Here is a 144,179-nt window from a genome sequence, read left to right on the forward strand (position 1 = left end):
TTGAGCGTTGCGGTGACAGTGATATTAAAGAACCTCAAATGAGCTGCAAGATACATAAGTCTTCTGGTTAATGAACGATGGTGTTAACACCTGAGGGTGTAGAGGGAAGGAAGGGTCTTTGTGTCTTCCTTGAAGCTATTTTAGCTTGACCGGGTTGTTGTGGTGTTTGCTGTACCCCTGATGTGAGCAGAGCATCAAGAAATAAGCATTATCGACAGAGATATGGCAGCCCAGCAAATGCTCCACACTGAGTACCTTTGTGTCGTTTGCTGCTTCTGTCTCTGCACCCGCTTGGGACTCGAGGAGAAGTAAGCGTAGCTGTGGAGCTTGCAGAGGAAGATCCAATGAGCTGAAGAATAGGATCACATTTTCTCATCTGGATGTGTGGAAGAGGGAAAATGAGTTGTAACATTTCAGGATTTTAATCCTTTGCAGTAGTGATATAAACATTACCACTAGGTGCAAGGCTATGGTTTCGAGGTAACTGTGTAGAGACATGGCATATGCTCCATAACTTCGCTTTGGAAAATAAAGATTTAAGTTTAAGATTAGATCTGTTGTGAGGAAAAGTCAAAACGCAGTTACATATGAAGATACCATCTTAGAATTATTCCTGAAACTTTTTCCCTATGAACTCTTTTCCATGGTAATCTTTCATATTTTTCCTATGCTTTTGACATTTATTGTGAGAATACCATTAAATCTGTCCAATAAACATTAAAATTAACAACTTATCGTTCATTCCTTTGTCATAAATTTGATTATCTTCCAGCTATTTTAATAGGTATCTTGCTCATTTGGTAACGTTTAGTGATTCCAGGGAGGGTCAGGCATGGGAGAGGCTGAAACAGGAGCCAGTTTGTGTAACGGGGTCTCACCTGGATTTGTGCCACCATTAAATATCTTGGGTTTGGTGGTGACGTGACACAGAGCAGTTCTCCAAGAGGGTGGCTTTAAACTAAGAGTGACAGGGAGGGAGAGAGTGGGCAGGAACTCCATGAGGGAGGCCCAGAGAGGGGGTTCACCAAGCCAAGGCCTGGGGGAACATGGCAGGGAGGGATCCCAAAGTCAGCAAAATGGCGTCTTGCTATGGAGAAGTGCCCAAAGACTAGAGAAAGGAAATGTCACTCCTATCTTCAGAAAGGGCAAGAAGGAAGAAGCCGAGAACTACATGCCAGTCAGCCTCGCCTCCATCTCAGGAAAGGCAACGGGTCTGTAATCGAGTGTGGACCTGCCGTTGGTAGATGGGTCAGCAAAGAGTACAATGAACTGATAACAGCAAAGGATGAAGCATCGGTTTTGATGTTGAGCTTTACTTTCAAGAGCAGCAGATAAAGGGGATTTAAGGTATGTCGTTCCTTCTGTTGCATCCAAGTTACATTTTAAAGCTGGTCGACATGTATTCAGGCAATGTTAAAGGGAGTTCAGGACAGGAGCTGCTGGAGTATCCTTTCCTTATTGTAAAGAACAGGCCTTAAAATGTATGATTTTTGATATACAGTGGAGCTGCAGACTATAAATACAGTGTTCCCTGGGGGGAGTAACAATAAATAGAATATTAAAAATGGCTACAAATTTTGATATTAATGAAGAAAATATGAGTAGCACAATGTGATTTATAAAAGCTTCTTTATTAATCACCGTAATGAAAAGCACTTCTATCTGAGTGGCAGCTTTACTCTTCTGAGGACTCTTGCTGGACCAGTATTGCTTTTATTCTTTGTTCGTTCCGGTGGCTGTGGGATCTCCATGAGTAGGGGTGCAGGTGGGGTGACAGGATACACTTAGAATCACAGAACAGTTTGGGTTGGAAGGGACCTTCAAAGCTCATCCAGTGCCCCCCCTGCCATGAGCAGGGACATCTGCACCAGCTCAGGCTGCTCAGAGCCCCGTCCAGCCTGGCCTGGGATGTCTCCAGGGATGGGGCATCCACCACCTCTCTGAGCAACACTTCACCGACCCTGGTGTCTGCAGGGCTGTTTCTCTCACATCTTTCCCTCACAACTCTCTCTTGTGCAGCTGCTGTGAAGCTATTTTTGCCACTGGCATCACTTCTGGGCTCATCTTTGGCCAACAGTGGGTCCATTTTGGAGCTGGCTGGAACTGGCTCTGCTTGACATGTGGCAGCCCTTGGTCTCTTCTCAAAGAAGATACCCCTGCAGCCTCATGCTGCAAACACCTTGCTACATAAACCCAATACAAATACGTGAACATGTTTAGATAGACCAGTGCAATGCACATGTATTCCCCCAGTTTCTTGCCTTAGATAGAAAAAACTAATTTCTCAGCATTTAAGGCAGTTTAATAAGGTTAAATGTTCTTAACCAAATGTTAAATGCAGTAGCAGCTGCCAATGAGTATCGATCTGTGTGCTAGAGATTAGTTTTAATTAGTTTCATTGCTGGTGCATAGTGCAACGTTAATGGTACGGTGTTGTTCTTTGTCTCTGCGGCCAGCACGTCTTGCTCCTCTGTGCCTCACAAAAAGCAATAGTGGGAAAAAACACAGGTTTTACACAGCAGTTTAAGGCACTGACTTCACTTGCATACCCTCCCTCCTTTCAATTGTCTTTTCAGCAGCAACCAGTGTACTTCTTGTGCCTGTTTCTTCTGCTTTCACTGAACTGCAGTTTTCAGTCAGGCTTTGTTCACTTTCACCCAATGCTAGGGAAATCTCTACAGCTACTTTGTTCCATAAATTCAGGGAATTTTTATTGTCTGAAGGACTCCTTGCCAGTGCTTCAAATTGCATGGGAGCACTCTTCATTGCATCTTTTATCGTATTTGTTGCAATCATGCTGAAAACCTGAATCAACAAAACCAGGTTGCCCTTTATGCTTATGGTACCCAAGAACAGCTGGTGCAAGCCACTGATAAGCTGGTCATGTAACGCTGTAAGTACAATATTTGACGGACTTGTATATTGGATGCTTTCATCCCATTTAGATTCTAAAATAAGTAAATAAAACAAACCTACAAACCTGACGGCATGGCCTTGAGACCCCCTAGAAGGGGGAAGTGTCAGGATGAACATGCTTACTAGATCTGTCCAACAACAATTACCTGTCAGAGTGATAGGCCAGTTGGGTGATCAACGCTTCAAGTTTAATTAATTAGCAACTACTTCTGTGCTCTTATTGGTATTGTTTTCTGGCTTAGAATCCTGTATAATGATTGATTTGCAATTACAGAGAGCACAAATGTTGGACTTGGTATTCAGTAGTGCCTGACTGATTAATCTGGTATATGGAGGGAGAATAAGAAGCCTGGCCCAATAGAACCATGTTGACACAGTGCTCTGGAAGATTGTCTATATTTTCCAGAGGCTTTTGTTTAATTTGACAAAAGTGGTTGCATTTTCTGTCTCTAAGGAAAAAAAATACAGTGATGCTCGACTCTGAGTTTGAGTATCTCGAGGAGAGCTGTTGTTAGCATGGGATAAGAGCAGCCCCTCAAAGCTTAATCTTTAATAAATTTGTTTAGACAAGATGAGTGCTTTCTCCCAACTCTTAAACAACCAAATGAAAAGGAGGAAAGGGAAAGAAAAATTAGGAAAATTAAGTCCACATCCTGCAGATTGTTGTTTATGAAGGTATTTTGTCTTATCATACAGGTCCACATGTGGTAGCCAAATTGATGCATTCTTACCTCTGTCTCTGGATACGACTAACCATCTTCTAGATACTTCAGCGGTCCGGTTTCTCAGGCTTATCCTCCAGTTGCTAAAAGCTGTCTTTATCCTTAGTCACAATCTCTTTGATTCACTTGTGTAGGGCCCAGGGCTCCGCCCAGAAAAACTTTCAAGCCTCTACTTTTAAAAATTTTGTAGAAGTTTGGGATGCTTTTAAAAAATAGAGCTGTGATTTGGCTGATTATTGCTGCCATAAATACTGAAAGCCTTGGGTGGCTGCTATATGGATGTGTGACAGCTATATGTGCTCCTTTGTCAAGACCTAAAATAACGAAGCTATTATTCTACTCACTTCTGTTGAGAAACAAAACAGTAAAACATCTTATGATTTTATTTCCTGCCCCAAACTTAGAGGTTGCAGTCTTTTCAGGGAAACCATTTACAATTTGCTTCTGATGAAAGTGTTTTGCTTTCTGTATGTGGAAAAAAATGCCGAATTATTTGACTCAACTTTTGTATCTCTTTTTCACAGTGATGTGTTATTTCCTCTCTTATGGTTCCATGTCACAGATTATTAATATTATTGTCATTTTTGCATGAAAAGTCCTTATGCAGGGTATTTTAAAGGATTAACTTTGAGCCATTTAAGACTTAACTTTTTACATTCAAGACAAGAAGGAATAACAGTAAAATAAAAAATTAACATGTTTTAGAAAACCTTATATCAATAAATGTTTTGAAAACTTTGGAAAATTTGGAACTCCTGAGAGACTAGCCTAAGAAAAAAAGAAGTGTAAGAGAACTGTCAGTTCCTCATAGCAAAAATGGTAAGAGCAGAATTGAAGACTTTCAGATGGAAATTGTACTGAATGCTTAACATGGCACAATCATGAGCTTGTCTTTGGCCTGAAGAAGAAAACGTACAGAGAGAGCAAAACAAGTCAAGCTAATATGGCATACACTTAGCTTTAATATACAGCAATGTATATGTATTTTACATTCCTTGATTTCTGTGGAAAGTGGGTTTCTGGCCTGAAAATCTGTTCTTAGGTTTATAGTGGAAAAACAATGAGTAATTGTTCCTCTTAAATTTGGTGTACCTTAGCTAAAGGGACTAATCTGCTTACAAATTTCACTCCTCTGCACAGATTTAGATAAATAGGAGACCAGAAGAGAGCAGCAAGAACAGTTACAGGTCCAGCAAACGTGCCTGATGGGAAAAAGTTGTGTTATCTAAACTGCAAGAGACAAGAGGAAATACTAAAGAGATTTCCAAGATGTAAAAGATTGTTAAATGGCAAATGACCTCCCACATTCCCAATGAACAAGGAAAAAGAAAAGGCTTTAATTTCTTTCAGTAAGAAATAGAAAATCCTCTATCACAAAGGGTTAAGATAATGAATCTTAAATTCTGAGATTTAGAATAATATAAAATAAGAATTGAGGTTGAGAACAAAGTGAAACCACCAGTAAAACTGGATAAACTAAATATTTGAGTTGGCAGCATGTTAAATAAAAAAATTCTTTTTTTTTCCCTCCAATGAAAATGATAATTTTATATCATTTTGCAGTTAGTACAGAATCCACTCAGTGCAGCTTCTGAATGCAGTAGGGAATTTCAGAATTTATATTTCTGAAAATTAGGTAGAGATCCTTCAGACAGTGATTCATGGAGATATTTTATACACAAGGTGTCTAGCTATGCATGCATGTGTTCAGGAGAGATTGTTAGACCTTTGGGAGATGACAGAGCTGCTCTCGTGAATTAACCCCACCACTGTCCATCCACAGGCAGTATCTAAGTTGGTGTGTTCTCACCTCTGTCTTCTCGTACACCCAACCACCTTCTTCTAGGTACTTCAGCAGTCCCGTTTCTCTGGCTTATCCTCCAGTTGCCAAAAGCTTCTTTTATCCTTAGCCACAATCTGTTTGTTTCACTCGTGCAGGGCTCAGGGCTCTGCCTAAATTTCAATTAAAGCAGCTCGTGGGGTTCAAAATTGCATCTCCCCTTTCCTAATTGCAGAACTGCCTTGTCCTCCACGTTCTGCATTCGACCTGTATAACTCCCGTTTGTTATTTTAACCATAACAGTTATAACTCTCAGAAAAATACTCAAGCTTCTAGTTTCTTAACGTTTTGTGGAAGTTTGGGATGTGTTTAAGAAATAGAGCTGTGATTTGGCTGATTATTGCTGCCATAAATACTGAAGGCCTTGGGTGGTTGCTGATATGACAGCTCTATGTTCCCTTTGTCAAGGTCTAAAATAACGAAGCTATTATTGTACTCACTTCTGTTGAGAAACAAAACAATAAAACATCTCATGATGTTATTTCTTGCCCAAAACTTACAGGTTGCAGTCTTTTCAGGGAAACTGTTGACATTTTGATTGCAATGACCATATTTTTCTTTTTGTACGTGGGAAAAAAAAGTCAGATTGACTCAACTTTTGTATTTGTCTTTCCCAGTGGCCTGTTACTTCCTCTCTTATCATTCCATGGCACAGATTATTAATATTTTTGTCGTTTTAGCATGAAAAGTGCTCATGTAGGGTATTTTAAAGGATTAACTTTGAGCCAGTCATCTACACTTAAGGCAAGAAGGAATAACAGTAAAATTAAAAATTAGCACATTTTAGAAATAGTTGATTTTAATGATTTTTTTTTTTTTTTGGGGGGGGGGAGTGGGAAGTAGGTCTCCTGGGAGACTGGCCTAAGGAAAAAAAGAAAAAGGCAAATTTCCATTCCTCAAAGAAACATTAGTAAATATTTGAGTTGCTCCGTGCAGGCTCTGAAAGCAGTAATGTTAATAACTGGCAATTTCTGGGTCTCTCGCAGTGGCACAGTCCTGCCTTTAGTGCTGTTCCCTTCTGCACTGCAAGTGTAATTTCTTTCTTTACCTTTTAGACACTGTGGAGAGTAACAACTACATTTACTACGAGTTTACAGTTTCCAATGTAAGTATTTTAGTTGAAATGATCTTATTTTCATTTTTGACTTTTATCAATATTATCCTCAAAGGGCATTCTTTTCTCCCTCCTTATTCTCCTGTAGGATTTAGTGAGAAGCAAAATATTTGACAAAGTCAAAGCAGAGTCATGTTCAAATTACTGTAATTTAGCTGAGATGAAAGTCTGCTATTTGTCTTTTCTTCTCCCAGTTAACTTCAGTGTCTAAAGAACTCCTGTTTTCTTTCACATAGCAAACTCAGCAGCAATATCTGTTGAGCAAGAGAACTGTAAAGCATCAGTGGCAGCTAAAATAGAGCCGAAAAGGAGGTGAATGTAGTGTTTGGAATCTTCAAAATATTAGAATTAAAAAAACCCCCAAATCATGTTACACTGAAAAATATAGCTGAATGTCTCCAAAGAGTGAGAGGAAAACCTGTGCCTTGTCTGAACCCACAGTTTTAATTTTCTATTTTTTTAAAATTGAAGCTGCCTTGTCAGGGTTAATTTATGACACAGTGAAGTCCAGATAGTGTTTATGTCCAATATTGACCAGAGATACCATATGACAAGGATTCCCAGTAATATGAAAACATAATACTACTACTCTACTACTAATAATAAATATACTAAAGGTATTCTTTCCCTTGCCATGGTGAAACAGCAGAGTCAACAACTGAGAGAGAATGAATAACAGGGAAGTGGAAACAATTTTTTTAGATTCTTAATTTTTCACACTTTATCTGCAAGAATATCAGTTGTGTGTATTTGTAAAAGTGAGACTATACCAAATATTACAGGACTGGGTTTTTTATGAGTTGACACGTAGCAAAATTCATTGTTCCTGAGGACTGGCAACTCTGCTGACTGAAGGAAAGATGGATGTGATGTGGGCTTTAATAATTGTTTATTGCTTAATATTTGTAGGTTCCTTGTATAACAGGACAATGGAAGGTTTAATTGTTATCCCAGTCCCGATCCAACACAAGCGAAATGTGAACAACTTGGCTGTGTCTGGAAGGCAGACAAAAATTATTTCTCTAAACTAATGAGACACAAACATTTCCAGAATCATAACTTTCTCTGTATGGTTGTTCCAGTGGAAGAAGTAGTCTGGTGGATTTGTCAGATTTAAATACAATGGGGGCAAAGACATCAGCTGCCCTGCACTGGCAGATTTTACTCACCTCACTAAAATCAAGGTAGTTGGCAACCATGTAAGTTCTTCCAAAGTATGCCAGAAATTGAGGGGAAATATGTATATTTTTTTTAAAGATGGAAAGAAATAATATTAGACTTATGAAAACTGGAATAGTCTTGGCATCAACGTCTTCAGCTCCCTCCTCACTGGCCCCACAGCCTGCAAGGCTGATCCCCTTTGTCTCACCTTCATGGTCACTGAAGCACATTTTAGGTCAAAACTGATTCCTCTGGATCTCAGTTTAAGATGAAATCCTTGAATTCCCCTGAAATTTTGATTCTTATGTGGACTTCATTGGTTTTATCCATTTTGAGGAGGTATTTCCAAATCATAATCCCTGACACGCAGCTCTTTACCGCAGTTTCATTTCAGAATATCCCATGGCTATGAACATACGGGAGTAGTGTGTCTTGGAAGGGCTGAACCTTAGAGGGTCCCTCCAACTGAATTACGCCTCCATGCTCTTCTAAATCTGAATATTACCATTTCGTCATATATCCTGGGCATGAAGACCAAAATTCTCTGTTAGCTACTCTTGATCCAGCAACAGCTGAAGTGGTGGATGGACTGTCCTGATTTTGTTGTACCACCAGGAATATTTTTTTTAAATTTTGGACATTCAGAAACGGCTTTTCCTGTAACATTGAGCTCTTTATGGACTGGGTGTGTTTTGATCACTTGTTCAAGTTGAAAGGCGCTTTGAATTTGACGACCACAGATGAATAAATATTCATTAGCAATTAAGATGTGTGGAGCAGGCATAGCTTCATTTGAGCAACTAGGCAGGATTGATGGTGAGTATCCAGAGGTGGAAGGCTAATGCATTCACCCACATCGGCTCATCTAACCTCATAATATCTAGTTTGAGTGTTAATGTTCTAAAAGTAATTTTGATCTTGCTATCAGGAGATCTTAGATAAATAGGATGTAATGCTCAGTGGATATTTTAAGGATAATTCATGTGAATAAAGCAAATGGAACGGTCTCATCTGATGTTGCCTGAATATCTAATGAGTAATTTTGGGTACATCCCTTTATTGTCCTCTCATTAGCATTTATCTATACAGTAAAATACTTAAAACACTTATATTTCTTTGCTTGGCTTTATTTAATTACTGGTGTAAAGTAGTACTAATTAGTAATTATTTACTAATGGTTTATTAAAGTACCCTTGTTTCCTACTGTTGTATTCATTTGTAATTAATGGTTTCTCAAGAACTGTCAGAAGTTAATATTCAGTTAATACAAAGATTTTTCCCTTCCCCACTCATTTTTTTATTGATATTGATGATGTGGCAGCATTTACAAAGATTTGCATTATCTTCTGAATTAGTATATATTCCGTGTATATATTTTTGATATTTTCAAAATATGTAGCAAATGAATATTCTGTGTCTACGTGGTTATGGCCAAAACTTCAGTTTATTTAACATGCCTTTCTTTTCATTCTAAAATCTTCAAATCTATTTAACAGCTAGATGTGGAGTTTGATGTTGAGCAGCTTGAGCAGCGGAGCTGTAGCTCTGGCAGCGGGTGGATTTCAGTCCCCTTACTGCTCAGCGCAGGATCTGGCCCATGCGGCCAGCAGAATGGTACCAACCTGAGCTCCTGGATGTGCAGGAGAAGGTGAAGGGGTCTGTGTAGGGCTGAGCTGGAGCTCTGCTCCCATGGTTTCACTGGGGTAAATATCTTCTGCAACTGCGGTGAGATAAAAGGGAAAAAAACCAACCATCTACTTAAGCACGTGGACACCTGCAGCTGCATCACTGACTGTCTCAGGCCAAGCAGGCAAAGTCTTTATTTTGAGCTTAGCAGCTTTAAAATCACTGACCCCGAGCAGACACAATTTTCAAGGTACGTTTTAAAGACAGTTTACCCACGTCTAATACTAAAGAAATTTATTGCTCACCTCACTGGGGGGCAATTCTTTGTGTTCCAGTTCTGAGGGCTTCGTCCATATAGAAGTTGTGTTGTGCAAGCTGAATTGCTGACCTGTCTTATGGAATAAGATGGGCATGGCGCTGTTTCTCTTATCATTTAATTTGGATGTAATTACTCGCCGTTGCGCGTTTCTCTGTCCCAATGCATTCGAACGCAACAGCTGGCTGTCCAGCAGAGGTTTCTGTTACAAGGTGGCCACCGAGGCTGTCCCGGGTCGGTGCTCTGCTTTGTGAACGAGAGCAGTCGGTCAAACACACCGCTCAGGTGTTCATTCACAGGCAGAACAGGGAACAGGTCTGAACACTGCCAGCAGCTGTTGGAACAGTAATTACTCAGTGATAGTCTCACATAATTACTGTAATTAAAATAGAAAATACTTTTCCTTTCTAGGTTTTGCTAGGACAGCCTGGTTCACTCCTGGGGTTGATACTGTTTTATCCTTGTGCTGTATTTCTAGTGAGGGAAAACGAACACAGATTTTAACAATGCTACTTTAAGAAGGGCTCAATAACATCCTCTATTAAAAACAAATGGAGTAGTAATGAAAAGGGGAAAGAGTGACGTTTAAAATGCAAAGCGTGTGCATAAGGCTTTACTTTTAAGAATTTATTTTCTCACTTCGAGGCAGTCATTGTTATCAGTTCCTTTCTGAACAGCACCCCAACCTGCTTGAGATAACGTCTGATCTAATGATAATACAGCTGTGCTGTTTCATTTCCGATTCAAGGAGTAAGCCAGGAACAATGTCTCTTTATAGGTCTTAACGACCTTAAAGCCCTTGGTAACTTTGATATTACCATAAAGAAAGCCAAGGTAAAGGCTGCTGGAATTTTTGACTGTTGTCTCTGGCAGCCAGTGCAGCGCTGCCAGTCAAGGTAGGGGAGCAATTGCTGACGGGACAGAAAGGAACGTCTGATCCCTCTGCTGTCAGCCAAGCCACAGGTGATTTGGGCGTTGTAAGCAGACAATAACTGAACAGTAAGAGGAACTTTACAATCCTTCCTTTGTTTCAAGTATGAACTGCAATGTCGTGAAATATTTTCCTCTGTTTTGAGGGGTACCATAACAGAAGTGACTACAATAAATTACACAGCTTATACAGATACCTTCAAACTTGAAATTTATAGAATGTTATCAGTGTTATTTACAAAAATATATATCTCGCAGTTCCAAATTTATTCTTCGGTGTAACTGAGGACACATTTAATAGTGATCTTTTTCTAACACTAAACCATCCAAACAAGATCACTTGCATGCAAAACTCACAAAAGCCTATTAGTCAAAAGTGAACAGAAGTTTTTTTGTAATTTTGTGTAATTTTGGTTCTCCACCTGTTAGGCAGAGGGAGCTTCTGGATACTGGCTTAACGCTCTTCTTTCATGACAAGGTATTTGAGCTGACTTGAAAACCAGAACCCTCACTAGTCAATAGTTTGGAGATAAATCTGGGCTTTGTGACACGAGTAATTGGACACAGCTTTGGCTCGGCCCTGGAGCAGAGAGCTGGCACCTCGAGGCAGCAAAACACGGGGCCGTGCTCATCCTTGAGCAGTTCTGTGCACAACATACACTTGCTTTACATGTGCAATTCTAGCTACAGTTTCCAAAGCATTGTTTAAGTAGGATAAACCAAGCAGAGGCTGAAAATGTTTGTACATTACAAAGAAATAAAAGCTACTAGAAAACTTACTGTTTGTCTTAGAATAAATAATTACAGCACGTTCGTTTAGTTTAATTACTGCGGTAATTTAAGTGACTTGTGTATTTTTGCTGTAATTATAGTGTCACTGAAGCTGCAAATCCTGTAGAAAAATAGATAAATAGTGCCTTATTGAAGCAGCGGTTTGGGCAATTATTGTGGCGCTAGCGTTGGAGAGCAGCGCCATTTAATCAGGGCAGCTTTCTCACTAGTATTGCGGTTTAGTGTTTTGCTGTAACGATTCCCAGTACGTGTGCACAGCTACAGAGGAATCGTTCTGAGGAAGGGGAGCAGAGATGCATCTGTGCTGGTCACACAGCAAAGATCAACAGCTTGCGCTGCAGAGAAAGGTGCGCGGATCCTTGGCGGAACAGCTAGGAAGCCCTAGGAATTGCCCTGAACTCAGCTAAATTTTTTAATGTTTTTCCTAAATTTTACTTTGTTCCGTTTCAAGGCACTGTGTGGAAATGGCCAAGACTTTATTTAAGAAAATGATTTTTTTTTTCAAAGATTGTGCGGAATGGGGTTAATTCTTGAGCATGTGTTATCTATGTAACCTCTAGCATACCAAAGGAGTGAAACTGTAATGAATTATTTTTTTTTCTTTCGGGTATGATGGAGTTCAGTCTTTTTAGGATATCTTATGTAAACAAATGAGTTTTACCTTACATTTAATTATCTTGATGCTGTACATTAATTTATTGTATTCCAATAGGATTATTTTTAAACTTCCAGACAGGAGCCGATATCTGTGGCTTCTTCAAAGACTCAGAGTACGAGCTGTGTGTTTGCTGGATGCAGCTGGGCTTGTTATTACCTGTATTCAAGGAATCACAATCAGGAAAGAACAAGAGTGAGTTGCAAATTTTTAATGGTTGTTAAGGGCTGTTCCTTTGCAATGAACATGTAGAGACCAGCCAGGACATCATGCAAGCTGGCCTGCCAACAAAAAATACACATTCCAAGCAAAACGGACAAGGCAAGAACACATTTGGCTCTTTAGCAAATAAAAATTGTCTTTATTTATAAATACGCTCGATCTGCTGTAAGCCTCCCCCTCACCTGGCAGGTTTTATACCCACAGAGGGGCTGCGCTGGGATTTGGGCCGTTTGAAAGAAGAATATTCTAAGTTTGCCTTGACTGAATCAAACTCTGACTTATTTTTACCTGCATGCCATTTTTATTGAAACACATTTAGAATAGAGCACTTTCATGGCAAACACACTCAAAGGAGCCAAGCTGACCTTGGTGCTCTCAGCCCTAATTGTCCATACTTATGGAAGAAATGAGAAAATGGGACAGTATAAAAAGATTCTGGAGTCAGGCTCAGCAATTTCAGTGCTTTGCACATTTGCTACCATCAGAGATTGTATTTCTTTTAAGAGTAAAGGAAAATAATTGCCTAAATGTTGGTCTGTGCTGGCTAAGGACTATATTGTAGAGAGCTGTAAAACAAGATAGATGGAAAAATCAAGAAAAATGGAAACAGCACTTCTATTCCACTGAAAGCTTCATGTCTAGCAGAGTAGAGCTATTTATATGGCATATATCTAATGGATTAAGGTCTCCTTTTCAAAACCTGTGTGCTTTATCTTGCAGCGGCACACCTTCCGATAGGACTTTTAAAGCTTTTAAAAATGCAGATTCAGGGTTATCATGTTGCTTCCAGTCTTACCCAGTTTGCCAAGGTATTGTTCAGTCCATTTCATAAAGATGGGAAGTGCTCCCTGACGTCCGTCATTAGCGCTTGGGTCTCTTCTTGCAAGTCCTGAGTGGTGCCCTGCAGAAAAGAGGGATAATAAATTATACACACTGGGATGTGTCGCGCCTTTGGGACAATTTGCATTAAACATTTTTTACGGAACTCCCCCCATGTTTTTCTCATCTTCCTTCTCTCTAGTTCCCCTCTTAGTGCTGAAAGTGATACCTCCTGATTTTAGTGTCACTTACTCCTTAACTGAAGGATAAATAAATGAAGGTGCTCTAGTTGGGCAGAGAAATTTCCTCAGCTTTGTCTTGCTATGTTGATTTTAATGCCTGTTTGGTAATTACTAAGACAAAAACAAAGGAAGAGGAACAAATTCTTGTAACCTGAAATGATAAGGCACTCTATTCTCTTTTGAACACAGACAAAGCAGTGGATCTTCAGGGCAGAGTTATTAATTGTTCATTTTATCTGGTTTTTTTCACAGGTCCTGATAATCCCTAAGCTTCAAGTTGAATTAGGCAAAGACTACACCTTGCAATGGAGCTAAAATGCCTGCAAAGTAACATCAGGCACACGACTGAATTTTCTCATTGTTTTAAAACTCTCTCTCAATTTTTCAATTTTCAAATTCCTCATTATCATCTTAGAATACTTTTATTCTAAAATCACACGAGTACATTCAGTTCATATGAAGGTACTGTGTGTATAAAATACTCTCATTTCAGTATCGTTGAAGGTTACAAGTTCTCCATGTGGTGCAAAATGTGCATTTTAATGTGTGTTTAACAGAATGGCACCTCAGTGTAACTTCATCATTCAAAACTGGAAACTGAATGTAAAATGTTCAATATTAAGTGTAAGGATACCTATTTACCAAGGTCCTGCAGAGCTGCTGCTAATATCTTGGTAATTTAAGGGGCATTTCTTAGGGTGCCTCTTGTATGCTGGTCTCTATAAAGGTAGTTGCCAACTCATGTTGGCGCTGGCAGAACCCATGGCTTTCCTCTTCACCTGAGGATGTTGCAGACATTCCTGACAGTGTAGCAACCTTGGCTTCTTATGAGAGGCACATAAGCACCTATCATAAAAGTTATCCAGCTCTCAGGAAAAAAACATTACCAGAATGCTCCATGGCCACTTTTGCATCCTGTAGAGACACCAATTTTAGACTGCAAAAATGTTGGGATCGAGTTTTTTTCTTTGGTTTGGCTAGTTCCCTGCTCCTGTCTTTCCATTCTCCCTCTGTGCCTCCCCTGCTGTGCTTGAATCAAGGAATTCAGTGTTAAAGTGATTTGCTATGCAAGCAATGTAGTTTGTACTCATGGTTTTCTGGTGATGTTTGAAGGAGAGGAGGTTGCATGGGACCATTTCTTAGAATGGAAATAAAGTGGCCACAAGGTAATATACTTGTGCTGGGAGATTTGTCATGTGGGGAGTGTAAACAAATCTTAAGGACAAGGTAAAAAACAACCTATATTAATGGGACAGAGCAATGCAAAAATTTATGGTGTTGAGCGTTGCGGTGACAGTGATATTAAAGAACCTCAAATGAGCTGCAGGATACATAAGTCTTCCGGTTGATGAACGATGGTGTTAACACCTGAGGGTGTAGAGGGAAGAGTTTTTGTGTCTTCCTTGAATGTGTAAAAATGGTACCTGCTGATTTTGGAACCACTTATAATTTTGAGCTACCGTAGCTTGAGCGGGTTGTTGTGGTGTTTGCTGTACCTCTGATGTGACCAGAGTGTCAAGAAATAAGCATTATCGACAGAGATATGGCAGCCCAGCAAATCCTCCGTACCGAGTACCTTTGTGTCGTTTGCTGCTTCTGTCTCTGCACCCGCTTGGGACTCGAGGAGGGGTAAGCGTAGCTGTGGAGCTTGCAGAGGAAGATCCAATGGGCTGAAGAAAAGGATCAAGCTTTCTAATCCTGACATCTGTAGGACTGAAAACAAGTTGTAACCTTCAATATATATGGATTTGTACAAGAGGAAGGCTGAGGTTTCTCTGCACTGGGTGTGAGTACAACTCCCCCTGTATCATTGTTTGTGGAAGGTGTGAACTACACAAGAACACTTATAGAATCTTAGAATCATCAAATCATTTTGGTTGGAAGAGATTCCTAAGATCATAGAGTCCAAGCATAACCTAACACTGATACTAAACCGTGTCCCTGAGAACCTCATCTACGCATCTTTGCAACACCTCTGGGGATGGGGACTCCACCACTGCCCTGGGCAGCCCATTCCACTGCTTCACTTCCAGCATTTCTGGCCCCCAAATCTTTGTTCAAAGTCTGGCACTATTTGATCTTTTCATTCAGAGTCCCAGTCAAGTTTACAAGTGACTGTAATAATATCAAGTGGTAGGTTTTGCTGTTGTGTTTGGGTTTTGTTTGCTTGCTTGCTTGGTTGGTTTTTCATTTGTTTGTTTTTTGTTTTTTCTCTAAAAGCTTCCAGCTGTTGTATTTGGAGAAAAAAACCTTGAAACAAGTATGATCGGAACCTTTAAGGATTTTACAAATCCTTGTGCATGTGTAAAAACAGAAGCATCTAAGGGGATTATTTAACACTTGAGGGTTATAATCCTTCATCATAACGATGCAAATATTACCACTAGGTACAAAGCTACAGTTTAGTGGTCACTGTGCAGGTTAAATGACAGGGAGGGGACTGTGCAATGGAGAGCTTACATCTTGGAACTTTGAGGTTTCTCACATCTTGAGCGGTGTAAGTATGAGCTGATCCCTTTAATCCTTTTGTTTCCTCACAATGAGCATCTATTATTTTTATTGGGAAAAAATGCAAAGCTGAACATTGCATTGTAATAAAATGCTAAATAAGTAAAAAGCTGGTGAGGAATCAGGCTGTAATAATGGTGGCTTTGCTTCGTTTCCTGCTCGGCAGCAGCAAGAAGCGCGGGCGCTGGCTGGAGGACCATCTGCAGCAAGGACGAGGAAAGTCATAGAACCAGCCAGCAGTCGAGCTCTGACAAAAACATGCAAAGGGGCAAAACAGTGATTTCATTAAGCAGTTACTCGCAGAATTATCTTTTCCTCACTCCAAAAGCTGGGAGACAATCTGTCATTTCAGCTTTTGTCCAAAAGTGACCTGAAAAAAAACGTAGTAGGTTAGAAATTCTGGATAACGAAGTTAGGACTTAATAAGGTGTGTTTTGAGTGTTATTTACTAACTGGAATTTTTTATCGATTTTATGTTAATGTCAGTATTGCAGTTTCACGATTTCACCTTGAAATACTTGGTATCTTTTTTTTTAATTATTATTTTTCTAATGAAGTGAAGATATTGACCTTCGCTTAAAAAGAATAACTGACATTTCTGGCCTTCCTGGAGCAAAAAAAGAGTAAAAACCACGTGTGTGCAACTTCACAAGCCAAGGAAGTTAGAGAGAGTCCCCATTCATTCATTTATTTTTTTTTTAAATAGCGTTAAAACATATAGCAGTTGCTATTTTGGGTCTGCCTGACGTATGAATCAAGAATCCTTGGAGTGGGCAGACTCTTGGACTTCCTAGTGCTCCGTGCATATGTGTCTTCAAACCGCCACAAGTAGGCAGTTATATAAGTATTTATTTTATGTTAGTGTGCATTTTGACAGCCTAAATACAGACTGGGCAGATTCGGGCTCTTAAATCCCAGGCTCTGTTTTGCCCATGGTTGAATGATGAGACTGTATGTGCTTCAGTTAAGCGTAAATGTGAATTTATCCATTTCTAGAAGGCAAAATTCCTTGGGAGGTTTAAGAAACAGTTTTCCCTCTTTTGTAAGGACTCAAAAGAGGGAGAGGGAGGAGGAGGACTCTCTTTTTAAAGATATTAGATACCTGATACATGCCATTTCTATGTCCTGAAACCAATTCTTCAATTTTTCACCAATTAGGTTTCATACGGAATGACACACTTCTTTTAATTTAATTTTTTTTTTTTAATCAAAGCAATGAACTGTAACTTGAATGTTAACCTTGACATGCCTGTGTTCAGAAAATGACTCTGATGTCTCCGGATCTGCTCACAGAAATGAAGATTCTTTTCTGTTGGTACATTTCAGATAGAAAGGAACACCAAAAAAAGAAAAAATCACGTAAGGCTGAAGAACTTGAGAGAATGAAGACTTGAGACTAAAACCTAACAGCTGTTCCCAGTAATAAGACTCCAAAATGGGCTTGGACTGTGAGCTTATGACGTGCCTCATGAACAAAGAATTCAGATTTAACACACTGCCAAGTCCCACCCTTCAATAATGCCTTCATCTCCTGAAATGTCAACATTTCTTGAAAAAGCATCCGAGCTCCCTTAAAGTAATTTTGCTAGCTGATTCAAACTGTGCATTCAGGTATCTGAAGAGGAATAATTATTAATGAATTAAGCTTTTCACTCTTTGTTTGGGATTTTTCTTTTTTTAGCTTTGCTAGGGTGAGTGTTTTCATCAAACTACAAATCAAAAATGCCTTTCCATGCTCTGCGTGTTGCCTGAAGCAGACCCGGAAGATCAGGGTGACTGCTAATGAGACTAGAGAGGGGGATGTGAAGAAGTTTGAGGAGGGTGTCACAGAGGCAGCTGTTGCACCTTATGGACCTGCAGATGCCCTCAGTAGGCTTCAGTGTGAACAGGCTGCCGCAGCCCGAAGATTCCTTAAGGACATGGACAATGCGAACCGCTTTGGAGCATCCTTGAGATGGCAGAGCAGAGCTGTGAGGATGTAGCTGAGAGCTGGTGATATACTTTTGAATTGTATGTACTGTCAGGAGCCAGTAATTAGCTGGAAACAAATATTAATTCTCCTTTTCCCCCTTTGTTTAGAGGCAGTGAGGTCAATCCTAAAATTAACATTGTCGGCTACAAATGACAGGTTCAAATGACTTCTTTGTAGGACACTTTGAATCTTTGAATTTCCCTAGTGCTATCTCATTACAGCTTAAAAAATCAAGAAGCAAACAATAGACTTTGATGAAGTAACACTCTTAAACACTTATTGATACTTCAATATCCTGAAGCACGAACGGCCAAAGAGAAAATGTACTTTTTCCAAGCATTTCTCAACTGAAAGGATAGATAATAAATAGTGACAGTACATAAGCTTTAGCTCTATTAAGACCTACCATTTCCTATCTTGAAGAACACCAGTTATTAATTTCCAGACATAATCAAGTGATTTATATTCATGATTATCGTTCAAACTATCATGACACTTGTTCCTTCTACCTCAGACTCCTCCTCAGTTCCTGCTTTTTGTGCTCACTAGCTATAGAAATGAATAAGAGGTTTGGGGTTTTTTTTTAGAAGTCTCGTTATAGCATTTTTTTCTCAGATTTTCTCTCTTAAGAACTGAATCATCACAAGCTCCTGAGAAACAGGTACTGCAGTAAGTACAGTAAGACTTTCAGCACTTATTGCTGTATTTTAGAGATTCGCAACAAGTCATTTCCTCATTTGCACTAAGAGCTGCAAAATTTCTGCATGTTCAGTTGGAATTCTTATCTTTGCAATCACTGTCATGGCTTGTACTGATCTCTAACTTGACCTAATAAAAATTCATGTATCGCACTGGGATTCAATTTCAGACTATGTTCATTACTTCTGCCATATTTTGTTGGCTCAAAAGTGTTTTTTGAATTAGGATAAAGGCCCATGGTTTAGACACACAGAAACCTATTTATCTACAAACAATACATGTCTAATTGCATTTATTTTAGAAGAACAACACATACTTTGAAAATGAACTTCAAACATGTTCTGCTTTTCCATGACAAAGAAATTCTTCATTGACATTATTTCTGTATCTGGTGAGTAAAGAAAATCAAGATGTTTTGGCTGTTAGTTGCTATAAAATGAAAGCTGCTGTTGTCTGAGACAAAACTCGGGGTATCTGATGTTGAACTGTGAGGGTATTTGGGAAAACAAGACAACTTTGAATTAATTCATTCTCTCCAGAGTCTCTTTGGGGGAAAAGATGTTTCCAACGCATTTGTGAGGCTTTCCCAGTTCTTTGTCTTGCTTGGCCAGAATTGCTTTAACTTCAGTTTGATATCTGAAGGAAACTGCAGGACAGGTACTTTTTTAAAATTTATTTTTCGTGAGGAGTTTTCTTGCTCATTTTCTCCATACGACTGACCCACAGTTGTTTTTTTTCCTAAACAGAGGAATCTTCTGTGTCCTCTTCCGCAACATGTAACATGTTGCAAGGCTGAACAACAGTGTCCCTTACACACTCTGATTTGGAGCTGCGATGAAAATTTCCCAGGGAACTCTGGTAAAGCTTCTGTCTAGAAATTTCCATAAAAGAACTGCCTCACACTTTTTCAAAGCTCTCTTCTGAACACTGGTTATTGAAGCTTAAAAGAGGAAAAAGCTGCCTGTGGTGTGGAGGGCATTTACATTTTCACTGAAATCTTGGAAAAGTCCTGAAGAACTGGTTAAGGTGCGTGCTGAACCTTCTTCAGGTTGAATTTCACCTAACTCACTATAGCTTACATTGCTTGATGGTGTTCTGCAGAGGTCTGAGGACTTTTTTTCAGGTTTCCATTTACTCATGTGATAAAGAAAACAAGGTACAATCTATAAAAAAATGAGGTACAATCTATAAAAAATGAAGGGGAAGAGGTATCAACCTAAATTTTCCTTTGCTCCTGTTTAGCAGTGCCAGGGTAGTTTAATAATTCAATGCTGATCAAGCCAGAGAGAACATGCAATGACTTCAGCTGAAAGGCCAAGATACTCTTTTCAAATTAAGGAGTCCTAGTCTCCAACCTCGGCTTCAGCTCTGAGTATTTTATTCACTGTTTGTGTAAAAAGAGAAATAACTACCCAGTCTTCTCTCCAGATGAATATAAGTATGGGGAAAGTGTAGTTATAGTTCTGAGTTTCTAAAACCTGATCTTTTTCAGTGTGAAGAGAAGCTGTGCTCCTATTTTTCAAAGGTGTTTTGTTTTGTTTTTCAGTTGAGCACTGGAACAAGTCTTCTGTGATTTCAATGTCAAAGAGCAAGATTTTGGGGACAGGAGTAACATCCATGCAACCTGCTTGTTATTTGATAGTGGAATTTTATCGAGGGTTTCCCAGGAGCCCTCTAAGAGCCGTGCTGAATTTGGACTAGTTTTCTGCTTGTGTGCATCTGCCTCATTAGTTTGCCAACTTGTCCTGATATTCTTGGGAGCAAATTCATCACCAGAATAAACCGTCTTTCAGCAGCAGAGTTACAGCAGGAACAGACTGAGTCTCCTGCCAACAACCTGTTCAATTGTATCGCGTAGAATCTGACACTCTCACCAAAATGTTGATTTGACCCAATTATTTAACTTTTGTTGAACTACGATGCTTGTTTCATCTCAGTAAAAGTAAGTTATTACTCAACGCATACAGGTTCTGTAATGTTCAGATATATGCAGATATATTTAGATATAAACTGTAGTACAACTGTGACTGTATTGCCAGGGAGGGATTTGTGCATGGGCCCCTGTCCCTATACCTCTTCTGTTCTCCAAGTACAAAGCTCTATATGTCACTAATCAAACCATAATTCACTTAATATGACCTCAAGGTGACATATATGTTTTCTTGAGGCCCTGCAATATTCTGTTCACACCCGAGTAATGCAAATCTGTTCAAATCTGAACTATATAAGTCATTAGAGCAGAATCTTCTCACAGCTCTCATTGAAGCTCTCCCATCTTTCCTGGTTTTGTCTCAGGTTGTGTCTTGGTAAGACCATTATCCCACGTTCACACAGTGCCTTTCATCTAAAGACTTTGGAAACATTCACGGAACTAGTTTCATTACCATATGGAAAAGTCATGAAGCAAGGAGATAATGAGCCCGTGACGACTGGCAGCTGACCTGGGAGTGGAGCACAGACCTGTGGTTCTTTGCACCAGTTGGTCACTTGCAATTCAGTACACAAAAAGGTGATAAGGGCTGATATCTCCTTCTGAAGGAACAAGGGCTGTATCCAGTATTTAGAGAAGGTGGAGACCTCAGCTGGCAGCCGCCTTGTCATGAGCAGAAGGAAAATCAAAACAGTTTATTTTTCCCATTGAGGAATGAGTCTTTGAACATGTGGTTCCCCATTGCTGCCTCTAGAAACTGCTCAGCCTTCTTCCTTCCTTGAATACAACCATAGCTGCACTGAAGAGCTCCCAGTTTGCTGGACTGGGATTGCAGAGTGGTTTCAGCCATGTCAAAATCACACGTGGGGAGTACAGGAGTGTTCTCCTGTTGGATCTGTGGTAGGTGTCCTTCCATGGCAGTTAATGATTACGTTTCTGACTGAGCTGGTAATCTGCAAGCCACTTCTTGCACAAATTAAGAGCTCCAAACTGTAACTTAAAGTAAATGTTTGATACGGAAACAGTGAAAAAACCCAAATCTTGTGAAACCATAGAAATAGCATAAGGTATTTATTTTTCTTAACATGGTTGCTTAGCTGAAAACTCAATTATTAGCACAACTGTCTGAATGACTACAACCAGGGAGCTAACTATGACCAGCTAACAAGTTTTTCAAGTTGTATGTGATTTAATTAAGAAGGGATCTGTTAAAAAGTAAGAGATAAATGTCTCTTTTTAAATGACTACATTTTTAGCAGTACTTAATTTCCTAGTTTGTTTTCCTACATGATTCTCCACAGTCCAGACTATACTCCTGGGCTTCTAGTAATTCTGCTTACCAGCTGTCAGAAATGAATCAGCTCTTAATTCCTGGAAACCAAAGCAAGACACAGCAGAGACCACGCTGTTCCAGCTCTTGATTTAATAGAGGTCTTGGTTGTCTTTATGGTCTCCCAGTGTCCCCGACTGACAAACCTTTCCCACTCCTGCTTCTTGGAGTTCGATATCGCATCTTGACCTGAAAGCCCCATTGTTGATACCCTTTGTAGACTAATGAAAATATACACAGTGAGGAAACCTGCTGATTAACCCTCTTGTGAGACCTTTTTGTTCGGTGCTTTTACGGTCTCAAGTTGCATAGAAAATGTTCACCAGGTGATTGATAATATAAGTTTGTAGCATCGTGAATTCAGGAAAGCACTTAAGCAAATGGTTATATTAATGGCAGGGTGATTGCAGACAGGTTTAGCTGAAACACCATATGCTTTGCCAGACTGACTACTTCCCTGGAACAGTTAAATGAAGATATAAACCTTGGAAAACAGACATATATCAAACAAAATCCCCAGGCCTCCCAGACCATTGATAGCTTCATAATCCATGTGAAACCATTATTTCTCAACATGCCCTCATAAAGCAGTATATTAGCAATACTGAGAGGGATGCTAGAATTACATTTCCAGAGCTTACTTACACACATGCAGACATGCAATGGAGTGGACCGGGTGAGATAGCTAAATAACAGGCTGCATTTCAAAACCAGAGGCATTGAGAGCAGTGGCATTGATTTGTATAAAGATGGATGGTTGCAGGAGAGCCCCGGTGCTCTATATATATGATTGATTTTCTTTCTTTTAAGTGCTGACTAAGGAAGAGAGGACTATTCCCTTTGTGCTCCGAGAGGACACATCTCGTTCCTGCACTTCACAGTGGGAGGTGAGTTATTCAGAAAACTGAATAAGTTTGAGAACAGGTCAAAAATACAAGTGGCACTTCTGAGCCATTTCTACATTACTGAAAAATAACTTGTAAATACTTTGATAGTATGAATTGAAAGCTTTCCTTTGAAAAATAAAGGTTTAATGTTAAGATTCTACCTATCTGTCACGAGAAACAGACAAAACCCAGTTTTGTGTGAATGTTTCATATTAAGATTATGATTGAAGCTTCTTCCCTATAGTCTTTTCCATGTTAGTCTTTCATCTTTTTCTTCTGCTTTGATAGTTATTGTTAGCATCTCATGAAATCTGTTTGTATTCATGCTAAAGTTAATACTCTATAGCTCATTCCTAAGAAAGTTTTAGTGGTCATAAATGCAATTATCTCCTGAAACTATTTTAATAGCACATCTTCCTCATTCGAGAACAGTTAATGACTTCTTGTGAAGGTTCCCTGAAGGTTCTAGTAACAAAGATATGAAAAAAAAAAAAAAAAGAAAACTTTAGTCGTGCAGCTTGGATAAACTTACAGGAATTTTATTGCTGCTTTTCTCTCATTTGCAGAACCTGATGCGTCATATTGAACCAAAATATTATTAATTAACCAGCCATTCCTTGGCTGCAATAATCACAGTAACTATGTTTAGTCCAAAGAATTTCTGCAATCTGACTGTAATCATGTATGTACCTGCCCTTGGTAGATTGGTCAGCAAACAATGCAATGAACTGATAACAGCAAAGGATAAAGCATCGGTTTTGATGTTGAGCTTTGCAAGCAAGAGCAGCAGATGAAGGAGGCAGAGACACTCTAAGGTATGTTGTGTCTTCTATTGCATCCAGGTTTCTGGAGACCTTTACTGCTGAGTAGATATCACACAACAGAACTTACATTTATAAATTATAAAGCCTTATTTTCAAGGTCTCAGGTCTTGGAGGAGACCATAAGGAGGAAAGAACTGAAATGTAATGTTATAGCTGGAGGTGGAAGGGCTTGGTGACAAGAACTTAAGTAAAATTCTAGTTTTCAGAAAAATGAATATTACTTTTTAGGACTCCTAGTTGACACGTATTCAGGCAATGTTAAAGTAATTCAGGATAGGAACTGCTGGAATGTCATTTCTTCGTTGTAAAGAACAGGCCTTAAAGATATATTTTTTGATACGCAGTGGAGCTGCAGATTATAAATACAGTATTCCCTGGAGGACTAACGATAAATAGAATATTAAAAATGGCTACAAATTTTGGTATTAATGGAGAATATATGAATAGCACTATGCTATTTATAAATGTTTCTTTATTAATCACCGTAATGAAAAGCACTTAGTTATCTAAGCAGTAGCTTTACTCTGCTGAGGACTCTTGTTGGACCATTATTGCTTTAACTCTTCATTCATTCCCATGGCTGTGGGATCTCCATGAAAGGGGTGCAGGTGGGGTGATAGGATATACTATTAATAGAAAGAAATGGGAGGCAAGTATATACAATAGGCTTAAACCATTATTTCACAGAAATAAAAGCTTCCTCTAAGCTATTTTTCATTCCTTTGGATCATCACTAAAACATGTGAACATGTTTAGATATACCAGTGCAATGCACATGTATTCCTACAGTTTCTTGCCTTAATTAGAAAGAACGAATTTCTCTGTATTTAAGGCTGTTTCATAAGGTTAAATGTTCTTAACCAAATGTTAAATGCAGTAGCAGCTGCCAATGAGTATCGATCTGTGTGCTAGAGATTAGTTTTAATTAGTTTCGTTGCTGGTGTATAGTGCAACGTTAATGGTACGGTGGTGTTCTTTGCCTCTGCGGCCAGCACGTCTTGCTCCTCTGTGCCTCACAAAAAAGCAATACTGAGAAAAATACAAATTTTACACAGTAGTTTAAGGCACTGACTCCTCCTCCATACTCTCGCTCCTTTCGGTTGTGATTTCAGCAGCAACCAGTGTACCTCTTGTGGCTGTTTCTTCTGCTTTCACTGAACTGCAGCCCCAGTGAAATCCCATGCTGTGTTCTTCCACTTCACAAATAAGTAACTTACCCTGTAACCTATGTCTTGCCTTTCCCACGTGTCACGAGCATGCAATCACAGCACATTAGAGGTTTTTGCCAAGTATGTTTTTAACAAGTCATCATCCTCCTATATAAAACAGGATACAGCTTGTGTTTGTTCTGAAGAAGGAAGGAAAATTTGGAAAAAAAAAAAAAAAAAAGAGTTAAAAAAGAAAGTAATGGGATTTTATTTGTTTTCTGTTTCAGGAATTTCAGTAACATAAGAAACCCCATAGTTAATCTCAGGAGAAAATTGTGGGTTTTATGTAAAGTGGTTTGCAGGGAACAAAATACATTTCTCGGTGATTGCCCACTAGTGTAATAATGTAGTAATCTGCGCTGTGTGAATTACCCTGAATTGGAGATTTATTGCACATAGTCCTTTAAGAGTGTGTTATTCAAGCCCTGGGATTAAGGGACATGGTTTAAAACCTGAATGATTTATAAATTTTTCTAATTTATTAAATTAGTAATGTAATTTCTAGAGTTTTGAAAGCTGTTACTTCTGTTTTCCTTATACCAATGGGGTTTCTCTGGGTCTAGATGGGCAAGAGGAAGTTCAGTGGGCTGGAAGTCACCTTGATCGTCCTCTTCTGCCTGGTGGTCTGTGTAGCCTGTATCCTCATTGGGCTTTTGGCATCAGGACAATCCGGAGTCAAAACTACAGGTAAGTGCTTCCCATTGCTGCTGTAGGACCAGAGCAAAAACCCTCAGTGGGAGCTGCTCATCTCTGCTTGCTGAGACTGGGGTAGATGCCACCAAGCTTCAGGAACTAAGCATTGGCATAAATTCTGTCACTGTTTGATTCAGACTTTTCAAGAACATGGACATTCAACTGAAGGGAAAAAAAAAAAGAAAAAGCACTGTAAGCGTTGTTAAAGATTAAAAAAAGAAAACACAAAAAAAGCATTGTGAAGTACTGACTCTCAATGTTACAGTTATGTTCTTATCATTTCCTAAACGTGTATCATGTTCAGTTCTTCCTACAGATAACAGGAGTAAAGTCACCAGTCATGAACCTAATAAATAGAGTGACTCAGAATTTATTGTCATGGAAAAACTTTTATCCTTTCCTGCCAAGACTGGACTTGTTTTAAAAACACAGAACTGGGATGATTCCAAAAACTTTTAGTATAAAAAACACAGCACTGAAAAAAAGAAAAGGGATCAGGAAGACTATGTGGGAGCAGCCAAATTATGTGGAACATATATTAAAATAATAAAACCTTAGTATTGGTACATTAGAAACCACTTTTCTTATGGTGATGTGATACAGAACACTCTGCTTTACATACAGTTCCCTTTTGTGTGAGTAACCCCATTTACACATGGGGACTGAAGCAAAGATCTTGGAGGTGAATATGCCAGTAGAATAAAAATAGTTACTAATATACCACAAACACTTTGGTGTTTTAAGAAACTCCCCATAAAGGCTACTATCTGCATATTCTCTGCCTGTTTCCGTCACAAGGTGAGTACGAGTCTCCTTGGGCAGAAAGCACAAGCGCGTGTGCTGCAGATAATGCAAACAGACGAGTCTGTGCATTTGTGTGCATCTCAGCCTGAGACAAGATTTCTGCACTTCAGAGTTCTCATTCCAAACATAGACTGCTCCATCAGTGTTGAGAGAATCTGAAAACAACCGTTGGGTACCCTTTTGTCAGCTGAAGTTGCCAAGAAGTCACCTTAAATTCGGTCCGACAAACCTGAAATCTAGTGGAGCATCTTAATGGAGCTCTAAGGTGCTTTTACCAGATGCTGTAATTCAAGCTCCTATGGAGTAACAGTATTGCAGGGGATGGAGCACCTATGACAGCAGCATATGTACCATTTAAGACAAAGAAAAGTCCTTCCACTATTAATTTTGCATGTATTTTCATGAGAAGCAATGCATATCGAGCTACAGGACTTACTGAAAACTGGATTAACGTATACCTTAAGAAATTAAATTTTCAATGTCACCCATATTATCCTGCCTTTATCTGAAATAGTTGTGTACAATTTTTCAAAGGTAAAAATAAATCAAATTGGCAATAGTTTACACTCATTCGAATCTATAATTCTTAGAGTTTCAAGATGGTGAGAAATAGCCAGCAGAAGCAGTTACTGAGTTAAGAGGTAATCAAGTTCTTCCTGCATTTTTGAAATCCTGGTAATAATCCATTCCTTTTTGTCCCTAACAGAATTTTCGGCGAAATGTCCAAACATATTAATACAGGAGAGAATTGACTGCATCCCAGATCAAGTAGCAACAAAGGTCTGAAAACATTCTAGGAAAAATTACAGAACAGGCTTTATCCAATAAAGCCTCATGCTTGATTATAAATTGAATTTGTCTCTACTGTATAATTTGTTTTCTTAACTTTTTTTTAATCTATGGTTGCCTGAATGCTTTGCAGGGAAGTGTAGAACCCTTTCAGCCCATTGACAGAAGCTCTGGTTTTTGTAGCCACTGTAGCAATTTTCTGTCTAAGGTTGAAGATCACTGCCGAAGTTCTCCCCAGCAGTTTGGTTCGGAGATAGGCGGAAACAAAATTAGTCAGACATCAAGCAGTTAAAAACCAAACCAAAACAAAGCCACTCTTTAATTTTAACAGCTTTGCCTGAACAGTTTCTTTTTTGTCTGCTGGTCAAGTACTAGCATTTGTAATAGTTCAGAAAGAGCAGGTGAAGATGCACTTCACTCAGATGCACAAGACTTTTATAATACGAGACATATGGTCACAGTTTCCTTTCAGCACGAATTTGAATCTCAGTGTCTTTCTTTCTTGGTTGTGGTGTCTCTTATCTGGGAGAGCACAGAGTTTAGAAATTACCTTTTGGCTTAAGAATCTATGAGTTAAGACTCCCAATGAAAAGTATTACCTTAATTTTTCAGTTCTATCACATTCGGAACATTTTTGTAGATGTTGGTCTTGAAAGGCTGTTATTATTTTTTTTATTGTTAATATTTTTTATTTTCACTATGGATGTTCTCATTTTTTGAGGGAAGCTGGTGGATGCCTAGCATCTTTCTTTGGTTTGGGTGGGCAGCTTAGGAGGAAAAATAGTCAATATGTGTGATGTTTATGTCATTCACAGTGGTATAGAAATTTGTGCAGCAGCTGACTCAATCTCTGAGGAAATTCCCAGTCTAATTCCAGAAATGACAGTTGTTAAAGCCTCTGTCATGCCTTAGGGTTTTTTATCATATATATATTTCAATAAAGTCCTGTGGGTGAACAGGTTAGTAAAGACTCAAATCACAGCCTCTGCTCTTTTGCATCCCTCACCACCCCCAGGAGCAAGAACACCATGGTAGGAGCAGTCATACAGGTCACTTTAATCTTTAATTACTACCTCTGAATCAGTCACCCCAAATTAAGTGCTGCACTCATCATACAGTGAGGGAAATGGTTTTGCTCCGGTTGCAACTATAAGCCTCATTGTAAGTCTGCCCTTTCTTTTTACCATCACTGATTAGAAAGAATTAGAAATAATCAAGTTATAGACACTAGCAGAAAAGTAGATCCAGATGCAGATGTGAACACTGGGGTACCTGATGTGGAATTAGAGGTAAAAGAAATTATTCCTGAATCTGTTCTTTCCTTATTGAAGACCAGGCAGCAGATTTCACATGATTAGAGACAAATATCACCTTAAACCCATGCCCTGATAGAAGCTATTAGGTGCACGCCTGACACAAGCCAGAGTCCCACCCCAGTGTGTCCATTTGTTCCTGTATATATTTTCTCCTGGAAGCATTTTAGTTTTCCTTCTTCAGGTTATTCTAATACAGCAGCCAGCAGAGCTGTAAAACTACAGATACCTGCTTAGAATAACATGACTCTCCTGCAGTGGTTTTCAGAATAAACAGCAGCTGGGAAAATAATTATTTGCCTAAGCTCATATAGCAGGTTAGTTTCTGTCTTGACTCCTTTATTTACTGAAGTTGTCCTAGATGAAGCTAGAAAACGAGTGGGATTGCAGAAGATAGAAGTATTGAAAGCAATTAGATATTTATTACCCGATCACAAGATTGATGATGATGGACATGCTGAAAGAAAGTAGCTTATTTATTAGCTATTCACTGCTGTAAAAATGTGCCATGAAGCTTGATTAGATAAGAAGAATGCATCAGTCAAAAATGAACTATCACGAGCAGAGCTATTGCAGTCCATTATTGGACTGAAACCTCTGAAAACTTGAGGGGTGTATTGTTGGTTTGGGTTGGGTTTGTGTGGGTTTTTTTTTCTCAAAATATCCTGCTGGCAGAGGTTTGTTTGGGCGCACATAAGAGAAACATTGTAGTTCAGCACATAAACAAGTCTTTTAATCCTTGGTACTCAGTTCAGTGTCCAGAAGCCATCTCATATTGTACCCCAGCATAAACTGCTTCCTCATGTCCAGGATCATTTCTAATTAAGCTTTGACTTTCTCTTTGGTTTATTGGGTATTGGTATCTATTCTTTTGGGTTTAGAGTTCAGAGGCTCTGATCAGCTCACATTTTTATTTACACCAAAATATAGCTTTTATAAAAGTGTCTCCAATGTCTTTGGATGAACTCTGCTCCTTTCCCTGTGTTAAGTGTAACCGATCTTGTACTTCTGTATTTACCGCCTTATCCAGCGAGATCAATGTGCCCCAAAAAACACAGAGCTATAGCTTACAAATCCTCTAGAATAAGATCTAGCTAGAAGAGTATCACTGGACTGTAAAGTAACTGCTGAAAATAGTCAATAAGTATTCATGAGAAACGGCTGGGCAAAAATAAGAGCATGCTTATGAAGTTGGGAACGCAGATGCTTGAGCTACCAGGCTTTAGGAAAATGTGTTGTTTGAGCTATTCTGCATTTCATGGGATTCATGCATTTCGTGGGTCTAGGAAGGGATAAGAAGATGGAGGTAGCAGCTCTGTTCTTATGTATTTAGGATATTCCCCTATCTATGAAGGAAGTGAAGTAAGGGAACAAAGCTGGGATCTCTGCAGTCTTGGAGGGGATTGGTGCTTCTTCTCATTTACTCTGAAATAGTTTATAAAATGGGAAATAGGGAGTTTTCATGGTGGGAGCTGGGAAGGTGGAAAACGAGCGTGAGTTTTTGACAGCCTAAGAAAGTGCAGTGATTTGTGGATTGATGTGGGGGAAAAATAGTCACTGTATCTCTCCTGCAACCATGCTTTTTGCTTGGAAACTAATCAAAATGACAGCAGACATGTTTTCTGATGTGATGAGTCCATGACAGACAGACAAATATTTATTTATTTGATGAATCTGGGTTTTATCTTGGGTGGTTTTGCAGAGATTTCTGTGCTCTGTACAGCTGCTACTGAATAAATGTCCCAAGTCTTCCCATGCCACTGGGTCTGTGAGCTCCCTCTGTACCTTCCTCCAGCCCTTGCACGATTTCTGGGCTGGACTTGGTTTATCTTTGCTCTGTTCAGAGGCTGAGAAAAGCATTTGACCTGTACCGACCAGGTTGGGCTCTACAACCCTAAACCAAGTGCCACCCAGGACAGCAGCAATAGAGATTTTGGATCAACTCCACCTGTTCCAAGCTGCAGAATATTTTAAATAAGCATGGCATAAACACCAAAAACATTTGAGCACAGTCAGATGAAGGCAGAAACAGGTTCTCTTAGTGGGCAGGTGGAGGGAAAGGACTTAAGGATCTGCATGTTGGATTTGGATACCTGCGATCGCTTATGGATGCTGCTCTTTGCCCTCGGTGAAACTGCTTGTGTTACTGCTGCCCTTTGCCCTAAGTAACGAGTTGAGTTTTTAATGAGAGAAAAACGCGTGGAAACTAAGTGATGTATTACCCAAATCTTATCTTCAAACATTAAAACTCATGCAAACAGCACGTGGATAAGTTAATTCCTAACAGTAAAGCAAAGGTACTGTAGCTTATTGGACTACTGAAAGGTAGTGTAAAGGTTGGTGCCACTATGCTGAGATATATGCTTTAAATAATTTATTTGCTTGGGGTTTTTTTGGAAAAAAAAGTTGAGTTAATTTAAGGTTCTGCAGAAGTGATCTGAGCATTTCTGATACTGGAAAATGACATTAAAATGTAGATATTATACATGATGATCAATTGTGCATATGTAGAAGTTTAACACTCAGATGGTTACCAGATATTAAACCAATGGTAGCTTTTACCACCTCTCCAGTGTATGACTTTTGGTCAGACTATACTGCATCTGTTACAGCTTAAATCTTTCAATAATTCTTTTTAAATGTTAATTTTACCTGCACATCTTGCAGTTATAAGAAAGAATGATTGTCTAACATGCAGATTTCTACTCTGAATCCAGAAAAAAATCCTTTCTATTTAATATATTCTGGGCCATTGAATTCACCTGATAGATTTTCAGATCAGGAGTTCATCTAATCGCAGATATTATTAAGATTTCTGGTGTTTGGGGTAAAATCCACCCTACGTGCATTTTAATGGTTTTAGCATAGAGGATTTATTTGTGTAAAATCAGCTCATTTGTGCCCCTCATGTCCTTGAATCAGAGCACCTGCACCCTGCGCGGCTGCTGCTGGAGTCCCCAGAGTGACACCAGTGTGCCCTGGTGTTTTTTCCCTTCAAACTACGGCTACAAAGTGGATGGGTCGACACGATCAACTCAGGCAGGTGAGCTGTGGCCTGAGCTCCCCAATTCACGCACATGCCCATGGCCAATTAAACACCATAACATTATGACTTCTTTCTTTTCTTTTTTTTTTTTTTTTTTTTTTTTCCCCAAGGATTTGAGGCTACATTAAAAAGGCTGCCATCACCTTCTCTCTTTGGAAATGATATCGACACCGTTCTTCTCACAGGAGAGTATCAGACAGCGAATCGCTTCAGGTTCAAGGTTAATCTTTTCTCTATGCTGTTTTAAGGTTCACATTCTGTGCACAATTTTAGACTGGCTGTTACTGAGTGGTGAGGTTAGGAGGGCTGGATTAATCCCTCTAATGGACTTTCACGACTCCCACTGGAGTGCTCGGCTCCTCCTTTCTTTGTCCTCTCCACTGTTGCAATGCATGAAGGTTTAGCGCAGTGAGATTTCTGCATGAAAAACTACTGAGACCTTTGAAAACCTCAGTTTTTATGTTATCTATCTCTTCTCCTCATAACAGGAAAATTTTGGGGATAAATATGTTTACTTAATTTTTATTTACAGCCTGGCCACATCTCTCAGTCATTTTGACAGCCAACATTAGGTCTTTTAATGGTTTCTGTTTTCTATGGAAGACTCAACGGTCCATGCCATGAATGTGGGGTATTGGTGGGTTCTGGTATTGAGTGGGGTTTCTTCTGGGGGAGACCTTCCCCTCGTTGTGGGTTCCTGCTGAGACAAGGAAACACAGGCTCAAGTATGATGGGGGAAATAGCTGAAAATAAGTGATGAAAGTTGGAAGTGATTGACGATGAAGATAGAAGAGGAGACTGGGGTAGGGGTGGGAATATCCCAAGTCAGAACTCTATGTTAACACTGGAAAATGTTTGAATCAGGCATTAGTTTTTAAAGGCTCAACACTTCTGTTGTTTGAATATGTGCAGATCACTGATCCTAAAACGCAAAGATTTGAAGTCCCTCATGAGCATGTGCAACCTTTCACTGGATCCGCAGCCTCCAATTTAAACTACAAAGTGGAAGTGAAGCAGAACCCCTTTGGCATCGTGGTGACCAGAGTGAGCAATGGCAGGGTGCTGTAAGTAACGTCAGTGCTTTTCCTGAATAACACAGATGTCGTTGGTTTTCTCTGAGAGCCCATGTTGCCACACAAGCAATGTATGTCCAAGACGCCATGTGCGAGGTGCCTTCTTGGACAAGTAATCTACTTCTCTTCTTTTGACTGATGGATATTCTGCAAGGACACTTACGAGGCCTTTGGAAATAAATTCTGTGATATGGAGAGCTCTGTCGGAAAGGGTTTCCGTCTGGCTCTCTGTTCACTTTCACACAATACTAGGGAAATCTCTACATCTACTTTGTTCCATCATCTCAGGGAATTTTTATTATCTGAAAGACTCCTTGCCAGTGTTTGTTGCAATCATGCTGAAAACCTGAATCACCAAAACCAGCTTGTCCTTTAGACCTCTGATACCCAAGAACAGCTGGTGCAAGCCACTGATAAGCTGGCCATGTAATGCTGTAAGTATTACAAAATAGTTGATGGACTTGTATATTGGATGCTTTCATCCCACTTAGGTTCTAAAATAAGTAAGTAAAAGAAATCTGCAAACCTGACGGCATGGCCTTGAGACCCCCTAGAAGGGGGAAGTGTCAGGATGAACATGCTTACTAGATCTGTCCAACAACTATTACCTGTCAGAGTGATAGGCCAGTTGGGTGATCAACGCTTCAAGTTTAATTAATTAGCAACTACTTCTGTGCTCTTATTGGTATTGTTTTCTTGCTCAGAATCCTCTATAATGATTGATTTGCAATTACAGAGAGCACAAAAGGTGGACTTGGTATTCAGTAGTGCCTGACTGATTAATCTGGTATATGGAGGGAGAATAAGAAGCCTGGCCCAATAGAACCATGTTGACACAGTGCTCTGGAAGATTGTCTATATTTTCCAGAGGCTTTTGTTTAATTTGACAAAAGTGGTTGCATTTTCTGTCTCTAAGGAAAAAAAATACAGTGATGCTTGACTCTGAGTTTGAGTATCTCGAGGAAAGCTGTTGTTAGCATGGGATAAGAGAAGCCCCTCAAAGCTTAATCTTTAATAAATTTGTTTAGACAAGATGAGTGCTTTCTCCCAACTCTTAAACAACCAAATGAAAGGGAGGTCTCTCTGGAAAAAGGGGAGTGGGGACCAATGTGTTATTGCAGTTCATTACAAAAATCCTAATTATCCAGATAGTTCTGAAGCCTATGACCTTCCATCATCATTTGTTACATTTGAGCCCCCCAAAAGAGAGTTCTGATCAACATATTGCCATCTTCATTTGCAAGACAACCCGAAAGATTGTAGTAGTTTCATTGGAAATACAAAGTTTACCCTCCCAAAAAAGGTAGTTTCAGTACAGTTTGTGAGCAGATGGGCAAGATAGTCCTTGGAATCATTAAAACTGGACAGAAATACATCAGATGAGGACTTGACCTATGAAGTCTCTCTCAAGTGTTAGTAGTTTTATCTTAAAAAAAAAAAAAGGTAAAGGAGCAGATTAAAAGTATAGCAAGGTTTTTGTTGCTTGTTTGTGCAGTATTTGTGATGGCTAATGCACTGTGTATTTATTTAGTAGTTTAAGGACCTCTTTCCGTGTAAAAGAATTTACTGATGACAATATACTCAAAGTGATAAATATAGTTATAGTGTACTAATACATCTGAAGTGAGGAGAAAAAAGTGTATTATTTTGAAATTGTGTATGATGTTAATATACATTGAAGTAGTTTGCTGTCTCAAAGTACATAATTTTCTCTGCTTTCGGGGAAAGACCGTGTTTCTGCAGATCCCTGTAAGCTCTTGGTTTAATGAAGCCGAAGATAACCTTCAAATCTGAGGATCAGCTTCATTCCAATTGCTCTCTGCTTTAAATCTGGTTTAACTCACAATTACGTTCTATTTATGATTGTTGCCTTTGAAAAGTGATGCCTGATGGAAACTCAAACTACTTCTGGTTTGAGATCAATTTTGATATATTCACCAATTGGAAATATTCTAAGTCTTAGAGAAATTAAAGAGGAAAATGAACATGATGAAGTTCAAAAGGAATGAAATGAAATGTTTTGATGAATTGTGGGAGATCCTTACCCAGGATGGGATTTGGTGTTAGGGAAATGCAAAGTGGTTCAACCATTCTGGTGTACTTGGCTGCTTAGGGAGATATTTAATTATATCGTTAAGACAAATGTGACCAAAATACCAGCATTCTTTTCACATGATAGAACGTGACCACATTTTGGTGGTTCTCTCTGCTTCAGCACTGCTCAGATTTCCTCAAGTCCCTCTCATAGAAACAGGGAGTGAAATTAGGTTTTGCTTAAGTCTTCGAAGCTCTCATAATCCATGTTAAGAAGGTGAACTTTTTGTCTGTGACAAAAGGGAGTGATGAAAGATGCAAAGTTAAATTAACAGAAGAAACTTTATTAATGAAATTGACTTTTACTGTGTGTTTTGCTAATAGATGTAATGGAGAAATATTGATCTCCAGCTTGTTGTATTTATACAAATGTATATAGTAGTCTCTATTTTCAACGCCATCAACTTTACATTCCTTAAAAAGCTTAGCAGTTGCTTTATACAGAATTTGCCACAGGAGATCTGATAGCCATCAAATGGGATTTAAACCATGCAAAGTATCACGTTACCACTTTAATCTGTGCTCATCTATGCTCGGTTTGCTGGAGAGTTTGCACATAGCCATGGTCTGCCTTTCCCTGTAGTCCCTGGCCTTGCAGGACTCGAGAGCGGGTCTTGTTCATCTTCTCTGGCAAGAAAAAGCTGTGATTGATTTGCAAAATCTGATGGAGTGGATTATTTTTGTGCTTCTGTCCACCCACGGAACTTTTCCATCTGTCCCATTACCGTGAGTAGCCGCAGAGATTCAGTACAACAGATGCAGGGTGGGAAGCTTTGGTGGAAGAGAGGAACACAAATGGACCCCTGAAAATTGATGGGCCACTTGTGCGAGAGGTTCCTATAGGATCTATAGGCACTGGTCATCTTGTCACCTGTGCAAGGGTCGTTCTGCTCCAGCCCCACATGATCCCACCTCCCGCTCCTCCAGGTCTCTGGATGGAGACTTGGACCTGCTGCCCAGCTCTAACTAAAAGGAATAGAAACCATTACTGCAACAGTTCTTGATGAAATACATATATATATATATATATTTTTTAACTTGTTTCATCAGGTTTGATACCACCATAGGACCACTGCAGTATGCTGACCAGTTCTTACAGCTGTCAATCAAAGTACCCAGCATCAACATTTATGGTGTGGGAGAGCACATGCATAAGCAGTACCGGCACGACGTGAACTGGAAAACCTGGCCCATGTTCAGCAGGGATATTGGCCCCTCTGAAGTAAGGACTGGTTTTTATTATTTGCAGGTGATTTCTGGAATCCAAGCCTATTATGCAGTAGACACATTAATAATATTCACTGAGGTTTTTTCCCCAAAGACTTTTCAGGCACTGCATGTTATTACTAAAAGCTAGATGGTACTGATGAAAGTTCCCCGAGGAATAGCATTTTATAAATATTTTGATTTTTATGCTGACATGCAGTTGAAAACCAGTTGATAAACATTAATATATGAGAGTCTTCACTTTCTATGGATAAACAAAATAAATAACAATATGTCCTAATGCGTTGCTGTGTGCAGCATTCAGTACAGATGACACATGCTTGTTCAGTTAACATCCTTGTAGCTCAGCAAGTGATGACAAAGTTCTCTTTAACTGCTGTCTTTTTACAAGATAAAATATGTTTGTCAGCAGTTACTTGTTTCTATAGTCTGTATGGCTGCTTCTTTATGAAACGTTTCAGTTTCATGTAAAAAACAACCCATTTGCTTTACTTTAAGAGAGCACTTCAGTGTTGTGCTGAAATAGGAGACACACTAACAGAAAACAGAGAGTGAAACCACTATATCTAATTAATTAATAATTTGGAATTTGTACCCCTTGCCTTGAGACACCTTCTCACTATGTTCCCAGGTTTACCTGAATGGCTCTATTGAGTGTTGGCTCATTAAGTTAATCTAACAGTGAACAGAATCCAGTTAGTCTAATTTCAAACTCCTCCAGTTCTGTTTCTCGTTAATTTGTTCTGAGTTTTAATTTGCAGGGGAAGAAGCACAATGACAAAAACAACTGTTATAATTTCTAAGGATTTTGCCGCTAATAAAAACGGGGGAAAACAAAACAAACATTAGAAAGGAAATTAAAAACGAACAAGGCACTCTCTTATTTCCATAGATTAGAAGCAAAAATGATTGCCTCGCAGGATTAATAGTAATACAGATTGGATGTAAAATCTACTATACTTTGAAAGCTGATGAAAACACCTTTTAATTTCTGTTGTTTGCTCAATGTGCATATGTTACCCAGAAATAGTACTGCAATATATACAGACTTGCCTGAAGTTCCATCATATCTGCCTGCATATGTTATCTATATATCTGAGGAAACTTTTGTTTTAATGGAGAATGTTCTCATAAAGGAGAATTATGCCAGGAAAGAGAAAACAGAACGGCAGGAAAGTGTCAGGGTTTTTATTTTTGTTGCTTACTACATTTTGAGAAGTGTCAAGTTCTACCTGTGATATACTTTGAAATATCCCAGAACAGATACTGTTATTAGATTTTAATCAGCTTACTTTTCTGTTTTATCCTTAAAGGCAATGCATAACTTATATGGAGTTCAAACTTTCTTCCTGTGTTTGGAAGACAGCACTGGAGCCTCCTTTGGTGTTTTCCTAATGAACAGCAATGCCATGGGTAAGGAAACTTTCTCTGGAGCTCTGACTATTGCAGTTAAACATCTTTTTAAATGATCTGTGGGATTGGGATCAAAACTGTAGTGTTTAGCAGTAAGTAGTGCACAGTTAACATGAAGATCGAACTGAAAACCTGAGGGTCAGAAAATTCTCCGATGCCTGTGCAGATGTGCAGGACACTGGAATCGGAGCCTAAATTTGGAGTGACCTATACTTGAAAGGAAATGGTCCTTAGTCTCTTTAGATAAGCTTTAGATACATGTGTGCTTTTCAGAGCTCTTCACATCTCTTGAGGCTGGAAAGTTGTACTAAAAATTTCAAGACAAAGGTTGAGCCACTGGATTTCTTATGATTCTCTTCTCCGTAGGATGTAAAGGAATGGAAATATGGACATTTAAAAGAGCCTTCTGAATAAATTTCTCCTTCATTGCAGGTTCAATTAATGGTTTGGGGTTTCTTAAGTATTTTTGTTTTCTGTATTTTTTTCTTAGGTAAATTTTCTAATTACGAATTAGAAAATTACAAAGTTGTTCTAGAATTAGCTGGTATTCAGAATTGATTTTGTGTACTCTTATCTGGCAGAGTTCGTGGTGCAGCCTGCTCCAGCAGTGACCTACAGAACCATTGGTGGGATCCTTGATTTCTACATCTTCTTGGGGAACACTCCAGAGCAAGTAGTCCAGGAATACCTCAAGGTACCTTTACCTAAGGCTGTGCATTGAATAGATTTTTAAAAGTGCTTGGGATTTTTTCGGTGTGGGTTTTTTTGTTTGTGTTTACTACTTTATATGACAGTATGTCTTCACTATGTTATCTGTTAATGAAAATACATTTAGCTAAGCATAGTTGTTAGTATGTCCCTAATGTGACTGCTGCAGTTAGTAATATCTAGCTGGGATTAAGCTGGGATGCAGATGTTTTTTAGCTGGTCTCTGATGGGCAGCTGAAAATTAAGCACTACTTTTGCTGCATGTGCTGGAGCAAAGACCACGCAGCAGCTTGAGGCCCAAGAAGTTTGTAGCTGCTATTAATAAATTCATCGATCTGTGCGGCCTGATTGTTTTACACAGTGGACTTTGGAGCTAGCGATGGTCCACATGGAATAAGTTATGCTTCCTTGTTGGGGCTGGTTATAATTCCTGTGCATATGGCAATATCGTAGAGTAGATAATGTGCTTACAGGTAAATCATGATTTTATGGTCATATCACTGACATCTTTTGTACTTCTTGAGATTTGCTTGTGTTTCAGTGACACTTTAAAGAATGGGTTTTGTCCCAAAATATTTGTGTTTCTTAAAATAAATAATTTTTTTAAATGATTAAAAAAACCACAGAAAAATGCTGCATTTGGGAGCGGGCTGCTCATTTCACACACGCAAGCTTAACGTATATTATTCAAATAGATTTGGAGTGTGGACCTAGGGAAATGGGCACCAAGGGGACACACGCAGTGTCCCCTCACGGCACGTGGGATTTTTGCTCTTGACTTGCAGTTCGTGGGGTTGCCGGCATTGCCTTCCTACTGGAGCCTGGGCTTCCAGCTCAGCCGCTGGAATTACGGGTCTCTGGATGAGGTGAAGAGAGTCGTGGAGAGGAACAGGGCAATTGGGCTCCCGTATGTAAGTATGGGCTTGGAGGAGGGCAGAAATCCCACGAAGGCAGAGTTCTGCGGGAGCAATGACCCAGACGTCCTGACCAGACTGTTCCACAACTGGTTCATTTCACATCAGTTTAAATCAGTAAAGTTCTAATAGATAGGTTTCTGGTGGCAAAGGTTTTAATGCATTTTAATGGTAGACCTATTGTCAGAATGTGGGACATATTGGGGTTTAATTATAATAGTTATAATTGGGCACTTTATTGTGATATTTTTGAAGTTCTACTTTCCAACTATTTAGTTACCTTCTCATTTTACCTAATCCATGGATTTTTTTTTTAACTGTCTTGTGGACAATTACAGAACCATGTATTATTCTTAATTGACAGCCAAAGGTAAAGCACAATTAACTTTTAAAATTAGATTTCAGATTACATTAGCCCGATGGCTTACATAAAATAAAAATACCCTAATATTAAGCTAAGAGTTGAGGGAGAAATATTTGGATTTAAGGGGATATCTGTTGAAGCCAGGCAACTGCAATGAAATAGCAACACATCCAGGGGCTACTAGAAAGGATACCAATACACATATTCATTTGAATTCTGACAATGTTAAATGCTGGTCTTCTTAGGCACAAAAGATCTGTCAGTACCATTAACTAGGGCTGTAAGCATGAGATGCACATTGTTTGCAAATGGTCCTGACAGCAAACTTTCTGCCAGGCTGCAGTAAATTCACTATAGGACAAACAGGAATTGTCAGAAGAAATTGTGTTGGACTAATATACAAAATCTTTACATATCACTTCTTGTGTTAAATCTGCACTCCATTCACTTTCAGGATGTTCAGGTCACGGATATTGACTATATGGAGGAAAAGAAAGATTTTACTTATGACAAAGTGAAGTTTCAAGATCTCCCTCAATTTGCAGCTTATATGCATGAATATGGACAAAAATATATTATCATATTGGTAAGCATTTTGCTATTTATTTTTCCTTGTAAATACGACCATTTCAACTATTTATTATTATTCTTTGCTGATTCTATGTAATTATTGCATTTATTGCCTAACATTCTAGTAGTCTGTAATAATGGATATAGTGTATCCTGGTTTCTTCTTATTTTTTATTTTCAACTTTTTTTTAGGATCCTGCTATTAGCACACAAAATCTAGCTGATGGTAGTCCATATGGAAGCTACGTCAGGGGAGAGAGCAAAAAAGTCTGGGTTAATGAATCAGATGGAGTAACAGCATTAATTGGGGAGGTAATTTTTATTTTTTTTATGAATTTGAACTTGGTCTGTTGTCACTGCTATGGTTTAATTTAGGTCAGGGAGCTCCTTTTAAACTCTCGTTTTCTAAATTGCTTCTTTCAGTAAAATTACCTGCCAGTGAGAACTAAGTTTATAAGGTCTCACTTAGGATATGATACTTCTCAACATTTCTTGATTTTTTTTTTTTTTGGTAATTTTTTACACTGAACAAAAAGGAAAACTAGAGCAGTTTGAAGGGCCAAGGGACGTTTCAGTATTTGCAGTAGTAACTGAAGACCCAGCTCCCACATTATCCTTTTAATTTATAATTTTAACTTCTATTGATAAATGTTTCTTTTATGGATTTTTCCTGCTCTATTAGGACAGACCAAAGAAGTTCAGTCTTTGCTCCCTAGAGGAGGCTCAGGGGGGATTTCATCACGTTATTGCAGTACTTAAAGGGCAGCTACGAAGAGGACAGAGGCTTTATCTTCACAATGAGCCACATGGAGAATATGAGGGGCAAGGGGTACAAGTTATACTGGAAATTTTTTACAGTGAGAACAATCAGATCACTGGAACAACCTCTCCTAGGACATGGTAGAGTCCCCATCACTGGAGGTTTTCAAGATGTGATTGAACAGGGTGCTGGATGATCTTGTCCGGGTTATCTTTCCCGTGAAATGTGGGACCAGATGATTTTTCAAGGTCCCTTCCAATCTGGGCCGTTCTATGATTCTATGAACTCTTTTTAATGTTATTAAAAGTGTAATTAATTATTTCCCTTTTAATATTGCAGGTGTGGCCAGGGGAAACTGTGTTCCCAGACTTCACCAACCCAGACTGCACCAGCTGGTGGGTGGAAGAATGCAGACTGTTTTATAACCAAGTGCCATATGATGGCATCTGGATTGTAAGTAATTCAGAACTTCCATTTTCATTTTTATTTTTAAAAATAGGCAAGGATAGAAGTTTATCAAATTCAATTTGCATTGACTTTGAAAGAGATGTTTACTTGCAGGATCTGTATGTCTTCTGGTGTTGAATTTGCAATTCAAATTTGAATTTTAAATTTTAATTTCGATCATTAATCGTGGCATTTAAATGATCAGTGTGCTGGGGTTTAGATGTTTAGTGACATTTTAAAATTGCATCGTTGCTAAAGGCGAATGTTAGCACACTCCTGTACTCAGAATGGCGAATTTGGAGACCTACGTACCTGCTCAGTGATGTCCTAAAGAGGCCCTTAACACAGGGTATAATATTGTAATGTAATATAACATAACATAATATAATATAATTTATTATATATAATACATATGACCTATGTATCTATGCTCCAACTAACTCATGGAATTTCTGGTTAGTGAATCTGCATTTGCTATTTCAGACAAGGATTTGGAAAATCAGGCTCCCTAGACAGGTTCTCCCACAAAAGGACTAAAATAGAGTCTGACACAGTGGATTTTGGATACAGTTCATAGAAATCAGATGAGATTAAGAACCGTTTTGACTGACCAGATTAGTTTTTTTAAAGGAATATCCTATAATTAAGCTTCTCAAAGTGTGTGCCTGAAGGAAATCCATACTTAAACTTCTCAATCCCCGTCTCAGCACTTTCCTCCCTTTTTTCTTTTTGTGTTTTTCCTACTTTAAAATAAATATTTTGAAAGAAAACAAGAATCTACAGAATATTTTGCCATGCATTTTATAAAGCTGTAAAAATTTTAAAGTAATCTGTATAGCAAAATATGGCCCTTGAGCTGCTATGTGATGCAATGAGTTTCTCTCACTTATTTTTGCTGACTGTGGTTCCATCAAGTCAAGCTATGACATGTGAAACTGTACAGAGATCAAATAATTTGAGTGAAGCAAATTCGTCACTAGACTACAGAGTCTCCACAATGAATTTGGTCTCTTCTTCCATGAGTGCTTTTCCTGCAGAGGGACACACATAGAAATGCACTTACAGTACTGTCGAATAAAATATTAATGGAAGCAGACAGCAAAGTTTGAAAGTATACTCGCTTGGAAAGTATTATAAAGTAGATGTTTAAGAATATCTGGTCACTTTATGTGTTTAGACTAAATTGTATGGTATTAGTTCTAAGTCATTATTCCTTAAAGGATGAGAGAATAGAATGTAAGACTTTGTTAGGAAAGAAAATGTACTTGAGGAAACTTCGTTGCATTCTGCATCTTATCTTTTCAGGATATGAATGAAGTATCCAACTTTGTTCAAGGCGCAAAGGACGGTTGTGCACAGAATGATTTAAACTATCCTCCTTTCACTCCCAGTAAGTCCATCTACTTTAACCAGAAAACAAAATACCAAGAGGCTCATGAATGACTGTGCAATTTGCTACAAGGATGCAAAGTGATTTTAGTGTAGCTCTTATAGGTGGGGTTTGAACATTACTATTGACAGAAAATACCAGTATACTTTGACCCCCATCAAAAGCATACTTTATATAACTGACTTTTTTCCCTTTTCGAATTACTGGATATTGTTGTTGCCTTAATTATTTCTGGTAATAAAATTATCTTCCTTCACTATCAGTAGTTTTTGAGACGTATGCAGAAATTAAATGGGGTTCATAGTTTGTATTAAGTAATAGGTTGACAATGTGTTGTCGGATAATGATGCAGAATTTTAGAGCATAGTTCTCAGTTATTCCTTGCATGGGTGCAAAGCTCAAGAGTGGAAAGGGTCACAGCAAAGATGAATCAAACCAGCAGCCAAGAGTAGCATTTTGGTTTCGTAGTAGTAATACTGGCCTTAGTGCAAACATTAAAGAAGAAAAAAAAAGACCTGAATGTTGTAAATGTACATTAAAGATTGGAAATATTAACAATTAAAATGTACTATAAAAGTGATATTTGTATTCCTTTATTGTAGGTATTCTTGATAGGCTTATGTTTTCCAAGACGCTTTGCATGGATGCGGTGCAGAAGTGGGGGAAACAGTATGATGTCCACAGTCTTTATGGATATTCCATGGCCATATCAACAAAGAAGTACGAAATGCATCCTAAAATCTTTACAAAAAGGTTTCAGAACAGTACATGGTCCGCACTTTCAAAAACAGCAAGAGATTTCACTTCTAAAGGAATCCAATTCCTGGAAAATATTCCATCATATTTAAGCCAATACAGCTAAGGCAACATCTACCAACTGAAGTTGGTAGTAAAAGCCACACGTTGCTTGTCAAAGCTGTATAGAAAGATTATTCAAAATTAATGTTTTGAACTTTGCTGAAAGACACCTGGTTAACTGTAAAGGAGTCCACATCCCCAGGATGAATAATTATTATAAATCAGTCAGTGTAAATCTGCCTTATATAAAATTATTGATGTCCTAGTTGTCTTTTTTCCTTTGCCTAATCCCAGTCTCATTTGCTTTTAAGAGTCATCGAAGAAGTGTTTCCTGGAAAACGAAGCTACCTTATTTCGAGGTCTACTTTTGTTGGATCAGGAAAGCACACGGGACACTGGCTGGGAGATAACGCAGCAATATGGGACCACATAAAATGGGCAATACCTGGAATGCTGGACTTCAACCTCTTTGGAATTCCATATGTATGACATTAGTTTGTGACATTCTTTCAAAACACATGGATAAACACTAACTTTACCTCTGTGATAACAGATTATCTAATCAAATGCTATCTAGATAACCATTTTACATTTTCAGCTCCAAATTAATGCCCTTTAGGAATCCTGTTTAGACATTTTTTTTTTCCAGTTATTGATTTTTGGTTTAGGCCACATTTTGATTACTGCAGCTGTGTGTGTATGTTGAGATAATCGTGGGCAACAAACATATTATCTTATAAATCCCAAGATACCTGTTAATTCTAGTAATTTTTAAACACTAGTGATTGATGTGAAATGCTTTGCTGTTTTTCTTATTTCAAATGAAATAGAGACATCCATTTGTAAGGGAAAAAAACAAATTCCTTTCCATGATTTAAACCTGTGTGACTCGAGCTTTTTTCCTAATGCGTGCATATTAGCACCAAACGGGAAGGTAAAGATTTGGAAGAAATAGAACAATAAGCAGTGTTAGCTAGTAATCAGTTAATTTTTTTGTACAACATAGCTGAATTTGAAAGAAGAAAGGTACAGATTTGTTGAATAGCTTGGTCACTCTGGCTGGCAATTAAGGTTGAATTTATTCATCTCTGAAAACTAGAAACTTTATGTAGAGACTAGAGGTGCAACATACTGTACATCCAACACATTCTGGTTTTCTTTAAAGGTTGGAGCAGATATTTGTGGTTTCTTTGACAACACCACAGAAGAACTTTGCAGACGATGGATGCAAGTAGGAGCATTTTACCCATTTTCCAGGAATCACAACGCTGAAGGATACATAGTAAGTTGTGCTTTCTCTTACTAGATTCTTCGTGTTGCACTACCACCTCCCCTTTAAGAGTATCACTAGCAATCATTACTGTTATTCATGATTATGTAGCTGACCAGTTTGAAAATGGCAGAACCTTAAGCTCTCCTTATGAAATCTGAAATCTGAGAGGTTCAGCTTCACAAGTGTTTCCTTCATGGTGAAAATAAAAATATCTGATATTTGTTTTCAGCCTCAGGATCCGGCTGTCTTTGGAGCTGATTCAGTCTTGGTGAAAACCTCCAAGTATTACTTGAACATTCGTTACACTTTGCTGCCCTACCTGTATACACTCTTTTATAAAGCTCACACTCAAGGAGACACAGTTGTACGGCCAGTTTTGCATGAGTAAGTTTACTTACCAGCCTTTGCAATATTTTTTGAGGAATAAAAAAACCAGACACACTAAGTGTTGTTAGGGTGTATCTAAACAAATATGAAAATGCACATTGAAATATATATGTACAACTTCTCAATTCATGAAATACCATTTTAGAGTAATCAGAAGAATAATCAGAAAGCATCAGTAATTTCTGCATATACACTTGTAGTATTGTCAGTCACTCTTACGAGTTGCTATGAGATGTTATTGTTAGCTAATCATATTATTCTCCACCGTCATATATATATATATGTATATATATGTATTAGAATATACGTTTCCTTGCCTGGAAAGTCTTGAATAAGCTGTGTCAAGAATACACAGACACCTATACTTTCACACATGTGTAGAGAATAGTAACCAAACTAGTAAGAGTTTACCTTCTCATCTTCATTTTGCCTCAGATTTTTTTAAAAAAAATAAAAAAGAAAGAAAAAAAGGCAATTTTGATCTGTGTCTCTTCAGTCATGATTCTAGACAATCAGCACATTGAAATACTGGGGTTGCTGGTAATGGTGTATTTCATAAAAAACCAATTCCTGCTATATCCTTCCCACATTCCCAGGTTCTACACAGATGAACTGACATGGAATGTCGACAGACAGTTCCTGTGGGGTCCTGGGCTGCTTATTTCCCCCGTACTTGACCCGGTAGGTCTGACTGATTTGGTATCTGTGGGTTTGGTATCTTATCTCATAACTACTTCATGGGACACAGGGACATGTCAAGTCACCAGTTCCAGCTCTTTTCTCTAGCAGGGGACTGCAGCATAAAAGCCCCAAGTTACACTATTCTTGTCACTCCTGTATTGCTCTGATTAGAAACCAACTTCCAATTCTGAGCCTTTGCTGTTCAGTCTTGTGACAATTCTGCTGTTCAGTCTTGTGACAATTCTGCTGTTCAGCTTAAAGTTTGTAGCTCCTCTACCATATCTGTATTTCCTGCTGAAATCACACTCTCCCTCCTTTTTTATGCTGCACAAGCTAAACCGCAAAAATAGGCTCTGCCATTTCCCTGAGAATCCCAGGGAATTTGCTCTGGTCCTATTCTAGTCTGAACTCTTCAGCCTCAACCAGACTTATAAAATCGATTGGCAAAGAGATTGCAGAGGGCCTTGTTTATTAGCATTAATACAGCGCTATTTCCAGTACAAACATGTTTTGCTAGATCCTTAGATTATATTTTTTTCATGGCTACGTCACTTGTTGATAGATTCCTAACAAGTCTAGATTTTGCTTCTTTTTTATTTTTTTTCCTTCATTTATTGCTTCCAATGAGAAAGACCACAGCATATTTTTCTCACTGCCAAAATGGAAAATCTTGCACTTTGTGCTGTTAAATCCCACTCTTGTTTTCAAGTTCACTAGGGAGTCAAAGTCATCTGGTCTGATATTCTGACTCAGCTCAACTTCGTATCATCTTTGCGTTTCATTCTGGATCAGTTTTTCTTGCTGCATTTCAGCTTGTCTGAGACACAACAACAAAACAAATAAATCATGGCTTGTTCTGGCAGAATCTTGTAAATAGTGTTTGTTAATGCCAGTAACACATATGCCATGGAGAAACACCAAACATTTGTTAAATACATAAAATAAAAGCAAGAGTGTGAAAGATGCGAGCCCAGAAAAAAAGTGAAAATAAAGAAGATATTTCTGGATGTGATCTCAGCCAGTAGATTTGAAGCATTGTGACTTTAGATTGTAAATGATGAGCTGACACATTATAGAGTAGTGATCCAGTTGTCTCCCAGTAGCTTTGCAGAAATTGTTCTTAGATTTCTGCCCTCCTTTCTGGACATCGTCACAAAAAGCTGTTAAAGAAAACAGCAAAGAAGAGGAGCATCATTGATTTTCTCAAAGAATTTTAGTTTTCTTGGGAAATTTTGTTTATTTGGTTAAGTTGCTTTCAAATATCTATGTTTTTTCTTTGTTCTTCTTTCAGGGTGTGGATGAAATTCAGGCATATATTCCTGATGCAGTATGGTATGAGTATGAAACGGTAAGTAAATGCAGAGGATACTATGGGAAGATTTTCTAAATGGCTGATGAAATAGGATTGTCAGCCCTGCTTTGGTGACAGAGACCTAAAATAAAGCCCACATTAGGAAATGGTGAAACAGGGGATGAAGTGCGAGGAGGTAACTGCACGAATTAACACTTTGAGAAAGGACACAGAGGTGTGGGGTACAGCACAGGAGACAGATTGCGTGGAAACTTTAGCAAAGACCGTGTTTGAAATAAAAATAAAATAGAATAATTCTAATTATAATACACAAGAGTCTGCAATTATTTTTTACTAATCTCATTTCTGCAAAAAAGTGTCCTGCTGCTATAACGATCCTTTTGATGGGTGGAAAAGGACATTGTTCATGTCAGACTCCGAGATTATATCAGAGTTCCAACAGGACTTGCTCTCTGCATTCTTAACCAAAACTAAATAGTGAGAGATGCTGATTTATGAGTTGATTTATGACATTAGATCCTATTGTTATGCAGGTTTTTTATGTTTATATGCCCATTGGCACGTAGATATTTACATAACTTGAGCCTTTTCTAAAAGGAAGCATTAAGATGAAACTCAGGGCTTAAGAAAACGTTCACAACAGTGAGTAACACAAAGTACCCATTCTCTTTTCCATCTCTGTCAATAAGGGGGCAAAACTCAATGTGAGAAAACAATGGACTGACATGTACCTGCCAGCAGAAAAACTGGGACTCCATTTGAGAGGAGGTTACATTTACCCTACTCAACAACCAGGAATCACAACAGTTGCAAGGTACTCTTCCAAACCACATGCTTTTGTGGGTATTTTTTCCAAGACTGGGCTGAGGACTTTCAAATCAGTAACAACCTATCGCATTTATCATTTTCACCTTGAAATATAGGAATAACTGTGAGCTGTACTTCCCTTCCACAACTCCTTCAATTACAGGTTCAGTGATTAATTACGGGTTTATTTGCATAGTGTTTTGTAAACTTGCCAGGTGTTTTAATCTGTTTATATGAAAATGAAAGGCAACCAAGGACTAATCTAAGGATGTTCTCAAAGTATTGCAACCCTGCTGAGTGTCACACTGTGACATGAACATGAAGGATATGTTAAGACTGATTAGATATTTGATATGCATGTAAGACAGAAAGTGTCTCTTTCCTCAGCCGGAAGAATCCTATGGGACTTATAATTGCCCTGGATGACAGCAACACAGCTTCCGGGGACTTGTTCTGGGATGATGGAGAATCTACAGGTAAGGAGTTATCAATAGTGACAGTATTATTAACAAGGCATTAATACTTCAAAAAGTTTAATTATTTCTGCTGATTTCATGGAGCAAGAATGAGAAGTTGTAATACGATTAATACTTGCTTGTATGTCAATAGTTTTTTACAACTCTTAAGTGGAAAACTGTAACTACTATTAATTTAATATTTTCTTTCTCAGGTTTCACTGTAGCCCTAAGTATGTTAAGCTTTGGTATATTAGCATGCTGACTGTTAAACCATGCTGTCAAGATTGATATGTATTCTGGTATATATCCAAATTAGTTTCAATGGGTGCAAGAATGCACATAATTAGTGTTTGACACTAAGAATTGGTAGAAGATGGAAAACTTTCGCTGTTATTAGCTGCCTGGAATGATTTAAATTGTTTCTGAAAACAGAAGAAATTTTGTTAACTCAAAATTATGGTATTGGAGCCAATTTTTTTTTTTACCATCTGATTTCCACCACATACTGATGTGTAAGCATAGGAGTAAGCGTGTAGGGGCTGTATTTGTCATGGTACCGACCTCACCTTTAGTAAAGCGGCCGGAGAATTTGTTTCCCTCTGGGATGGTCACTATGATTACGCCAAGGCCTGTCAACCTTTTTGCTTGGGATGCACTGCTACTACTTACCTCAGCAGGTTTTTTCTGTCAATTTACAACACATACCTTTTTCGCTTACAGTAAGATTAAGGTCACAGTTTGATTAAACAAAAGTTTAAAGCAAACGAACGAACAATGCCCCCCCTCTCTAATTTAAGGTTAAACCTGCTTTTTGAACACATGCTGTGTAAAGAAAGCAGAGTTCATTCTAAAACAATGGAAATCTTTGCAAAAATTGGATATTTTCTGCGTTTTAAAAAGATAAGTGTCTTGAACTGTGGGATTTCTGAGGTTTTACTTTGGCATCCTGTTTCCATTAAACTAAGAGAGTTTAGGGTACTTAAATCCTTTATGATGCTTTTGCAGTCTTTGTCTTTTATTACACACTTTTCTAAATAGCCAGAAAGAAGTTCAAAGTATTCTTCTCAAATGATTTTTTGAAGAACTTTTAAAAAATACTCAGGGTTGTATTAAAATGATTTCAGGACTTGTATTTCACAGATTTTATTGTTCTATTTGCAATGAACCATAGCATTCAGAGCTAAGGACCTTGGTTTATGGCATAGGCCAGTTACTACAATTGCATTTCAAGCAGACCCGATTTCTCTAATTCTTGTCCTACTGTATCCATAGATGTTGTCAATGGCAGAAGTGTCAGAGCTTTCTTAGCTACACTGGAATAAAATGTAGGTTAGAAAACAGGAAAATCTGCACTAGTAAGAATGTACAGATAACAATGAAGTTGTAGTGATATTATCAAATTAAAAATAAACACCGCTACAATATTATGTGCAGGTTTCATTAACGTTTCTGAAAATTAGGTAGAGATCCTTCAGACAGTGATTCATGGACGTATTTTATACACAAGGTGTCTAGCTATGCATGCATGTGTTCAGGAGAGATCATTAGATGTTTGGGAGATGATAGATATGTTCTCATGTGAATTAACCCCACCACTGAGCATCCACAGGTGGTATCTGAGTTGGTGTGTTCTCACATCTCTCTTTTGATACACCTAACCATCTTCTTCTAGGTACTTAAGCCTTATCCTCCTGCTGCTAAAACTTACCCGTATCCTTAGCCACAATCTATTTGTTTCACTCGTGCAGGGCTCAGGGCTCTGCCTAAATTTCAATTAAAGCAACTCGTGGGGTTCAAAATTGCATCTCCCCTTTCCTAATTGCAGAACTGCCTTGTCCTCCACGTTCTGCATTTGACCTGTATAACTCCCGTTTGTTATTTTAACCATAACAGTTATAACTCTCAGAAAAATACTCAAGCTTCTAGTTTCTTAACGTTTTGTGGAAGTTTGGGATGTGTTTAAGAAATAGAGCTGTGATTTGGCTGATTATTGCTGCCATAAATACTGAAGGCCTTGGGTGGTTGCTGATATGACAGCTCTATGTTCCCTTTGTCAAGGTCTAAAATAACGAAGCTATTATTGTACTCACTTCTGTTGAGAAACAAAACAATAAAACATCTCATGATGTTATTTCTTGCCCAAAACTTACAGGTTGCAGTCTTTTCAGGGAAACTGTTGGCATTTTGATTGCAATGACCATATTTTTCTTTTTGTACGTGGAAAAAAAAAGTCAGATTGACTCAACTTTTGTATTTGTCTTTCCCAGTGGCCTGTTACTTCCTCTCTTATCATTCCATGGCACAGATTATTAATATTTTTGTCATTTTAGCATGAAAAGTGCTCATGTAGGGTATTTTAAAGGATTAACTTTGAGCCAGTCATCTACACTTAATGGAAGCGAAGAACGACTAATAGTAAAAGAAAAAATTAGTACATTTTAGAAATAGTTGATTTTAATGAATTTTTGGGAAAAAAATTGAAAGATTAGGTCTCCTGGGAGACTGGCCTAAGGGAAAAAGAAAAAGGCAAATTTCCGTTCATCAAAGAAACATTAGTAAATATTTGAGTTGCTCCGTGCAGGCTCTGAATGCAGTAATGTTAATAACTGGCAATTTCTGGGTCTCTCGCAGTGGCACAGTCCTGCCTTTAGTGCTGTTCCCTTCTGCACTGCAAGTGTGATTTCTTTCTTTACCTTTTAGGCACTGTGGAGAGTAACAACTACATTTACTACGAGTTTACAGTTTCCAATGTAAGTATTTTAGTTGAAATGATCTTATTTTCATTTTTGACTTTTATCAATATTATCCTCAAAGGGCATTCTTTTCTCCCTCCTTATTCTCCTGTAAGATTTAGTGAGAAGCAAAATATTTGACAAAGTCAAAGCAGAGTCATGTTCAAATTACTGTAATTTAGCTGAGATGAAAGTCTGCTATTTGTCTTTTCTTCTCCCAGTTAATATATCTAAAGAACTCCTGTTTCCTTTCACATAACTCAGCAGCAATATCTGTTGAGCAAGAGAACAGTAAAGCATCAGAGGCAGTTAGTCAAAAAGGAGGTGAATGTGGTGGTTTGGATCTTCAAATATCGGAAATTTGAAAAAAAAATGTTGGTATACTCTAAAAATATAGCCGAATTTCTCTAAAGAGTGAGAGGGAAACCTGTGCCTTTTCTGAACCCAGAAAATCCACTTCAAGACTAGGTTTTAATGTTAAAATTTTTTTGAAACTCTGCCCTGACAGGGGTAATTTGTGGCAGAATGAAGTCCAGATAGTGTTTCTGTCCAGTATTGTCCAGAGATACCATATGATAAGGATTCCAAATAATATGAAAACATATTTTTTGTATAATAATATGAAAATATTCTAAAGGTATTCTTTCCCTTGCCATGGTGAAGCAGCAGGGGAACAACTGATAGAGAATAGATAGAAACATGGGAGAGGAAGCAGAGGAATAGAAAGTGGAAGCATATGCGTTAATTTTTTTTTTTAGTCATATGTAATCATATATTCATTTGTAGATATGAAATCTCAGTTACTATTGGAGTTTGAAAGCCTTTTAGCCAAATCATCAGTTGACTGTGGAGATGTTGAATTAAAATGAACATAAACTTTCACATGGAGTTTATAGGAAAGTTATACACCGGCATACGTGACAACCATGGGACATTTCTGCTCTTTGGACTCTTAATCTAATAATAGCTAGACCAATTGAATAGGAACTGGAATTTTTATATTGGTAAAAGTGAATATGAACCTTTACTTGCTGAAACACAGCTATGAAGCATATTATCTATATGTTACAACAGCATATTGTGAAAACGACAAGCAGGGCAATAATTAATATGTTAGGAAAAAGGTATAGGCTTAACTTATGCTACAGTATGAAGATCTAATTAGAAAAAAATATTAAATCAGGAGGATTTTTGGCAGAATTATTTAATAAGAATGTGATCTCTATCTTATTTTTCAGAATGTTCTACAAATCAGTGCTACAAACAGCAATTATAATGATCCAAACAACTTGAAAATTGAAGAAATCAAGATATTGGGAGCGCTCCAGGAAATAACGTCAGTTACTGTATCTCAGAACAATGTTGTGGAAAATTCTCCGCATAGCATCACCTACAATCCTATAGAAAAGGTAAAACGATAACAGGAAAACTATAAGTAAACATCTTCAAAATTGCATCACCTCTATTTTATGTATTGCTAAGGACAGTACTCAGTCCTAATGTGGTTTCAAGGGAATGCATCATGTAATTTATTATGGAACAAAAGTACAGCTGCATTCAACTCAGCTGCATAGAAGGTGCATTGAAGTTTTTCTCTCAGGCCTTCAGTGCAACAAAAAGTTTAGTGATACTATTGTTTATGTAGTAAAATTTAATTTCTAAGAGGAAGAATTTGTTATTCCTGAGGACCGACGTCTCTGCTGACTGAAGATGGATGTGATGTGAGATTTAATAACTGTTGATTGTTTAATATTTATAGGTTGCTCATATAACAGGACTTCAGCTTGAACTGGGAAAATCTTACACATTAACGTGGACTCAAGAACCGAGTGTCAATGGAAGGTTTAATTGTTATCCCAGTCCTGATCCAACACAAGCAAAATGTGAACAACTTGGCTGTACTTGGGAAGTAAGCAAAAATTCTTTCTCTAAACTAATGACAGAAACATTTCCAGAATCACAGCTTTGTCCTTATGGTTGTTCCAGTGGAAGAAATAGTCTGGCAACTTTGTCAGCTTTAAATAAAATGGGGGAACAGACGCCAGCTGCCCTGCACTGGCAGATTTTATTCACCTCACTAAAACCAAGGTAGTTGGCAACCATGTAAGTTCTTCCAAAGTATGCCAGAAATTGAGGGGAAATGTGTATTTTTTAAAGGTGCAAAGAAACAGTGTTAGAGTTATGTAAAACTGCAACAGTCTTGTGATCAGCATCTTCAGCTCCCTCCTCACTGGCCCCACAGCCTGCAAGGCTGATCCCCTTTGTCTCACCTTCACGGTCACTGAAGCACATTTTAAGTCAAAACGATTCCTCTGGATCTCAGTTCAAGAAGAAATCCTTGAATTCCCCTGAAATTTTGATTCTTATGTGAACTTAATTGTTTATATCCATTTTGAGAAGGTATTTCCAAATCATAATCCCCGACATGCAGCTCTTTACCATATAGTTTTATTTATGAACATCCATGGCTATAAAAATATGGGAGCAGCTCATCTTGGAAGGGCTGAACCTTAGAGGGTCCCTCCAACTGAATTACTCCTCCATGCTCCTCTGAATCTGAATATTACCGTTTCGTCATATATCCTGGGCACGAAGACCAAAATTCGCTGTTAGCCACTCTTGAACCAGCAACAGCTGAAGTGGTGGATGGACTGTCCTGATTTTGTTGTACCACCAGGAATATTTTTTTAAATTTTGGACATTCGGAAAGGGCTTTTCCTGCAATATTGAGCTCTTTATGGATCGGGTATGTTTTGATCACTTGTTCAAGTTGAAAGGCGCTTTGAATTTGACGACCACAGATGAATAAATATTCATTAGCAATTAAGATGTGTGGAGCAGGCATAGCTTCATTTGAGCAACTAGGCAGGATTGATGGTGAGTATCCAGAGGTGGAAGGCTAATGCATTCACCCACATCGGCTCATCTAACCTCATAATATCTAGTTTGAGCGTTGATGTTCTAAAAGTAATTTTGAAATTGCTGTCAGGAGATCTTAGATAAATAGGATGCAATTCTCAGTGGATATTTTAAGGATAATTCATGTGACTAAAGCCAATGGAGTGGTCTCATCTGATGGTGCCTGAATATCTAGTGAGTTTTGGATACATCCAAGACCGGAGAGCAATGGATTAAAAAGAAGGAAGTTTTAGGAATTTCAACAGGCCAAGACTAAGCCATGTTGTGGAATGGAGCTGAAGATCCATAGATACAGGGAAATTAAATCCATCTCCATTGTGCGAGGATTCAGTTTCCCGACTGAACTATTTGTACAGCCTTGACTGGATTGTTTGATAATATCTGATTTAGTGTAGAGATTAATGGGTTCTGTATTACTTCTTTATTGTTCACTAGTTGCTTCAAGTTTTTCTCCAAATTCTGCATTTGACAGATGAGTTTAGTAACTAACAAAAGATACAACAGGCCAATGTAGGCTACTAACCTGTGACTTATTTCTGTTTGCAGCCAGTAACATCAAACTTGGACATTCCATCCTGCTATTACAGCTCTGACAATGCCTATTCTATAGAAAATGTCGAGTACACCTCGTCAGGTCTGGTAGCCAACCTCACCTTAAACAGTGCCAAGACCAGAGCTAATGAGGAATACACTACACCAATTAGCACACTACGCTTGGAGGTGAAATATCATCTCAACAACATGCTGCAATTTAAGGTAATGTCATTCCAGAATTTCTGAGAGTGTGTAATGTCCCATTGTTAAAAACAGTCTTATTTATGGAAATTATAAGGGCTTTTTATAATCAATTTTATATGACACAGACAAGAGCAGCCTTTCCTAAATATGTTTCTCCTTCTAACTGAGAAGTTGTTATTGTGCTTAGCTCACAACTTTTTTTGTCCTATAATTCTGTACTTGGTTATACAATTAAACTATATGAATCAAATGTCAATATATATGTGTAATGTCAACCAATAACTCTGGAACTAACGACAATTTATTAATATGCAGGTCGTTGTCATGACTGTACAGTTTAAGAAGTAGAATGATTACTGCAAAAATAAATTTTTAATACACTACTGTTTAGACTACCATTTATTACTGTGCATCTAATACTAATGAAATAAGCAGGATACATTAAAATGGTCAGGCATCAGAAACTAACTTCTGTCAGCTTTCAGAATATAGAAAACTTTAAAAAGAATCTTTGGAAGTTGCCTAAAAGTTTAATCGGAAAGTTATTTACCATACTTATACATCTGTAGCTCTATTTTAAGTATAGGTACATATTAGTACTTTAAATTCCTATACATAAATGATTCAACAAGTCATTTTCTGCATTCATTTGAACTAATTCAGGTATCTATCACTGGTAAGATTTCAAAACAAGTAATTCATTGAAATGAACTGATTTTTACTTCATAGATTTACGACTATCAAAATGCACGATACGAGGTTCCGGTACCACTCAACCTCCCAAGCTCCCCAACGAGCACGGATGCGGAACGACTCTATGAAGTATCAGTTCAGAAAAAACCATTTGGTATCCAGGTTCGGCGCAAAAGCACAGGAACAGTCATGTAATAATTTTCTTTTAATTCACTTGCTTTTATTAGCGCTTTTCCAGCCCAACCATTTTCTTGTGTACTACGTTTAAAATACAGCAAGAGCACCATCAGTTTGCGGTTTGGTTTCTGACTGTAAAGATGCCGATTTGCAACAAATGAGTCCTATAAATACAGTTTCAGTGTAATTGACACAAAAAGTTCAGTGAACTTTAAAAAATACCTTATTTCCTGTATTCCATGTAGCACCAAGGATCAGTGTGGGAGGAAAAAAAGATCATGCTCTCCTAAACACATTTTCTCACTGAATTGCCAAAATATGATACACTTACCATGCATGATACCTGTGCATAATACATATCTCTCTGCGAGACACACAGGACTTTTTGTCTCTAAACTGTGCATCAGATTCTTAGATATCCCCATTTTGTGTGCTCTAAGTTTTCTCAATAACCATAAGTTTTTTCCACTGAATAAATATAATTTTAATAAAAATACTTTTTTTCTGTTTTTATAAATATAATTTTACCGAAAAGTGAGATTTTCAGAGAAAAAGAGTAGCCTAAAATAAGTATCCACCAGCTAAACACAACACTGAAGACACCATGTTCTTACCTATATTTTTTCTTTCCATTTTAGCTGGGATTCACAGCTGCCCACATTCACGTTCAGCGACATGTTCATTCAGATTTCTACCCGCTTAGCATCCCAATATATATACGGATTTGGAGAAACAGAGCACACCATGTTTCGCCGTAACATGAGCTGGAACACCTGGGGAATGTTCACAAGGGATCAGGCTCCTACTGTAAGTAGAAGCAAACGTAGCTTTTGGACCAATAAGCCTAAAGTGCAAAGGTGTTCAGCAGGGCTTTAAAGTCCAGTGGATTTCCACTGGTACAGGACACAATTATTGACTTTGGTCGTATTTATCATGGCTTATAATTTGGATGCTGTCTCAATGGCAATGGTCTTCTCTAAACCTATTCTTTGTGACCGGCGAGACCAACGTGTGGAGCTCAGATGTCGGAAGACAACAGACGGCTTAGAAATCACAGCACATTCCTCCTCTTTTTATTCTTCTCAGCTCATTATTCTGAAAGCTAGACATGAGTCAGGGCAATTCCCCCTACTTTGGGAATAAATTAGTTCTTAAAGAGGAAAATCAGAAATCTTATTTCTACGCGTATACTTGTGTTATTTCCTACGAGACAGCACAACGTTTGCTGTTTGCAGGGAATGACCAATGAAATAGTGACGGTTGATTGTAGCTGTAATTTCCGCTTCAGATTTCAGTGAATCCTTGAGATGTCTCCTCAGTAGAATGTGTTGTGTTTTGTTTGCAGTACAAGTTGAATTCCTATGGTTATCAGCCATTTTACATGGCTCTTGAAGAAGACGGCAATGCCCACGGAGTTCTCCTGCTTAACAGCAATGCAATGGGTAAGAAAACCTTCGCTTGATTTTCTCAATGTATTTTATTTTTACGGTCACTGTTTTGCAAATATCCTTTTGTCTTCCCCCATGCCCAGATGTGACGTTCCAGCCGACCCCTGCCCTGACGTACCGCACCATTGGAGGAATTCTCGACTTCTACGTGGTTCTGGGCCCAACACCGGAACTTGTTGTTCAGGAGTATACTGCAGTAGGATTCTTACTCTACTACAAACGAATGCTGGCTTTTGTTTGCTTGGTTGGTTGGTTTTATTTTCACCTACTCACCACAAATATTCCTTTTTTTATTTTTAGCTGATTGGACGACCGGTCATGCCACCCTACTGGGCTTTGGGATTCCAGTTGTGCCGCTACGGGTACAGGAACGACTCGGAAATCTCCCAGCTGGTGAATGACATGCAAGCAGCTGGGATTCCCTATGTACGTTGGTAGCAGTGAACTTTTGAGCTCATGCCTGGATTTGTGGCTTCAGAGTATTAACTAAGACCATTTAAGCACAAAATGAAAAACCAACCAAAAAAACCACCAGCCTGGTAGAGCAAAGCCAGAGCTGAACATCTCTGCACACTCTGGGCCGTGTTAAATGTAGGTGTCAGGATGCTTTATTTTTCTTACAATTCACACCAAAGAAGCACCCAGATGCCTTAATGAATCGTGGACTCTTGCCATGCTGGCTATGAAGGAACAATGACCAACAAGAAAAACAAACAGGAAAACAAGCGAAGCAGCATCATTCCAATGGTATATTGTTTTGGGTCAAGTCAGCTGTGATTTGGCACAGGTAGTTGTTGCCAAAGTTGGAACAGCACATAGATCTAACAAAATTATACTGTCAATAGAATGTGGCTCTTCATTTTAAATATAATTAACATCACCATTTCAATACAAAACAACCATTTTTCTTCTAGATATGGCAACATAAGTACAAATCCAGGACTTTTTTTCTCTATCATGTTTTAATTTCTACCCTCAGACTAGACGCAGTAGTGGAAGTTTTATTTTGTATTGGACTTGCTGATAGGTTGTGCAATATTCAATAGCTTTAGCTTAAAGTTGCAGCTGCTTCCAGTTTTGTGGTTCAAAAGTTCAGTAATTTCCTTATTTGGGCAGATTTCCAATAAATATGTATTTGGCAAAAAAAAAAAAACACAAAAAATAATTTTACATTAATTGTTTTTCTGAACTGCAGGATGTCCAATATGCGGATATTGACTATATGGAAAGACAACTGGACTTCACCATTGGCACACGCTTTGCTGGATTACCAGCTCTGGTTAACAGAATAAAAGCAGAAGGAATGAGATTTATCATCATCCTGGTCAGTTTTAAATACTGCTTTTGAATTTCAGTATATCGTTGCAGAGTGCAGAATATATTCAACACCATTTTTAAACTACTTTTTTGAGCATAAGGGTAAATGCGTTTCTAATTGTAGGATCCAACCATCTCTGGAAATGAAACCAATTATCCTCCTTTCTCAAGAGGTGTGCAGGACGATGTCTTCATAAAATGGCCCGATACCGATGACATTATATATTCCAAGGTACTGTTCTTAAAAAAACTAATGACAGTAGATGCTTGATGTCATCCTAGAATTCAGTGCTATCCATGGGGATAACTCTGCTAATGGTATATTTTTACCTGGCTATAAATGAGATCTACTGAATACTACAAACTGAATTATCTTCTCTGTCGTCATGCATATAGATATCAGTGAAAAATGGTTATGTCTGTCTGTCTGCTGATGCTCAGTTCATATTCGGTGTGGTTTAATGATTTTTAAATGTCCTCTGTCCTATCAGGTCTGGCCATTCCTTCCCAATGTAGAAGTCAATGAGTCACTGCCTGAGCAGACCCAAATACAGGTAAATGTTGAGGTGGTTTGGTTACGGACTTGAACATAGACAGAGTAGCACATTAATTAAGGAAAATGGCAGCAAACTAGTTGATCGATCTCAGGGGAGGAATAATGTACAGAAACTGGCTAGACTTCCTAACAGAGCCAAAAATGTTTTTCTGAGCAAATTCCAACATTTTGACAGTGGGATGCTTGCCTCCTGAATCTGTTTAGTTTTCTTGCTGTTTTTACAGATGTACGGAGCACACGCAGCTTTCCCAGACTTCTTACGCAATTCCACAGCGCAGTGGTGGAAGAGAGAAATCCTGGAGTTCTACAACAATCCCACCGACCCCTCGAGAAGCGTCAAGTTTGACGGCCTGTGGATTGTAAGTGTAGAAATACATTTAATTTCTGGATTTTTTTCCTCTGCCAGACTCTGGCAGAAATCACCACATTTCGCTGTATATATACTGCTGTTGAAGCTCCGAGGGTATCTGGCATTAAAATACCACTAAATAAAGTAAAGGATTTCTACAATGCTGCCTGTTTGTAACTTAGAATTTATTGTGTTTTGTAGATTTGAAGCAAATGCAATCAGGTTTTGCTCTGTGTTTTTAGGATATGAATGAACCAGCAGCTTTTATGAATGGTGCCATTGGCGGCTGTAGAAATGAACTGCTAAATATGCCTCCATATATACCTTGTAAGTTTGAGCATTCCTTGAAACACTTTTGGGTCACTCTGGTTACTATGTAATTTCTTATATGGTATATGTGGTGTAAATGCCTAAAGTCAGGTGTTTAAAATCGCAGATCCTAACTGAAGCTGGCCCTTTATTTCTGAGATTGCGGGCACGCTTCCACCCCACCTGTTTCAGTGGGATCAGTAACTGCATGGCACTTTTGAAAAATAAAGTCATTTTCAGCTACTTGCCTGCACGTGGGTTTTGATAGCTGTTTTATCTCTGGGTGCTTGGCTTTAGGCAGGGTAGAGAATGTAGTGCTCTGTTTTGCCCTTTTTCTCAGATGAATAATGCAATTAATTAAAATTTTAGAAAAAATATCCTTGTGTCTCTTCTCATTACCATCTAGCTATACAATCAAATACTTGAAATCTTTATCTTTCTTGGCTTGGCTTTACTTAAATACTGGTAGGAAGAGCTACTAATTAGTAATTATTTATTAATGATTTATTAGCGTACTCCTGTTGCTTAGTGTTGTCTTCAGTTACTATGAATAGTTTCTCAGGAATTGTCAAGAAGTTAATACTCAGACACTGGCCATACCCTCCACTACACCCATTTTTCTGCTTATATGGCTGATTTGACAGTGTTTTACAAAGATTTCCAGTATCTTTTGCCTTTGGATATATTCTGTTTACTCTTTTATCCTCTTCAGCAAGAGCATCTGCAACTAAGCTATTAAAACATTTACAATCCTAGATGCCTGATCAGAAATATTAGAAATATTCCATTTTGGAAAGGCTATTTTTATAATTATAAATAAATGACAGTACACATGCCTAAAAGAGACTGAATGCCTAAGAGATTGTGAAAATTAAAGCAAAGTAACTCAAATCATTATTGAATGTTGATTATTAAAAAAATATTTTTGTTGCCTTTCCATTAGATTTGGGATATCGGTCAGAGGGATTAATTGTGAAAACTCCGTGCATGGAAGGTCGACAATATCTTCCGGACGGTACCCCAGTCAGACACTACGATGTCCACAGCCTTTATGGATGGTCACAAACAAAACCTACCCTAGAGTAAGTGAATTTTCCAGACTTTTCTGTTGTCTCCATAATATGGTTTCACTGTGATAAACACCTTCTGCACCTGGGGTGAGATAAAAGAGAAAAACCCAGCCACCTGCTTAAGCATGTGAAGACCTGCAGCTGCATCACTGACTGTCTTGGGCCAAGCAGGCAAGGTCTTTATTTTGAGCTTAGCAGCTTTAAAATCACTGACCCCGAGCAGACACAATTTTCAAGGTACGTTTTAAAGACAGTTTACCCACGTCTAATACTAAAGAAACTTATTGCTCACCTGGCTGGGAGCAATTCTTTGTATTCCAGTTCTGAGGGCTTTGTCCATATAGATGTTGTGTTGTGCAAGCTGAATTGCTGACCTGTATTATGGAATAAGATGGCCATGGTGCGATTTCTCATATAATTTAATTTGGATGTAATTACTTGACATGGAGCGTTTCTTTGTCCCAACGCATTCGAACGCAACAGTTGCCTTTCCAGCAGAGGCAGAACAGGGAACAGGTCTGAACATTGTCATCAGCTGTTGGGAACAGTAATTACTCAGTATATAGTCTCACACAATTAATGTAACTGAAATAGAAAATACTTGTTGTTTCTAGGTTTTGCTAGGACAGCCTGTTTTACTCCTGGGGTTGATACTGTTTTTTCCTTGCACTATATTACTAGTGAGAGAAAATGAATATAGTTTTTTAACAATGCTACTTTAAGAAGGGCTCAATAACGTCCTTATTAAAAACAAACGGAGTAGTAATGAAAAGGGGAAAGAGTGACGTTTAAAATGCGAAGCGTGTGCATAAGGCTTTACTTTTAAGAATTTATTTTCTCACTTCGAGGCAGTCATTGTTATCAGTTCCTTTCTGAACAGCACCCCAACCTGCTTGAGATAACGTCTGATCTAATGATAATACAGCTGTGCTGTTTCATTTCCGATTCAAGGAGTAAGCCAGGAACAATGTCTCTTTATAGGTCTTAACGACCTTAAAGCCCTTGGTAACTTTGATATCACCATAAAGAAAGCCAAGGTAAAGGCTGCTGGAATTTTTGACTGTTGTCTCTGGCAGCCAGTGCAGCGCTGCCAGTCAAGGTAGGGGAGCAATTGCTGACAGGACAGAAAGGAACGTCTGATCCCTCTGCTGTCAGCCAAGCCACAGGTGATTTGGGCGTTGTAAGCAGACAACAACTGAACAGTAAGAGGAACTTTACAGTTGTTCCTCTGTTTCAAGTAAGAACTGAAACGTAGTGAAATAGTTTCTTCTGGTTTGAGTGGCATTGTAACAGAAACGACTGCAATAAATCACACAGCTTATACAGATATTCTTGCACTTCAGATTTATAGAAAAATGTGAGGTTACGTTTGTGGAGGTTTTTTGCTTTCTTTCGGTTTGTTTTTGTTTTGTTTAGTTTTTTAAATAGATATCTGTATATCAGCTCTCAGTTTCCAATTTAGTCTTTGGTACTAACTGAAGGAATAATTGCGCAACTGAAGACAGGTTGTAATAGTAATTTATTCTGGTACTAAACCATCCGAACAAGACGATAGCTCGCACACAAGACTCACAAAAACCCGTAACTTAAAAGCGAGCAGCAATTTCTTTATCTAACAGTGTCATTTGAGTTCTCCAGCCATTAGACAGAGAGAGCTCCTTGATATTGGCTTAACGCTCTTCTTTCATGAGGAAGGTTTTGCGTAGACTTGAAAACCAGAACCCTCACTAGTGAATACAGCAATGGTTTGGAGGTAAATTTGGGCTTTGAGATATGAGAAATTGCTTTTCATGGAGAAGCTTTGGCTCGGCCCTGGAGCAGAGAGCTGGCACCTCGAGGCAGCAAAACACGGGGCCGTGCTCATCCTTGAGCAGTTCTGTGCGCAACATACACTTGCTTTACATGTGCAATTCTAGCTACAGTTTCCAAAGCATTGTTGAAGTAGGGTAAGCCAAGCGGAGGCTGAAAATGTTTGATAGCACATTGCAAAGAAATAAAAGATTCTAGAAAACTTAGTGTTTGTCTTGGAAGAAATAATTACAGCACATTAGTTTAGTTTAATTACTACGGTAATTTAAGTGACTTGTGTATTTTTGCTGTAATTATAGTGTCACTGAAGCTGCAAATCCTGTAGAAAAATAAATAAATAGTGCCTTATTGAAGCAGCTGTTTGGGCAATTATTGTGGCACTAGCGTTGGAGAGCAGCGCCATTTAATCAGGGCAGCTTTCTCACTAGTATTGCGGTTTAGTGTTTTGCTGTAACGATTCCCAGTACGTGTGCACAGCTACAGAGGAATCGTTCTGAGGAAGGGGAGCAGTGATGCATCTGTGCTGGTCACACAGCAAAGATCAACAGCTTGTGCTGCAGAGAAAGGTGCATGGATCCTTGGCAGAGCAACTAGGAAGCCTAAATTCCCGTGAACGTAGCAATTTTAATTCCTTTTGCTAAAGCTTTCTTGGTTGCTTTTGGAGGTACAGTATGGCAATGGCCAAGGCTTTATTTGAAGTTTTGGGGTTTTTTTTTTAATTAGTTGAGGTAATGAAGTTGGTGCATCAGTTCACCATTCAGCTCATTCACACTCACACCCCAGGAGACTCAGGAGGTCGTCTCCTGAGTCATTTCAAGCCACAGTCTCCCCGTAGCAATGACCCTGAGCAAGGCCACAGGGTTGCAGTGCCAGAGCACCCTGAGAAGTCCGTGACAGTCCTTGCCTGGTGTGACGGTTCCTTCTGTGCCCCAAAGCCAGGCGCCTGTAGCTTTCCTGCCTTGTAGGCTTTTACCTCTAGTTTGGGAAAGGGAAATAAGTCCCACCATCGTCAAGAGGTGACTAACCTCTAGTTGAAATTTCTGCTTTTGAGGAAGCCGAATGTGATCAGATCAATAGGTCAGCTATGGCCAAGGTGGTTGCACACATTGGGAATCATTCCTCAGCTGTAAGACCTGTTACCTACCCCGAGCAGAAAACCACAGGTTTAATGTTTGCTTCTAGACAAATGCATGGTGGTCATCTTATATTGATATCATGTCATCTTGGGTGCTTCTGTAGTGACTACAGATTCATGACTTATTTTTTTCTGTTCCAATCCCTTTTTGGCAACTAGAGTTATACCGACAGGTCCAATATTCCCAGCACCTCTATTTTTTTCCCCTTATTACCTTTTTGGTATGAGTTCTGTTAAATTAGTTTTAAACTATGTTGCTGCACGTTTTCAAGAACTTTAAGAAAGGAATGATGTGCCCTGGAATACATCGTGGAGCCCTTAGGTAATGCGCAAGTTGGGCTACATTCGTATTTTCCCACCCGAGCAAGAAATCTCTATTTAGCACCTCCTCGTTTTGCCACTTCTCTTTGCAGCTGCGGGTTGGCTGACACTGCTGTGTTTTGTGTGAATCACGGCAAATTGCCACGAAAAGCACCTCTGGATTGGATGTGTGCATAGTCATGCACACACCAATGCTGCCTTACGCTATGAAAATATGGGCCCTAATGTTTATTTTCGAGGAGAATCTTAGGTAATATTTCCCATGTAATATTTCTCAATGTTTTGTTTTGGTTTTGTCTATTTTCAATGTCAGCGGTTTGCAGAGTGCCACCAACGAGCGTGGGATTGTTATCACGCGTTCCACGTATCCCAGTAGCGGAAAATGGGCAGGACACTGGCTCGGCGATAACACTGCGGCGTGGGACCAGCTAGCTAAATCTATTATTGGTACGTAGAAGGAAAATATTCTGTGTGCAGTTGTTTCAGGTATGGCTGAAACAGAGTCAATTTTCTTCTTAGGAGGCCTCATGGTCCTGGTGTTGATAGCACACCAATGGTCTGGCGGCTGCACCAAGGCTGTCTCTCCAACATGCCCCCTCACCAGTACTCTGGGGATGGGCAAGATCTTGGGAGGGGCCACATCCAGGACCGCTGACCCCAACTGACCAAAGGGATATTCCACACCATGTGACATCGGCCTGGCAATGAAAGCTACGGGAAAGTAGAAGGACGGGGACAAGCCACCTTCCCACCCTGTTTGTTTACTCTTGACCAACCAGCTCCCATCTCTTTATGTATGAGAAAAACATGACACATTAGAGAAATTGTGGGGTTTGTGGGTGTTTTTTTCTCTTCTCTTTCAGCATTACAGTAGATATTAGCAATAGCATACCAATAACACACCAAAGAAAGGAAAAAAAACCCCACCAAACAAAGCAGTTAATAATGTTGTATTATTCTTCCTTTCAGGGATGATGGAGTTCAGTCTCTTTGGAATATCTTATGTAAGCTAATGACTTATTACTTTACATTTAGTTATCTTGATGCTGTACATTAATTTATTGTATTCCAATCGGATTATTTTTGAACTTCCAGACAGGAGCCGATATCTGTGGCTTCTTCAGAGACTCGGAGTACGAGCTGTGTGTTCGCTGGATGCAGCTGGGTGCATTTTATCCATATTCGAGAAATCACAATGAGAAGGGAACAAGGGTGAGTTGCAATTGTTTAATGGCTGCTAATGACTGGTCCTTTGTAATGAACACACGTAGAGACCAGCCAGGACAGCACACAAGCTGGCCTGCCAACAAATAAAGTACATTCCAAGCAAAACAGATAAGACGATAACATATTGGGCTCTTTAGCAAATAAAAATTGTCTTTATTTATAAACACGCTCGATCTGCTGTAAGCCTCCCCCTCACCTGGCAGGTTTTATACCCACAGAGGGGCTGCGCTGGGATTTGGGCCGTTTGAAAGAAGAATGTTCTAAGTTTGCCTTGACTGAACCAAAGTCTGACTTATTTTTTCCTGCATGCCATTTTTATTGAAACACACTACACCAGCAAGATTAGAATAGAGCACTTTTATGGCAAAGACACTCAAAGGAGCCAGGCTGACCTTGGTGCTCTCAGCCCTAATTGTCCATAATTATGGAAGAAATGAGAAAATGGGACAGTGTAAAAAGATCCTGGAGTCAGGCTCGACAATTTCAGTGCTTTGCACAGTTGCCACCATCAGATATTGTATTTCTTTTAAGAGTAAAGGAAAATAGTTGCCTAAATGTTGGTCTGTGCTGGCTAAGGACTATATTGTAGAGAGCTGTAAAACAAGATAACCGGAAAAATCAAGAAAAATGGAAACAGCACTTCTATTCCACTGAAAGCTTCACGTCTAGCAGAGTAGAGCTATTTATATGGCATATATCTAATGGATTAAGGTCTCCTTTTCAAAACCTGTGTGCTTTATCTTGCAGCGGCACACCTTCCGATAGGACTTTTAAAGCTTTTAAAAATGCAGATTCAGGGTTATCGTGTTGCTTCCAGTCTTACCCAATTTGCCAAGGTATTGTTCAGTCCATTTCATAAAGATGGGAAGTGCTCCCTGACGTCTGTCATTAGCGCTTGGGTCTCTTCTTGCAAGTCCTGAGTGGTGCCCTGCAGAAAAGAGGGATAATAAATTATACACACTGGGATGTGTCGTGCCTTTGGGACACTTACTACTAAACATTTATTTTACAGAACTCCCCCCAAGTTTTTCTCACCTTCCCTCTTTCTACTTGCTCTCTTAGGGCTGAGAGAGACACCTGTTGATTTTAGTGTCACTTACTCCTTCATTGAAGAATAAATAAATGAAGGTGCTCTAGCTGGGCAGAGAAATTTCCTCGGCTTTGTCTTGCTATGTTTGGGATTTTTGGTCAGGTATTCTGAACAAAAAAAATCCAGCTTGACTAATGACGGTCTCTTCTCTTTTAGAGGCAAGATCCTGTTTCCTGGAACTCAACATTTGTGGAGATTTCCAGGCATGTGCTAAATATAAGATACACCCTGTTACCCTACCTCTATACATTGATGTATGATGCCCATGCCCATGGCAGCACCGTGATTCGCCCCGTACTCCATGAGTAAGTGCGACTCCTTTGCTCTCCTTAGCAGGACTTTCCACTAGAAATTCTGTAGTCGTGACACTCCTTACAAGAAATTTTTCTCTTAGATACAGCAACTTTTCTTTAAGGAAAAAAAAGGAAGAGATTGAGAATATGAGCTTTCAATATGAAGTCTCACTTAAACAACACTAGTTCTCTGTTTTTTCTCTATGCAAAATTGAACATTTGCTTCTCTAGGAGTAATGTTTAAATTTGAAAGCTCACCTCTAGCCTCTTCAGGCTTATGCAGAATCAAAAGAATAAATGTTGCAAAAACAGCTGGACAAAATCTTTAAGCACAAAAGAAGGAATTCTGCCACAGCCATGAGTGTTTTGCTGGTAGAAGTGGCTTTTTGGGGCTTGCATTTCTCTAATAAGTTTCGTGTTATGATCTCTACGCATTCTTGGCAAGCACTAATTGGTCGATGAATTATTAATACTAGAACAAAGATGAGGAAATAGTGGATACTAGCTATAGTTGGTTTGATTACTGACAAAAATGTCTTGAAGAAGGAACACTTTGGAAATATTCAGCACCCAGTATCTAATCATTACTCTATTAACTTGCAGGTTTGTTGAAGACAGAACAACCTGGGAAATATATGAGCAGTTCCTCTGGGGACCGGCGCTGCTCATCAGCCCTGTGATGCAAGAGGTACATTGTTAAGCACTTACAAAAACATTAAAGTCGCTCCAGCTTAACTTCACTTCTTGATGTAACTTACCTAAAACGTGTATGTTCAATTCCAGAATGCTCGAACGGTGAATGCATACTTCCCCAATGCGCGCTGGTATGATTACCACACAGTAAGTAATTTTTAAAATTATATGTTGTATGTCTTCTTCATAGCGCTGTTCAGAACAGCGGCAGGATGTGCTGAGTGCTGGTGAGGTGTGAACGCTCTTGTCTTTTTACAAACTTGCATTCAGTATCAGTTCTTAGCAAAACAACATCACTTAGCTGATAATAACTCCTGTATAATAATGTATAATAACGTGATCCCAGTGAAGCCTTTGAAGTCTTTCTATTGACTTTAACCCTCAAATGAGGGTTTTGTTTTGTTTGTCTTTGTTAAGGCATGCTAGAATGGAGAAAGGCACAACAGGTTTAGCCACACCATCTTATTCACAGGAAATAATAAAAGCTTTTGTAATAGGAAGAAGGGGCATCAAAAATCACCTGCTGGCCCCATCAGCTCAGCTGCCATCAGCTACAGTGTTTTATAGATATGGAATTTCCGAGTTTCTCTTAAAAGCGTTATATAGCTACTCCTGCAGTAACAACTCCTAATTAATCTGTCTAGCAAACAAGAATAATTTCATTCTAAAAACCCTCTAAAATAAGGGCAATTCAGTAGAAGACTTCTTCATTTTTTCATGAATAGGATGAGGATATTGGCTTTAGAGGACAGTTCACAGTTTTAACAGCTCCTTTGGAACACATCAACCTGCATATCCGAGGTGGACACATCCTTGCTTGGCAGAGACCTGCTAATACAACTTTTTACAGGTGAGATTAATTAAAAATTAAACATCTAGTTTTGCACAATTACATAGAAATACGATCAGTCCTCAGAGAAGCTACACGTACGGTAGCACTGGAGCTTTATGGCTGGTTTTTCGTTTTGGCTTCCTCTTAATGATCTCCTTTAAATGTAATAGGATGGGCTCTAGAATGATGAGTATGGGAGACCAGTTGAGTGGCATACAGCATTTTGGAAGTTTTTCCTAATATTTGATAAATATGAATTGTGATTAGCTGAGGAAATTGAGGAAACATTATTTTGTTTCCCATAGCCGAAAAAACACGATGGGACTCACTGTTGCTTTGGATGACAACCTGTTTGCAGAAGGACAGCTTTATTGGGACGATGGAGTTCGCATTGGTATGTATGATGCTTCTTGCCTTCATAAAATCCTGGTCGAACACTGCAACGGGTTGTCCAGAGAGACTGTGTAGCCTCCACCCTTGGAGATACTGAGAATCCAAATTAAAACAGACCAAACAAAACCCCAGGATCTGACCTGGGGAGAGATGAAACGAATTACAGCAGTCCTTTAAAACCAAAGAATGCACAGTAGCTGACTTAGGAGCTTTTCTGTCTGCAGTTTTTAACAAAATTTGTTGAAGTGGAAACTTCAAGCTGTAATAAAATCCATGGTGTAGCTATCGCTTTGGAGAAGAAGTGCTGGTGGTTGCTTCTGCCCTAGAAGTTCTCAGTGTAGCATGGGGTGTTGGAGGAGGAGCATTAGGAGCAGATGGAAATGATGGAGTCTGGCCAAAGCAACCATAATTCTGGAGAACATATCTGAACATGCCTTCAGAGACAAAACTGAAATTAAACCTCCAGATAAGCATTGTAGTAAAACGATTTTTCCTGATTTCAACAGCATTACGTTAGTATTTATACAATTAATATGGTGTATAAATGAAATTGTGCCCTGGACCTAAGGCCACATGGATTAACAAAGATTTGTTCTCAAACTTATAAGAATCATAACCATAGAATATGTGGGAAGCTATAATTAATTTCTTCAATGCTAGTAAATTTGAATTGTCTTCAGGTAAGAAATACACTCTGGATGGAAAGGGTAAATGACATTTATTATGACCCTTGTAATAACAATCAGCTATCACCTGAGTTTACTGCAAGTAATGCAGAAAATGGTGTTGTTTTGCATAATGACATGTAGGGAAATTTGCAGGATGGTGTCAGTGTATTTTGAAGTATTTCACATATGTCATTGCCTGTATAGCACTGGAATTCAGAAATGATGGTGGATTTTATGGCAGTCTGATGAGAAATGAGATTAGCATGGATTTACAAGGTGCATCTCGCCAGGATGCCTGGGATCTGTTTTCGGTAGTGCAGCAAGGCAAAAACCTACAATGCCCATGATTATCAGCACTACTTTGAGTGCATTTAGTGCTGAATAACAGGATTGATAAAATATCCAACACTGATTTCAAAGAAACATCAATGTCTGCCATGTTCATGTGGAATTGCACAGTGAATAGAAGTGGATGTGGGAAACGACCCCTGTGCCTTCAAGTAAGAAACATTTATGCCTTGCTGATCTTAAGACCCCTGATCTTCCTAATGCCATTTATTTGCCTTCTTTTGTATCTTACCTCTAAAATGTTCTTATTTTGGCCTCATATGAACAGCATGCAGTTCAACAAGAAAGTATGTCCAAAAGCAGAGGTCTTCTGGAAATAAAAAACATTTATTTATGTATTGGTAGACATACCTTATATTTGTATATAGTATATGGACACGGTTGTTGAACTGAAATTTTGATAATGTGTTAAATAAGATGAATGGCAAATATATTTTCTTTTCTTTTTTTTATTTTTAACAGATGCATATGAAGATGGTGTATATCTGCTTACATCATTTACTGCTAATCAGGTAAGTAACAAAATGTCACGTATTCTGAATAATCACTTTAGGTGATTAGTATTGTATTATTAACTGTAGGTATTTTAATTTGGGGCTTCCTAATACCTAATATCTAATATCTCTCCCACCCTAACATTATTTGTGCTCACGACCGAAGAGACTACAATAATATGATTAGACTGTGATAAGAACAAATTTCAGAATGATTCAGAAGTTATCAATTATAGTAAATTGTTGAACAGAATGTACATTTATGGCACTGTAGTTTCTGTTATCATTCTGAAAGTATAAGTTAACTTCATAAATGTTTCTGTGAAGTGAAAGCACATGTCAAAGCAGAACCTCTGGAGCATGTCGATGGGTCAGAACAGACACACGAGGAAAACCAGCCCTTGCTGGTGTGAAGGGAGCTGGAGGTTCATTTTTCAAGTTCAGGGTAGTCCTTGCTGTTCTCTACCTTGTTGTGCAAGCTATGTTGCTGCTCAAAAAAGTACAAGTTCACAGGTTCAGAAGGAGGGTATTTCTGCCCCTATTCACCATAGAATATATGTATTGTGTGCAATCCTAGTTCTGGGAGGAAGCAGCAGAATCTGGCATACATGCCTGGGTAACAAAGCCAATGAGTGTTTATTTTAAGCACCGCCGTTTCTAGGATGTTAGGTTTCATTTTTCATCATAACCAGTTGAATATCTGGAATTAAATTACACCGTAATTATATGGACTTTTGGTTTAAGGGAAATACTTATTTCATTAGTTTTCCAGGGTGCCAGAATGTCGTCTAATTTTATTCCCACTGTGCTTTCTTCTCATTTAATTCTGTCTCTGTCAAATAATCGAATGTTAATTGCTAAGAAAGAGAAGTTTGTTTTGCAAATATTCGGTATTTGCAGTTGCAAGGAGATTATAGAGTAAATGTACCTTTTCCTGCTCTTAGAAAAAGTTGCGAAGGAAAAGACTAATTAAAGATGTCTGGAATCAGCCAACAGTGGAAAACACTCACACTAAAAGTAACAACCTCTGAGCGCTAAATACGCAGAATTGTATCATAGCACATTTACACAGGATCACACTTGGGCTGTGGACCAGCTGGCACCATCCCTGGGTAGTTTAACATGGCTTTTGATTTTTGGAGACCTGTGGGACCCGGGTATGGCCCAAAGAAACCGTGTGCCCAGAATCTACTTAAAATTCCAGTAACTGGAAATGGGAGGGGACCTGTGAGGGCTGAGGGAGATGATGGGGCAGAGAAGCTGTTCTGGGAAGGCAGGAAAGCAGATGAAAAGCTCGGCTGGGTTTGTACCAGTCTAATGACAACCTCCAATATTCTTTCTTTCCTTTTCCTTTCAGAGTGTTTTGGATATCAAGGTTTCGCATCACGGTTACACTGATCCAAACAACTTAATGTTCACTGACATTAAAGTCCTGGGTCTGCCCAGCAGCATTAGCCAGGTGACCGTCCAGCAGAACGGCGTGACCATCGCATCGCCTCACACCGTGGACTACGACGCCAGCAAGAAGGTGAGATGCCATTTGCAGGGTGATGCCACCTTCACAGCTCCATCTGTGCTCTTAAACCTTTGGAGATTCAGCTGCAATACCATGTTTAAAATATACTTCAGCAGATATATAAACTGCCATCAGGTAATGATTATATAATCATGCTGCGTCTCTTCGGACTGGAGAAGAGAAGCTGAGAGAGATCTCATCGATGTTTATAAATATCTCACGGGTGGGTGTCAAGAGGATGGACCAGACTCTTTCCAGTGGTGCCCAATGACAGCATGAGGGGTAACGGGCACAGGCTGAAGCACAGAAGGTTCCATCTGAATATGATGAGCAACTTCTTTACTGTGGAGTCTCCTTCTCTGGAGACATTCAAATCCACCTGGACACGTTCCTGTGTGATCTGCTCTGGTGACCCTGCTTTAGCAGGTGGGTTGGACTGGGTGATCTCCAGAGGTCCCTTCCAGCCCCAAGCATTCTGTAATTCTGTAATACACTGTTTAATGTATAGTAAATAATGTACAGTAAGTGTGATAGAGCTTTAAAGCATAGAAATTACTGTCAAAGAACCCACACTGCTTCTGATTGGAAAAGTGGTAGATTTTGGTTTGTGCTTGGTTTCCTCTCTCCCTAATAGCTTACCTGCAACCTGGGAGACTTGAAGAAGGGAAAGCTGCAGTACTCAGTCCTAATGTGGTTTCAAGGGAATGCATCATGTAATTTATTACAGAACAAAAGTACAGCTGCATTCAACTCAGCTGCATAGAAGGTGCATTGAAGTTTTTCTCTCAGACCTTCAGTGCAACAAAAAGTTTAGTGATACTATTGTTCATGTAGTAAAATTTAATTTCTAAGAGGAAGAATTTGTTTTTCCTGAGGACCGACGTCTCTGCTGACTGAAGATGGATGTGATGTGAGATTTAATAACTGTTTATTGTTTAATATTTATAGGTTGCTCATATAACAGGACTTCAGCTTGAACTGGGAAAATCTTACACATTAACATGGACTCAAGAACCGAGTGTCAATGAAAGGTTTAATTGTTATCCCAGTCCTGATCCAACACAAGCAAAATGTGAACAACTTGGCTGTACTTGGGAAGTAAGCAAAAATTCTTTCTCTAAACTAATGACAGAAACATTTCCAGAATCACAGCTTTGTCCTTATGGTTGTTCCAGTGGAAGAAATAGTCTGGCAACTTTGTCAGCTTTAAATAAAATGGGGGAACAGACGCCAGCTGCCCTGCACTGGCAGATTTTATTCACCTCACTAAAACCAAGGTAGTTGGCAACCATGTAAGTTCTTCCAAAGTATGCCAGAAATTGAGGGGAAATGTGTATTTTTTAAAGGTGCAAAGAAACAGTGTTAGAGTTATGTAAAACTGCAACAGTCTTGTGATCAGCATCTTCAGCTCCCTCCTCACTGGCCCCACAGCCTGCAAGGCTGATCCCCTTTGTCTCACCTTCACGGTCACTGAAGCACATTTTAAGTCAAAACGATTCCTCTGGATCTCAGTTCAAGAAGAAATCCTTGAATTCCCCTGAAATTTTGATTCTTATGTGAACTTAATTGTTTATATCCATTTTGAGAAGGTATTTCCAAATCATAATCCCCGACATGCAGCTCTTTACCGTATAGTTTTATTTATGAACATCCATGGCTATAAAAATATGGGAGCAGCTCATCTTGGAAGGGCTGAACCTTAGAGGGTCCCTCCAACTGAATTACTCCTCCATGCTCCTCTGAATCTGAATATTACCGTTTCGTCATATATCCTGGGCACGAAGACCAAAATTCGCTGTTAGCCACTCTTGCACCAGCAACAGCTGAAGTGGTGGATGGACTGTCCTGATTTTGTTGTACCACCAGGAATATTTTTTTAAATTTTGGACATTCGGAAATGGCTTTTCCTGCAATATTGAGCTCTTTATGGATTGGGTATGTTTTGATCACTTGTTCAAGTTGAAAGGCGCTTTGAATTTGACGACCACAGATGAATAAATATTCATTAGCAATTAAGATGTGTGGAGCAGGCATAGCTTCATTTGAGCAACTAGGCAGGATTGATGGTGAGTATCCAGAGGTGGAAGGCTAATGCATTCACCCACATCGGCTCATCTAACCTCATAATATCTAGTTTGAGCGTTGATGTTCTAAAAGTAATTTTGAAATTGCTGTCAGGAGATCTTAGATAAATAGGATGCAATTCTCAGTGGATATTTTAAGGATAATTCCTGTGAATAAAGCCAATGGAGTGGTCTCATCTGATGGTGCCTGAATATCTAGTGAGTTTTGGATACATCCAAGACCGGAGAGCAATGGATTAAAAAGAAGGAAGTTTTAGGAATTTCAACAGGCCAAGACTAAGCCATGTTGTGGAATGGAGCTGAAGATCCATAGATACAGGGAAATTAAATCCATCTCCATTGTGCGAGGATTCAGTTTCCCGACTGAACTATTTGTACAGCCTTGACTGGATTGTTTGATAATATCTGATTTAGTGTAGAGATTAATGGGTTCTGTATTACTTCTTTATTGTTCACTAGTTGCTTCAAGTTTTTCTCCAAATTCTGCATTTGACAGATGAGTTTAGTAACTAACAAAAGATACAACAGGCCAGTGTAGGCTACTAACCTGTGACTTATTTCTGTTTGCAGCCAGTAACGTCAAACTTGGACATTCCATCCTGCTATTACAGCTCTGATAATGCCTATTCTATAGAAAATGTCGAGTACACCTCGTCAGGTCTGGTAGCCAACCTCACCTTAAACAGTGCCAAGACCAGAGCTAATGAGGAATACACTACACCAATTAGCACACTACGCTTGGAGGTGAAATATCATCTCAACAACATGCTGCAATTTAAGGTAATGTCATTCCAGAATTTCTGAGAGTGTGTAATGTCCCATTGTTAAAAACAGTCTTATTTATGGAAATTATAAGGGCTTTTTATAATCAATTTTATATGACGCAGACATTAGCAGCCTTGCCTAAATATGTTTCTCCTTCTAACTGAGAAGTTGTTATTGTTCTTAGCTCACAACTTTTTTTGTCCTGTAATTCTGTACTTGGTTATACAATGGAACTATATGAATCAAATGTCAATGTATATGTGTAATGTCAACCAGTAACTCTGGAACTAATGAGAATTTATCAGTATGCAGGTCGTTGTCATGACTGTACAGTTTAAGAAGTAGAATGATTACTGTAAAAATAAATTTTTAATACACTACTGTTTAGACTACAATTTATTACTGTGCATCTAATACTAATGAAATAAGCAAGATACATTAAAATGGTCAGGCATCAGAAACTAACTTCTGTCAGCTTTCAGAATATAGAAAACTTTAAAAAGAATCTTTGGAAGTTGCCTAAAAGATTAATCAGAAAGTTATTTACCATACTTATACATCTGTAGCTCTATTTTAAGTATAGGTACATATTAGTGCTTTAAATTCCTATACATAAATGATTCAACAAGTCATTTTCTGTATTCATTTGAACTAATTCAGGTATCTATCACTACTGGTAAGATTTCAAAACAAGTAATTCATTGAAATGAACTGATTTTTACTTCATAGATTTACGACTATCAAAATGCACGATACGAGGTTCCGGTACCACTCAACCTCCCAAGCTCCCCAACGAGCACGGACGCGGAACGACTCTATGAAGTATCAGTTCAGAAAAAACCATTTGGTGTCCAGGTTCGGCGCAAAAGCACAGGAACAGTCATGTAATAATTTTCTTTTAATTCACTTGCTTTTATTAGCGCTTTTCCAGCCCAACCATTTTCTTGTGTACTACGTTTAAAATACAGCAAGAGCACCATCAGTTCGCGGTTTGGTTTCTGACTGTAAAGATGCCGATTTGCAACAAATGAGTCCTATAAATACAGTTTCAGTGTAATTGACACAAAAAGTTCAGTGAACTTTAAAAAATACCTTATTTCCTGTATTCCATGTAGCACCAAGGATCAGTGTGGGAGGAAAATAAGATCATACTCTCCTAAACACATTTTCTCACTGAATTGCCAAAATATGATACACTTACCATGCATGATACCTGTGGACAATACATATCTCTCTGCGAGACACACAGGACTTTTTGTCTCTAAACTGTGCATCAGATTCTTAGATATCCCCATTTTGTGTGCTCTAAGTTTTCTCAATAACCATAAGTTTTTTCCACTGAATAAATATAATTTTAATAAAAATACTTTATTTCTATTTTTATAAATATAATTTTACCAAAAAGTGAGATTTTCAGAGAAAAAGAGTAGCCTAAAATAAGTATCCACCAGCTAAACACAACACTGAAGACACCATGTTCTTACCTATATTTTTTCTTTCCATTTTAGCTGGGATTCACAGCTGCCCACATTCACGTTCAGCGACATGTTCATTCAGATTTCTACCCGCTTAGCATCCCAATATATATACGGATTTGGAGAAACAGAGCACACCATGTTTCGCCGTAACATGAGCTGGAACACCTGGGGAATGTTCACAAGGGATCAGGCTCCTACTGTAAGTAGACGCAAACGTAGCTTTTGGACCAATAAGCCTAAAGTGCAAAGGTGTTCAGCAGGGCTTTAAAGTCCAGTGGATTTCCACTGGTACAGGACACAATTATTGACTTTGGTCGTATTTATCATGGCTTATAATTTGGATGCTGTCTCAATGGCAATGGTCTTCTCTAAACCTATTCTTTGTGACCGGCGAGACCAACGTGTGGAGCTCAGATGTCGGAAGACAACAGACGGCTTAGAAATCACAGCACATTCCTCCTCTTTTTATTCTTCTCAGCTCATTATTCTGAAAGCTAGACATGAGTCAGGGCAATTCCCCCTACTTTGGGAATAAATTAGTTCTTAAAGAGGAAAATCAGAAATCTTATTTCTACGCGTATACTTGTGTTATTTCCTACGAGACAGCACAATGTTTGCTGTTTGCAGGGAATGACCAATGAAATAGTGACGGTTGATTGTAGCTGTAATTTCCACTTCAGATTTCAGTGAATCCTTGAGATGTCTCCTCAGTAGAATGTGTTGTGTTTTGTTTGCAGTACAAGTTGAATTCCTATGGTTATCAGCCATTTTACATGGCTCTTGAAGAAGACGGCAATGCCCACGGAGTTCTCCTGCTTAACAGCAATGCAATGGGTAAGAAAACCTTCGCTTGATTTTCTCAATGTATTTTATTTTTACGGTCACTGTTTTGCAAATATCCTTTTGTCTTCCCCCATGCCCAGATGTGACGTTCCAGCCGACCCCTGCCCTGACGTACCGCACCATTGGAGGAATTCTCGACTTCTACGTGGTTCTGGGCCCAACACCAGAACTTGTTGTTCAGGAGTATACTGCAGTAGGATTCTTACTCTACTACAAACGAATGCTGGCTTTTGTTTGCTTGGTTGGTTTGTTTTATTTTCACCTACTCACCACAAATATTCCTTTTTTTATTTTTAGCTGATTGGACGACCGGTCATGCCACCCTACTGGGCTTTGGGATTCCAGTTGTGCCGCTACGGGTACAGGAACGACTCGGAAATCTCCCAGCTGGTGAATGACATGCAAGCAGCTGGGATTCCCTATGTACGTTGGTAGCAGTGAACTTTTGAGCTCATGCCTGGATTTGTGGCTTCAGATTATTAACTAAGACCATTTAAGCACAAAATGAAAAACCAACCAAAAAAACCACCAGCCTGGTAGAGCAAAGCCAGAGCTGAACATCTCTGCACACTCTGGGCCGTGTTAAATGTAGGTGTCAGGATGCTTTATTTTTCGTACAATTCACACCAAAGAAGCACCCAGATGCCTTAATGAATCGTGGACTCTTGCCATGCTGGCTATGAAGGAACAATGACCAACAAGAAAAACAAACAGGAAAAAAAGTACAAATCCAGGACTTTTTTTCTCTATCATGTATTAATTTCTACCCTCAGACTAGACGCAGTAGTGGAAGTTTTATTTTGTATTGGACTTGCTGATAGGTTGTGCAATATTCAATAGCTTTAGCTTAACGTTGCAGCTGCTTCCAGTTTTGTGGTTCAAAAGTTCAGTAATTTCCTTATTTGGACGGATTTCCAATAAATATGTATTTGGCAAAAAAAAAAACAAAACACAAAAAATAATTTTACATTAATTGTTTTTCTGAACTGCAGGATGTCCAATATGCGGATATTGACTATATGGAAAGACAACTGGACTTCACCATTGGCACACGCTTTGCTGGATTACCAGCTCTGGTTAACAGAATAAAAGCAGAAGGAATGAGATTTATCATCATCCTGGTCAGTTTTAAATACTGCTTTTGAATTTCAGTATATCGTTGCAGAGTGCAGAATATATTCAACAGCATTTCTAAACTACTTTTTTGAGCATAAGGGTAAATGCGTTTCTAATTGTAGGATCCAACCATCTCTGGAAATGAAACCAATTATCCTCCTTTCTCAAGAGGTGTGCAGGACGATGTCTTCATAAAATGGCCCGATACCAATGACATTATATATTCCAAGGTACTGTTCTTAAAAAAACTAATGACAGTAGATGCTTGATGTCATCCTAGAATTCAGTGCTATCCATGGGGATAACTCTGCTAATGGTATATTTTTACCTGGCTATAAATGAGATCTACTGAATACTACAAACTGAATTATCTTCTCTGTCGTCATGCATATAGGTATCAGTGAAAAATGGTTATATCTGTCTGTTGCTGATGCTCAGTTCATATTCGGTGTGGTTTAATGATTTTTAAATGTCCTCTGTCCTATCAGGTCTGGCCATTCCTTCCCAATGTAGAAGTCAATGAGTCACTGCCTGAGCAGACCCAAATACAGGTAAATGTTGAGGTGGTTTGGTTACGGACTTGAACATAGACAGAGCAGCACATTAATTAAGGAAAATGGCAGCAAACAGTTGATCGATCTCAGGGGAGGAATAACGTACAGAAACTGGCTAGACTTCCTAACAGAGCCAAAAATGTTTTTCTGAGCAAATTCCAACATTTTGACAGTGGGATGCTTGCCTCCTGAATCTGTTTAGTTTTCTTGCTGTTTTTACAGATGTACGGAGCACACGCAGCTTTCCCAGACTTCTTACGCAATTCCACAGCGCAGTGGTGGAAGAGAGAAATCCTGGAGTTCTACAACAATCCCACCGACCCCTCGAGAAGCGTCAAGTTTGACGGCCTGTGGATTGTAAGTGTAGAAATACATTTAATTTCTGGATTTTTTTCCTCTGCCAGACTCTGGCAGAAATCACCACATTTCGCTGTATATATACTGCTGTTGAAGCTCCGAGGGTATCTGGCATTAAAATACCATTAAATAAAGTAAAGGATTTCTACAATGCTGCCTGTTTGTAACTTAGAATTTATTGTGTTTTGTAGATTTGAAGCAAATGCAATCAAGTTTTGCTCTGTGTTTTTAGGATATGAATGAACCAGCAGCTTTTATGAATGGTGCCATTGGCGGCTGTAGAAATGAACTGCTAAATATGCCTCCATATATACCTTGTAAGTTTGAGCATTCCTTGAAACACTTTTGGGTCACTCTGGTTACTATGTAATTTCTTATATGGTATATGTGGTGTAAATGCCTAAAGTCAGGTGTTTAAAATCGCAGATCCTAACTGAAGCTGGCCCTTTATTTCTGAGATTGCGGGCACGCTTCCACCCCACCTGTTTCAGTGGGATCAGTAACTGCATGGCACTTTTGAAAAATAAAGTCATTTTCAGCTACTTGCCTGCACGTGGGTTTTGATAGCTGTTTTATCTCTGGGTGCTTGGCTTTAGGCAGGGTAGAGAATGTAGTGCTCTGTTTTGCCCTTTTTCTCAGATGAATAATGCAATTAATTAAAATTTTAGAAAAAATATCCTTGTGTCTCTTCTCATTACCATCTATCTATACAATCAAATACTTGAAATCCTTATCTTTCTTGGCTTGGCTTTACTTAAATACTGGTAGGAAGAGCTACTAATTAGCAATTATTTATTAATGATTTATTAGCGTACTCCTGTTGCTTAGTGTTGTCTTCAGTTACTATGAATAGTTTCTCAGGAATTGTCAAGAAGTTAATACTCAGACACTGGCCATACCCTCCACTACACCCATTTTTCTGCTTATATGGCTGATTTGACAGTGTTTTACAAAGATTTCCAGTATCTTTTGCCTTTGGATATATTCTGTTTACTCTTTTATCCTCTTCAGCAAGAGCATCTGCAACTAAGCTATTAAAACATTTACAATCCTAGATGCCTGATCAGAAATATTAGAAATATTCCATTTTGGAAAGGCTATTTTTATAATTATAAATAAATGACAGTACACATGCCTAAAAGAGACTGAATGCCTAAGAGATTGTGAAAATTAAAGCAAAGTAACTCAAATCATTATTGAATGTTGATTATTAAAAAAATATTTTTGTTGCCTTTCCATTAGATTTGGGATATCGGTCAGAGGGATTAATTGTGAAAACTCCGTGCATGGAAGGTCGACAATATCTTCCGGACGGTACCCCAGTCAGACACTACGATGTCCACAGCCTTTATGGATGGTCACAAACAAAACCTACCCTAGAGTAAGTGAATTTTCCAGACTTTTCTGTTGTCTCCATAATATGGTTTCACTGTGATAAACACCTTCTGCACCTGGGGTGAGATAAAAGAGAAAAACCCAGCCACCTGCTTAAGCATGTGAAGACCTGCAGCTGCATCACTGACTGTCTTGGGCCAAGCAGGCAAGGTCTTTATTTTGAGCTTAGCAGCTTTAAAATCACTGACCCCGAGCAGACACAGTTTTCAAGGTACGTTTTAAAGACAGTTTACCCACGTCTAATACTAAAGAAACTTATTGCTCACCTGGCTGGGAGCAATTCTTTGTATTCCAGTTCTGAGGGCTTCGTCCATATAGATGTTGTGTTGTGCAAGCTGAATTGCTGACCTGTATTATGGAATAAGATGGCCATGGTGCGATTTCTTATATAATTTAATTTGGATGTAATTACTTGACATGGAGCGTTTCTTTGTCCCAACGCATTCGAACGCAACAGTTGCCTTTCCAGCAGAGGCAGAACAGGGAACAGGTCTGAACATTGTCATCAGCTGTTGGGAACAGTAATTACTCAGTATATAGTCTCACACAATTAATGTAACTGAAATAGAAAATACTTGTTGTTTCTAGGTTTTGCTAAGACAGCCTGTTTTACTCCTGGGGTTGATACTGTTTTTTCCTTGCACTATATTACTAGTGAGAGAAAATGAATATAGTTTTTTAACAATGTTACTTTAAGAAGGGCTCAATAACGTCCTTATTAAAAACAAATGGAGTAGTAATGAAAAGGGGAAAGAGTGACTTTTAAAATGCAAAGCGTGTGCATAAGGCTTTACTTTTAAGAATTTATTTTCTCACTTCAAGACAGTCATTGTTATCAGTTCCTTTCTGAGCAGCACCCCAACCTGCTTGAGATAATGTCTGATCTAATGATAATACCGCTGTGCTGTTTCATTTCCGATTCAAGGAGTAAGCCAGGAACAATGTTTCTTTATAGGTCTTAACGACCTTAAAGCCCTTGGTAACTTTGATATTACCATAAAGAAAGCCAAGGTAAAGGCTGCTGGAATTTTTGACTGTTGTCTCTGGCAGCCAGTGCAGCGCTGCCAGTCAAGGTAGGGGAGCAATTGCTGACAGGACGGAAAGGAACGTCTGATCCCTCTGCTGTCAGCCAAGCCACAGGTGATTTGGGCGTTGTAAGCAGACAATAACTGAACAGTAAGAGGAACTTTACAGTTGTTCCTCTGTTTCAAGTAAGAACTGAAAGGTAGTGAAATAGTTTCTTCTGGTTTGAGTGGCATTGTAACAGAAACGACTGCAATAAATCACACAGCTTATACAGGTATTCTTGCACTTCAGATTTATAGAAAAATGTGAGGTTACGTTTGTGGAGGTTTTTTGTTTTCTTTCGGTTTGTTTTTTGTTTGTTTTGTTTTTTAAACATATATCTGTATATCAGCTCTCAGTTTCCAATTTAGTCTTTGGTACTAACTGAAGGAATAATTGCGCAACTGAAGACAGGTTGTAATAGTAATTTATTCTGGTACTAAACCATCCAAACAAGACGATAGCTCGCACACAAGACTCACAAAAACCCGTAACTTAAAAGCGAGCAGCAATTTCTTTATCTAACAGTGCTATTTGAGTTCTCCAGCCATTAGACAGAGAGAGCTCCTTGATATTGGCTTAACGCTCTTCTTTCATGAGGAAGGTTTTGCGTAGACTTGAAAACCAAAACCCTCACTAGTGAATACAGCAATGGTTTGGAGGTCAATTTGGGCTTTGAGATATGAGAAATTGCTTTTCATGGAGAAGCTTTGGCTCGGCCCTGGAGCAGAGAGCTGGCACCTCGAGGCAGCAAAACGCGGGGCCGTGCTCATCCTTGAGCAGTTCTGTGCGCAACATACACTTGCTTTACATGTGCAATTCTAGCTACAGTTTCCAAAGCATTGTTGAAGTAGGGTAAGCCAAGCGGAGGCTGAAAATGTTTGATAGCACATTGCAAAGAAATAAAAGATTCTAGAAAACTTAGTGTTTGTCTTGGAAGAAATAATTACAGCACATTAGTTTAGTTTAATTACTACGGTAATTTAAGTGACTTGTGTATTTTTGCTGTAATTATAGTGTCACTGAAGCTGCAAATCCTGTAGAAAAATAAATAAATAGTGCCTTATTGAAGCAGCTGTTTGGGCAATTATTGTGGCGCTAGCGTTGGAGAGCAGCGCCATTTAATCAGGGCAGCTTTCTCACTAGTATTGCGGTTTAGTGTTTTGCTGTAACGATTCCCAGTACGTGTGCACAGCTACAGAGGAATCGTTCTGAGGAAGGGGAGCAGTGATGCATCTGTGCTGGTCACACAGCAAAGATCAACAGCTTGTGCTGCAGAGAAAGGTGCATGGATCCTTGGCAGAGCAACTAGGAAGCCTAAATTCCCGTGAACGTAGCAATTTTAATTCCTTTTGCTAAAGCTTTCTTGGTTGCTTTTGGAGGTACAGTATGGCATTGGCCAAGGCTTTATTTGAAGTTTTGGGTTTTTTTTTTTAATTAGTTGAGGTAATGAAGTTGGTGCATCAGTTCACCATTCAGCTCATTCACACTCACACCCCAGGAGACTCAGGATGTCGTCTCCTGAGTCATTTCAAGCCACAGTCTCCCCGTAGCAATGACCCTGAGCAAGGCCACAGGGTTGCAGTGCCAGAGCACCCTGAGAAGTCCGTGACAGTCCTTGCCTGGTGTGACGGTTCCTTCTGTGCCCCAAAGCCAGGCACCTGTAGCTTTCCTGCCTTGTAGGCTTTTACCTCTATTTTGGGAAAGGGAAATAAGTCCCACCATCGTCAAGAGGTGACTAACCTCTAGTTGAAATTTCTGCTTTTGAGGAAGCCGAATGTGATCAGATCAATAGATCAGCTATGGCCAAGGTGGTTGCACACATTGGGAATCATTCCTCAGCTGTAAGACCTGTTGCCTACCCCGAGCAGAAAACCACAGGTTTAATGTTTGCTTCTAGACAAATGCATGGTGGTCATCTTATATTGATATCATGTCATCTTGGGTGCTTCTGTAGTGACTACAGATTCATGACTTATTTTTTTCTGTTCCAATCCCTTTTTGGCAACTAGAGTTATACTGACAGGTCCAATATTCCCAGCACCTCTATTTTTTTCCCCTTATTACCTTTTTGGTATGAGTTCTGTTAAATTAGTTTTAAACTATGTTGCTGCACGTTTTCAAGAACTTTAAGAAAGGAATGATGTGCCCTGGAATACATCGTGGAGCCCTTAGGTAATGCGCAAGTTGGGCTACATTCGTATTTTCCCACCCGAGCAAGAAATCTCTTTTTAGCACCTCCTCGTTTTGCCACTTCTCTTTGCAGCTGCGGGTTGGCTGACACTGCTGTGTTTTGTGTGAATCACGGCAAATTGCCACGAAAAGCACCTCTGGATTGGATGTGTGCATAGTCATGCACACACCAATGCTGCCTTACGCTATGAAAATATGGGCCCTAATGTTTATTTTCGAGGAGAATCTTAGGTAATATTTCCCATGTAATATTTCTCAATGTTTTGTTTTGGTTTTGTCTATTTTCAATGTCAGCGGTTTGCAGAGTGCCACCAACGAGCGTGGGATTGTTATCACGCGTTCCACGTATCCCAGTAGCGGAAAATGGGCAGGACACTGGCTCGGCGATAACACTGCGGCGTGGGACCAGCTAGCTAAATCTATTATTGGTACGTAGAAGGAAAATATTCTGTGTGCAGTTGTTTCAGGTATGGCTGAAACAGAGTCAATTTTCTTCTTAGGAGGCCTCATGGTCCTGGTGTTGATAGCACACCAATGGTCTGGCGGCTGCTCCAAGGCTGTCTCTCCAACATGCCCCCTCACCAGTACTCTGGGGATGGGCAAGATCTTGGGAGGGGCCACATCCAGGACCGCTGACCCCAACTGACCAAAGGGATATTCCATACCATGTGACATCGGCCTGGCAATGAAAGCTACGGGAAAGTAGAAGGACGGGGACCAGCCATCTTTCCACCCTGTTTGTTTACTCTTGACCAACCAGCTCCCATCTCTTTATGTATGAGAAAAACATGACACATTAGAGAAATTGTGGGGTTTGTGGGTGTTTTTTTCTCTTCTCATTCAGCATTACAGTAGATATTAGCAATAGCATACCAATAACACACCAAAGAAAGGAAAAAAAAAAACACCAAACAAAGCAGTTAATAATGTTGTATTATTCTTCCTTTCAGGGATGATGGAGTTCAGTCTCTTTGGAATATCTTATGTAAGCTAATGACTTATTACTTTACATTTAGTTATCTTGATGCTGTACATTAATTTATTGTATTCCAATCGGATTATTTTTGAACTTCCAGACAGGAGCCGATATCTGTGGCTTCTTCAGAGACTCGGAGTACGAGCTGTGTGTTCGCTGGATGCAGCTGGGTGCATTTTATCCATATTCGAGAAATCACAATGAGAAGGGAACAAGGGTGAGTTGCAATTGTTTAATGGTTGCTAATGACTGGTCCTTTGTAATGAACACACGTAGAGACCAGCCAGGACAGCACACAAGCTGGCCTGCCAACAAATAAAGTACATTCCAAGCAAAACAGATAAGACGATAACATATTGGGCTCTTTAGCAAATAAAAATTGTCTTTATTTATAAACACGCTCGATCTGCTGTAAGCCTCCCCCTCACCTGGCAGGTTTTATACCCACAGAGGGGCTGCTCTGGGATTTGGGCCGTTTGAAAGAAGAATGTTCTAAGTTTGCCTTGACTGAACCAAAGTCTGACTTATTTTTTCCTGCATGCCATTTTTATTGAAACACACTACACCAGCAAGATTAGAATAGAGCACTTTTATGGCAAAGACACTCAAAGGAGCCAGGCTGACCTTGGTGCTCTCAGCCCTAATTGTCCATAATTATGGAAGAAATGAGAAAATGGGACAGTGTAAAAAGATCCTGGAGTCAGGCTCGACAATTTCAGCGCTTTGCACGGTTGCCACCATCAGAGATTGTATTTCTTTTAAGAGTAAAGGAAAATAATTGCCTAAATGTTGGTCTGTGCTGGCTAAGGACTATATTGTAGAGAGCTGTAAAACAAGATAACCGGAAAAATCAAGAAAAATGGAAACAGCACTTCTATTCCACTGAAAGCTTCACGTCTAGCAGAGTAGAGCTATTTATATGGCATATATCTAATGGATTAAGGTCTCCTTTTCAAAACCTGTGTGCTTTATCTTGCAGCGGCACACCTTCCGATAGGACTTTTAAAGCTTTTAAAAATGCAGATTCAGGGTTATCGTGTTGCTTCCAGTCTTACCCAATTTGCCAAGGTATTGTTCAGTCCATTTCATAAAGATGGGAAGTGCTCCCTGACGTCTGTCATTAGCGCTTGGGTCTCTTCTTGCAAGTCCTGAGTGGTGCCCTGCAGAAAAGAGGGATAATAAATTATACACGCTGGGGTGTGTCGCGCCTTTGGGACACTTACTACTAAACATTTATTTTACAGAACTCCCCCCAAGTTTTTCTCACCTTCCCTCTTTCTACTTGCTCTCTTAGGGCTGAGAGGGACACCTGTTGATTTTAGTGTCACTTACTCCTTCATTGAAGAATAAATAAATGAGGGTGCTCTAACTGGGCAGAGAAATTTCCTCGGCTTTGTCTTGCTATGTTTGGGTTTTTTTGGTCAGGTATTCTGAACAAAAAAAATCCAGCTTGACTAATGACGGTCTCTTCTCTTTTAGAGGCAAGATCCTGTTTCCTGGAACTCAACATTTGTGGAGATTTCCAGGCATGTGCTAAATATAAGATACACCCTGTTACCCTACCTCTATACGTTGATGTATGATGCCCATGCCCATGGCAGCACCGTGATTCGCCCCGTACTCCATGAGTAAGTGCGACTCCTTTGCTCTCCTTAGCAGGACTTTCCACTAGAAATTCTGTAGTCGTGACACTCCTTACAAGAAATTTTTCTCTTAGATACAGCAACTTTTCTTTAAGGAAAAAAAAGGAAGAGATTGAGAATATGAGCTTTCAATATGAAGTCTCACTTAAACAACACTAGTTCTCTGTTTTTTCTCTATGCAAAATTGAACATTTGCTTCTCTAGGAGTAATGTTTAAATTTGAAAGCTCACCTCTAGCCTCTTCAGGCTTATGCAGAATCAAAAGAATAAATGTTGCAAAAACAGCTGGACAAAATCTTTAAGCACAAAAGAAGGAATTCTGCCACAGCCATGAGTGTTTTGCTGGTAGAAGTGGCTTTTTGGGGCTTGCATTTCTCTAATAAGTTTCGTGTTATGATCTCTACGCATTCTTGGCAAGCACTAATTGGTCGATGAATTATTAATACTAGAACAAAGATGAGGAAATAGTGGATACTAGCTATAGTTGGTTTGATTACTGACAAAAATGTCTTGAAGAAGGAACACTTTGGAAATATTCAGCACCCAGTATCTAATCATTACTCTATTAACTTGCAGGTTTGTGGAAGACAGAACAACCTGGGAAATATATGAGCAGTTCCTCTGGGGACCGGCGCTGCTCATCAGCCCTGTGATGCAAGAGGTACATTGTTAAGCACTTACAAAAACATTAAAGTCGCTCCAGCTTAACTTCACTTCTTGATGTAACTTACCTAAAACGTGTATGTTCAATTCCAGAATGCTCGAACGGTGAATGCATACTTCCCCAATGCGCGCTGGTATGATTACCACACAGTAAGTAATTTTTAAAATTATATGTTGTATGTCTTCTTCATAGCGCTGTTCAGAACAGCGGCAGGATGTGCTGAGTGCTGGTGAGGTGTGAACGCTCTTGTCCTTTTACAAACTTGCATTCAGTATCAGTTCTTAGCAAAACAACATCACTTAGCTGATAATAACTCCTGTATAATAATGTATAATAACATGATCCCAGTGAAGCCTTTGAAGTCTTTCTATTGACTTTAACCCTCAAATGAGGGTTTTGTTTTGTTTGTCTTTGTTAAGGCATGCTAGAATGGAGAAAGACACAACAGGTTTAGCCACACCATCTTATTCACAGGAAATAATAAAAGCTTTTGTAATAGGAAGAAGGGGCATCAAAAATCACCTGCTGGCCCCATCAGCTCAGCTGCCATCAGCTACAGTGTTTTATAGATATGGAATTTCCGAGTTTCTCTTAAAAGCGTTATATAGCTACTCCTGCAGTAACAACTCCTAATTAATCTGTCTAGCAAACAAGAATAATTTCATTCTAAAAACCTCTCTAAAATAAGGGCAATTCAGTAGAAGACTTCTTCATTTTTTCATGAATAGGATGAGGATATTGGCTTTAGAGGACAGTTCACAGTTTTAACAGCTCCTTTGGAACACATCAACCTGCATATCCGAGGTGGACACATCCTTGCTTGGCAGAGACCTGCTAATACAACTTTTTACAGGTGAGATTAATTAAAAATTAAACATTTAGTTTTGCACAATTACATAGAAATACGATCAGTCCTCAGAGAAGCTACACGTACGGTAGCACTGGAGCTTTATGGCTGGTTTTTCATTTTGGCTTCCTCTTAATGATCTCCTTTAAATGTAATAGGATGGGCTCTAGAATGATGAGTATGGGAGACCAGTTGAGTGGCATAGAGCATTTTGGAAGTTTTTCCTAATGTTTGATAAATATGAATTGTGATTAGCTGAGGAAATTGAGGAAACATTATTTTGTTTCCCATAGCCGAAAAAACACGATGGGACTCACTGTTGCTTTGGATGACAACCTGTTTGCAGAAGGACAGCTTTATTGGGACGATGGAGTTCGCATTGGTATGTATGATGCTTCTTGCCTTCATAAAATCCTGGTCGAACACTGCAACGGGTTGTCCAGAGAGACTGTGTAGCCTCCACCCTTGGAGATACTCAGTCGTTGAACTGAAATTTTGATAATGTGTTAAATAAGATGAATGGCAAATATATTTTCTTTTTTTTTTATTTTTAACAGATGCATATGAAGATGGTGTATATCTGCTTACATCATTTACTGCTACTCAGGTAAGTAACAATATGTCAAGTATTGTGAATAATCACTTTATGTGATTAGTATTGTATTATTAACTGTAGGTATTTTAATTTGGGGCTTCCTAATACCAAATATCTAATATCTATCCCACCCTAACATTATTTGTGCTCACGATTGAATGGACTACAATAATATGATTAGACTGTGATAAGAACAAATTTCAGAATGATTCAGTTATAGTAAATTGTTGAACACAGTGTACATTTATGGCACTGTAGTTTCTGTTATCATTCTGAAAGTATAAGTTAACTTCATAAACGTTTCTGTGAAGTGAGAGCACATGTCAAAGCAGAACCTCTGGAGCATGTCGATGGGTCAGAACAGACACACGAGGAAAACCAGCCCTTGCTGGTGTGAAGGGAGCTGGAGGTTCATTTTTCAAGTTCAGGGTAGTCCTTGCTGTTCTCTACCTTGTTGTGCAAGCTATGTTGCTGCTCGAAAAAGTACAAGTTCACAGGTTCAGAAGGAGGGTATTTCTGCCCCTATTCACCATAGAATATATGTATTGTGTGCAATCCTAGTTCTGGGAGGAAGCAGCAGAATCTGGCATACATGCCTGGGTAACAAAGCCAATGAACAGGAGTGTTTATTTTAAGCACCGCCGTTTCTAGGATGTTAGGTTTCATTTTTCATCATAGCCAGTTGAATACCTGGAATTAAATTACACCGTAATTATATGGACTTTTGGTTTAAGAGAAATACTTATTTCATTAGTTTTCCAGGGTGCCAGAATGTCTTCTAATTTTATTCCCACTGTACTTTCTTCTCATTTAATTCTGTCTCTGTCAAATAATCGAATGTTAATTGCTAAGAAAGAGAAGTTTGTTTTGCAAATATTCGGTATTTGCAGTTGCAAGGAGATTATAGAGTAAATGTACCTTTTCCTGCTCTTAGAAAAAGTTGCGAAGGAAAAGACTAATTAAAGATGTCTGGAATCAGCCAACAGTGGAAAACACTCACACTAAAAGTAACAACCTCTGAGCGCTAAATATGCAGAATTGTATCATAGCACATTTACACAGGATCACACTTGGGCTGTGAACCACCTGGCACCATCCCTGGGTAGTTTAACATGGCTTTTGATTTTTGGAGACCTGTGGGACCCAGGTATGGCCCAAAGAAACCGTGTGCCCAAAATCTACTTAAAATTCCAGTAACTGGAAATGGGAGGGGACCTGTGAGGGCTGAGGGAGATGATGGGGCAGAGAAGCTGTTCTGGGAAGGCAGGAAAGCAGATGAAAAGCTCGGCTGGGTTTGTACCAGTCTAGTGACAACCTCCAATATTCTTTCTTTCCTTTTCCTTTCAGGGTGTTTTAAATATCAAGGTTTCGCATCACGGTTACACTGATCCAAACAACTTAATGTTCACTGACATTAAAGTCCTGGGTCTGCCCAGCAGCATTAGCCAGGTGACCGTCCAGCAGAACGGCGTGACCATCGCATCGCCTCACACCGTGGACTACGACGCCAGCAAGAAGGTGAGATGCCATTTGCAGGGTGATGCCACCTTCACAGCTCCATCTGTGCTCTTAAACCTTTGGAGATTCAGCTGCAATACCATATTTAAAATATACTTCAGCAGATATATAAACTGCCATCAGGTAATGATTATATAATCATGCTGCGTCTCTTCGGACTGGAGAAGAGAAGCTGAGAGAGATCTCATCGATGTTTATAAATATCTCACGGGTGGGTGTCAAGAGGATGGACCAGACTCTTTCCAGTGGTGCCCAATGACAGCATGAGGGGTAACGGGCACAGGCTGAAGCACAGAAGGGTCCATCTGAATATGATGAGCAACTTCTTTACTGTGGAGTCTCCTTCTCTGGAGACATTCAAATCCACCTGGACACGTTCCTGTGTGATCTGCTCTGGTGACCCTGCTTTAGCAGGTGGGTTGGACTGGGTGATCTCCAGAGGTCCCTTCCAGCCCCAAGCATTCTGTAATTCTGTAATACACTGTTTAATGTATAGTAAATATTGTACAGTAAGTGTGATAGAGCTTTAAAGCATAGAAATTACTGTCAAAGAACCCACACTGCTTCTGATTGGAAAAGTGGTAGATTTTGGTTTGTGCTTGGTTTCCTCTCTCCCTAATAGCTTACCTGCAACCTGGGAGACTTGAAGGAGGAAAAGCTGCTACAAGTATTTTCATAGTTTCTACTTGGCCCTGTACTTGTCAGTCTTGTCTGACAACGTTTTTATTTCCCAGCCCCGTTCGCCTACCTCCGCTTCTTCTTCTGTCATGTCATCTTTCGGCTGTAGGTGTTGCAACATGGGGTTCCTACATGTAAAAGTCAGTTCTCACTTCTAACATTATTGGCATTCCTTCCACCAACCTCAGAGCACCAGGTTTTTCCATCTGCCTGGGTTGTGTCTATCCAGGGTGTTTCCCCCCTCCTGCCTTTCTGGACAATAACATTAAGCCCTCCTAAAGGCAGCTGAAATAAATGTCTATAACTGAATTGCCATTCGAGCCAGAACTCCTGTGGAGCATCTTTCAAATATGAACAGAACTACTGAGACGTTCTGTTTTGCCAGTTTTCTGGTAGGAGGAGACTGCCCAACCTCTTCTGTTACTGGGATCTTGCTGCCTTTGAAATTCAGTATTTTGTTAAATCATAGTTTCCGGGAAAGCCAAAACTACGTAAGTTTTGTATGTAACCCAAAAGATGAGTTAAAAATTTGAAAGAGAATGGAAGTATCTCATTCTGCTGTTGAATTTTTGACGGAAAAAAAAAAAAAAAAAGGAATTGATATGCACAGTTGAATTACGATGTCTTCCAAGTTTTGCTGCCTTTAAAAATTCCCTTTTTTTAAAATAAAAGGAACCTCAATTCCAAAATGGCTTCTGAATGAAGGGAAGGGATCAGAGCCTCATGATCAGAAATCCAAAAATCTATGCTGGTTAAACTATGTTTATAGTGCTACAAGCACAAAAGCAAAGGAAGAGGAATTAATTCTTGTAACCTTAAATGAGAAGCCTCTATGTTCTCTGTTGAACACAGACAAAGGAGTGGATCTTCACAGTAGTTACTAATTGTTCATTTTGTCTGTTTTTTCCACAGGTCCTGACAATCACCAGCCTTCAACTGGAATTAGGCAAAGACTACACCTTGCAATGGAGCTAAAATGCCTGCAAAGCATCACTGGGCACACCACTGAATTTTCTCATTCTTTTAGAACTATCTTTCAATTTTTCAATTTTCTTTGTCCTCTTAGAATACTTTCTACTATAAAATCATAAGATCACAGTCAGTTCATATGAAGGTGTTATGTATACCTTCATATGAAGGTGTTTCAGTATTGTTGAAGGTTACAAGGTCTCCATGTGGTGCAAAATCTGTATTTTAAACAGAATGGCACCTCAGTGTAACTTTATCATTCTGTGTTTTCTCACAGTATAATTTCTGGCTGTCTTCGTGTGTGCCAAATTTTGTAAAAAAGACATGGTTGGTGTTACCTGCATGGATGTGGGGCCATAATTCTGCCCATATTTAACTTTCATCTTAATTTTAGTTATGCCTATGTAAGTCTATGGAGAAGTATTTAAGGCCAGGCAAAGTACAAGTTTTCGGATTACTGATTTAGTGTGAAATGATGTTCCAAGTTGTTGATCTATAATACGCTAAGGTACTTCTAAAAGTCATAAAGGTGGTTTCGTTTTGTTGGGGTTTTTTTTCGTATGACTTTAGCCAGACATTTATGTTTCCCAGTGTTTTGATCCGAAGCTGTAAAATTAAACCTGAGTTTTCAAGTTTAACTAATGAATGTTGGTCTCTGAGTGTTCATTTCACTGAAGGAAATGTTGTTGTATTTTTACTATAATAGTAATTCACGTTAAAGACTCTTTGTACCCCAAGAGTGCAGCATACGATCTAAACAGATTGCTAAAGCATGTTTACAATTAAATTTGATGGGAATAAACTGCTGTCAGAGGTAGTAGTAATCTCTAGTGACTGTGCTTAAAATTAATTTAAAGGATTCCACTCTGCTTTTAAATTTTGTAGTAAAACAGCTAAGTAGCCAACATCTCATAGGCAGATCAGTGCAATTATGGTGCTGAGTTCGCTGAAACTTCCCTGTAAAGTAGTAACAGAATTGGCAATCCAGGGAAAATGATCATTTAGGACTAAAGTTACTGTTTTGACAAATATTTTCATCTCAAGGAGTGAATTACACTGTTTTTCCAGAGCCAGTGATGACCAATGGTGCGGGTAAGCAGAGGTACGGATGTGTCCCTATCGCTGCAGAAAAAGGAGGTGCAGGTTACTGAGCCTTCAACCCATTCCCTCTCACATCAAGTCTTACTGGTTTTGCACTCACCCGACTGATGTGTGAAACATTTGGTACAACCAAAGGCTTCCGAGAGTTTATTTTCATTATTTTTCTTCTTATTATTTACTTGAGGAACCTTGTTCTTCTGTTTTCTCTTGGAGAGGCGCAGCATGTCAGCTGGAATACCTGCACTTCAGCCACAGCTTTTACCGAGTCCTCAAGATAATAATTCATGAGGAATTCACACAGACTGAGAAATCACAGCTTCAAACATGCATTGGCCACCTTCAGGAGCTGCTCCCTGCTGTGCCTCCTCCAAAGGACCCAGAAAATAATTATCCCTTCCTGCAGCTGGTACAGATGTGCAGTCCAGCAGCGCCTGGCCCACAGCTCACTGCTGGTATCTGGGCAGCATCACCAGGACAGGTCCTCAGCTGGAGACCAAAGAAGGTAGGTCCTGAACGGGGTGGCATTTATTTGAGGTAGGTAGTAGCTCTTCGTGCAATGTTCCTCTTTGGGTCAGATACCTACACATGTTGTGAAACATCTCCTGCTGCAGGAAAACCCACTCAAGTCCATAAGCTGTTTTCAACAGAATTAAGTGAGCAGCAACAAACTTGCTACTTGTGTTAAGGATGGGATTTTTTTTTACTATGGCTCTCTGTGTGGTTTGACTTTCTAGCACTTAAAAAAATTACTTGTAAAATAGTTTAACAAGATTAGGTTTGCTTTTTAAAACCTGTATCTTAATTTACCAGAGCAAAAATGGTCTTTGGATCTAGTGTTGCAGACTAAGAACACAACCTGGTGATTAAATCAAGGTCAAGTAACAGGTTAATGAACTTTATGAAACTGTCTCTCCTAGCTGTGTAATTAGGAGCTGCAATCAAACAAAAATTTTAGTATTCCAGTAGCTCTAACCTTGGCATGCAAAGGACTTGAGAAACTTAGCAACATCCAGCGATTGCACTTAAAAACTAATGGTTGTGCAGACCCCTCCAGCTTTGGCAAACAAACTTCTGCAAGATGAGCAAAAGTGTTGTCGCTATGAGAGCAGCAGATACAGAGAAAATGCCCAATGAATTCCCCTCCAGATGACAGCTGTTAAGGTACTGGCAGATAATCTTGACCGTTTTAAAGAAAATCAGCTATTTCTTTATCCACAAGACGAACGGTTAAAGTTGCAGATATTTAGCGCTGCACCAGTGATGGTGCCGTACCAGCCTGAGCTCCCCAAATTAGCCCGAGCATGAGGCCACCAGCCACCCAGCGACAGGACTGATGGAGGCTGAGTCCATCACTCCATTGCAAATCAAGAGGAAATTACATTTCCAATGACAGGCAGCACAACCTTCAATACCTCGCAATACAGAAGCATTTCCCACCCAATTATTACTAATTCATCAGCCGGTCCGGCAACCGCTGTGTTTACCCTTGTGCACCGAACCCGAGCAACCGACCAGAAGGGGAAGGAGCTGATCAAATGTAGCATGTTTGGGTTGCCAAGATGGGGTTTTTTTGGGTGAATTCCCACCTGGCCTCTGTGTCCTCCACTAAGAAAACTCTGCTTTTGGTCTTAGTTGGGTTTTCACTTCACTCCTTTTCCTATTTCTCAAACAGTAAGTATAGCAGACCTCTCTGCAGTCTCCTGCACCGTTCAGTAGCTTATCTTTGTATTTTAAATATGGTTACGTGGCTATAGCAACGTGTAGCATTCGGATCTAATTACTTTTCTCATGCTTGGAAGTAGAAGGATCCAAGAATCCTTCAATAATACAACACACACAGCACGGGGCTGGAAATAGCTGGGAGCTTTCTTTCTAGCAACCATAATGTGATGAGCACTATCGAGCTGACAGCTCTGGAAATTACATCCTTGCCGGATGAGTAGCCGGAGGACATTTTCAGAGGAGAACCCTGTAATAACCAGAGGCTGACTTACCTTAAACAGATTCTGACTCAAACCCTATGGAAACAATCATGAAATCCGGGTGTTTCCAGGGTGCTTTGGGTCAGGAACTCAGGGCTCCAAGCTGCGGGGTTAATCCCTGCAGCATCACACCTGATATTACTGCTATCTAGGAAGATGACAGAAGCTACAGATTCCAGCAATAGCTTTGTTATAACATATGCTACATAAATAGTAGATTTTATAAATATTTCTGGCTTTCCTGAACTAGAATGTAGTTGGGATGCTCGCATTTTTGCCTTTTGGAAGATGATGCCATCTGATTGTTCTTCCTTGCATCTCATGTTGTGGCTGAAGGATATTACCAGCCAGGTGTTCAGTCCAAGATCTCCTCTCTTCGCTTAGATCTTCCTCCATGAATCTATGGCATTTTGATAGCAGGTCTTTCACTGCTAAAATGAAATGTCCACTTATGCCAGCTCACAGGAAAACCACCACTAATTGGTTTGGGAAGGAAATTATAAAGAATCAGCTCACTTTTGCCTTCACTGTGACTCCAAAGGATTTCTAAATTATGGACGTACGTATTCCAAAGGGCTTTTCTCAGCCACAACGTACACGGTGGAGCAGACGGGCTGTCTGGGCTAGAGTATCTCTGTTGAACAGGAGCAGATATCCTTGTGCTAAAGAGATAGTGATGGCCCTGAAATTACTGTTTCACCAATGTAAAAGACGAAACCATGTCACACTTGGCTGCGCCTGTTCTAATGAAGCTGCCATATGCATGCAGTTAATTGGATTTTTTCCTTGGAGCCTGGAAGTGACATCTGGATGGCAACATCTGGCAACACAGCGGGAGCACGGTCTGGCTTCTGAAAAGTAAGAGAGCTCAACTCTACCTCCCCTTTGGGACCAGAAGTTCGTCCATTCTTCCTTCCATTCTATTTATCATGAGGTGAGTAAACTAGCATGGTCATACGCCTTAAAGCTTCTCCCAACTCCAGTGATAGGCAAGAAATATTTTAATTCTATTTTATAAAAATGCAAGGGGTTTTTGTACTATCATTTGATGAACTTTTGAGGTTTTCTTTAGCTCAACCAGGAAATTTTGGTAAGAAGCCACACCAGTAATGAAGAGTTCGTACGTTCCTCTTCACATATACTGAAAATACTAATCTCATATTGTTCTGAGGATTAAGTCAAGCTTGATGGTGTTTTCGCTGCTATTAGTAATATGAATAGATTGCAATATGAATTGCTATGAATTTTTAAATGATGATTAATTGAAATTAAAACTTTAAAAAATAATCCAATGGGACATAACGCTTGATATTATCCTATGTGGAAAGGTTAAGTGTTTAAATACACGTTTGGTATAGCCTACATATATATAATTCATAAGTGAGTGTACATACTTACACACACTCTATATATACATTTTAAATTATTAATATTTTAAATTATACTATTTAAAGCAAGGGGTTTTTTACTTACTATATGGTTATTTTCAAAATCAGAGTCATTTCCGTTGAATTTTTAATGCATATGAGGCATTACGCGTATTATAATAATTATGTAATAAGCAATTTAGATATGCTCTCTGACCAGTGGTTCCCTTTCAATAATCTCACGAGACCTTTCAGGCGGATATAATGCCCCATTTACTCCCACTGATATAAGCCCTATATTCAGGGTCAGGCCATAAAGCAGCTGATACTAATATATTCCAGCTATTTTTAAAAATTGAAGCAATTTGCTTTGAGAACTTGGTGCAGGAAAGGCAAATAAAAGTGACATTCATGCAGGATGGCCAAAAAAGTATTTGTTAAAAACATTAGTTGCCATAAATTGCTTCTTAAAAATACCAAGGGGATGGAGGAGAGAGCAAAGAACCTGGTCTAGATGAGTCCCTCCGGGTCCGTGATTTTCTTTGCTGGTATGGGAAGTTCTATTAGAACAGCTACCTAAAAATTATAGCCTTTTGCTGGCTTGTGTTATTTTCTCATGAATGGGAATGTAATGGAGAGTAACACACTGTGACTTTTGAGTGTAATGTTCAACACGAAGCCACCAAATGGAAATTTGAGAGAGAGCTGGGTTCTTTCTCAAGCCCAACCATTTTGCTTCATGCATTTTATTATTACTTTCACTAACATGTTTAATTCTATTGGTTATTATTTTTAACAGATTCATGAGAAAATAATTAGCTTTTCTTGATGATATTTACGCCATCAGATATAGATTTAATAAATGTTCTCTTCAATAAAACCTTCTGCCTCCTCTGAAAAGATTGCACAATAACAGCTGCAATCTCTTTTCTCCTCCCCCTTGTCTCCTGTTTGATCTACGTCATTTATCGCATCATCCCAACATCTATATCTTACCATTTGTGCTGGGGTGTTTGGATTAGAACAGACAGGAAAAACAGCTCCAGGAAGATCTGTTAGGAGACACAGCCGGGTGTACTGTGACACTGCGATCCACTGAGCTGGGATGAACACGCTCCAGTCCCTCTCTGGCACCGTGTACTGGGGACCAGCGATGCTGAAGAGGAACTTGGCCAGAATTAGCTGCTCCAGACGTGACCGGAGGGAAAAGCTCATCAGAACAGCTAAAGGGAAACATCTTCCTCTGTATTAATAACACTAGATAATACCTCCTTGGGTAATAACTTTATAACAATATTTGCATAGAATAGAAACATAGGAACAGTAACCCTCAAAATGGCTCTCTAAAAACTCGCAATGAGTTCAGAAATTAAGAAAACATTTTTTTGCCATTTCTTTTCCCCCCTCTCTGTGAAGAGGACAGTGCCTGCAGCACTCCTGGGTTTTCCGCCTCTTTGTTTAAGACAATTTCTGGTTGTTTGCTTCGGACAGCAGCAGACTCTGAATTCCACAAAACCACGCCACAGGGCTGCAGAGTTGGATATTTTTCTGTCACCTACTGATGATTCACTCTTCTAAAAAAGGAAAGCCATCCGTGGGCCACTCTGACCAGAGACCCATTACTGGCAAGCCATGGGAGAGTTGCCCCCTTTCCCCGCTGTGCCATCTCATCCCTGCTGACTCCTCGTTCCCATTCCTGGTGGTCCTGCTTCCCATCCTTCATCCCCAGGGCTGTGACATCCCCAGCTCCCCCATCTCTGCAGAGACCGAAAAACATGGGGTCAGCAGATGCCTCATGGTTGGACGCACCGGGCAACCACGTCCGCAGGTTGGCAGAAAGACTGACCGCCACAGGTAAAGTCTTTCTCACAGCAGGGCATCAGTCAAAGGTTTGCCTGGTGTTTCAAGATTATACATTTCTCTCATATTAAATAATGAATGAAAAGAAAATGGAATTTCCTGCATTGCATATACAAGCTCTCAGATTAATTTGTTGCTGTTCAATATTCCCGGATTCATTTTCCGTTGAAGCAGGCAGCGACGCTCAGAAAGCATGTTTTGTTATTTTTCGTACCAGGCAGCTCTTGCTTCCTCTACGAGTTTCCATCTGATTCCTTGAATGAAATACCTCTCACAATGGAGCTAATCTCTCCCTCAGCTCCTCCTTTTCTCATTTTCCCTGCCAGGCTCTACCTTCTCCTCAGCACTCTGTGTTGCTATCAGCCTCTAGAAAATGGTTTTACAAGTTCTACCTATTCCATCTCCAACTTTAGAAAACAAAATATTTTCATGCCACCTCTACAGACTGCAGCTTTAAATGGATCTGATCAGTTGTGCCCTTTACCTTTTATAACTAGAAACATTTTCATGTGAAAATTGAGATATCCCGTCCCCCAGTGAGAGCCTAATCTCTCACTCTCTTTCCATGCAACATTTCAAGCATTTAAAAAAAAAAGTTTGCCTGACTTTGGGAACTTACCCACAGCACAAAAGCCTTTTCTCAGAGTTTTAATTGAAGCTAAACATTTATTTAGGTTACAATGTCCTATTTTTAACTTGAATAGAATAATTCCTTTTCTTGTATTTAACCTTTGATCAGCTACCTACCTTTGAACTCCTGGGTAACTACTCCATTCTTGTTATCCTTGGCCCATTTCTCCTGTAACTCTTGTGTAACTGCATCCTGTAAATGAAAATAGAATTCTTTTACGTGAAATAATTTTTTTTTTTTTTTTAAGAGACAGTTTCAGTTACTCTGTTTGTCCTTTTGATTTTGAATATAACCAGCATCGATATCCGGGATATAGTACTGTAGAGTTTTAAATGACAGTCAGTATCGTGAAAGAGAATATCCAAGTCCTGAATCGTATATTGCTCTTCCAAATTACGTCTGAAAAGTCAACGTGTCTATGACAGCCAGGGTTAAGCAGAACTGCTGGAGTAAGGCAACATGCAATTTATTTTGTCACTTAGTCACATAACATTTGTTGTAGGTATCAGCCCTAAACTACCCATCTGGCACTTGCAGAGAGCTCGAGTTAACAAATACTAATTCCATTTCAGAATACATATACTTGCAAATATATCATCGTATCCTCCCAAATTAATAGTGTCACTCAAAAGAACATGTGGTTGCACAAATAATAATTTAAATATTATGAAAAAAATATATATATACACACACACACGTACAAATATATCACTATTATTACTTCACACAAGTATTACACAACCACACGACATACCTGTTGCCACGGTAAATGCCTGAATGTTGTGGAAATAGTTTTCCTTTGTGTCCCTGCCCTGGCAGAGGAGGAGGCAGAGCCCGGGGCTGCAACACAGAGTTGGGAAAGGTCAGTGGGAAAAACAGCAAAAATGTACCCAAAGTGACACCCCCAAAGCCTCAGCGAGTTCTTTCTCTGGGGTTAATATAAGACCAGCTAAAAACGCACATTTCATGGGATCTATAAAAGTACCTCTGCATTTTCTCAGCATTTTTAGGACTTGGATTTTCTCGTAGGGTGTAAGTCAGGTAGGATTTCACTGAAATCTCTGAAATTACACTGAAAAAAAACCCCTCCCAGAAGCAGATGCCTGTGTCTTTTCTCACAGTGGACTGTTCTGACTGTTTCTCTAAGTTTGTTATTTCTCATGTATATAGAAAACATTTTTTCAGGTCAGCATTCCCCTTACTCGATGAATCTTGTGCCCTTGCAACAAGTTCAAGTTTTTGATATTTCTTCAGACATTTTTATGCTTTTGTGACTTTCATAAAATGAATATTGCCCTCAGCCAGTGCAGACTTTCTCTGGCAGCACCACATGCATGACCAGAGCGATTATTTAAATACTCTCTCAGTACCTAGAAAATAAAACCATTCATTAATATCTTATGAGAAGAATTTTGGATCAGGATTTTTGCCTCTCATAATGCATTTTAATGCATTTCTTATTGAGTCTTCCATTACAGTTCTGAAGAAGTAATTCATACTTTCCTTCTGTTCAATATTTCCTTGCAAGAGAATAGAAGCTGAAATTCTCTTCCTACTGCTAGATAATTCCTATGAGATTGTTTTTTATTTATTACTAATAGATGTTAGATAGGGAATATACTTTCCACCGTACCATAAAGCATATTTATGAGAATACAAATACATATACAGGTCAAAAAGGAAATTATTTTTTTCCTTAAATAAAGGAGGAGCAAAACCCAAGGAAGCTTTTTTTTAATGACTACGCATGGAAAATGTTAAACTTTTATGCTATATATTTCCAACTCAGATTGATTCAAAGTTCCTTTACATATTGGGTAATGAATCATAATGTTCTTTTTGTTGTTGTGTAGAAACAACAGCCCACAGAGGAAATATTTTTCAGCTGCTGGAAATGTGGCTTTCACATTCGTATATAGTACATATCTATACAGAATGATAAATATCTGATAAATATTTACGCATGCAGACAGGTATCTACATATTATGCAGAACTGATTATGTCAACAGGAAAATATTTAGTTACTTGACAGGAGATGACATTTTTTCTCTTTCTTAATATATAATGCACATAATAAAAATATAACATATTGTAATGTACTTTCTAGTATCTATGAAGGATATTATTTTCATAGTACGGTGACTCTGTAAGAAGTTAACATATTCAAGAGCCTGTACATATCTTTTTGGTGGGTATTTATGCTTAGAAAACCCACAGATCTCTATATGCCCTCTATTCACATACAGATCTCTCCAGCTCTCTGTTCAGCCATGCAGATGTATGGATATAAGTGATGTGCTTCCTGTGTCTTTTGAGATAATTTTAAATAACTATGAAACTTAATAAATCGGTATATCTTTAGCAGAAAGACTTAAAATAGTTTATTCTTAATATTTTGCTAATTCTCTTCACTAATCATGTCAAATTAAATACTTAATTGCCTATAGCTTGATATTTTATCATTTTTTAAACACTTTGGAAATTTTTTATAATAAAATAGAAAAAAATCCTTCAGTTTGTTTCACTGTCACACAAAAGTAAAAAGCAGCAGCTGTGCACTTATCACAAAATAAGGATGAGAATATCAGCGTCATGCTCAGGTGTTCACTGGAGATAGTGTTGGGTACCTGCTGCAAATGTGAATACGGTTGGATTGCAGCAAATCCCCAGCACTTTCCAAACACGCCGAGAAAATGCTGCTGAGGAACTTCAGTCCCTTTACTGCAAGTATCATGCTTTTATTCTTACTTACTTTATAGGTACCTTATAAATATTTAATTCGAACAGGACCCATGGAATAAAACGAGCTTTCAGTACAAGGTAACCAAGTGGTTATCTGGTTCAACTTCCAGGTACAATTAAAAGCTTTTATTGCAGTCCTACTGGAGGAGCATGGACACAATAAAATATACGAGATGAGGAGGTTCAGCCCAGGTGGTGCCTCTCGAAATCCCAGTGTCCCTCAATGGGGGCAGCACTGCCCTGCACCCCATAGCTGCAAACAGGGGGGGAAGAGTTTGCATACAGTACTGTGGAAAAAAAAAAAAAAACAAACCAAGAAAACCTTTTTCCATTCCAAGTCACATTTTTTAACAATAGGGGAAAAAAAATTGTTGAAACCAAAGAATTTCAATGTCCCCATCGTCTTTTTTGTTGTCAACTTCAGAAGTTTCTAGAGCCTAACAACATTGCTTCCAAAGCATTTGGTTTAAACGTACACTAGATAATGAAAGAACATATTTTAAGAATATTTTCAGACGCATAAAAACCCCCAGCAAGCTTACGTGGCTGACATTTTGACGAATGATGTACCAAAAAAGATCTGGTCACAGAAATAAAGATTGTGGGGAGAGTGACACTTTCTCTCCAGCTAATTGACAACTTGGGAAACAAACACATCAAAAGAAATACATTATGATATTACTCTAGTGAATACAGGCTGTCAGAAAATGCAGCCTGTTTATTAGTTTGAAAGACGCGTTCATTTTGATCTCAGGCAGGGCACAGAGACGAGCTTGGGAAGCAGCAGAAATCCATCTGCAAGGGGCTCACAGCACAATGTGCTCCGAGAAACAATGAAGGCGCGTTTGAAGGCCCATTAGACAGCAGCAAGAGAATCTGAAAAGGCAGCAATTTAAATATTTTTAGTGCTCTGCGGCTTTTTTCTTATTTAACAGCTTAGCAGGGCTGCATATATTACAGGCGAGTTGGAAATAAAATGGGAAGTTGGGAGAATAATATGTTAAAGGCGTCAGGCAGCCACTCGAATCAGTGGATTCAGGACAGTGTAATTTAGAACAGAAACCACCTCCAAGAGTTGTGTTTGGAGAAAAATCCAGAAATCCAGCATTTGATGTCAAGAATTTCAGACCCAGCGGAGTTTCATGAAATTGTTTCCTCATCTTACCAAAACAACGATGGCATCCACTGCACAAGGATGTTTAAAGCAGCGAGTATCTGGGATGTGCTGGACATCTTCTAGGAGTAAATATAGAAAAAGATTTCTGCTAATTGAAAAATAAATAATATCCTCTCGGCTGTCCAAATGAAGAGCTGGGAATCTCCCAAATTGTCTCCCAAAATTGCCATCCAGCAGCAGAGGTAAAGGAGTGCTGCTCACGTTAGATGCAAGCCTACCCCAAACCACTGGAACCCGTGTATTTTGAATGTTACCAGCCCCAGCCAACACATTTATTGTGTTTTACCATAAGAAGATCTACCAGCTCGGCAAGTCCTTGCAGTGCACCCATTTTGAAAGATAAAAATATTAAGAAGTTAGGGAAAATGAGAAAGAATGTAATAAATCTGACACTTTGAAACTTATTAACAAAACAGATCAACTATTACTACAAGACAGAAGAGAGAAAGAAGGAAAATAATGTAAGACCCTTTAAATAAAGTGCAAAGAAGAAAATATGACCCGATGTTCCACAATAAAATTATTGTCTAATTTAAGAGCAGAAATGAAGCTTTCTACAGAAATGAATGAAAACCACGTGCACTTGATGGCGACGAGTTCGTTTAGTTTCTCTCTATGTACAACACATCCCTCTGTCTCCATCAGCCTTTTTCAAACAACTTCCTTTTCTCTCTTGTGGGAATTTTCCACTTTTAGTTTAATGGCGTTTTCCATTGGCAAAGGAGGAGGGAAAAAATATTCCACCACCGTCCTTTAATAACTCCTGAGCACTGGCTAAGCAGTAACCTGCCCTGAGATACTCTAGCCCTTCCTGACTTTTTTTTTCCCCAAATAGCTTCTACAGAGTTAACAAATAACTGCAAACATCCGTGATGGCTAAAAATAGGGAAAAAAAAAAAAAAAAAAGCCACGCATAAGCCCACCAAACAACATCAAACCCCAACAGCTTTCACGTCTTATTGCAGAACAGCTTCAAATCCCTTATGCACACAAGCAAGGAGCTGCACTTAGCCCCTCTAGCAAAATCCATCACTCTGTCCTCGGGTGTTTCTAACATGTGCAGGTAAATATTGATAAAACATCACTCGGAGCGAGGAGGATCCTCCATCAGTTCCCTGTGACTCTTGCAGAGTTGTGCGGTTCTCCTGGCCTGTCGGTGAAGGGCAAGTCATCGGCCAAGAGATTTGAGTGGGCTAGAAAATCGGTGTACAAATTCCTAATATAAACCTGAATGCAATCTCACAAAAAGCTTGAACTTGCAGTTTGAAGTAGTGGGGACATTGGGTTACGTGATCAAGAGATCTGAGCAGGGTTATTATTCTAACTCATTGGTTTTGGTAGTAATAATACCTGCTGCTTTTCTCCTAAATATTGTGATTTTATGTATTTTTTCTTTTTCTCAATATTGTGAAATCAGCATTTTTTTTATATGCTTGCTATAGCGTTCTTTAATAATTTCACTATTATATCTGCCACAAGTTTTTGTCTTCTGTAAATGACACAAAGTCTGAAAAATATCAGGTTTATTAACGCTCTTTGAATACATTCTGTATCCAATCACGAAACAGCCTTAGATTTTATATGCTACACTACAAATTTTGGCTAAAATGGCTACAAATCAGATTAAAAGAAATTTAAGATTACAGGCAGTCTCCTACTAGATATTGTCAAATAATAAAAAGACATGGAAGAGGTGACCGTCTGGGGAAACTAAACCTGAGAGAAAATAATAATTTTTTTTTTACAAGTAAATTTGACTTTTTATTTATGCTACAGAAAACCTATCACCAGATTGCTTCACGGGGACACTTTTGTGTTCGTGCTCTGCTGCCTGACTTGTTTCTGCCACGAGATCATCAACCACTTGGCAAACAGGGAGTGTTTGCTGATGGCTGAAATAACTGCTCCTGGAGAAAGGTTCAACGTATATTACTCCGAGTGGTGAAAAATCAAGTGTCCTTGTGCTCTTCTATTGGTTTGCCTTGAAATTAACAGTAATGCCTTGTCTATTTTTTTGAGAGGTCTCTTAAAAAATGTCCCTTTTGCATGAAACAACACTGGTCCGGTGGCTTTTTTTACCCCACTTCTCTTTCTCTCTACCATAAAATCAATCCTACATGAATTTACCACCTTTGAAGACAACAACACAAACCAAAATACACTGATGGAAACTTTGGTGCTAAGTCTCAAGCTACAACCAACCCTTATGGCTATGTTAGAAATGCTATAAAATACACCTAATTTACAGGAAAGCCGACACATTCTTGTTGTGCCGGTGACCTCTGTAGCCCACAGCTGCCCTAAATAGTTTTGATTGGTTTATACCTTTAAGAAAACGGCCACAGGATCATATATTTTGCATCCAAAAATGATGTATGGAGCTTTGAAATTTGCCATGTACATTATTTGCTATAGTGATCACACAATTTAACAAATTATTAAAAATAAGACAATTGCATACTGACTTCAGGGCATTTCCTTTACTGGCTCAGTTATTATACATTTTATTTCACTTTGAAGAGCATTTTGTTTGGTCTACTGCAGAAATATTATCATCAAGTATTAATAGTTTCTCCCTATTCATAGTCATAATATGCAAAGTGTTTGACTGTTTTTCCATCATTCTAATAAACTATTCTGAAAGGAAAGAATTATTAATTGTCTTAGATGATGAAGCAATATTACACTCACAGTTGAAAACTAAGTTCCATTTCTGAAAAGCACAATAGAGAGCAAGTCTACATGATTGATGAAGAAATGTTAGGGCTCTCGCACAAATGCAATTTGTCAATCTTTTTTTTTTTTTTTTTTTTAAATACCAGAACACTTCAGATATTCTTGTACCTTCTTCACACAATTCAAAACCCACTTGAACTTCTGTGGGAGGCAATTAATGATGAAAGCTAACTTCAGGTTGGAGTGCGTTGTTTTTAAATGCCACCCACAGAAGTTCAGGCAGATCTTGAACACTTTAGGTGAATAAAAACTTCTCTTTCAAGAAGGAGATGGACACAGCCCATCACACGCCGTGAACTTTTGTTTGCCTTCATTGCAAATTCAAAAAGTTGTTCCCACAGCAGAAATCGTGGTTGACTTTGGGAAGGTGAATGCACTGAGTACAGACTCATTTCAATTACAAGGAGTAACCGTAACATGGATAGGAAGGAAAACAACCTCCAGATTCACCTCAAATTCTGGACATATCTATTGAAATTGCATCTAGGCTTCATGGCCTCTTTTTTTTTTAAGCAGATGCATCTAAAGCCAAGCAGTACAAGACATCTTTCATGGCAGTGCCTCAAGTTTAAACAAATCTAATTTCTCCTAAATGTGTAAGTATTTCTGTTCTGAAATGCTTTTAAACAAAAGCTGCTTACAGGTAAAAAGACAAAGACTTTGCTAAAATTAAGACATTCCTTCTATAATACTTTATATCAAATTCACGGTTTAGTACATGCAACTATTGCTGCTATTATGCTTCCACAGCATTTAAAAAAAAGTAGATGGACTAGAAAAAACATGAAGAATTGGGGGATTGGACTAGATGATCTTTCGAGGTCCCTTCCAATCCCTAACATTCTGTGATTCTGTGATTCTGTGAATTATTGCTAACAAGGACATGGCGTAACACATTTAAAGCTCTTGCCAACTACAAAAGTAATCAAGTTTGAAGAGGATAACACAACAAACATAATGGTTTGCTTTATATCCTAAATAGATAATGAAGCAACTAGACACAACATGTCTCACAGTTAATGCCCTCAGTACCACATAAATAACAGGTTACTGCAATGTTATTTAGTACACTAAGAAAACTATGACCAAATTATGGTTTTTACTCACACTGTTGGTTCCACTGGGTGATGTTCTCCCACTGAATTAGTGGGGCTACTCCTGTACATAAAACAACATCAAAACTTTGAACCATTAAAGCCAAACACAAGCCCAAATGCTCTTCCTCCCCTTTGTGCAGAATACCTGATTTTGTGAATGGGAACAGATGGGCAGGTCTCTAGGAAGGTTGCACCAGATGTTCCACGAGCACAACAGGTCCCACAGGAGCTGAGGCAGCTCCATCCCCATGAGAAAAGGCTCCAGCTGCTGCTCCCTGCCCTGACACCTGGTCCCAGCCATCGACACCTTCAAATGAAAGAGGAAAGAACCACCATAAGATGCTGAACAACGGGGTGAAGATGGACAGTCACCTAAAGGCAGCAGTCAAGGCTGAAATTAAACTTAATCTTGTACCTCAATGTTCTCTTTCTATTCACATTAAGAAACTCCTCTTGACATGATTTAATTACACCTAAGAGGACGTTACACCACAGCATAAGCAAAAAATTTTGAGAGCACCATGTCATGGCTGATGACATGATGAGTCACTTTTGATGCGATTAATATTGTTTAAGTAAGCTGAAGAGAATTTCCCTGCACGAGGCAGAATAGCAACAGAACAACAGGTCCAGAGGGTCAACAATACTGTTATAAGGCAAAGGCAAATAATTATGAAATGTAATTATACTTTGAGTTTCTCAGGGAAAAGAGCAAGACTTAATAAACACTTTAGCACATTCTTGCTGTTAGGGAAAAAGGACATTTCAAGGAAATTAAAAGCATAAGTCAGTAACTTTTCCAGCAAGATCTTGAAATGCTGAATCCTACGATTAGATGGGTCATTTAAATATATGAAAAGATTTATTTCATGTAACCTACACCTGTACAAATAAAAGCAAATATGAAGTAACGTGAATACCATACACGTGTGCATGTACATGTATGATGAGGATTTTAGAATCTAGAACTAATCATGAGCTAAACATAACATGGAGCCCACTCTTTGTGGGTGACTTGTCTTCTCCACATCCCTCAGAGACCATCCCATCGCTTCTCCAGCGGAAGTACGTATAGACTGGATCTAGTCTGGATGTAATTTGTTAAACTTTATATAACATTCTGAACAAAATCATATGAAAAATCCTCATAAGAGAAAGGAATAGAGGTAAGGAATCCCATTTATTCTTTTTCCCTATACTTTTGTACTAAAATGTGTGACATTGAGTAGTTTACACTGATGTGGACTGAAATGGATTTAAGACGCCTCTTCTATTATAAATTCTGAAAAAGAAGAGGATAATAGGATGACAGTTGCCAAAATAACCAAACACACGTTACTGGATAAAGCAGCAGAATTTTTGTCCACTCCTTACAATTAGTTGTGAATTAAACTTGTTGCACACAGCAAATCATATATAATATTAATGATCTGTTCCCTCTTCTTTTCTACAAAAAGTGTCAGATGTGTTTTGCTGAGGACCCTGAAAGTATAAAAAAAAGTCAACAGAAATACTAAGTGGAAACATTTTTAAATAACTCTACTACTTGGATAGTGCAGTGGGATTTCACAAAATTTGATTCCTCAAAGCTGTTGCAAGACGTGGCCTCAGCTGAACTAAGATTTTACCATTTGGATTCACTTGTGCAAAACTGTCATTCTACCTTATGTTTATCCAATTTAGGACAGGTATTCTGGGGCCAGAAACACGTGATGGCTGCAGAAACAGATGTGCTACAAAATGGGAAAATCTGTAGCTGCTTTAACTGGGATCCCTTGCCTTTTGTCAGTTCAAATCAAGATTTTTGTGCATAGCTATGCATGGGGTTTGTTATTTTGATGAATCTGTTTTCTAAATCTTTTTGCATATATAGAAAAAAAAATCCAGCAGATCAAAATCTTCTAATACAATAGATGACAGATTTAAAATATGCTTTGTGAGGTTAATAGAGAGCGAGTAGAGGATAGATCTAAATGTGTTGTTTTGTCCTTTGGTGTCCCTCTTAACAATAAAACTCCACAAGTTGTGAAAATGTCAAGGTATGTTGACTTCACAGCAAGCAAGGAAAGCAAAAACCTTCTGAAATAGCACAAGAAGAGAAATGCTCTAAGAGAAAAGAAAACTTTGGGTTACTGTACATTTTTCAACATTTACTCAGATCAACTATCTAAAAATAAAAATGTCTGCCTTTCCCACTAAATTAGTCTCAGACAGAGTGTGTTGTCGGATACATACATTATATAAAACCAAAAGAAAAGGATATTAAAAATAGAAGAAAATAAATAAATCAAAAAATAGAAAGCAAGCAAATATCTTGCTTTGAAATAAGAGATTCTCTTTCATATACATAAATACAAATGATTCTTTTATCATGGCATATGTATCCTTAATTAGCTGTATATGTACAGGATTTTCAAAAACTACAGAGGATCTGTCAATATAGATCACAATGTACATCTGAATAGTTCTGCTGCACGGAACCACTGTCTGCAGCAGCAATTGCTTTTGCAGAACACGTGGAGACTTGTTTGCAGCAATATATTTATAAATGTTATTTAAAAAATAAATTTACAAAACAAATTTAAAAAATCAAAAAGCCATCAATTCTGCACTAAGCATTGCCTGAAGAGACCATTCGAAAATGAGTTTGTTCACTATCTGATGATTTTTTTTCCCGTAAACTTATTTCTATATCCATCTAAAATAATTTTTAAACCTTTTTGAATTAGTGCAGCTTTTAAAGGGAAGAATTTTTTACCATATTGGTAAGAACACGCAGAGGTGTAACACCTTTAATTTCAATGACAGTCCTAATCTAGAGGATCCAGGAAAGGAATTAAAACCAAAACAAAACAACAACAAACCAACCAACAAAAAAACCCAAACAAACTTAAAAACAAACAAATAAAACCGCAAAAGTTTTCATGCCTTCCTGCCATATTTTTTCAAGTAAAACTGGACATTTCAAACTGCACATCCAATGCATATCTAAAAACTCCAGATTAAATGTAATAATCAACTAATGATGAGTGAATAATATAACTAAAAGCATGTGAGGTGTTTCAGCATAAAATCACAAAGAATTGTTATTAGAGCTTGGTGGGTGGCTTTGCAAGAATTAAACGGAATCAGGCAAGAAAGCAAATGACTTGCAGTTAAAAGGAAATATTTGGGCATGAAGTATGATGGAAAATAATTTTCTTGGAAGTATTGTATTAGGAATCCAACATTTTGCTTGCGTTACTGAAAAACTAATGGAAAAATGGAATTACTTTCAACACTGATGTTGGGAATGAAGATGTTCTTTTGGACATACAGAGGGTTTCAGGATTCTATTTGCCTGCTGAGGTGTCTTCGTAATAACTTCTAATATATAACAAAGAAATGGTAGCAAACCAATTCATTAGCAGTTAACATGAAGATTTACTGGTTCTGCTATATTTAGAATAACAAATATAAAAATATTTGGTCTTTTAACTGTAATATGAGGGGTCTTAGAAGCTGACATGCAATTCCCTCTGGGCTAGAGGGTAACTTAACACTGCTAATGATGGACAAAGTGTTGGTCTAAGGATGTATTTATAGAAAAATGCAGATTCAGGTCAACAGAACTATTTATATCTAATTCATAAGATTGTCTCATCTGAGGGAGATTGTCTCATCTGAGGAAAAAAGTTTTAATAGACATCAAAGTGTTTTATTTTGTTTCAACATTTCAAAGCAAAATGGTTTCTATTTTTTGCTTTCAAAGTTTCATTTCAAAGTACTTCTTTTTTCAAGAGTAAAACATAAAGACATTTTTAAGATTTTTGTTTTGTTAGAGAAGCTAATGAAAATAGTTTAGATTAACATAAAACAAGCCAGTAGCTGTCTGAGGTGGTTTCGGTTCACCTAGCAAAACAAATATCAGTTTACCATCTCATTCCATAACTCCACAATTCAATTGAAATAAGAAACTATGAGAAATTATATCTCATCACTTGATAAATAAAATATATTTAAATGGTCACATCATATTATAATGTGTGTGTCCCTATTTCTCAAAGTATACTTTTAACAAAGTTTCATTTTCCTTATTTTTTACAGAGTTGATATCAAATAGCTCAGGTCAACAGGGCTTCATGCAAACAACAGCCTGATGGCACATTCTGAAAATTCAGAGCTGCTGGTGTGCTTTTGTGTGTATTTTTTATATGTGGTTATAATATGCATATATATGCCTATTGCATATTTCTTGTTATGTATGTGTACTATAATTAGGTATATATTTACATGTACTTCACACAAACATTTTTATACAAAGACACTAAACTACTGAGAATGACTATACATTTTTGAAGCTTCTGCTTGGTCACAGAACTGTAGAGAGCATAGTTTAAGAGCTGAAATGGAATTTGTTTCTTTTTTCATTTCCTTTCCTTTCTTTTATATATTTTTTTTCTCCTTTTAAGATTCTGTGACCTATTTGCTAAGGAAAGAGCTTACCCGTCTGACTCGAACAAAGCCACCAGCATCGGCATAGGAGGTAAAGCCTTTTTCCCCAGCTAGACAGCACACGAGAAACTCTGTGTTGCGTCATTTCTAAACATTTCCCCTGGAGGTACAAATCCCATCATTCTCTACTTTTGAGCTACGCACCACAAAACAAAAACACTTGGGAAAGATAGCAGATTTCGGCATTATTCTTTTTCACATGAGAGAAACAAACCATTCAGTCAGTCATCTCCATTAAGAGAATTTCTCAAGCAATGTCATAAGGTAATACCTACAACAATTTCAACATCTGGAATTTGTTTTGAAGAGCTCACAAACCCTGTAAAGCTCTGGGACAAAATCTGGAAGAAGAAGTTGCTTTGCCTGCACTTTAGCTAGCAATCAATGGAAAAGCTACTTGGATAAAACCTCTGTTTTTAAGAGCTGAGTGTTCCAAAATTGTAGGAAACATCATCAGACAGTTTCATAGAGTCATAGAATAGTTTGGGTTGGAAGGGACCCTCGAAGCTCATCCAGTCCCTGCCATGAGCAGAGACATCTTCGCCCAAATCAGGTTGAAGATTCATCCACCTCAAAAAGTCCATTAGCATATGCATTCTTTGACAAAAGCCCAAGAATGAAACCATGTCCAAACGATTCTCTTGTGTTTTCAGTGCTGGATTAGCATTTAACAGCAACTTTTTGTAACAAACTCTTCTTTTTATTGGCCACAAGTCAAACAGGGAGAAAAAAACATTCCTGCTTCTCAGTGGTAGAGGAAGGACACACGTGTTAAGGAGTAAGAACTCCATCCCAGAAAAAAACAAACAAACAAACAAACAAGAATTAACGCACACACAAAAAACTCCCAACCACCACCACGACCAACAAAAACTTCAAAAACCTAAGAAATGCATAAATATCTCACCAAATCTAGGAAACAGAAAACAAACTCCAGAGTGCCGAAAACACTTCTAAAACGTAAAATGAAATAAAGCCCAAATTCACAGCAGAGCGCACCAGAGGGAAAAAAACAAAATTAAGCAGCAGACTTTCCTTCAAGCTTGTAAGATTCAGTCTAATGTGTGAATTAGACCTTAAAAAAATAACACAGTCTTTACAACAGGTCAAAGCCTCAAACTGTACTTCAGGCATACGTATGGAGGGTTCCTGAGAGCTCACTGGGAAAATCAAAATCAGCACTTCGACCAAAAAAACCCCAAAAAACAAAAAAAAACCCCCCCACAAAAAACCAACCAACCAAACAAAAAAAACCAACCCTGAAAGCCTCAATTCTGTTTACATCAAGAACAGGAAACTAGGCCAAGAAGAGCTCCCTGGACAGGACGTGTTTCCATAGAGCTACTGACTTCTCGGGGCAACACAATAAATCCTGTAACAGATCATAATTGGATTTCCATAGCGGAATCTTCACATTCTGATGTGATTCTGATTCAATTTCTCAAGTCGCTGGGACAGATTTCTCTGAGGGTCTCACAAAGACCATTTTTCTAAACTGCTGCGGGACTCGAGCAGACAGAAGAGCGTGGGGTAACAGATGGCACGGTTACTGCTTCGGAACCTCACAAGAAGGCTTGCTCTGGTTTTGTTTTCTAATCTGTTTAATTTTATAGATCTGTGGATATTCAAAATTAAATAAAACCTCCTCTTCCCTCTGCCTAATGCAGAGTTATGATTTATGTTCTAAATAGTCCACAAAAACGTTCAAGGACTCTATTACAGGAGCAACTGTTCAAACACGTAACGAATGACAAGCCTCTGTTCCAAATAGTTTGTAATTTGAGCAGAAAGAAAAAAAAAGTGATGAAAAACTGGAATTGCTCTTTTCTTATCCTAAAAGTGGCAAAAAATGCTTTCGGTTGAGCAAAAGATTAAACTGAGGGTGTTGAGTATGGGTCTGACAGCTTAACAGAGCGATCCCTTTCCCTTTCTTACAGTCACTTTACATAGAGGTAGATGCAGCAAATAGATAACAGAGAACTAACTCTACACGTCTGATTGTGCTTTTAAGCCTCAGACGATAAAAAAATTCCAGAAAATCCACAAGCTTCACTCTGTTTCCACCAGCTATGGAAGTGGATGCGGCAGGTGGAGCCGTGGAGCTTTCAGGGACCTTCAAGAGCAGGATGGGCAGAAAAGGGTCTTGCTGAAATCCCAAATTGCCTCTTCTGGAATCGGGTTCCACTGTAGAAAACCCCAGAAAATTATTTTTGTGGTTTATCAGTTGAACTTACCGAGAACGAAGCAGAGTCAGCCATCCCTCTGGACGGCCAAGCCAGAGCCTGGAGGAATGTTTTGTGCCCTGAAATGTTTGTGCAACAAAGAAGACCTCTTTGCTTAATCAGATATCTCATCCTCCAATATTTAAAACAGTGAGTGAGAGCACTGAAAATACCATAGAACAGAATCAGAGAATCATACAGGTTGGAAAAGACCTTTAAAATCAGCGAGTCCAACTGTTAATCCAACACTGCGAAGTCCACCACTAAACCATGTCCCTAAGAACCTCATCTTCTAAACTCCTTCAGGGATGGTGACTCCACCACTTCCCAACCACTTATCGATTACCTAAGAGGCACTCCTGGAAATCATGGACCTTACCGACAGGGTGCATAAATCAGAGCAAACTTTGTGGGGGTGGGAATTCAGGACCCCAAGACTACCACAGTGGGAACCTTTTTTCTCTACGAGCACGAACCTTGGCTGGGTCAGAGGAGGTGTCCCACCAGCTTTCTGAATGGACCAAGATCAGTTAAATAAGGGTATTTTCACTATTTTATATCATATGATGCAAATGAATGAACCCAAAAGTTGAGGAGGCTAGATCATGTATCTGTGAGTGTGTATATATGTGTGTGTGTGTGTGTGTGTATATACATATATATACATATATATAAATATCACACTTCAGCTCTCTCCCAAATGTCGTGAGTACCGAAATAATTACACTGTTCACAACTTTAATTAAAAGACTCTGGTTTGATACTTTTTAGGAGCCTTTCCTTTTCTAAATGTTGGGGGGAAAGTATAGTATCTGATGTAATGAACTCCTGTGATTTACGCCATTCTAGAAATCTGAAAAATATACTTGAATTTGCTACTTAAGTTTTCTGTAAGCTTCTTCAAATCATGGGAGAACTTGTATTGAAAATCTAGACCATGGATTGCACAGAAGCCATTTACTGAAACCTCCTGCTTCGCTGCCTTGGCAGCAATTCACACTTTTGTGCAGAACTCTGAGGAATTTTTCCCTTTTCAATATCCACCAAGGAAAGTAAGTTGATTTTTTTTTCTGCAAAACTCAGCCCCACGACTTTTAAACTTCTCTCAAAGATATAGTGTGATACCACAAGTCATCCAGAAGTCTATTTGGATTTAGGAAATGAATTTTGCCTGGACTGTCCTCAAATCCAGGCAATCCACATCAAGCTTATGGGGTATCTGCTCTGTGGAAAGCACAGAATTATATTTTACCACACAGGTTATTCTTCTTGCAAGGCAAGTTGAAGGAAACAGAAAGAAATAAACATTGTTCAAACAAAAAAGTCTCCATAGCTGCAGTCTCTCCACAACTTATTCCTACAATAAGAAAAACATTAAAAAATAATTTTAAAAAAGGGACTCTGTGTCCGTGGTGGAAACAGCTTTCCTAATCATCAGATTCTTTATGTATCAGTGACATCAGGAGTCATTTTATGTTGGCATACAGATGTAAATATTTGCAAAGGAAATGGCAAATTTCTGATCAGGATTCACCTGCTCAGTGTGAGAACATACCAGTGACTGTCAACGAAGTGTCAAATGAAATTCTGCAATGTGCAAAGTAAATGCAGGGAAAGGTCATTTGAGAGACATTACTAATCATGTTAAATACACAAAGCAATACTAAAAGCCTGAATTTCAAAGGCCTGGAGGTGCCTAGTGAGTTTTTTTAAAATGCCTTTTTAGCACTACCGAAACGTGGTGAGAAGCACCTCGCTGCACCTACCTGCCTTGGAAATGATGGCTTTACGTTTCTATCTGTAAATCCAAACACACCCTTCTGGAGGTGCGGGATGAACCAAGGCAACTCCAAGGAGCAATGACTTCTCTGCCTTTTCAGGCTTAAAGAAGCGTTTACAGGAGATCTCCTCCACCTTCAGCTGCCTTCAGACCAGCCCTAAAAAAAGAGGCAGAACTGGAATTTCTCCGAATCCACCCGCGCCCCAACATTACGCTGGTTCCTGGCACAAACATTTCTTAGGCTGGGATACGACACGTACCTTTAGGATTCATGCCACATCATCCACTTATTACCTTATTTTCTATTTAAAATAGGAGCAGTGACATGTCTACAGACATTACACACGCACAGGTTTCTGCTCCGGGCAGGCAGCAGGGCTCAGAGGTCTTTTTTGAAGCCATCTGCTATATCGCAGCCTCCGACTTGGGCCATTTCTAGGGCTCACGTATTCCCCCTGCGTTTCTAAGAAAAGGATTCTGCGATTTTTCAGCTTGATATACAGCTGAAACGAGAGGACTGGGCTGCAGTCGGGCTCAGAACGCTGGTCAAACAGCACCGAGTGTCATCAAGGAGCCTCGGGACAGCTTTGGAGCACTGCCCGGAGTCAGGCAATAAAAATATAGAAGGGAAAAAATCCTGCATCTTATTTTACTTTGAAACAAGCCAAGCCTTGCTGAGCAAAATCACAAATATTAACAGATAAGTGTGGAGGACTGGGGCTTGGGACCAAACCAGGGAGTTAAGCCTTTGATAGGACAGACATATGTGCAATTTCAAACCACCCGGGTTTTTTACCTTTTAAATTTGCTGTTTCCCACTTGGTTCATAACAGAGATATAGCCTCTTAAAGGTGAAGGGTAAACATTGCATTTGAAAAACGTAATAAAAATCCATTTGCCATTTTCTCCCCCCCAGAAAAAAAAAAAAAGCAAATTATTTGCATAGCGGTGCCCAGGCCGATCTTTGCCTCCCCATGGGCAGGCTCTGATGCTTCAGAAACACAAAGAGCAGAATACGAATCAGTTCCTACTTCCATGACATCCCATGATTTCTGCTGAGAGCAATTTACTTAAGATGTATTTCTTGGGCTGGGAATACACAGCACCAGTTCTCCTTATTGTCCTGGACATTTCACCCACTAAACCATTAGTTTCCTCTGAGGACAGAAGTAAATAGCACAATTTGTTCTCACTGAAGACTGGCTGTTTCTAAAATGTGAAGAAGCTCATGGCAAATGGGCAGAATGCTGGGAATAAATAAGAAAAATGAGGCAAAAGAAATAAATCTTCTACCATGACTTCTCTCATTCATTTAAATGGGAAACAGCCTTTGCTGTTGCTTGCAGGAAGCAAGACACAAGTTTGCAAGTTCCAGAGAAAACATCTTTAGTTCATTGGTAATTTTCTACGCAGGTTGGAAATACAAACTTTAAAGAAAAATGTGAACACACAGACTTCCAAAAACACCCAGCAATTTAAGAACGTTATATCAGCAAGAGGAGAAAAGATGTATGCAATAGTCATTTCAACAATAAATTGCTTTTAACATGCAAGTAGACCAATAAAAACACTAAATCTTATCCCATTTTTCAGAAAGCTACTGCTACATCAAGGCAGGAGTTGAATAGCACATATTGTACCTGATCTTACACAAAAGTTTAATCTCAGTTCTACTTCATAAGTGTCTGAAACCCCATCTGCCAAAAGATTCCCCTTTCCCAGGTACTATTTCATGCTTTTCCCTTGCCCATAGCAGAGTTTTCCCCCTGCAGTTTAATCTAAAGGCTTCAGATGCTCAGGAGACTTAGATGAAAATGATAAGTCAACTCTCTTGACGCTTCTCAAATTATCAGGAAGATTCAGTACAAGTGCAGGTGACAAACCTGCCCCAGCCAGATTTCATTGGGAATTTCCTGAGCAAAAGCAGAAGCAAGATATCTCACTTGTCTGAATGCTGCTTGAATTTTCAGATGATACAGTGATCTAGACTTCCAAATCATCATACTCACTGGGGCAACACAGAGAGGGGTTTTATCGTCAAAGCTGAACAATCAGAGAGAAAATTAAGCAAACAAAATTTTGGTTGAAACATTGGGTTTTTAGTGTTTCTGGTTTTTAGCATTTCAGTAACAAAAGTCCGTGAGTTTGTTGAATAATTTCTTATTTGTTCTCCTCAATATACACTGTGATTTTGCTTCCCAAACAGTATTTTCATTCCCAGCCTGACAAACTGATTGATCGTTCTTGTTATCTGCCCCAGAGCTTCTTCACTGAATTTTGAAGAGAAGTTACACAGTGAAATAAATTCAGAAGATAAAGTGATTGCAATTAGAAATCTTCAGTTTTAAGACCAAATTTTAACACTTCACCTTTTTCTTTAACTTTAAACCGGCGGCGATGTGAGCATCACACGGGTGTTGAAGTGCCTTGACTTGTGCGTTGCAGAGCAGAGCGATGCACAAGTTACATTAAAAAGAACGAATTTAAATTTTCAAAACAAATACCTAACTAACTACACTCCTTCCTTTTATATTTAAGCAGACCTAAATTTAGATTCTTTTAGCGTTAGAGGGCAAAACAGGTGACTGTAAATATGGTTGTGTGCTGGTGAGAATGAGTCCACCCTTGCCTATGAAAATGGGAGCTGACATCTCGTATGCACGAGGGGATTTGGACGAGATGACCTTTGGAGGTCACTTCCAGCCCAAACTATTCTATGATTAGTGGAAGGCATGAGTCACAAGCTACTTCTGTTTAGACTCCTTCTGGACATGGACACATATAGGAATTTGGTCCATAAACTGTAACGATTATTCAGTTAATTTTTCCACCCAAGCGTATGCCCGGCACGAGCTCCATTAAACCTTTTGTCTGTAAAAATGTCACCAGCCAGCCACGAGAAAATGCCCCCTGTGAGTCTCTGCAGATAACACATCGCTATTTGTGTGACAATGATTTTCAAGGGAAAAAGAAATGTCACGTCGCAACTGCAGCTTTCTGAAGTGCACTGAAATGTAGCTTCATCATTATCAGCCTTTTTATAAACTACCAGAATCCTACAGAAGGAAGACAAGAATTTCCTACCTCTGCATACGAAGAAGTTGCCTTTCCAGAGTTTTATAGCCAATTTTTTGTTTGTTTTTTAGAATCTGGAATGGCTTTAGATAGATTTACCAGCCCACACATCAAAATTTCCCACATAATTACCAGGGAAGGTTGCTCTGAAACTCAGCCTTGGGGCTGAACAGTAAATGGGGCTTTCTCCCTCTTCTGATGCCAGAGGTGCCACCATTCTGCTTACTTTTGCTTCTGTTATTCTCATATGGATTTGAACAGAATCATAATTTTTTTAAAAAAGCAATTAAAATACCTTTGGCCAGTGAACTAGGAAAGCAGGTAGTTCAAACAGAGGAGAACCCCTTTTAAATGAGCGTTTCTCTATCAAACAAAAAGCACGGAAGAGACAACATATCAGACGAATGCCAGATGAACTAAGCTTCACAATAAATTTTTCTCCATAGTAATAAAAATTCTGCCTGCACAGACTCTTGGTAGTGTTCTACATTAGCTTGCAGCACTTAGATCTAACAGTGCTCAAAAATAGGTGCATGTAAACTATAATCTCCTTTCTAGATATATGTTTTTATTAGGATACTGTGGTTTCCAAAACAGATACTATATAGCTAAAGAGAAACAGATTTATTCAGGACTTTTATTCAGGAATGCATGCCGCAAATATTTTAATATAAATGTCAGGTAGGGAGAGGGTTTCACCACAGCAATATTCAAAGGCTGGGACATTATATCAACGGAGGTGCTTTGTTAATGCCAGTACAATGGCAATATACACACCCGCAACAGAGAATCCTGAAATGCAACTTTAATAAAATGAAAACTCACTTAGAAGATGCTTATAAAATGCATTAAATTTCTCTGAGTTATTCAGCAAATAAAAGGAATCTGTTGTTGGAGTGGAAAGATCATTAAGTTGTTGAAAACAGCTATTTTGAAATCTCAGCCAACAGCCAGGCTCCATGCAAAGTCTCTGCTACAGTGAATTTCTGTCTTGATTATTACTTTTCATGTTTGAAAGCAGTTCTGCATATTTTATTCTCACTTAGAATACTTGAGAACAATTAATGCCAGAAAAAAAAAAAAAGAATGGATGCTTTGTAAGTTCACCCAAAGTGATTAATGCCTCTTAACTTCAACGCAACATTGGGATGTGTCTGACCTACAGCACTGAGAGAAACGATGAACAGACGTGTAAATCTTCCTTAATTACCTTGTAATATGGAAAAAAAAATGGGTGGTAACTTGAAGAAGAGGTAATCAGCCAGTCAAATCACAGTGTAGTGGAAAGGTCAGATTCTTACAGCCTAAACATCGTGAATTACAAGAAATATAAAACATTCCAACTGGCTTTTTTGACAGAGACTCTAATGAGAATGGAAGAAGAGAAAGCAATCTGTCCTCACGACAAAAATTATCATGAGAACATTCTCCTCTTCTGTAAAATCTCTTCAATGAGGGAAAATATGCTTTTGTACCAGGACCATGAAAGATTCAATTCATGTTTGCACATTATACGTTTCAAAAAATTCACATGATCGATTGATTTGCTCGTCATGTCTCCATTACAACAACTGTGCTCAATCATCTGGCAGGGCCTCCAGCTGCCCTCGCCCATCACCTCTGTTTCCCACTTGGCTTGTAAAATGTACATCCAAATTCTCTAGTGGGCAAGGAGTAATTAGGAAAGAAGGATGGACAATTACAAATAAAAGCTAAGCAAGCCTACCTAAATTACGAGATTTTTAAATCCACCATTAAAAGCATTCTCATTAACAAAACCGCCAGAAGAACAAGATTTTATTTTTCCCCTGTAACACTCCAAACCCCAGATGGCCCTTGGACAAAGGTCTCCGGAGCTCAGTCCCATCCCTTCCCAGAGCCGGGGATGGGATGTGCTGGGACACAGCTCTGTACACCCCGAGGGGGTGCTCGGCTGCCCACAAATTCACCCAAAGTGACTTTGCAGCCTCCTTGTCCCACTAAGGACGACCCCAGTCCCGGATGGCATTTCTGTACTTAACGACCCTTGTTAGAAATGTGTCTCACGATTTCAATTCCACATGAAAAGCAGCATTTTTAAAGCTTCCCAGCATTTTCTTACTAACGTATCTCAAAATACAGCCAGGAGAAAAGTGGCGCTTGAGTGTGAGAGTGTCCTACCTGGTTCGTGGCTACTCTACTGCCCATTTCATCAAAGAGGTAAAAGTAAGTTTAGTTTTCCATAAGAACTAGAAAATATAATTTTGTTTGTTTGGGGTTTGGAGGGGGTTGTTTGTTTGTCTTTGTTTTAAAATATATCACTAGCCATTATTAGTTCTTAGTAAGTGGCAGACAAACAACATGCATTACTTCAAGGTGATCACATCTTTAAAGGAGCCTCATACTGATACCATCATTACCACTACAAGTGGGTATAACAAGCCCTCCTTTCCAAGTTTAAAAAATAATCACGGTATCATGGTGTTTTACCATTGCACTTCTTCTATCTCTTGCTCTTTTTCTACATCAAGCCCCATAGGAAGCAATCATTTATATGCAAATGCTGTGTAATAGAAATATAACTTCTCCATACCCTGCCTTTCCTTGGGGGAAACCAATCTGCTGCCTGTGTTTGGATACATACAAAACAAAACCACTGTGGTTTCCAAGCAAAGCACTAAGCTGCAAAATTTTATATTAATGGCCTTCTGCATCATTTGCATATTCATGTATCACTTCTGACTTGTGCACGCTTTATTATTTTTGGAGGAGCCATAATGATCTCATTTACATGGTAACTGACACTGACCAAATTCAATAATCTGAGGTAACTGGTACAAGCACCACACAGACCTTATCAGCCATGCTACTCCCTGTAGTATTATTTCATAGACCACGGAGAAAAAATGTTTAAAAGACGACGACAGCAAGGAGAGAGACCATTGGCAGGAACAGGCAATTGCAAGGTGCTTCATATTCCCTGATCTCAATAAGGAATGTCAAGAGTGTAGCACTCAGTGACCATTTTGGGCTAAAATATGAGAAATCGACCAGTTTGCATATGGACTGCTCATTCCTTCCTACTCTGAACTGAAAAAAAATGGCAGATACGGATACTAACGGACAGGAATTAGAGAACGGTTGGGGTTGGAAGGGACGTCTGGAGATCATCTAGTCCAACCCAGTTATTAGCAGAGAACATTTCTGTGGCCTGCATTGATCTGCAAAGCAGCTGGTAATCTCCTGATTCAGTCTTGCTGATGAAGCAAAGAACCCACTCGCTGTGGATTGCAGGACATGCTGCAGCAAGGTTTGGGCTAAAAGGGACGGATTTGTCTTTTTTATCTGGCGTCCAACATGTTACGCTGGGAGCGTCACCTTGGGAAGGAAGAGGAGACTCTGCCCAGCGTTACACAAAGACTTCAACACTCGTTCAGAACGTACTGACTCTGCTATGTTAATTTCAGTCCAGCCACCAAAAGCCTCTTTGCCTTTCTAAAAAAAGTCCAATTTCCAGGGAAAAGCATAAATATATAGGAAATTTATTACTGAGAATCTCTGAGTTAATACATGGTGCTGATCTCAGCAGCAGTGCTGATGCTCCTCAGATTGTAAGGCTTTAAATGCAGCCTTTCCATATTTGTGCAGTTACCTAAAGCAAATAAACATCATGTACCTTTTGTATGTAGCACATTAAGAACTAATGTATCAATAGCTATTTCCAGTGAGTCTGCGCTGTTTGCTTTTACACATCTTATAGTCACATGGTGGACTTGATCTCTCCTGATCTTAAAAGGTCACCATATCAAGCAAGCAGGGCTCAAAGGGCTTCTTTTCTCCAAACACTAATAGCAAGGGCAACATCACCCATGTGTCCTTTCATTGCCTTTTGTGACTGTCCAAGGACATGGGAGTCAGTCCTTCCAGCAATCACTGCGAACAGATGTAGAGCAGGTTCTCAGGCTAGTTGTGGAGCAGGTTTTGGGGTAAATTTGCAGTCATTTGGAGGAACCACAAATTGCCACATTGCTTTACTGTGTATCCTTTTTTGTCCTTCGGAGAGGATGCTTGGAAAAAGGATGTCTTCATCTAAGAAGCCGTGGCTCCAAGCGGGCTTTGAATGGAGAGAGGTGCTGAAGTGCACAGCACTGAAAGACCTTCTGTTTGGCAAAGGTTAATCCAGAGAGGAATTTATGCTGTGAAACCTTAGTTACACCATTGTCATCTCATTTCCTGACATGGAAAAGGTTTTAGAACATAATATCAGACTTCCTTTAATGCTACGCTTCTGGCCAGGGACTGCAGCAGCTTTGGCTACAAACACGCTTTCCAAGCAAGAGATCCGATTCATTTTCCTACCCAACAGATACAGACAAGGCCATTTGTGCTCGTTATTACTGTAAATATTTTAAGCAAACAAACATTTCCATCCTTACCTGCACTGGCAGAGTTTGGTCTCTTCACACCCATCTCCTCATCTCAGTCGTTGGGGACCCAACCACTTCTGATGACCGGGACCTCCCATCCTTCAGTTCTCTGTCTGGGGACCAAATGAAAAAGGACAGTTGCTCTTCTGTACTTAAAAAGGCCGTTTGGAGAGAAAGTGCAGAAAGTACCTGCAGACCAGTAATTATAGGGGCTATATCACAGCTACAAAACAAGCACTAACCACAGAGACTGCGACAGATTCTGAGCATCAAGATATTCCAAATGCAAACAAAGACGTGGTGAATTGTTAACTCAGAAATAAGAATTAGATTTTCCACTTATTAAGCCAATGCATACAATTGTGAAGAAAAAAAAAAAAAATCCGTCTGGAACGTAAAATTTATTTCAAACAAGAACTACCTGAAGGTAGTTGCATAGAAAATCCTGTTTTCTGTAGTTTCAATGTGAAAACTGATAACTGCAAAAAGTTAATAAGTTTAAAAAATGGCTCATAAAATAACTCATAAAGATCTAAAAGATATTCATCTTAAATTCAGCACATTTTTTTCTTTCTTTTCATCAAAGACCTTGGTTGTACTTCACCTGAACTTGTTCATCTCTCTCATATTATCCGTGGGGAGGTAAATGAAACCAAATGTATTGTTTCTGGTTGATGAAGCATTTTAGCCTCCCTCAACAGGCTCATCTTCCCATTAATAACACAACCCTACCTTTCACAAAAGATTATATTTTCAAGAGAGAAAACAAAGAAGAAAAAAATCAATGCATAAGTGACATTATTCAAGGAAGTAAATAAAAAATACTTTTCCGCTAATCAAACAGAAATAAAGCACCGTAATGTTTGGAGTCAGCAGTTTGGAACCAAATCTCCATCTCTCTGCGGTTTGCGGTCTTGGGTTCATTTTTTTTTCATGTTGATGTCTTTCCGTGACTAAAGACTTATTGCAGGCTTCTGTGCTAAATCAGCATATTCTTCAGTCAACCTGGATATGCCTTTTTTCCTGCTGACCCACTTTGGGAAGAGCCGTGACCAGCGCTGGGTACTGCGGTTGGATGCCGTCCCTTATTCCAACTGGGAAGAATTGAGCCCTGATCCATTTGTGTTTGAAGCAGCTGGAAGTGTACTTTTATAACCTTGTGGGAATTTTAAAACATGAGCCTAATTAAAGTTGTTGTTGTATTTGTTTTGTCAGGCTCTCCCTTTTATCTGCATGATAATGATTTTGCCTCATCAGTTCAAGAAATGTCCGTGGGTGGAAACAGTGACTGATAGATTCATATAATGAGGCTCTAAATGACTACAAAAGACTCTACATCGCTGTGAATCATCCATCTCCAGTGCTGCATTATTCAGAAATTAATGCAACCCTATAAATGAATAATGATTTAAATGTACTTTTAAAAATTGTTAATGTTCCAGCATTTTTTCCTTCTCTACATAATCAGAAAATTGATTATGACTATGACTAGACATATGTTCTTAATTTAACTTATGTAATGGTAAAGTAGAAAAAGTCTTGCAACAACAATGATAATGGAAAGATTTCTAGGAGCCCAGAGATGGGTTTATAACTTTCAGGATTCCCAAGCCAAAGTCAGTAGACTTCAGAGGGAATCAACACCAAAAAAAGGGTTCAGAGTCTAGAGACAATTGAATTATTGCCTAAGTTGATTAAAAAGATCCAAAATAGATTAGAACATGTTGAATAACTAAGAATAATATGACCGTAGGAAACATTTTGCATGTTTGTTTTCTCATATTACTCTTTAAAAAAAAAATTTAAAAAACCAAACCAAAACAAAAAAAAAAAACAACACAAAAACTAGTGATTAAGAGACTCACAAAGCAAAGACCTGTAGAAATAACACCAACTAATTTCCCAAGCATTTGTCAGAGGATGATCTCCCATGTAGATTATCTGATGAACAAAACAGGGTGAACACAACCACAGCCTTCACACAGTGGCATCTATAAAAGGAATTCGCTCCTCTATCTGGATTTTTATTTTTAGAAATACTGATACATCTCTCATTGAGACAAGATTGATAAACAGATTCAAAACTGTTGAAGGCCGGGAGTCAACATACAGACAAGTAGAGACAAATAATTATAAAGAATGGTTGGATAAGTCTTCAGAAAACAGGATAAAACCAGGTACGATGTTACAACATTGCTTTCAGCATTTCTGAGATTCAAATACCGAGGCTGCCCCTCTGGCCGTGTCATTTGCTCAGAGTTTTCTCTGTCCGATAATGCAGATTATGCTCCCAATTCTAGCCCTGTAAAGCTTATTCTATTAAAAACACTAAAAGTATTCTGGTGTTTTTAGGAGGACAGAGGATGCGGTCCAGATTCAAACTGGGTCTGTGCATTTTACTGAACACTATGTGACCAATACACAGGCTGCTTCTTTGGGCACATGTTTTAAACCAGATTTAATGTTAATTACTAAATGCTTTTCTCTTCAAGTCATAATAGCAATTTTTCAGAAGGAGAACAGAGAAATTGTTCTCTTCACACTAAAACAAGTAAAATGTAATAACTCCCCTCACTGAGTGTTAAGCAAGCTTGCTTGCTTTCTTGCTCGATAATAAAAGTATAAAGGACATGTATTTAGTGTTTCATTGAAACTAGATACTTAAAAGAATCTTCAGCCATAGAAGATGGTTTCAATAAAGTCATCTTCCACTAGGATTGTTTTATATTCTGCAACTCTCTATTAAATTATCGTAAGTTATTAATGCTGTAAAGGACATGAACTCTACTAATGCTACAGCCACAGATGTCCTCCTTATTAAAACCTTGCAAAAATCGCTACCACTTGAGCAGCAGAATTGAGTTTGTATCAAAGACACTGTGAAATGTTGCCACCCACCTATCAAACTGCTGCTTCTTCCAATTACTTGGCGTTTGATAAACTTACCAGTAGGTACTTGTGTTATTACCTAATTCTGCTGATAAATTGTGAGCTTGACATTTTTGTCCACAAATGATTTACTAGGCTGAAAACAATATTGCCTGTCTTAATTTATCTTGGCCAGCGAGGCTTTGTTAAAGGATGGGATGAACACTGGGGCTGTGGTGGTATCTGATTCTCTGGTGTGGGACCACCCTGACTGCAATGAAAATAATTTCAGGGTAACTCATATTAACTACTCTCTCAGTTATGGAGAAACACGTCCTGCTCTGTACTGTGTTGATAGTACAAGCGAGATTTTAATAATATTTAGACACACTAATAAGGACCAAAACCATTTCCTTCTCCATGAGCTGCCAAGTAATATTTCTGTTTCTGCAATTCAGCTTCATGTCTAGGATTATACATTTTTCATAGATGGTGAAGAAGAGAAGCAAATGTTTTCAATTTTTTATGGATTCAAAGGGAGATAGATCTTTGACTCTATTAAGATTTTTTCACCTTCCAAGAAGGCAAAATTTTGATTTCAATGATAAATATTAGCCACCTATTGAAAAACAAGTATCTCATCTTAAGATTGGACGAATTGTTTGGTGCCTCCTCTCAAAGCTGATTAAACAGTTAAGTCAGTAACCCCAAAATCAGTGTGGCTGAAATTCTTTAATTGATTCTATTCGATTATTTTTTGCCCTTTCCTTCCCCCCACCTCCATGTTTCTTTTTCCTATTTTTGAATTATCAGCAGTAGTTTCTGACTTTAACACTCTCTTGAGTGAACTCATTAATTAGAAACAAAAGCAAGCTTCTGCTGTTGTTCATGAATTGTTCTGGGGTTTATTCCAAAACCAAAATGTAGAATGATTCTTTTGGCATTCATTATCAAGGAATTGAGTAAAAAAAGCCCTGAACTACCTCACAAGTGCATGTGTTTTCTCTATTTTAAATAAACTCAGTACATGGATTAAACTAGAGGATGTTCTACTTTATACAATTATCTTTGATTGTTTGCATGGAAAGTGTACAAAACCTGGCTCTCCTATATTTTCGGGACAGCTTTGAACACAGCTATTACTTGTATAAACTTGCACAGGAAAAGGCATGATCAATAAGCAATGAATCCAAATCACCCCGTCCTTCCTGGACACAAGTGGAATGTAAATATCTGTCTTGTACTCTCTTGATCTTCATCGTTAAAAGCCGCAAACCTTAAAATAACTTTGTGTTACCTTTTTTTAAGAATTCCAAGTTCTACTTCTTGAGAGCTGGTCTCAAAAGGTCTAGGAAATGCTTTGTCTGAAACATGTAACATTAAACAGAGATTGCCATGATTCATAAATTGTTCTCTTTTTAATGTTTAAGGCTGACAAATGTGCCAACTTTTCAATTTAATTAGGGAAATTCTCGGGAAGAGATGATTTTTAGTCCAGTTCTGTTCTCCCAGTTTCACCTTAGGTTTCATCCTTCTCATCAACCAAAGAAATATGTGCAACTTGTTCTCTCAGAAATCATCTCATGCAGATAAAATAAAATGTTTCATTTTACATGTTTACATTTATCTTGCAAGATGCCTCCAAATCCTCCTCTGTCTGGCAGGGAAACCCATCACCCTTCTGAGCTTCCCAAAGGAACAGCTTCCCAGGGCAGGGGAGATAAAGGACGTGAATTCATAATTATACAACCACCTTTCACAATCATGTCACCTTCCACCTCCAGCCCATGAATTCTGCCACTATATTCTATCAATTTTATTCTGCATCACGGAAAGGCCAACCAAAACAGGGGCAGAGAAATAATCAGTGAGGAATAAATAAATTAATTACATTCAATATTTAAAGTAAAAAATTCTATATAGCATTTCTGTGTTAATCACAGATTTTGAAAAGAAATAGAAAATATATTTTCATGTAAAGGATTTCAGATATTAAACTTTCATTACTTTTTCTCTGAATTTTTCTTCAAGACTCTGAGACACAGAAGTCATTGGATACCTATGTAATGGTTTGCAAGTTATAGTCTTAACTATGGGTTTACTACTATTGATTCATAATGCAGTAGCCTAGGAGAAATACAGCAAGTTGATTAAAATTACCCATTTTTATTGAATTCTTTTGTAATGAATTTTCCTCTAGCTGAACAAAAAGCACATTACTGCAATCTAAACTTCTCCTGTAGTGAAGAATCAGAAGCAGCAAAAAGGACAAATGACTTTGAATTTAATGTACGTTGTCTGTTCTAATATCAGCTGTGATTGCAAAAGTAATATTCCCCAAATTACATCAGATGTACATACTCTGAATGCATGTATTGCTGTTACTGCAATGCAGCAGCTATATCCATGCTATACATGATAAACCATATTATTCTAATATGATTAATTTTATAGTTATGGTTACACTTAGAGAGCCTCTTTTAGTGAGTTATGGAATATGCAGAAACTGGGATTCTTATATATGAAAAATGTTGCATAGGACTATTTCAAGAAATATTAAAAAAAAATCAGAAAAATCTCAAAACCTTTTAACAAGGAAAAAAAATACAGAATTTTTAGAGAGGCTGTAATGAACACACAGGAATGTTATTCTTTTTCTGGACTGTGAAAACTTGAGTAATTTCATTCCCAGGTATTGGACGTTTCCATGGCTTCCCTGTTTCTTGTTTTTCATAAATTATAATAGTTTGAAAATTTTTGAACTGCTGTAGCTTGAGTTTTCTAAAACTTAGTGAGTAGTAAGTGACATGAAATTTAAAATATGATTTGTTATATACCTGAATTACACACACATTACTTTTACAACTCTAAATGAAAGCGTGGTTTTCTATCTCAAATCCTTGATCGGACTTCCGACAATTTTATTTATCTTAGTCATAAGCATTTTCTTCTAATACTGTCAACCTTTTGGTAGTGTTCGAGATTGCTTTGTGAGACATCTCTGGCTGGTTTCTTGTTATTCTTACAGTCCTGTAAATTATATTGAAGGCCATACTCTTTTTCTTTTTTTTTTTTTTTTTTGGTCTTATTTATTTATTTCATGGTATCATGGTTTATCAAGTTAATGACTATGTCTCCATGATTTTCCTAACAAAACACAGCAGCAAAAGATGCAAAGAAAAAATTAAATTGTTCCAATTTTGTAAAAATAGGTATAAAAATAGAGAACAGATTTTGAATTATTGTGTCCTAATAACTGCTGGGGGAATTTCTGCAGCAACCAGCATGTCACTGTCAAAATATTCAGCAGAAAGGGATTAGAGGTATATGCAGAGATTGCATAATCTTCATATAAATCAGTTAAACAGTCAATCAATCAAGAGGCGCAAATCCATAGGAATTCTGGCTTCATTAGCTTATTGCTCACAAAACTATTGGGATTTTTTTTTTTGTAATGGTGCTTTAATCCTGTTAGATTTCAGAGACAAAACAGTTATGAGCCTGAGCTAGAATCTATTCCTTCTTATGCATCATTAAACAACTCCATAGTGAATTAATTACATCTGATCAACCCACCGAAGGCAATGAGGTCACAAAAGGTGCAAGTTAGGGGCTGCAAAACATTTATTACTGATGACCGGACACCAGAAAGCAAACTCTCTTGACTTTCAGATCCAAGTGTGAGCTAAAGATCTAAGCTTGATTTAGCAGGGCTGGTTTGAGGGAAATAACTCTTTCAATCTATAAAGCGGTCGCATTTGCAGTGGAAAAATGGAATACAGAATGCTGTGACACCCTTTTTATTTTCGCACAGCCATTTTTGAGCACGAAACCGCAATTTCACTTTGATGCTTCAGTCTTTTCAGCTACGTGCAGACTACCACCATATCCACACCAGGAACTTGGTGACTCACTCTCCGTACCAAAACCTCACGGAGAACCAAGTCCCGTAAAGTGCAAAAGTCATATTTCTGTGAGGAAAGAGACACTACAGGTGGGGTATTGTCAGTGGTGATAACCATGTAGATGACAACAGAGTTTTAGAGAGATTGTCCCATACTAACTGGATAAGGCTGTATCTTTTTTTCTAGATTGATAGAACATCAAGATGTCGCTGCAGTGCTGAGACACTCTTGCCTGCAGTAGGATCTGGATCATCCAGGAATATGAGTAGATGATCAACTTGGTTCATCCAGAAACTGAACCTGTAGAAACAGGGCTGCTCAACGCAGCAAATCTGAAATCTTTTCATGCCTCTTAAGGTCAGGACTAGCAAGAAATGGCCACGGGCCAGTGGTCCCACCAGGACCACGTGGGCCTGCTCCTACCACCACATGGCTCTCTGAGGTGACTCTTCCAGATGACTTGGGCTTTTCAGTCTGCTATGAACACGCTACGGGAGAAGCTGGACTTTCTATGAGCACTCCATTACTTTGTTGTTTCTGCTGTCAGGATGCAAAATAAAACTCTATACCTCGCCAAATGGCGTGATCTGTCCATTTTCCTGCCTACTGCTCATCAGCATCTACAACCCCACATCAGCTTTGCACCAACAAAGTATAACAGCTTTCAAAAGCTTGTGAAATATATCAGTTAAAATGTCGAGACCTTTATGATACCACAATCATTGAGAGACAGATCCAAAACCTCTCTCCCTGGGCAATTAAAATTCATCTTCTTTTCAGTCATCATTTATTTGTGACCCCTTGGTTATTGTGTCAGTGGAAGCATCTTGTATTATTTTCCCCCAACCTTTAACCCCCTGAGTTATTTTCAGATAAAAGTCTTACTCCTTTTTACCTTTTTTTTGGTATGTAAAGTTCTTTGTTTTCCCTATCGCTTTACACATTCCTGTTTGAATTCACATTTTTTAGCATAAATACACTATATTTAGATGAAATTGATCTAATGACATGAAGTATATTTTACATTAATACTATAACTATATACCTGCATAGAGACTACGTTATGCAGCCCTTAAACAGGGATACATCTCTTTTCTAATACCTTAGATCTAGCAATCTATTTCTCTTTTCTGTCAAGATTACAAAGTAGATAAGAAAAATTATGATAAAGTGATCTTGTTGGGTTTTACTGACCTCTGTCACATGGAGTTATTTTGGTGTCGTTGATGCTGGTGTGGTTCAGATGGTGATTTGTTTGACCAGCTCCGACAAGTTTATATACTGGACCTCCCACCTATATCATTCTCAGTTTACAAAGGACACTCAGTCTTTGGGTAGTTCTTGTATATTTTGCCAAAACTTTTTTAAAATATTGAAATCGACAACATTTTTCTCAGTAATTTGAAACGCTTATGAAAAATGTTCTTTTTTTTCCCACAAGCTGTGCTACGGAATTAACGGATCCTTTCCCTTTTCTTCCCCTATCTTCCACATTCTGTCAGAAATGAAATTTAACAAGCAGAGGCAGTTAAACATATTTAGCACAGGTACCTAAAGTAGATTTAAATCCTTTCAGTATTCCTAAAATATCTCTTTGAAAAAATATGTTGCTAAAAGAAAGACGTTAGTGTGTGGTGCAGTTTTCTCTAGCATGACTCTTCAAGAAAGTCTCAATTCAGATCATCTTTGTTACGATGGATTATGAGGACCCTTTGAATTCTGATTAAAAAGATGCTTCACATCACGTCACTTGGCACCCGCCATGTACAACACTCCCCAGCAGTCAGACCTGCTGACCTCTCACATTTACTTTGCAGAACTGTAGTAATTTTGGGAAGCTTTATGTTATATTTATACACCTCATGGATTCTTGTGGGAAGGACTAAAATTACTACACTGTTCAATGCCTTAATATAGATAGACTCGGACATTTTTTTGGTGCTTCAAAATCCTGCGCGTCCCCACTGTGGCCATTCCAGTCTTACAACTCTGAGTTGCAGAGGAGGGAAGTTCGTACAACTGGTGTACGAGGAGTGAGAAAGACAAACTAACTCATGGCCTATTTCACATATGTGAGTGGTCTCACTGTGGAGTTGGGACAGGTGGAATAAAAAGAGCTTTCCCTGTCTCTCAAAACGTCAGAGGTTGGTAAGGAGAGATACTGGAAAGAATAAATGGCAGTTTCTTTTTAAGCCTTGGAGTCACAGATAAGAAAACTGTCCTTCAAATCTGCTCATCAATAAGAGTGACAGGACATGCACATTATTGCTAACTGCAATTCCAATTATTCAAAGACTTTTTCACCTCTTCAAATGTCAAGCACTGCGAAGAATCCCACTGAAGTCAACAGTTCTCTTTTATTAAATTAAGAATAATGCAAGCCTAGAGCTAACATAACTCAACCATCAAACTGATTAACATCTCCAGATCTTCAGCATGTCCCAAAGTTTATGTCAAAAATTTTTAATCTATAGAATAATCATTCCAGTACTGGATACTGACTGACACAAAATATTGACAAGAAGTTATTTTTGTGACACTGATTACAGCTGTGTGAGTTTTAAAATGGAACTCTTAATACAAATGTAATTATAAATCAACAAGCATGTGTTTCCAGAGGTTTCACCCTTTATCACCTAATGATTAAATGATGGCACGTTCTAAACTTCATAAACACCAAAACTGTATAAAATTGAAAATTGTAACTACTTAACTAGAACTAGATAGGACTAAGACTAACTAAAACTGGTTAGGGAAAGAAAAAAAAAAAATCTGGTTAAAACCAAGTTACCTACACCTTCATTACAGAAAGGAACTAGAAATAATTTCATGAATAAAAAAGAAACTGTAACTAATTCATTGTTACAGAATAGCAAATACTGAGCATTACTGCTTGTAGCAGAAACAGTTTACAGCCTTTGACTAAATCCGTCATGCCTCTGCATTCTTGTTAGGCTTGGCAATGTGTACACCAGATTAAAAACCTGCAATGGTAGACAGTGAAGAAGAGCATGATAAAAAGGATGCACGTACCAAGTGGTTTGATTTTTAAAGAGGACTGAAGTTGGTGGTTACATCAGCCAGGAGATGGGACGGACATGGCACTGATAGGAGCTCGGCCACTCCGGTGGCAAGTCTGCCCAGGGGTGATGGTACCAGCAAGTCAGTGGCAAATCTGAAATAAACCCAAGCAAACATCTCAAACATCGCAACTGTAAATGACCGTAGATCCTTTAATTCCCTTTTTGCTGTAAACTCTGACTTCTTGTGTTCTTGTAACCGCTGTTTAAATTATATTTATTATTATTAGATCCTGATTTCTATTTCTAGATCCAAACTTAAAAAGAAAACTCTAAGTAAAAATACGGCTGTTACTGCATGTTGTTTAACTGATCTTGAGTATGTGTTGGCATGATGCAAGGTTCATTGGCTATTCAGACTTTTTCCTGAGGCAGAGAAAATTGGATTTTTTTTTCTGTTAGGCTTGGAGTTTTATTCATAGATGCTGGTGGGAAGAAAAAAAAACCCCAAAAAACCGCCCCCCTCCAAAAAAAAAAACCCAAACACAACACCACAACAACAAAAAACTGATGTTTGGTGGTTATTGTGTATGTGCTCACAGGGCTTCCTCTTACCAACAAAACCCCAATATTAATTAGTTAATCTTGTATAAATGACCTTGCTGTACCGTTGCTATAGTTGTCTAAATAGGTGTTAATGACAAGGCATTTCAGTGTTTTCTTGGGAAATCAATAGTTTCAAAGTAGAAATTGTTTTCTGCCAAAATTAATGAATCTGCTGCTCTAGAGGTCAGAATGTCATTCGTAGTGTACTGTGCAGACTGTGGAAGAAATCATTTCTCAGTGCATTTATTCACATTGGATTGTAGCATTGGTCCAGTGTGAATATTAATGGATGTATGAGCAAGAGGTTGGAAAGTACAGACTGGAATATAAAGCAACAAACGCCTGAAGTCAGGGAGATAGCTGAACTAAAAAAAGACATTATTTAAACGTTTGTTGTAAGAAGAATAATGAAACAAAGTACACCAAGTCTCCAGAGTGGTATTTTCTCTGTGCCTGGCTCCCCGAGAAAGGTAAAAGAATTATCAAAGCAGCTAATTTCCCCAGCCCATTTCAAATGTTCCCCTCTATCTCAAGTTGAAAGAACTTGAATAAACCCTCCAGGCTTCTTCTGTGCCCAGATCTCTTTTCCATGGCCGTGGCCAACACAATAATTCTGTTGTTCCAACATGTGAGCAACTGTCATCTGTGTTATTTACTAGGAGGTGGAAGGCAACTCCTGCCCCAGGCAGCCACTCCATGTTCTTTACTTCCAACCTGGAGTTACCCACGTCATAAATCCCATCAGTTTCATCCCAGAGTTACCTACTGTTGTATGATAGAAATGTGAGAAAGGACCTAAAATCTAGATTGCATTTCGCAGGTGCATCAGGATTTCAATGCTGAGTTCTGCATGTTAAACTCCATGAATTCAAGAAGGTAAAAGAAAAGGCATGTGCCCAACCACAGTGATTTTCAGAGTAAATGGCTACTTTAACTTGGATTTTAAATGCATTCCTCTATTTTAAAGTGTTCTTCAAACTTTCTGTAAATAAAAAAGTTTCCCTTGTCCCTAGGCATATTTTCCCAAGGTTTCACAGCTCTAATTATTATGAGCAATATCTTCGTGGTCTCCCACTACATTGCTGGAAAATACAACGAAAAGAAATCTATTTTGAAAGTTTCTTTGAACTTCATAAGTCGATGATTTCTTATATAACTGCAATAAAAACCTCTGGGAAAGAACCTATTATGAGTACTGTGTCAGCAATTTTAGCCTATTACAGATGGCTCGCTCCCCTTTCCACATACCTATTTAATGAATTCAAACTAAAGATTCTATAATTTCACAGCTGATAGCAGCTGTGAGCTTTTACCAGGAGGTTTTTAAGCTGAGATTACGGATCAATTTAGGAAAGGAATTTAATGAAGAAGATAATTCTTAAATGCGGCTGAGCAGTGTTTGACTCCAGCCATTTCAGCAGGAGCTCAGGACCAGAACACATCATCCAGAGGCTGTTCCAGGGACCCTATGACACCTTTAAGCATCACGGGAGCAGATGGGAGATAAGATGTTGGCTGGTGACACCGGCCACAGAGTCATCTCACATGGGAAGAACTGGGACAACACCCGCAGAGGCGAGCAGCCATCCTGGGAGGCAAATATCTAAATTCTCCGTATTTTCCTATTTTATTTTTCAGGTGGCTGGTAGGAGTTCCAGCTGTTAATGGTGAACCGCCAGGAGAAGCTGTTAAAAGGCGACAGATTGCCTCGTTCAAGCATATTGGCTATTAGATCTCAACAACTGGATGTTTCTCTACTTTGTTGTTTTTAATTTCTTACCCATTTTCCAGCCAATTATCCTCACATTTTAAAGCAGTTACTGTAGGAAGCATTCTCTGTCCTCCCCGCCTCCTTTCACTCTGTTATGAAGCAATTGTTACTGCTCCTTGTTAGAACAGCAGTTAACAATAAAACTTTTTATATCCTTATGGCGTGCCCATTCGCTGGTCAAAGTTTAATTGTACTGAGAACTGTAAATAAGATAAAACCAAAACAAAGCAGCTCTCAATCTCCCTCTCCATAAAAAAAAATCCCAAACTGTTTCCCACAGAAATCTTATTTCTGGAATAATAAAAAAAAGGCTGATGAAAGAAACACGAAGTGAGGATTAAAAAAGAGAGCAAAAATACTGTATCAACGGAATTCTTTGCTCACATTACAATACCATCCCAGACTGTAGAATCACTAAGAGGAGAATGAGGTCTTTTTACAAAGTGAATGGCAACCCTCTGCCTTTCAAAACAATTTTGATAACAAACAATAGCACAAAAGATAAAGATTTGAAGGTTTAATATAACTTTTTAGGTTCTCCTTTCTCAGCATGACTTTTGTCTGATACTGCTTCTGTACAAAAGTTTTGCAGCAGTTGTGGAAGATTTAATATTTAGTGTAAGGCATAAATTTACTGTTGGCTAGAAATACAGGAAATCTTGCGTGCTTAGGGTGACCTTATGCTTTTATGAATTTCATTTTTGTTTTTTACAGTTTTGACATTTGTAGACCTGAAGTTCCAGTTAGGAAGATTTTTTTTCGCACCCTGCACTGACATTCCCTACACCAAAACAATGATCCTTTTGCTTTTTGCAAAGTCGTTAAAACCAAATTCACCCACCATCCACTGACACGTCTTCCCATCACAGAAACATATGGAGCATCACTGTTGGTACTTACCATCTCAAATAATATCAGAAAACCATTTCAAGGTGTATTTTCTGACTTATAGGAACGAGTGAGAATAGATTTAATTGTGGCATTTTTCATTTGACTATTATTAAAAGATCTGAGCACGGCTGAACTGGACAGGCTGAGGGAGACTCCGTGTTTCTAGAAATTCCCTGTGATCAGGGAGGTGTTTTAGACAGAGGAACAAGTCGTGCCAGCTTCAAACACCAATTAATATAATTTGGAAAAGAGATTAAAGCAGAGCACTCAATACACACCAGCCGCTTCGTGGTTTGCAGAAAACCGTCTTCTCCGTACAGCGCAGCTACTTTCCTACGCCAAATGGTTTTCTTGAGTATGTTGTACTCACAGTATCAAGAAGAAAAAATTATCCGTATTAGTCATAGGTAGCCAAATGCCATCTGTTAGCCAGCCTGAAAATGAACATTCACCACAAACTCTTCCATGATTGCAGTTTGCCTTCTGGAGGAGGTACCGCTAGGGGTAAAGCTGCCGTACAGAAATTGTTGAGTTTTGTCACCCCTCACTGGTCAACTCTAGTTGTTCTATATATCACAGATGCCCTTGTTAAGGTTTTAATTACATTGTTTAATTTTCTTTGGCATTTTATTGGGAAATCACAGTACATTAAAAAAAAAAAAAAAAAAAAAAAAACACCACCACACAAAAAACCCCAAAAAAACAACAGAAAATTTTGTGCTTTTCCAGCAAAAAATTAAAACTCATGTCAAAGGGAAAAATTACTTGATATCAGTTTTCCTCATGAAGCTGCTATTATCAGCTTAGGTTTATGCAAGGTATATCTAAAAGTTATAGGTCTGCAGAATTTGGCCTCTACCCCCAAAAAATATCCTGACTATGGTGAATCACAATGTGGCAAAGAAATAAAGTCACTTTTTACTATCTGGTATCTTCCAAATGCCCCCATACACCACTAATTATCCGTTACTAACCATCTGAACACATCCTTGACATCTTCTTAATTCTAGTATTTATTTCAGCTATTGTCCTTTTGCAACCTAAGTGCTAGAACTTTGCCTTCAAGTCCAGTGAAGTTAAGTTATTAATACATAATTCAAGAAAGAAACCTGTGGTAATTGTAAAAGTAATTTTTTTTAATTTCTAAGCTAACCTATGGAACAGCATCAGAATAAAATGGCCAAATTCAATTATTTTTTTCAGATAACTGAAAGCAAACAAATAAATCCATAAACATTAACATTTTGATTACTTACATTCAAAACACTGTGATAACAACTAGATAAAAAGCACGAGAGATTTCTTCAGCATCAATACTATTGGCTGCAAATATTGCTACAGTAAGTCAACAAGTAAAGTTGTTATTGTTAGATATGTAATTAAAATAGAAAATATCACATTCACCTAGGAAAACCTGAACTGATTTGAAACAGAAAATCTTGTTTGGAATCAGCACTCCAGAGTCCAAGCAGAAGCCCACACCACCAACAACTCAAGAATTTTATTTTTTATTACTCCATAGTTCTCCCACACTGGAAAACCAGATTAATTTGAACTAAAAGAGTGCATGCTTATTTGCATAATAGCAGCCCTGAAAAAAAAAGCACCTTGGGATTATCAGGTAGAGAATGAAACAGAAAATTAAACTAACATATGAATTTTTGGGCAGTTTTTCAGCATTTCTGTGACTAAGATTCTGACCTACTTTTCTCCGAAGCCGGTGTAGCTCTGTCTAATAATTCCTAAACTAGAACTGAGAGAGACTTACGGTTTAAAATGAACAATCTCTTTTGGAAGAACTGATTCTCCAGTACCAGGTAAATCTCTATGAGACTTCTATTTCTCATCGTTAACTTGCACATCACTGTAACTTAATCCAGTTGCTATATTGACGGCAGGATTTAGTGGTAGACTCCTTACTAGGGAGATACTCTCAGGTCTGTCTTCTGTCTTTCTGGTACCTTTTATAAACCAACTGTAAACCCAACAAATCTCATTTAGGGATTTCTAGTAAAATGGGAGATTTGCTTGGTAAACACAAGGTAAGGCCCACACATCTGTACGAGAAAGTCAGAGAGAGAAAAATAAAGTTATGTAAAGCTTCACTTCTACCATTCAAACTGCTTTTATCATGTTCTCAAAATACCTATTTACATATACTACCTTGTTGTGTAATGCTACAATATGACATTATTTCATTTATTACACACGAGTGATAAAATTCAGGCACATATTAAGGTGTGAGATAAAGAGATAAGTTGCCTTATTTATTGAACGCTTAGTGCAACAGTTAGTATTGAAAAATATCATATGGAAAGATGTTTCATTAATCATGTACCATTTTTCCACAAATATCCCTGTGTTGAAAATTGGGATGACATGATGCTTAACCTGTATCTGCATCATTGCAGCCGCTAATCTTTTCCGGGTAAAGTGGAAGTTGAGTGCCCAGTTCTACAACGTTGCTTTCTTAATATTAAAAATTGAGCTGCGAACGTTATTTCTGTATCTGTTCCTTGCCAGCCTGGGCAGAGCTGCCTCTCCATGACCTCTGCTGGGATATCTCTTTGCTACATCTCTCCCCACTGTGAAATTCTGCAGTTATTTTCCTCCTTGGATCTGATTCTGCTCCTGCACCTTCCTTTTTCTGAGCTTCACAACCAGCGGTGAAACCAGGGCTGTGCATGGAAAGGGATGTTGCAGCACAACCGCTGTAATTAAAATGTGTGGGCTGAACGAAAAAATAATTATGCCGAAAGAGAAGCTAAGAATATCATCGGTGCACAAAGACTCATGAAAATACATGAAGGATTTCCCTTGATATACATTCAGACACAGATTGTGTTTACCTCTCTAAGATGTGAAGCTGATTATTCATCATCAGTATCTCATCAGTAACAGAAGTTTCAGTTTCCACCCGCATGCAATGAAAATGATATTTTGATCGCATCAGCATATTTTATTATTATTGTTACATCAAATCATCCTCCCTAGGTACACGTAAACACTTTTTTTTTTTCCCCTTCCACCAAAACAGCTCACTGGGTAGCCTCTTTATAAAATAATGAGGAATAAAGGTGTTCGCATAGATTTGTGTCAAAAACTATTCATCTGTCCAAGGAATAGAATGAAACCGCATCTCTGTACAACTGTAATAAAATCTGCATGACTGTTTAGATAACACTAAGTCCCTAATCAAGTAAAAGGGAGTTAGCATCATTAAACAGGAACATCCTGAGAGGCAGTAACAGAACATATTCACCCTCTGTTCACGCTCACAGATAAACAGAAAACTAATTTTACACGATATCAATCAGAAATTCAGACTGCCCAATCTTAAAAAGGACTAGAAGACTAAGACAAACCTTCATATCTATGGCAAAAATCAATACGTTTGTGGAATTTGACACGGTGAATGAGTCCTCACCTCACTAATGACAATGGGAGCTTCATAAGAAAAAGTGCAGGTGCATATAGTTGGCAAAGTCCCAGCCTAACCCATTCCTGGAGCACGACCCTGGATCTCCAAGACCTAGATGAGCCTTGAATACGAGTAACAGAGCTGTTGGGACAATGCAAGTCTATAAAAAAGGGAAGGTTTTAAGAGAGAGGATTCTGGGGTTTAAAAATGCTTTTGAGAAGCTCGCTAAAGAACTGAAATTCATAAATCTCGAGTCCACTGATAAGAGAAATTCTGACCCTGTCCCAAAGGGCACGCTTGCCTCTTCTGACAACTCTCAAAGCAGAGGCTTCAACCACTCTCTGTCTTTAACCGTCTCATCAATTAACATAATTGAGCTTAAATTTCAAGACACTATTCTGAATTAAAATATCTTTGTTGTTGCATCTACCTTCAGGGATGTTTCTCCAGCTCTGACGATTTCCAGTGTAGCAGCATCTCTGATCACCACCCGTAAACCACCCCTGTGACTTTCTCCACCCTGGGCTAGAAGCCTTTTTTCCTAATATTCAGGCAAAAAAATTTTTTCTTGAAAAATGTATAACTGTCCATTTTTGTAAAAACCCTTCATAATACCTGACAGCTGTCCTGCAATTTTCCCAAGGTGTGACAGCCCTTGGAATGTTCATTCAACACATGAAACACGTTCTGCCAACAAACACCCTCTCCAGGCACATATACGCAGGAATTCCCACGTACACATACAACCTAGAGACTGAAAACAAAAGAAATCTTGTTTTATGAAGCACTTCCTTGTGTTGAGACTGAGAACAATATTTCGTGTTGAAATTCTAGGTAATTTAAGAGCTCTAATTGTGAACAAGTTCAAGGAAACAATCCATGAGACTGGTAAACTCAAACTCATGAAACCCTTAATGCTGTCACTTAAAAGCTGCCCCCACAAAATACACAAAGACATTCCTGAGAAAGGTTGTCTGTTTGCATCAGCTCCATAACCTACTGTAATTTTTTTCCCCATAACATCTGTGATTTTTTTTTTGAATTGCAGGTTTATATCCAAATGCAAATTATTACACCAGCTGTCATTCTAATAACAAAGCAAATAAATAAAGGTGGATTTATTAGACTGTAACACCTAAACCGTAGACTTGAAAATGTCATCCATCTATCAAGTGATAAAAACATTTCCCATCTACAGCTATTTAGATTTCCTGGGAATGACAGTTATTGGTATTTGAGTAAAGCTGAAAACAAAACGGAACAAGTAGTAGTTTGTTTTGATTGATAGAATGGACTTTTCACTGTCTATTTATCTGAAATCCGAGTGTATATATATGACAAGATATCGCCCAGTGCCATAAATAAAATCCATTAAATATTTATGTATTAGTAAGTCTTCAGTCCAAATCTTAACTCGCTAAGACCATTTATTTTATTCTGTTTCCTTCCTTAATCAGTTTCTAGCCCATGAAAGTCCATTATGTCCTACCCTGTGATTGCTCTTAGTTTCCCTAATAGCCTCTTCAGCTTTTTAAAACCCAAAATAAATTACATGTATCACTTCTCAGTTATCTGTTATTTTGCTGACACCCTGGAAGAAAGAACATTTTCCTTTTGGGAGCTCTGCAATTTGTCCTTATAATATCACACTCATTAGAACTCTATAGTTACTTTTCAGCTAATTTACTAAATACTGAAGTAAGGCCCGTTGGTTTACCATTCCTGAGCTCAATCCTAACACGTATTTTAAAGACAGAGAAAATAAGGTAGTTCGGGAAACTCATTCTTTAGTTTCTGGAAACTCATTCTTTACTTTCTGGAGAAACCTTGTGAAAGTGTTGCCTCCATTTCAGGGAATATATATTAACAACTCCACCAGTTGTCTTCGTAGTTTTAATTTACTGTATCCCCTGGTGTGCCACCAGCACAGAACACAGGCAGTAGGGCTATATTCCTAGGAAGAAATTTGATTATTATAAAATGATGCAGAATAGATTATCTGCACCTTTAATCAATAGCATAAATGTTAAACATTGCATATCAAGCACTGAAACATGGTGTTTACTGCTTTATCCCTTGTGGAGTATAATTATATTTTATATACATGAAAGCAATTTCATTTGTTTCTATCAAGAGATACACTTGTGTAATATTCAAAATAATAATAATGCGCACAACGATCTCAACAGGATTGAAATATTTATAACAACTCTGTATTAAATAACACCTTATTTTATTATTTTAGCAGACTCTCTGCATTTAGTATTAAATAAGAAAACCAGGAGTGAACTCAAGCAGAAGCGAGATACAGTTTGATTCAATCCCATGTTACTCCAGTCTTACTCCGGAGTAAATCTGTTCATTTCAGTAGGCTTAAATAAATCAAACGTGTGACAAATTAAGTAGATCTCTCTCCCATCCTCTAAATATAGGTTTTAAACTCATTCTGACCTAAAAGTACATGTTTAAAGGGAGAACTGACTGTACAAGTTTGCCTGTACACAGAAACCTCGCACGTTTTACTGCCTTTGTGGTTGTTTTATATAGATGTTATCATTTGTAAGATCCGGGTACGTGTGGGACAAGGAAATCAAATACCGGGGGGATCCACCGTCCCCTCCCTGTCCTCACGGAAATCCACTGCGGTTCTGAGCCTCAGCTCTTCTGCAACAAAGGCAAAATGAAAAACAAACTCATGGATGGCTGTAGTGGAATAACATTGTGTTTGCTATTATCTTTTTATAAATGCCAAAAAAAAAAATACAGCGCTGACCTTGTGCAAGTGCTGCAGGGGGGTCACTGCTCCCCTTCTCCCATTGCTGGAGCCAGATACAGAATATCCAAGAAAAAAAAGTCACGGTCTTTGTAGAATTCTGATATTACAGCTCTATAATGACTGATCAATTTTGACATGCAACGCAGATCTGAAGCTAAAAATATCATTTTCCTGCAAAGCTAATTATGAATCATTAGAAAGACTGAAAATAAAGTCTCCTACCACTTTCCTTTTAGTTTTTTCTGAGCAAATATAGAAAATACAAATCACTTTAGAGAACTGTTACAATGTAGCGGACACTTGGTAACTTTTGCTTGTTGGTTTGCTCCCCCCCCTCCCTTTTTTTTAACAAGTCTGTTGTCTCTAAATCATATGATTTTGTTGTTGCACCTGGAAGCACTACAAGCTAAAAGATGCAAATTACCTTCTTGTTTACAAAATCTTCTGCTGAAGTGTATTAAAATTAACAGGTACGTGAATGGACACACATTCCCTGAGTGTGATAAAAATTCGATACTTACGCTGAAGAAGCACTAATCAGTTACGACAAACCAAAATAGCAACAGAAAAGTAAAGTATCTCTGCCCAGAAAGTAGCCCAAGGTAAAATTAAATTCAACTAAATTAAATTCAAGCTACAGCATCTCCTTGGGCTGTAGGAAGAAATTATCAGTATTGCTGAGGTAGAGAAAATTTCCTTTTTTAAAAATATTCTCTGAAATTTAGAAAGAGGTATTGCTCACTTCTCCTCTCTTTTAAGCCACTCGAGAAATAATGGTGTTTCAACAGAAGCAGAGGTTGGTTTGTTGGTGGATTTCTTTAAAGAAGAGCACAAGAAGGCAGAAATAGCAAAGCATACATACTTCTCTCTATTTTCTTGGTAATGTATCTTAACTCAGATCTCTGGGGAATCTTTTTTCTGCCCTCAAACATACTTCGTGATGCTTGGACACTTAAATTTCGCTGTGGATGGAGAAGAGGGAATTGAAAGAAAGGAGAAGGGGAAAAAAGAGCAGGGAAGAAAAGTCAAAGGTATTTAAACTTCCAGGAACAAACTAAAGGCAAAAAATGGTAAATTGATACATGTCTCTATATACACAGTGTGACATCAATAGCCTGTGACATTCTCAGCCACAAATATCAGAGAGGCTGAGACTTCAGGAATTTAAAGGATTAGAGAGAGCTAAATAATTCATGAGCATATCCACAAGTACAGGAGAAAGACAATAAGAGCAATACAGGGTCCATCAGGCTGAGAGAGTTGGGGTGGTTCAGCCTGGAGAAGGGAGGCTCCGAGGAGACCTTTCCATACTTAAAAGGGGTCGATAAGACAGATGGGGAGAGAGTTTTTAGCAGGGCCTCTTGTAATAAGATAAGGGGTGATGGTTTAAAACTCAAAGAGGGGAGATTCTGGCCAGACACAAGGAAGAAATTGTTTTCACTGAGGGTGGTGAGAGCCCGGCCCAGGTTGGCCAGAGAGGTGGTGGCTGAACCATCCCTGGAGACATCCCCGGCCAGGCTGGACGGGGCTCTGAGCAACCTGAGCTGGTGCAGATGTCCCTGCTCATGGCAGGGGTTGGACTAGATGAGGTTTGAAGGTCCCTTCCCACCCAAACCATTCTATGCTCCTATGAAAGACCAGCTGCGAATGATGCCTTCGCCCATGGTAACGCTACTCCTGGCAGCGCCGGGCACCACTCCCCTGGCTCTGGATGTTTCTGTGGGAAGGCAATGGTGTTACAGATGGGACTGTGCTGCCAGCACACACAGTCGGAAGCTCGCAGAAAAAAATCCACTCCATAAAAGGAGTCTTTGCAGCAAAAGAGACCACTGCTTTTTGCAAAAGACACCATTAATTGCCTATATTTACAAAAGAAAAAGCAGTATGTGCATGGGAATGGCTGCAAACCATCGCCCTTACAGTCTATAAAGCAGGCAGGGGAGGCTGAACAAGACTGAAATGCATTTTCTCTCTGCTCTTCCAAAACCCCCTATAACTTCAGCAGCACCAGATCAGACCTCAGGGGCTGCTCTAGAATGAGTCCCTTCCTAAAATCTCCCGATGTCACAACTTTTAGAGCAGGGAAGATGTCATGGAGCCAACTGCCACAGCTCATGGAGGTGTTGCTCCACAGAGAGCTTCCAAAGCTTGTCCTGGGGTGGTGTGAGGTTTTCTCCCTTTCACGGCAGAGCACTTGCTGATGCCCCTGCAGCCGCCCCTGCCCCTGGGAAAGGCTCGTGGAGGGATTGACAAAGCAGAAAAAACCTCTTTGCTGCTTCTCCTTCCAGAGTTACAAATGCACATCAAGACTTAAAACACGCTGTTCCAAAAATATAACCTGTACTCTTCTCAAGTGAAGCAATTAACATAACTCGTTGACTGATTTCCCTAATCTAAAGCAATGTTACTCTATTAAATATGCTTTAGTAAGTACTTGCCTCTCTCCCAGGGTAAAATATAATTTTAATAACCTCAGCGATAAACACGATACCTGCAAAAACCACACGATGTAGAAAGCGGAGCAGGATGAAGAGGATGCTGCACCCTCACCAGCATGTACAACCTCTACTAAAACCACAGGAAGGGTGGGGAAGGGGATGTCTGACCCCGACAGAAGAAATGGGAAGAAAAACTCAAGAAAAATGGTTCATTTGCGTGCGATTAAACCCTCCGACAGAGCCCAGCAGCCACCGTTTCCATCCGGACAGCCCAAACCCTTCAGTATCCTGCAAAGTCCCCTGGTGAAGTAATGCAGATACGAGACTTTGACATATGTCACTTTCTTTAATGTTTGGTTTCTATTAATTTATTCTTTTCACACTGGGCTCTATTATGTCACAAGATATTGTTCCTCTGGTTTATTTAAACCATTTTTTTACCTCCTTACAGGCTTGTTTCCCCATTTAGTTTTTGCCCTGATGCAATTAATTTGATTTTAGTAGGACTGTTCCAACATAATGCAAAATCAGGATCGACTGTTGTTTTATTTACACTGACATAAAAATAGTCTTTTTTAGGAATACCATACATCTGACTAGAAGAAATTCATTTTTTTTCGGGTACAGGCTTGCAGATTGCACCAGCAAAACATCCCAGCATGAATGGAATGTAGATGCACTTGTATGACATGTTACAGTAAGCAGGGAGTTAACATGTGCTGACAACACACTTAAAAAGCTCATTTTCTTTACAGGCATAGATAAGCCATTCTGGATTTCCTTAATTTCTCGGTCAGCTTCAAGTACAACGCAAGTAAAGGATAAGTGAGACTGTCCTTTCTTTTCCCACTGTCAGTTCACATTAACTAATTTATAAGAAATAGTTTACCTTTATTTAAATGGAAATCACT

The 144,179-nt window shown here is 38.7% G+C and overlaps 1 protein-coding gene across 1 annotated transcript; it reads left to right on the top strand.

Moving 5' to 3' along the window:
- The first annotated feature begins 25,276 nt into the window (after nucleotides 1-25,276).
- Nucleotides 25,277-90,907, top strand: LOC135991327 (maltase-glucoamylase-like). The gene is made up of 70 exons (XM_065639838.1): nucleotides 25,277-25,400; nucleotides 26,917-26,990; nucleotides 31,235-31,355; nucleotides 31,469-31,578; nucleotides 32,271-32,422; nucleotides 35,576-35,747; nucleotides 37,066-37,165; nucleotides 37,747-37,859; nucleotides 38,659-38,784; nucleotides 39,606-39,737; nucleotides 39,914-40,033; nucleotides 40,821-40,934; nucleotides 42,234-42,318; nucleotides 42,921-43,038; nucleotides 43,428-43,599; nucleotides 44,282-44,398; nucleotides 44,619-44,773; nucleotides 45,373-45,457; nucleotides 46,749-46,805; nucleotides 47,459-47,583; nucleotides 47,964-48,052; nucleotides 50,735-50,784; nucleotides 52,005-52,175; nucleotides 52,526-52,675; nucleotides 54,232-54,441; nucleotides 55,153-55,307; nucleotides 55,932-56,100; nucleotides 56,639-56,735; nucleotides 56,825-56,937; nucleotides 57,042-57,167; nucleotides 57,937-58,065; nucleotides 58,183-58,290; nucleotides 58,550-58,612; nucleotides 58,839-58,973; nucleotides 59,206-59,290; nucleotides 60,216-60,354; nucleotides 63,921-64,054; nucleotides 64,577-64,611; nucleotides 64,703-64,819; nucleotides 66,081-66,229; nucleotides 66,821-66,905; nucleotides 67,001-67,057; nucleotides 67,636-67,760; nucleotides 68,048-68,136; nucleotides 69,614-69,663; nucleotides 71,003-71,173; nucleotides 72,110-72,259; nucleotides 73,816-74,025; nucleotides 74,740-74,894; nucleotides 75,519-75,687; nucleotides 76,226-76,322; nucleotides 76,412-76,524; nucleotides 76,629-76,754; nucleotides 77,324-77,452; nucleotides 77,570-77,677; nucleotides 77,936-77,998; nucleotides 78,224-78,358; nucleotides 78,591-78,675; nucleotides 79,601-79,739; nucleotides 83,306-83,439; nucleotides 83,962-83,996; nucleotides 84,088-84,204; nucleotides 85,467-85,615; nucleotides 86,207-86,291; nucleotides 86,387-86,443; nucleotides 87,023-87,147; nucleotides 87,435-87,523; nucleotides 87,699-87,748; nucleotides 89,084-89,254; nucleotides 90,845-90,907. The coding sequence occupies exons 1-70, from the start codon at nucleotides 25,277-25,279 to the stop codon at nucleotides 90,905-90,907; spliced, it is 8,127 nt and encodes a 2,708-aa protein (XP_065495910.1).
- The last annotated feature ends 53,272 nt before the right edge of the window (nucleotides 90,908-144,179 follow it).

The sequence above is a fragment of the Caloenas nicobarica genome, chromosome 8 (assembly GCF_036013445.1).
Source record: "Caloenas nicobarica isolate bCalNic1 chromosome 8, bCalNic1.hap1, whole genome shotgun sequence".
Lineage (NCBI taxonomy): Eukaryota > Metazoa > Chordata > Aves > Columbiformes > Columbidae > Caloenas > Caloenas nicobarica.

Coding starts and splice junctions, on each gene's coding strand:
- LOC135991327 (XM_065639838.1), top strand. CDS start 25,277: ATGGGCAAGAGGAAGTTCAGTGGGCTGGAAGTCACCTTGATCGTCCTC. Junction 69,664..71,002: donor CATCATTTACTGCTAATCAG/GTAAGTAACAAA, acceptor TTTTCCTTTCAG/AGTGTTTTGGATATCAAGGT. Junction 75,688..76,225: donor CAAGGGATCAGGCTCCTACT/GTAAGTAGACGC, acceptor TTTTGTTTGCAG/TACAAGTTGAATTCCTATGG.